This window comes from Phaenicophaeus curvirostris, chromosome 1, assembly GCF_032191515.1.
Source record: "Phaenicophaeus curvirostris isolate KB17595 chromosome 1, BPBGC_Pcur_1.0, whole genome shotgun sequence".
Lineage (NCBI taxonomy): Eukaryota > Metazoa > Chordata > Aves > Cuculiformes > Cuculidae > Phaenicophaeus > Phaenicophaeus curvirostris.
The window spans coordinates 202,470,679-202,614,857 of record NC_091392.1 but is presented as its reverse complement, the minus strand read 5'-3'; the positions used below and the strand labels follow the sequence as shown (position 1 = coordinate 202,614,857).

General features: G+C 44.0%; 2 protein-coding genes across 2 annotated transcripts in view; one reads left to right on the top strand and one right to left on the bottom strand.

Moving 5' to 3' along the window:
* Positions 1 to 300, top strand: part of FDX1 (ferredoxin 1) — a 16,725-nt gene extending 16,425 nt beyond the window's left edge. The window contains exon 4 of the mRNA XM_069883554.1: positions 1 to 300. This exon is cut by the window's left edge and continues 1,153 nt beyond it. The gene's annotated coding sequence lies outside the window, so the exon portion shown is untranslated.
* Positions 301 to 24,000: 23,700 nt separating this feature from the next.
* ARHGAP20 (Rho GTPase activating protein 20) lies at positions 24,001 to 93,531 on the bottom strand. The gene is given in 16 exon segments (XM_069883474.1): positions 24,001 to 25,041; positions 25,043 to 26,049; positions 27,572 to 27,683; positions 28,165 to 28,354; positions 29,271 to 29,380; positions 30,772 to 30,933; positions 33,725 to 33,903; positions 39,654 to 39,836; positions 41,771 to 41,837; positions 47,687 to 47,764; positions 50,879 to 50,963; positions 51,938 to 51,979; positions 53,828 to 53,977; positions 61,941 to 62,111; positions 81,917 to 82,002; positions 93,341 to 93,531. Coding segments are annotated over 16 exon segments (2,811 nt in total). The 5' UTR covers positions 93,440 to 93,531; the 3' UTR covers positions 24,001 to 24,951.
* Between the last annotated feature and the right edge of the window lie 50,648 nt (positions 93,532 to 144,179).

The window sequence follows — 144,179 nt, the reverse complement described above, 5'->3', positions numbered from 1 at the left end:
GATGATGAGGAAGGAGTGTTCAGCTCGATCTTGCTTTAGTCTTTCTGAAGTAGACAAAAATAAAATAACATCTCTAAGACTATTATTCTCTCCAGTTATTGTTGCCTACATACTTAAACGAAGTTGCTGTTATTAATACAACAGTTGTTACTATTACGCTTTTTTATGTTTTGGGCTTATTTTTATGTATATAACCTGTTTCTTTACATTTGAATGATCTAATGCATTCATCAATGCCTTATTTGAATTGATGACAATGACATCTAGCCATTTTTCACTATTATCTTTATGGGAGAGTTACTTCTCCAGTGTCAAACATTTGACTTATTTTGGGCTTCACTAAGGAAAAACCCTCCCTTTTTGTTTGTTCTAGAAAAACTTTCTTTTTGTGTTGAATATAGATCTAGTTCAGATGCCTTGATTTCCTCTCTGAGTAACTATTTCTTTATTTCATGGAGTTCCCTTTGGCGTTTCCACTAGAGCGACGCGTGCTTATTGTGGTCTGCTCAGCTTGTTTAATCATATAAGGGTTTCAAAATACACTTCCCATCTCAGTTAATTCAAAATACGACTTCAGAATTGAGATTTCCTGACTTTTTGAAAGACTGAGCAAGGTCAGGGAGAAGGGTGGAAATAAACTGAAGGTATGTTCTTGAAGTTACTGCTATCTCGCTCTTCGACTCTAACCATAATCTAGAGTTTACCCTCCCACAGGCAAGCCCAAAGGTAAATCAGCTCTCACTTTCTGTTGCTTTTGTCCAGAGTTCATTTATATACAGTAATTATTATTAAATCTTGTGTTATTATTTTTATAAGGGGGATGGCTCTTTCGCTTCCAAGAGAGGGAACTCAGGTCATAACCAGGTGTACTGTGCATTCTTACATAGGAAAGAAATCCAAGGTCTCAGTATGGCTGTGGTGTTTGGGTCTAGATGTTGGTGTTTGTGGGGTTTGGGAATTTCTTGAGTTTTTTTGGTATAGGTTTGTTTTTTTACTTGCACACCAGGCACTTCTTGTGGGAATCCTGAAATGCCTAACACTGTCTTAAATATGAAAGAGCTCTCGTGACAGTTTTATTTCTAAGCCAAGGTTGTTCCGTCGTGCATTTCCTGTGACAGCTTCTCCTTACAAAGACTTTGCCGGTCTTACGGTGTGCCTGTGGAAGGAATTGTTTAGTACAGCAATGCAAAAAAGGACACTTCAAAGTTCAGTTTGACTTCTGGAGGTATCCCATGTTGCATGCCAATGGAAATCTCCGAAGGTGAGGGAATTAATCGTGTAATCCCCAAAACGCACAGCTCAGAGAGCTACTTTTTTCCTAATTGTCCAAATGATTTGCAAATAAATCTTATTTTATACCACTTTCTGACACACCTTGTTTGTATTGTTTTTTCTTCACTTTTTTTCCAAGTCACAGAATGTATTTCTGGGTATAAAATGGAACTTAACAGTTAGTGCTGCACATTCAAGTGTAAGTATGAATTACTGTGCAATGACGCACAATTAAAGCATCAAAAATAGCTAAATATATACTAGTTTATTTCCTTGTCCAAAGAAGGATTACAGGTAACTCATTTTCTGAAGATATTTGCTTTCTCTGTCAAAACATGGAGTCAGGGGGTCTCTTTTTGCCTCTGTCTCCTCAAGAATGAGGAGAAAATCAGTGTTGATTCTGCCAATGCCATACTTGTTAGTGCTATATCTGTTAGCATTCAATGTGCTGGAAGAGGAGGTGCCTTGTGCTCCAACATCACTGTATCTTCTCCATCAGGAGTTTCCCGTCATCCAGAGTGCAGGTTATCACTGGGGAGAGGAAAAAGCACATTCTCCAGGCAGTTTGTTATTTCATGTTCAGCAAAACTTCTGAATCTCACGGTGTTTGTCTGCAGGGCTCCAAAGGATTGAAGGCAAATATGTCCTAGATTAGTTCACATCCTGTTTGGAGGCAAGTTGAAAAGGCCTCGTCCGAAAAAGCTGCACTGGAAGTGGCAGCGCTTCTCCCTGGTCACTGGCCTGGGAATGGAGAACGTTCACTGCAACCTGACTTGTTCTTGCAGAGGACAACGTGGTACACCAAGATAGGGTAGACCAAAAAATTCTTCCCTGGGAGGAAAAAGGAGAAGTAAATCTTGGAGGAGAAGAGATGCTTCAGTCACTGAGTTATTGAAGGAAAAAAATCTTCACTGAAAGGGTCATTAGGCAATGGGACAGTCTGCCCAGGGAGGTGGTTGACTGGCTTTCCCTGGAGGTGGACGAGGTGCTGAGGGGCATGGTTTAGAGATTGGTGGGAATGGTTGGACTCGATGATCCAGTGGGTCTCTTCCAACCTGGTGATTCTGTGATTCTATGAAATAGTAGAAAATGGAAAGAGGCTGCAACCACAGACCTTGGCTTGGCAACCACATTGGCCAGTTCCCTCAGGAATCTGGGATGCATCTCATCAGATCCCATGGACTTACCTATGTTCAGGTTCCTAATCCCATGCAATCACTCTTTGTGCCTAACCCCTTCCATTGCATGTCTTCTTCCCCAAGCAAGCAGTAGGTGCATCTCTGGCATCTCCTAGGGAGGGGAAAGGATTTAAAAAGGTTTGGAATAGACTTATATAGACGTATATCTAGTCTAAGTCTTCCCCTCTCCAATTTAAAGCCATTCCCCCTCCTCCTTGGAAGGTCGCTATAAGGTTTCCCAGGGGTTTGTGCTTCTGCTCCTTCATGTGCGTGGGCATGAGCCGTCAATCACATCACCTAGCGCTCCTCAGTGACGGGATGGGACACTCGTGCTTCTGGTTTCTTCAGCATTGCAGCAGGCAACAAAAGAGCACGTTATACATAAGTGATAATGACATAGGAAACTGGTGCAGAGTAAGTAACCACTTCCAGATATTCCAGAGAAGTCCGTGGGCACCTGTGGCAGCTGTACCCAGGTTGAAGCTACATCAGTGTTGGTTTTCTTCCAACTGGGAGCTGGTTGGCTAAAATCTCTGGGTTTGGAGAAGTCTGTCCCATCTCACTGAAAGAAATGCTGGGCTGTAAATGGCATTTCTCTTTCAGGTTGTGTTTGATCAAAAATGTCTCTCCTTAATCTAGTTCTGGATCAGAAAATATCTCCAGTTGGAGATTCTTACTCCACCCAAGAGCATCTGAGCAGGCTCAGAGGCGGGTTAGTGGCTCATTAAACTCTTCCTTAAGTAACAGCCCTGCTCTGCATAGGTAAGCCAGCTCTAACTTTTGATTGGGGGAATGATTGGAGGCTTTAGTGGGAGTAGTTTGGAAGAAGAAGGGCATTGCCTTCCTAAAAATCTCACTGGAGGGGAGAACTGGAAAGAGAGAGAGCGAGCTGACGCAAGATAACAGCCATGCGGCTGCAGCCTCTTGGATCTGGGAGAGAGGCAACCATATACCACCCAGGGAGCCAGCAATGGGTTTTGGCTGGTGATAAAGGTGGAAGGTCTCATCTCAGAGGAATGTTTAACAACAGAGGAAAATAGCTGTAAAAGAAAACAAATGATGTCAGAGAGACAAGACACATGGTAGCTCAGAACGATGGGGAGGCTCGTTCTGGCTGTGGTTCAGTTCTAGGGGACTGATGACGGTCAGGAAGGAGCACAGGGGGGATGACTGGAGCAGGAGAGTCTCTGCTTTACATTTCAGCACTTTTTTTCCCTTCTAGCCTAATTGAGTTGTTGTTATCCTCACAGCCATTCCATAGTCATCAGATATTAGGAAAAATGTATTCTGTCCTGGCATGGAGAACTAAAAACAATCCGTGTCCCTTGCCTTGAAGTTTCCTGCTCTTCTAGGGCAGTTCTTGAAGGAGAAAAGCAGCACAGGAGCCTCTGAGGCAAAGGTCTTGGGGAGCAGAGCCGCCCCAAAGGGGAATGTTGTCCTGGCAGGGAAGCTCAGGAGACTGGCATCTCCCTCTACTGAGTGATGGATACAGAAAACGTTTTATTTCCAACTCAAACAGCCCATGTTTGAGCATTGAATGCAAGCTTCACATTAAAAATTGCTTTAATTAAAGGTCTCATTGCAGGTCTTTATTCTCTACCACTTTTGCATTTTAGTAAGTATTTATCTCTGGATAAGAAAGCTGGGAAGGATTTTGCTACTGATTTGCCTGTTATAGTACTTATTTTCAGAGGTTAAAATGCCTCAAGGAGGCACAAGACACCAGAGACCTTTACAGGAGCACACCAAATTGAAGGGAGGAAACCAATTACCAGGGAACAGGAGTTAATTCTTAGAATAAAAGTACAGAGCAACCGCAGGATATTTGCTATGGTATTTCGTTGCTTACATAATCAGTTAATCAGTGCTGTCTACTGCCCAGCACTGGGCTGCTCCTGGTTTACTATAAAGCCCTGCCTGCACCATAAATAGTGTATTTAATCCATCTCTGCTTCCTTCCAGCTGAAGAGCCTCTATAATGGCTCTGGATCCCAGGAATTTTGTAACATTAACTTTCCTCTGAGGGTCAAGTGCCAGACATTCTTCCTCTCTGGCAAAATTATTTCCCCAAATCTTTTCGCTAGTGAGTGAAAAATAAGTCCCAGCCCCAAGCCCAAAGTGAGCTTGAGGTGCAGTATAATCAGTGCAAGTATAGAATCCTAGAATCATTAAGGTTGGAAAAGACCTCTAAGATCATCCAGTCCAACCATCCGCTGGAAAGTACAACTATTCCAGCATTTGCTGTATTGTGAGGTGCAGACACAGTCAGCACTTCATGGTTTCTGCAGTGAGATATTATTTACCAGAACAACAGGGCTTTTTTTGCTCCTTCAGATGTGGGGGCGTTCAAAACTACACAGGAAGGTCCTCTTGCTGAAAATGCAAGATCACCTTTAAGCCTGGAAGGAGATCCGTGTTATTTAAGGAGTTCATTCCTGGCGCCAAATTTGGGTGGATGCTCTTGGACAGCAGGTCTGAATCTGTAAACACTTGACCCAAATCCAGTGAGGGAAGAAAAAGAGCCTTTAGATGATCCTTGCCACTTGCTCCCACCTCTCCAAAATAAACAGAGCTTAATGTTTTGGTTTAGTAAAAACAAATTACATTTGATGCAAGTCACAGCACTATTTCAGAAGTGAAAACAGCAGTATTCCTGCCAGACCATGCAGAATATTTAGATATAAAAATAAACCACCTAGCCAGGCCCTGCTGATGCATGCACTGAGCTTCCAACCTTCTGCTCTTCTACTTCCTACGCTCTCCTCGCCGGAGAGGCCCCGATTTATTGACTGTTTCCCTCCTGCTCCATTGCCTGCAGCTTCTCACTCAGATCCCATGGGTTCCACCCTCTCTGTGGGTACATCCAGATTTGGGTTTTTTTCTGCTTAGTTTCTGTGCTGTTTATTGTCAGACAGACATTGGGTATCCTGCAAAAATTGCCTTCTCACCACGTGAGTCTGTATGTGTATTGCATGCAAACCTTGCTTGTTGAAATAATCGTGAAATTCTTCGGCTTTCTCTTACTCTGTAAGATCCTGATGGGGTAAACTGCTGGTAGAAATACAAGCCCTTCCAGGAGCCCAGGGGAAGGTGCAGGAGCAGCTCATTCCTGACATTTAAGTCAGGTTGGATGGGGCTCTGAGCAACTGGTCTGGTTAAAGATGTCCCTGCTCCTGCAGAGAGGGTGGACTAGATCATAGAATCATAGAATCACTAGGTTGGAAAGGACCCTCTGGATCATCGTGTCCAACCATTCCTATCAATCACTAAACCATGTCCCTGAGCACCTCATCCACCTGTCTTTTAAACACCTCAGGGAAGGTGAATCAACCACCTCCCTGGGCAGCCTGTTCCAGTGCCCAATGACCCTTTCCGTGAAAATTTTTTTCCTAATGTCCAGCCTGAACCTCTCCTGGTGGAGCTTGAGGCCATTCCCTCTTGTCCTGTCCCCTGTCACTTGGAAGAAGAGGCCAGCACCCTCCTCTCCACAACCTCCTTTCAGGTAGTTGTAAAGAGCAATGAGGTCTCCCCTCAGCCTCCTCTTCTCCAGGCTAAACAACCCCAGCTCTCCCAGCTGCTCCTCATAGGACTTGTACTTGATCTGTAAAGGTCCCTTCCAACCCAAATCATTCTATCATTCTATTATCTTTGTGTCTCAGTCCTGGCTTGGCCTCTCTTCAGTTCCCAGGAACTGTAGAGGGAACCTGTGGCTTGACTCTGGTGTAGCACTGAGGTGCAGCTCGGTGCACAGGACTGTAGAGGAACAGCTAAAATGCATTTGTGGAGCCCACACGTTCTCAGAGCCACGCAGTGCCAGGAAACCTCACCTTTCTGCATGTGGCTTTCACCAAAGATTCTTCTGCAAAGTGCTGAAGATACATGGCACAGCTCAGCGTATACCAATGGACAATTTAATTAGCGACTAATTAGAAACCTCATGTCTGAACAGCTTCATCTGGCACTGCATCTTTTGTACGCTGCCTCTGCCAGGCACGTTTCTCTCTTCTATTGCTATTAACTTTGATAACCTCCTTTGAATAAAAATTATCATAATTACTTATGAAGAAATGAAGCAGCAAAAATTGTGAGGCTGCTTTCTCTGCTTTCTCCCAGGTAATCCATGGCTCTGATGCCATCTGTGAGGTCAATGTGCTCTTCTTCTAATTTCATAGCCTTGATATTAGTGCTTCGGAAAAAAAAAAACATTGGTGATGTCTTCTCCAGGTTCTGACTGGGAACTTTTTGATTTCCAAACTGAGTTTCAGGCTACAGTATTTTCACGATATCTTGTGGAAAATGCTAAATAAACTACTGAATAAAACAGTTCTTTTTTTTTCTTGAAAACTGTGTGACATATGAATATATTTCTTTTTGTATTGCTTTTCATATAGTGAAACCTCATCTGGAGTACTGTGGCCAGTTCTGGAACCCTCAACATAAGAAGTGTATGGAGCTATTGGAACAGGTCCAGAGGAGGGCTACAAAGATGATCAGAGGGCTGGAGCACCTCCCATGCAAGGACAGGCTGAGAGAGTTGGGGTTTTTCAGCCAGGAGAAGAGAAGGCTCCGAGGAGATCCTAGACTGACCTTCCAGTACCTGAAGGGGCTACAAGAAACTTGGGGAGGGACTGTTCAGAAAGGCTTGTGGTGATAGGATGAGGGGCAATGGGTATAAACTGGACAGGGGAAGATTTAGACTGGACATAAGGAGGAATTTCTTTACCATGAGGCTGGTGAGGCACTGGCACAGGTTGCCCAGGGAAGCTGTGGCTGCCCCATCCCTGGGGGTGTTCAAGGACAGGTTGGATGGGGCCTTGGGCAGCCTGGTCTGGTGGGAGATGTCCGTGCCCATGGCAGGGGGGTTGGAACTGGATGATCTTTGAGGTCCCTTCCAACCCAAACTATTCTATGATTCTATGATCCTATGATTCTACAATTCTACGATCCTATGATTCTACAATTCTACAATAGTAAAAGCTGTTCTTTTAACAGATGTGCAGAAAATAATTTGTTGGTTTGCACATAGAATCATAGAATCATAGAATCACCAGGTTGGAAGAGACCCACCGGATCATCGAGTCCAACCATTCCTATCAAACACTAAACCATGTCCCTTAGCACCTCATCCACCCGTGCCTTAAACACCTCCAGGGAAGGTGACTCAACCACCTCCCTGGGCAGCCTCTGCCAGTGACCAATGACCCTTTCTGTGAAGAATTTTTTCCTAATGTCCAGCCTAAATCTCCCCTGGCTGAGCTTGAGGCCATTCCCTCTTGTCCTGTCCCCTGTCACTTGGGAGAAGAGGCCAGCACCCTCCTCTCCACAACCTCCTTTCAGGTAGCTGTAGAGAGCAATGAGGTCTCCCCTCAGCCTCCCCTTCTCCAGGCTAAACACCCCCAGCTCTCTCAGCCGTTCCTCATAAGGCCTGTTCTCCAGCCCCCTCACCAGCTTTGTTGCTCTTCTCTGGACTCGCTCCAGAGCCTCAACATCCTTCTTGTGGTGAGGGGCCCAGAACTGAACACAGGATTCGAGGAGCGGTCTCACCAGTGCCGAGTGATACCATCCATACATGATACCATCCGCAATGTTTTTCAAATCTGATAATTACTGAAGTTGTCTTTAAGTCTCTCTATAGCACAGACTCTGAAAGGTCTTTTCAAACATTGCATTGTTTCCCAAATTGGCAGAGACAAGGCTATAAACACAGGATATTCAGCTGGAGGGTCACACAGTCACAGAAGAGTTTGGGTTGGAAGGGGCCTTTGGATATTGCAGACTTCAGCCCCCTGTATACTTAATTAGGCAACTGCATAAACTTTGTGTATCTGATAAGTTGATTGCATAAAATTTCTAATATATCCAGTAAGTTTACTGCATAACTTGTCCAAATATTTTAAAGAAATTTACTGTATTGGAGTTTGGTGTGTTTTCACAGACTTCATTGGTTTAATCTGTTAAATGACTCCTGGTACATTGTGAAAGAGTCGTTATTAACTTTTTTTTTTTAATTGAGTATGACACCAGGAACGTTTCTGGCATGTGACATTGTCTCAATTTAATCCAGAAGATCAAAAAATACGCTTTTTTTTCTATTAAAAAAATCAATAAGTAAACAGGTAAACCTAAAAGAAGTAGAGGTGTGGATCCCATGTTCTTGGCCAAAGGTTCATCAGGGCTGGAGAGATGGGGCAGAGTGGTTGTGAGGAGCCCATGGCAGGTGGCCATGAGCCAACCCTTGGCTTGTCTTTAGGGTAACAGATTTACATGCTGGATGATGTCTCCAGTGCCTCTGGGGGCATGAACCACCATGGGGACTTCTTGGAACAGACTTCTTAATAGCATTTGATCATAAAGAGACAGCATGTCAAGAAATCCAAAATTTACCCCTAAAATATTGTAAGTATTCCTTCCATTTTTGGTGACTAAAGGTAATTTAATTTTCACCCAGTTTCCATGAAAGCATTTTGGTCGAGGAAGACCACTACCCATGGCTTTTGGTATTTCTATCATGAGGACACGTTGTAGAGCTGTATCAGCCTGTTTCTTGCTCTGGCAAGATCTACCTCCACTTGGTGTCTGTGGAACAAGAGGTATCTTGCTTCTGGTGATGAGATTTGAATGGGTGGGAGGTGCCTGGAGGGCTAGAGGGGTTGTGGGTAAAAAAGTAGTTCTAAGAAAAGTTATTTCAAGGTACGATCTTTCCCCTAGGTTGCAATAATCCAACATTTGTCAAGATAATACCAGAAGGAGGAGAAAACCCACAATCTTGTGTGGGAAGATGGATCTTTCTGTTTTCCTGTCAGTCTGCATGAAATATGTACATACTCAGATGCTATCATTTGTCTCAGGAAATTAAGGAAATTAGAGTGGGAGGATTAGAGGCATTTATAATCACCTCTGGCCCTGCATCCAAGGAGTTTTTCATCATGGGCAAGGAACTTCTCTGCTGGGCCTCAGAGGGTGGAAACCCCACGGCTGTGGCTGCGTTCCTGCAACAACATCCCTCCAACACCTTCTGTCTGACAAAGTCCATAATGGCAATGCAAGACGAGCGGTGATCTGAGGAGCCTTTATGGCTTAATATTTTCCCTGTAATCTCCGGTGGGACCCTACTTTTTTCTTTATTTTTTTAGGAGGGACATTGACTAAGAGTGATGGTCAGCTTAGGTCCAGCCTAGCACTTCACAAAAGATTTTCCTGCTCTCAGAGGATTTGCTGTATCTGGGAGTGGTTCAGGGTGGGTTTATACCTTATGTTTTCTGGATCTCTATGCTTAAAATATTTACTAGTTCCAGCTTTATCAGGGACTATGCAACCAGGTGCCTTAATACACCTTCTCTGCTTAATCTTCATTGTTCAAATGGAATTTGAAGCTCCACCCAAACTGACTCATAGCCTCTTGTTTTGTACAGTGTGCATTTTCAATTGGTTTGTGTGGTCAATGTATGTGAGCTGCTTTCTTAGGACAGTCCCCTTCACCACAGAGACTCTTGGTTGAGTCACCTTCCCTGGAGGTGTTTAAGGCACGGGTGGACGAGGCGCTGAGGGACATGGTTTAGTGTTTGATAGGAATGGTTGGACTCGATGATCCGGTGGGTCTCTTCTAACCTGGTGATTCTATGTTTCTTTCTGTCCTGGAAAATGATCTTCAGAAGGTGTCACATGAGCGTATAAATACAATAGAAGTGGAAACAGAAATGTGCCATTTATTCGCTGGGACAAACATAAAGAAGCAAGCAGGGAGTAAGCAGGGTAATACAGTGACTGTGTTATTTAAATGTATTTAATGGGTAATGCTAATGAGTGGTGAGGATATTATTGGAAAGCTTTCGTTACAGGGAAAGATAAAAATAGAACTAATAGCCCCTGTAGGCAATTACTCTTGAAATCATGGCTCATTCCCCATCTCAGAAGCTCAGTGGTATAATGGAGCTCTTGCACAGGGCCAGAACAAATGAATACGAGAAAACCTGACCCTTGATCCACACCAGGTTTCTCCCTGAGAAAATCCTACCACCCACCCATAACTTGCTTTTACCTCTACAAGACTGAAAGAAGGTCTCCTCTAGACGTCTTGCGGGGCTCGAAGGGCACCTACGCCCACAGTAGCCACCTCATTAGGTCACCTCTTGGTTAGCCTACAGCAGAGAGAGGCAAAGCCAGGGATTCGTTTAGCTGACTCTCAAGCCAGAAGCCATTGTGGTGTTTCTGGAGGAAAGGGTCTCAGAAATGTAATTAAATTGAATTGATGTGGCTAGTTAAGGGTGTGTTACAGGAGCATTTGATGCTTTCCTCAGAATTAGCTTCTTTTAGAAAGCAAGACTAGGTGGCTGTACCTCCTATCCTGTATGGCACCAGCTCTTCCTTCCCTTCCTTTTCCCTTTCCCTTTCCCTTTCCCTTTCCCTTTCCCTTTCCCTTTCCCTTTCCCTTTCCCTTTCCCTTTCCCTTTCCCTTTCCCTTTCCCTTTCCCTTTCCCTTTCCCTTTCCCTTTCCCTTTCCTCTTTCCCTTTCCCTTTCCTCTTTCCCTTTCCCTTTCCTCTTTCCCCTCCCCTAAACAGCACATAATCCTGTGCGGGGAGCTGTTAACCACAGTTTCCAATAGGAAGGTCTTTCCTGACACCCTTCAACAACATCTAAGCAAAGGAGCTTTGAAATAGAAGAGAAGAATAGCACCTCATCTCAAGAAGGAGTACTTAGAGTCAACGTCCCTATTTCTGTCACATATTAGCATCAGCTCCCCCTCACAGCACAGTGAAATGTTCTTTTTTTGTCATGCCATTCTGGAGTCCAAAGCTGGGCAACAACCTGCTTTAAAGTAAATGAAGCTTCAGAAAAAAACATGGGCTCGATCTAGTTGTGCAGCTCCTTCAGCTGCAAGGCAGCTTTGCCTTGAGCCAGCTCACAATCGGGGCCATGGGTATCGTTCCCAAGGTCCTACAACTCTACAGGACGTGTGGGGTGGCTGGAACAGGTGCCCTCTGCCTCGAGCCTAGCACGATGGCTAAGGTGGCATCTGGTGCTCAGTACACCACTCAGAATCATAGAATCATAGAATCACCACGTTGGAAGAGATCCACCGGATCATCGAGTCCAACCATTCCTATCAAACACTAAACCATGCCCCTCAGCACCTCGTCCACCCGTGCCTTAAACACCTCCAGGGAAGGTGAATCAACCACCTCCCTGGGCAGCCTCTGCCAGTGCCCAATGACCCTTTCTGTGAAGAATTTTTTCCTGATGTCCAGACTAAACCTCCCCTGGTGGAGCTTGAGGCCATTCCTTCTTGTCCTGTCCCCTGTCACTTGGGAGAAGAGGCCAGCACCCTCCTCTCTACAACCTCCTTTCAGGTAGTTGTAGAGAGCAATGAGGTCTCCCCTCAGCCTCCTCTTCTCCAGGCTAAACAACCCCAGCTCTCTCAGCCACTCCTCATAAGGCCTGTTCTCCAGCCCCTTCACCAGCTTTGTTGCTCTTCTCTGGACTCGCTCCAGAGCCTCAACATCCTTCTTGTGGTGAGGGGCTCAGAACTGAACACAGGATTCGAGAAGCAGTACTTGTTCTGGAGCAGGAACCTGCTGGGAGCCCATGAGATTTCAGGAGCAGTGGAGAGGCTTGAAGATCCCCCAGGAGACAACCACAAGTGCAGGATATGGGTGCGCTCAGTGCGAGATGAGCTTTGCTCCGTCCTGAGCTGGGCTGTGCTTACCTCTCCCTCATGGTTAGTGAGAACAACTCTTTCAATAATTATTCCTAAAAGAAGCTGCTGAATGGAGAGCTCTGACCATTGTGTTTTAGAGTGTTGCGAGATCAGCTCGCTTCCTTCTCCTCATCTGAGCTAATTTCTTTGATGCAGACAAATGCTCACTCTTCTCGCCCCGTTAGACGCTGAGGTCACAGACTAATGGTCATTGTAGAAGCAATTCCTCAATGGCCTAATTAAGGAGGGAGAGTTCATTTGACTAGACAGAAATAATTAATCAAGTCTCAGCCACTCTTCTGGTGAAAAGTTCTCTGTATCATCTATGAGGGAAAGATCTATGACTGTTTTGGGAGCAGAGCAACTCTCCTGCTGTGTTTGCACACACGTGGTGGCTGGGAGCCTCTCCTGCTCAAACTTTGCCTAATTCAAACACAGATAGAAATCTTTCCATGAAATGCTTTTTCCTGATGTCAAGCCTGAACCTTCCCTGGTGGAGCTTGAGGCCATTCCCTCTCATCCTGTCCCCTGTCACTTGGGAGAAGAGCCCAGCTCCCTCCTCTCTACAACCTCCTTTCAGGTAGTTATAGAAAGCAATGAGGTCTCCCCTCAGCCTCCTCTTCTCCAGGCTAAACAACCCCAGCTCTCTCAGCCGTTCCTCATAAGGCCTGTTCTCCAGCCCCCTCACCAGCTTTGTTGCTCTTCTCTGGACTCGCTCCAGAGCCTCAACATCCTTCTTGTGGTGAGGGGCCCAGAACTGAACACAGGATTCGAGGAGCAGACTCACCAGTGCCGAATGATGTTCAGTCAAGAGAGGCTGTAGAACACTCAGGAGGACTAGCTGACCATCTTGGACTCAGGACATAGCCAGGCCTTTTTCTCCAACCACAGACTAATGAGATATTTCTTCAATTCAAAATGACACTTTACATCTCCCTGTTCTGCCCTTTGTCAGGGGTGCGTCTCCAGGTTCAGGACGGGCTGGCCAGTGGAGCACTGTGTGATCACTCACAGCTCTGTTCCTTGCTCAGCCAGCCTGCATCCTCCTCCCAACACACTGCTTAGGCTGCAAAGCCTTGAAGATTTCTCAACAAACAGAAAAGTTGAAGGAAATCACCCAGAGTCTAACGGAACATTTAACTCAAGCCAAAATATTTGGCTAAAGGGCATAGTCTAGTATCTGATAGGAATGGTTGAACTCGATGATCTGGTGGGTCTTTTCCAACCTGATGATTCTATGATTCTATGATTTAGCTTCTGACTTTTTTTCTTCAGTTATCTAAGTTCTATCTATGTTTAGTGTTTGATGGGAATGGTTGGACTCAATGATCCGGTGGATCTCTTCCAACCCGGTTATTCTATGATTCTATGATTCTAAAAGTATGTCCTAAACTAAAACAAGTTAAGATGTAGAATTTAATTTTGATTTTTCTTCTAAAATCTCAGATGAAAATACAGGCTTCAATGCATTAAGGGAACGGGGCTTTAGCACTTTTAAAACTGAAATAATTAAGCAGAATTGACATGTATTTATGAAATGTTTCAACTTAGCTTAAACTCTCATCTTCCAATAGAAAAACAATTTGACCAAGAATCTCCACCCAGGATTTTTTTTTTATGATCTACAACATCACCTGCAAAGAGCAGAGCACAACTGCTGAAAACAAGCTCCGTAACACGTGATGCAAGCCTTGAGTCTCCCTTTTTCTTTGCAAAGATCTGCTCTCTAGTCACTATTGCAGCACTAATAATAACTGGCAGTATTGCCAAGAATTTGCAATTTCTGGTTATCATAAAGCTTGGCATTTCAAATGAGAGGCTTCAGAGAACTAATTAGCACACAGGCTGATTAAATGCTAAAAAATGCTCTCCCTGCTTAGGTAGATGGAGCATCCAGGCCATTAACCCATTTCCCAAAGGCAAACGCATCTCTGCCTCCTTAGGCTTTATTTAGAGCAATCTGCATCTTTTAAGCTGTGTGCGCTCAGGGAATGTCAGTTTATACCATCCACCAGGTTTTGCATCAGTACCTGGAGGCCTGGGTGCAACAGACCTGCTCGCGCTCCAGCACCGTGTTGCCTAAAATACCGTGGTGAGCCAAGCTCAGCCTGCAGTCGCTGTGTCTGTGGGGAGAGAGAAAAACCTAGGGAAACTCTAGCAGCTCTGCCTTCACACCCTCCTCTTACTCTTTCTCAGAACATACAGAAATTGCTGTAGCTCTGTGTGGAAGTTAGTTAATGATAGTAAATAATATTCCTTTGTGCTAGGAGTGAATAGCGCCTTTTATTTTGGGGTTTTCAGTGTGCTTAGTGCTCTGTATTTAATTCAGCTCCACGACAAAAGCTGGCTGAATTATTCATTGCAAATAATTGGTCTGAAGAGCCCAGCCTGCCTTCTTTGATGCCCTTTTCCATAGCCAGGAGTGTCTCTGGCTTGTGTTCTTTGCTAATTGTGAGAGCGCACGTGTCAGGGGTGGTGGGAGGAGGGTGGCAGCCTCCAGGTCCGGGTGATAGGATGAGCAAACCTTTGAATGGGAGAGAAAGCAATGAGCAATGCTGAGCGTGTTCCTCACCTGCACACAGATGAATACACACATACTGGTACATGTTCACAGCTTTTCCCACTCACACTGGTGCCACAGATTGCCCAGACTCCAGTTAAGACCAATCACATGTGCTAAGTCTACAAATAAGGGATTCAAACGACAGCCTTTTGGACTGATTTGACATAAGACTCAATGTAACCTACAAAACACATCCGTTTCCTGATATTCAAGCAAATAAAATCCTCTCCCCCTGCTGGACCTGAATAAGAGAAAATTAGGGGGCTCATAAAAATTCTCTTGGGCGCATTAAGGTGAAATGACACCAAATGATCAAATAAAAGTTTTATTTATGGCAGGAATAAACCTGAACTGGGAAAGCATAGTGACAGGTGGGTCGGATTCTGTCAGAGCAGTTGTAAGAAGGGATGAAAAGGGAGAGGAAAAAGAGAAAAAGAGCTATCACCAGCCTTGGATCCTATGATGATGGCTGTGACAATGATGGTGTGGTCATACTTCTTCACGATGTCAGTGGTGAGGCAGTGGCACGATTTGCCCAGGGAAGCTGTGGCTGCCCCATCCCTGGAGGTGTTCCAGGCCAGGTCGGATGGGGCCTTGGGCAGCCTGAGCTAGTGGGAGGTGTCCCTGGAGCTGTTTAAGGCACGGGTGGATGAGGTGCTGAGGGATATGGTTTAGTGTTTGATAGGAATGGTTGGACTCGATGATCCGGTGGGTCTCTTCCAACCTGGTTATTCTGTGATTCTGTGATTCTGTGATTCTGTGATTCTGTGTCCTTCCCCATGGCAGGGAGGTTGGAACAGATTGATCTCTAAGGTCCCTTCCAACCCAAACTATTCTATGATTCTATAAGGAGGGTTCTCAGCTGGCAGCCGTTCATGTTTGACTCCTTGGGGAGGAGCTTTTTATGCCCCTGTGCCTACTCTTCCCCAGTTAATGACATAGGGGAAGGACACACCTCTACATGGGATCGTAGGGGAGATCCACCTCTACACTGGATGTTGCAAATAACATGTACTCAGTCTTGATTTGATACAGGGCTAGGTGAATAAACCATTGATGAACAGGATATCAATTGTTTAGCCTTTCAGCAATTAGTCAGCTTGAGATAAGCACAAAGAAAGGACTAACACTTAAGGGTAAACAGAATACTAATAATTTAGCTGAAGCGATTGAAACTTAAAGAATAGCAGAACAGAAGCTGCTCACACTTAAAGAATACACAGGATGACAGTTGTTTAGCTAAAGCAACATATTTCTATAAACCTTTATGTAGGAAGGGGGTCTGTTGCTAGAAGATTTCTAATAAGTCATCTGGACCTGTGATAAGAGTGGAAACAACACTGAAAAAGATGGCAAGGATCCGGAGAATACGGAAGCAGATTGAAGCTAGAGGAAGTTAAGACAATCGACTCCATCCCTGAGAAGACACTGCACAGGCACAAACAGGAAGAAGACTCTTCTCAAACTCATTATAAGAAGAAGCAGGGAAAGATTATGAATATTCACGGAAAGGTTCATTGGGCACTGGAACAGGCTGCCCAGGGAGGTGGTTGATTCACCTTCCCTGGAGGTGTTAAGGAACGGGTGGACGAGGCACTGAGGGGCATGGTTTAGTGTTTAATAGGAATGGTTGGACTCAATGATATGGTGGGTCTTTTCCAATCTGGTGATTCTATGATTCTATGGTGCTTTTGAACTGCTTTTCTGTTGCAAACAAGCAGCGAAAGGTGTCAGGGGATGCTTCAAGAGCAGGGAAGCAGATCAGTGTTCACTGAGGATATGAATCTATGCTTCAGTTGTCCCCATTCTCTCCTTTTCCTGTCCCTTGGGAGGTATTTCACCGTCCAGCTGGGGACCCAGAGATCCAGAGAAGAGAGGAGGCATCCCCTGCATTTGGGGGCTCAGCAGCTGACTGTACCTCCTCCCCTTCATCGCAATGCACCCCAATGAAACAAACATATTTAAAAATTAACAGATTTCAGGGGCTGATTCTGCATCAGCTGGAGAAGAAAATCAAGTACAAGAGCATCCATCCCTTTATGAGATGGGAGCCTATGCATTCCTAACAGAAAGCTAAGTAAATTCATATGGGGACTGTATTAAGGTTATAAATACCTTGAAGTGATGGGCCTGGATTAATAACCCGTTTTATTATGGTACCTGCTCTCCACCCACATCGTGTGGGTCTCCTGACTGCGAGGCAAGGCTGGGGTTTTGTTTCCACAGACCTGTTCGCAGAGCTGTGGCTTTTATGGCCTTTTTCAAGGTGAGAAAAGTGAAGAATTTACATAGTAAAAATTCTTGGCAAAGCTGGAGCCTCCAGTTTCTGTATAATAAACCAAACACTGTGCTGCTGAACTTACACACCTCAGACAAGTACATTGTAAACACATATTCCAATGCTGAAAAATGCAAAAATCATCAGACTTTGCCAAACATTTTATTTGACAAATTCTTCTCTTATTTATTAATTTTTTTTAAAAAAAAAATCTAGATGGGACATGTAAATACTGAGAGGCCACGCTTTGAATGCTGTGTTCAGATTTGGTCCCCTCAGTAGGAGAAATACATTAGGGTGCTGGACCTTGTGAAAGGTCTGGAGCACAAGTCTTATGAGGAATGGCTGAGGAAACTGGAATGGTTTAGCCTGGACAAGAGGAGGCTGAGGGGAGACCTCACTGCTCTCTACAACTACCTGAAAGGAGGTTGTAGCGAGCAGGACATCAGCCTTTTCTCTCAAGCAACAAGTCATAGGATGAGAGAAAATGGCCTCAAGTTGTGCCAGAGTTGATTTAGGCTGCATAATTAGGAAAAATTTCTTCACCAAAAAGCTTGTCAATCACTGGGACATCCTACCCGGGAAAGTGGTTGAGTCCCTGTCCCTGGAGGTATTTAAGAGATGTGTAGATGTGGTGCTTAGGAACATGGTTTAACGGTGAACTTGTCAGTGCTAGGCGAAGGGTTGGTCCCTCCTAGGACAGCAGGAAACCCTGCCCAGGAGATGGAGGTAGAAGAGGAGGAAGGTGGTGGAAGAGGAGGAGGGAAAGGAAGAGAGCCTTGCTTCCCATGGTCACATCAGAACGACAGCTGTGTCTCAGAGCAATTCTGTAGTAGGTTGACAGAAATAATTTTTGACAAAAGAATCAAGCACAGGGAAATAATTTCTGTATTGAAAACACCTCTCCTGTGTAGAGTCGTTGAATGGCTAAATTCTGAAATATTTAACTTAATGCAACTGTCAGCAGCTACCACAGTACTCGTCCTCAAGGAACTGCTGACATTTACAGAAAAAGCCACTATGAAACCCAGACGAAACAAGGCCTGGAGCAAACCTAGTGTCAAGGAAAAATCATTAGAGTGCATTGTACATATTTATAAAATGAAAGTGATGCCCAAGACCTTTAGGTCCTGTGTGGCAACCACGTCCTGTGATAGATGTTCCACCCCTTTAACCAAAGAGTCTTTCCCTTTGGACACTAGTGGGTCAATTAATTTAGCTTGGTTGTGGCCTCAATACAGAGACACTGGTAACTAATCTTGAGAATAAGTGAAATCATGCAAGCATTCTGCAAAAGAGACCTGGCTTGCTTCCCTCGGTGTTTATGTAGGGCTCTGTTTAGCCCGCAGACATCATGCTCCACCGCCTCTTATGCTTGGCAGGAGCAAAGGACTCTTCCAAGGGGAAGCCGTCTTGTACAAATGCCAGAGATGAGGCTCAAAGTGGCACTTACTTGGCCTCTTCCCACATCAACCCTTGGTGAGGGAAAAGCCCCTGTCATGCCCAGTGCCTTGGATCCTCCTCTAGATGATTCCTTAAAAATGCTGCTAGTGCATAAGGTCATCTTTTGGTGTCACCAAGGCCATCTCCTTATGCATATTCAGGTATTTGGGATTGAGGATGTGGGGAGATGTTGAATACTGAGGGAAAACATGTATCGTAGCCTCTGCTCCCAACATAAAAGGTTATTGCGTTGACCTGAAGATTAGGTGTAAGACTACAGCTTTTGCTGGTTGCTTAGATGTTTTCTACGTTCTTTCAAAAAATCGTCATCGTTGTTCCGAAAGACTTGATTCGGCTGTCTGAGCCAGCTGCCTTTTACTAAGTTTCCCCAGCCATGATGAATAGCAGTGAATTCCTGCGGTACTGCTATCCCTCTTCCAGACGCAGGCTACATGGACACGCAAGCTTGTTCCAGGAGGCTCAGCCAGAGATGTCCTGAGGTCTCTTCCAGCATTAATGACCCCATTCCCCTGTGGAGAAAACTGAGAGGAGACTGACAGGCCCAGCTCACTGAGGTTCTCTTGGACGTGCTGCAGACGCACAGATCAGCGTGCAAGGCGTGTGAAGCAAGGCTGTGTGCCTGGGTCATGACTGTTTCACCATGTGCACATACGTGTGAGTGCACGTGTGGTTCCTGAATGCATGAGCCACCTTCTAGTATCCCCATCTCTGTCACATCTGGTTATGTATAGAAGAATAGAATAGAATAGAATAGAATAGAATAGAATAGAATAGAATAGAATAGAATAGAATAGAATAGAATAGAATAGAATAGAATAGAATAGAATCGTGTCATGTGGTGTGGTATGGTGTGGTGTAGTGCAGTTTGCGTTGGAAGGGACCTTAAAGATCATCCAGTTCCAACCCCCCTGCCATGGGCAGAGACACCTCCCACCAGACCAGGCTGCCCAAGGCCCCATCCAACCTGGCCTTGAACACCTCCAGGGATGGGGCAGCCACAGCTTCCCTGGGCAACCTCTGCCAGTGCCTCACCACCCTCATGGTGAAGGATTTCCTCCTTACGCCTAGCCTAAATCTGCTCCTCTCAAGTTTATATCCATTCCCTCTCATCCTGTCACTACAAGCCTTTGTAAAAAGTCCCTCCCCAGCTTTCTTGTAGCCCCCATCAGGTGCTGGAAGGTCGTTATAAGGTCTCCCTGGAACCTTCTCTTCTCCAGGCTGAAGAAGCCCAACTCTTTCAGCCTGTCCTCATATGGGAGGTGCTCCATTCCTCTGATCATCTTTGTAGCCTCCTCTGGACCCATTCTAGCAGTTCCATCTCCTTCTTATGTGGAGGATTCCAGAATTGGGCACAGTACTCCAGATGAGGTCTCACGAGAGAGGAATAGAAGAATAGTTGTGTTTGGGGGAGAGCATGGGAGGTGGCTGAGGATGTAGCAGCAAGTTAAACAACAGCTCTGTGCTACCAAGTAACTTGGTTAACAAGTTCCCCACCTAATGCAGAGATCACTGCTGTTGTAGTAATCTCAGGGCCATCTGCAGGTCTCACCTTGCTCCTGTTGCAGCTGCACCTTTGCTCATGGGCAGCCCCTTGCCCTGTGCTGGATGCTGTGCAAACACCAGCAACTACCAGCCTGTCCCAGCAAATAAAGACACTTAGAGAAAAGGTCAGTGGTGCGAAACGGGGAATGGAGGAGGCAAATAAATTTGCCAAAAGTCACAGAGCAGATCAGGAGCAGGGCTGGAAATGAGATGGTGACCACCAGGTGCTGGAGCTACCTAAGTCCCCATAACAAGAAAGGAGCTGGACCAGCAGATATTAACAGCAATCTGATGATTTGGAGGCACAGAAAGATGGACCTTTTCAGTTTAAAGGTCATGGTTCAGCCCCAGGACCTATAATCTATTTCGCATGAACTCAGCAAACCAGTTTAAGCAGAAAATCAATGGGACAAGTTTTTCTGCTCCCTGAATAAGGCTATGCTGGAGAGATAAAGCTTGCAGGAATGAAACCAATGGAGAGAATTGGAAAAGCCCATGAAAACCCCAAACCCACCAACTGAAAACCAACAAAACCCTAAAGCCTAAACCATGGCATTTCAGGGACGCAAACCTTTTAACAGAGATAAAAGAAAAGGCAAAACATTTCAATGTAGGTAGAGAACAAATTACTCTACAATTACATTATATTAATCTCTAAAATCACCTGAAATGAATGATGGTTAGTACTTGTGAAACAGAAGCGGGATGCTCATTAGCAAATGAGTTCATGAAACCCTGTGGGAATGAAAGTCCTAGTGAGTGAGGCAATTTGTTAATTTGCTTAATTTTGTGTGCGTGACAGCAGTGAACAAGGAGGCACTGCCGCTGTTTCTTCCCTAAATTAGCAATTTTTCATTATATTATTTTTCTGTGAAGCTTTGCTACTCTGGCGAAGAAAACATTTTGGAAACATCTCACCTACCAGTTGTCCCTGTAACTTGGGTGCCTCTACAAATCAGCCACCCCAGTTGAGAGAGGCACAGACTGGGGAAGATGTGGTGTCCCCTAGTGTCCCAGACCTGAGTGGGTCCTCCCTGGGGACCACAGCGTATGGGGCACCCACCTGAGCCAGGGCAGAAGGAGGGAGAGTTCTCAGCCCTTGGGGCCACCTGTAGCCCAACACCTTCTCACAGACCGTCAGCAGAGGCATCAAAAAGTTACAAAACTCTCTTTTTAATATTTCCTGACCCATCCCAGCTCACAGGGGTGCCCAGGGGACGAGAACAGCAGGGACCCTCAGCACATTAAATATTGGCTTCCCAGCAACAGTGTCCCTCCTGCTGCTGATTACTGTGGTCTTTGGAGTCGCATCTGACATTGAAAAGTTTCAGTATTATTCATTTTGGATCTTCACAGCATTTAATTCCTTTAGTGAGGAATTGCAGACAGTGACCGTCACCATTAACGCTCTTCTGTAATTGTCACAAACGTGTCCCACGCAGCAGCAGGGTGTGTGTCTTGGAAGACAGGAGAGCATTTCCAATTGCACTGGGTTTACATCCAGCTTGTTCACCACAAAGCAGAAAACGCTCTAGCATTATCTACAGCTGAAAAGCAGACACATCATTTGTTTCACATCGAAGCCCTCTTGGATAGACTTTTACTTCAGACTAGCAGAGATAAATGACTTGCTGGAAGATCCTGTTTGTAGGACAGAATATTTATACTGCAGAGACTAGAGATTTTTCTAAAGCTTTATTATTGTTGCATTGAATCAGCATTTGCTACTTGATGTAATCTTGGCAGCACAGCAATATGCTTTTTATTGTTTCAAGAAGAAATGCAGAGTAGCTGTTTTATTTCAAAACAGCATCTTTTTTTTGTTGCTTTAGATGTGCATAGCAGGGCTGTTATAGTATCATAGAATTGCTTGGTTGGAAAAAGACCCTTGAGATCATCGAGTCCAACTGTACCTGTTCACTATTAAGTCGTACCCCTGAGCACTTCATCTACCCATTTTTTCAATACCTCTAGTGATTCTGACTCAACCACCTCCCCGGGCAGCCTCTGCCAGTGCCTGAGAACCCTTTTGGTGAAGAAATTTTTCCTTATGTCCAATCTGAACCTTTCCTGGTGCAAGTTGAGGCCATTTCCTCTCGTCTTTCCACCTGTCAGTTGGGAGAAGAGACCAAACCCCACCTTGCTCCAACCTCCTTTCAGGTAGTTGCAGACAATGATAAGGTCTCCCCTCAGCCTCCTCTTCTCCATGCTAAACAACCCCACTTCCTTCTGCCACCTCTCACAATCCTTGTCCTCCAGCCCTTTCAGCAGCTTCATTCCCCTTCGCTGGACGCGCTCTAACACCTCAATGTCTTTCTTGAAGTGAAGGGCCCAAAATTTAACACAAGATTCAAGGTGGAAGTGACAACAGGTCTCGAAATACATACCAAGAATTTTACCTTTGGAAGGTGACCATCACAGATCATAACTGTGCATATTACCATTTTTATGCAGCTCTGTTTACAGATACAACATCTGCTGGATTAAAGCTCAAAATAATAACTCTCTGATTCTGTATTTTCAAGTAAGGATATTTCTAACTTTGTTAACATACATCCCATGCACTCCAAATCTGCTGAAGAGTATCCACTCTGTCTGACACAGAGCTAAAAACGTTTTATGCTGGTAACTCTTAGAAGTTGCTTAGTGTACCAGACAGTTCTTACATTTTTCAGAAATGCACAGTGTCTTAGGTGCATAAGCACCTTTATGAGAGCACAGTTAAGGAGAATAGGATCTGAAACTCCAGTACTGATATCAATTGCAGCAGGAGGGGCTTCGGAAAATGGGAAACTAAGGAATGAATCAATGCAATTTCCAAAACATTGTACACATGACACGCATCCAGATGCATTTATTTAGCTCTGCTGTTCCCTCTTGCCTTCTCTGTAACCCTACTCACATTGAAGAGTAAATCTTGCTCTCACCCAGTGCCCTGCTCCTCTGCCTTCCTCCCTCCCAAACTAAGTATCTATGTTCTGGTTTAAGCTAAAGCAGTATCAGTTTTCTAACATTTCAGCCAAGTCTCATCTAAGTAATTTCATTTTCTGGAAGTTAACTGCATGTTTGAATATTTCTCTTGAAGTGATAACATAGGGCACTGGTACACAGGAAGGTCAATGTTTAGATCTGTCCCTATGGAAAGGAAGGTCATCTTCAAGTTGGTGGGATGCTGTAAGTGAAAGGAGTGCACATGGGTCACACCTGCAGGGTGGAGAAGACAGGCCAGGTGACCCCAAACTGACCTACAGGGCATTCCATTCCGTATATATCACAGTCTATAAAACTGGGGGTTTGAAAGGGCCAAACCCTCTACTTCGATTGCTTGCACTTAATATGGACTTTGTCTTTTGCCCCCAATCTCAGATTTGTGCATTCCTGAATCCAGTTCCTGAGTCCAGCTCCCACCTGCCATCGAGTCCAGCTTGGGACCTTTCCCCATGTCTGCTCTGCAGCACCAGTGGTGACATAGTAATCAGCAGGATTGATGTAGTATACTTGTATATATTTTCTTATTAATAGTGTTTTCATTATTATTATTATTGTTTCATTAAAACTGTCTTGGCTTTTGTTTCCAGTTTGTATCCCTCTGTCTCTCATTTCCCTTTCCCATTTCCCTCTTGGGGATGGGTGGGAGGTACTGGGACAACAACTGCTCGTGTTTAGCTGCCAATCAGGTCTGGTCCGGGGCTAAATCACGACAATCTATTACCTGAAAAGATCTCTCTGCCTCTCCATATTGTTGACTGCATCTCGTTAGCTGAAAAGACCCTCATCTCTCTAGCTGAAGAGCAAAAGGGTAGGAATTCTTGTTTGAATATTTCTAAAATTCACAAAAGTTAACAGGACGATGACATACAGTATGAACGATGCCACCCAAAGAGGAGGAAAAATGCTGCAGTCCATCCTCATGCAAGATTTGCAGTGGCACCACTGGGACTTTTGCTTCAGCAATAGCTTGGAGAACTCACACCTAAAAAAAAATTTACACAGAATATAAGTTGAATTTATGACATAACAAATAATATTTAATATATAGCATTGAATGCATACACATCAATACCAGTGCTGTAACAACAAAACAGAACTCGTAAAATTAGCAGCAGGTTTTTGCAAGTACAAAAATACACATTTTTTTCAGAACATATATAATAGCAAAATTTATCAGGATATATTATACAAACTCAAAGCATTTAGATAATGCATTACTTTTAATATATTATATGATGTTTTAGATGCTGCATAATAAAATTACATGTGTTCTGCTTGCAATAATACATAATGCCATTTACAGCAACGTTAAGAAACTATTCACAACTTAAACACGAACAGAACAGCCAACAAAGCACAATAAATGAAGCACACAGAGTTGTGAGGTGTTAGTTATAAGCTTCGGCGTTTCTCTTCACAAATTTTTGAGCTTATTCTTTTCTTTCTTTTGCAGTGCGACAGAAAGAACTACACCTATCAAACACACCTTATAAACATACAGAAAACAACACACTTAGTCCTGGGAGTACAATGAAGGGAATACCTATCAGTTTCAGAACAGTAGTATAATACCACAGTTATGGAATCTATATTGACTTTGCACGCTACATCAAAACCACAAAGGACTGGGACTCACATCCGCAAGGCTCAACACATGAGTGGTGAAGTGGAGAGGCCCAGCACGCACCCTGCTGCCCTGGCAGGCTCAGAGAACAGGGTGCTTCTCCTAGTTACCTCCATGGACCTTTCCAGATTTTCAGGAGATTCCTGTTTGCTTGCTTTTTAGCAATTTTTATTATTATCACAATGTTCTTGCAAAGCTTTATGTGAGAATGTTAGTTTCCTAAAAAAAGAAAACCTGTGGATCTGGGGACTGCTCAATTAAATTTGAACAACCTGGATAGTAAACTTAAAATGAACACACATTAACACCAAAGGCATTTTTCTTGATGGTGTTTATTTTAAGTGTTAAGATTCTTCTGCAAGAAAGCTTTGGTCAGTCTCTTCAAACTTTGGATAGCTGTAATGCCCTTCTAGACCTCCTCTTTGATCTTGGATCATGAAGTCTTTCTCTTCCTGTGACTTTCAGAGGTAATGGCTGAATGTCAGGCTTAACCAAATAGCTTTTGACTGTGTCGGTGGGTTTCAGGGGTGCCGGCCTGCTTGTGGGCTCCACCAAGTCCCGCTCAGCCAAAGCATCGGTAGGTTGTGGAGAAGGTGGCACCCTGGTGGGTGTAACCAAACAGTCATCAGCCGCTTCAGCGGCAGTATCTTCGTGTTCCTTTAGTGACTGAAAAGTGCTATCAAAAGGGGAGGAGGTTTCAGTTGGAGTAAACACAGATTGGTCTGAAAACTGAGAGAAAGCACTGTCCAGAGAGCTCATCGATGACATAGATGGAGATGTCCCAGGAGAAGACAGGCTTGAAGAGCTAAATCCTGAGCAAATATTTAATCCCTCTAGCGCCGGAGGGAGGAGGCAATGGGACGAGTCTTTCTTTTCAATGTTTTGTTTTGTGTTGTCACTTTTACCAACATTAATCCCTATAATCAAACTCTGTTTGATAAGCTTTTGCCCCTCCATCTGCAATGACCGAAGCTGACAAAGATAGTCTTCATCTTCATGAGACAGGACAACATCACAGCTGGCTTTGCGTGTTGCCTTCTCATGACCGTTGTCAATGCGGGTGAAGCTGGGGGCAAGGAGGCCAATTGCAGGCTCTGAGGAGCGCCTGTGTCTCCTCAAGGTTTTGAGAGCACCTGAGGTAGCTGCTGAAGAGAAGCCCAGCGCATTGGAGCAGAGAGACGCATTCTCTGAGTTCTCTTGTGATGAAAACTTACGGTGCATGTCAACAGAAATCGTCAACTGTTTCGATTTGGGTTTACTTTGGATTTCATCCACCTCTGTCTGCTCCGAATCGCCATCGCTCAGAGTGAAGACAGACTCCCTGCTTCGGTTATCCTGATCTTGGTTCTTGATCCAGTCGCTGGAAGAAGAGTCAGCTTCATCGTTTGCCTCGTTTTCCAGGCTGTCGTAGGAAGAATCATTCAGATGGAGGGAGGCAGCATCTGCAAGGACAAACCCAGTGTTAACACATCAGTGCCTGAACCACCCTGCTGACAAGTAACTGTATATTTTTTTTGGCAAGTATCCTTTCCTTTCAGGAGCATTAGCCCTTTAAACATTCCTCAAGCATAAATGTTAATAATTTCAGGAAAAAATGCTGTCTAATTGTGAAATGAAAAAACTGAAGTGAATGTGAAGTTGCAGCTCAGTATTCTGATAATTTTTATTATTATTACAATGTTCTTGCAAGGCTTTATGTGAGAATATTACTCAGACAGTTTCCTAAAGAAAAGAAAAACTGTGGGTCTGGGGACTGATCAGTTAAAGGGTTAGGTGGGTTTGGTTTTTGTTTTTTTTTTAGGTGAGGAACTTCAGCAGTAGATAATCCAGCTGTAAAAAACAATTTACACAATACAATATTTTTAAGAGGAACACTATCAAGAAAGTTCTAGTCTCAGTTTAGTCACACCACTTCCACTGAGCGATGTACATCTGCACCCTGTTCCATATATGTGATAATTGGAATTACATTAAATCTCTTTTTCTCTGGGCTACATTAAGCTGACTTATCTCACATTTGCAGCAGACAGAGTTCACATATGGGCAGTCACGATGCCACAGTGCGTGCCTGAAAACTTGTTCAGCTGCCATAACCTATCGTGGATCTGAGCTCTCAGTCTCAGCACATCTCAGTGCAGCAGATCCCACGTGCTCCCAGTCTTGGAGAACAAGAACAAATTTCACTGAATTTCAATAAAATTCACTGGAGGCAGAGCATGAGGAGGTTGGGAGTGCCACATTGAGTCCATTTGGCAGGCCTGAGCAAGTGCCATTACTGCTTTCAGTATAGGCCAGCTGTGGCAGAATTTATTTTATAGAAACACCGCTTTAGAAATTTTTTAAGGAGTGACCCAAAACTCCAGTCAAAATCAACAGTATTATAGGGCTGGAGAGAGAGCGAGCCTCAATGATATACTGGAATGCTCTACCAACTACTTTATAAGACATTTTCAGTCGCCAGTTCCCCAATTTTTCTGTGCTAGGAGCAAAATTGGCAAGGGCCATTGCAACTCTGGTGATCTCTCTCTTTTGATAACAAAGAAAAGATGCTTTCAACCCTAATAAAATGGTGAGACAGCTGTATTATAACCACTGTTGATCAATGACTTCCCCATATCCTGGGAAAGCATAGGCTGGGGCAAAAATTCTAGATTTGAGAGGAAAACTTCTCCAGATTTTTTTACTTCTTTTTCTTTGTTTCCCCTCCTTTTAAACACAGTATTTCAGATGAGATACTATGGGAATTCTTCAGAATAGGAGCAAGTGATTCTTTTCTGTGATATGGCCCAGGTCTGTGATAAGTTGGACAAGTGATTATCACCAATATCTTGGACAAAGGAAAGAGAATAGCAGTATCAGGGAACACAACATGAAGAAGGAATAGCATTCTTCCATGGAATATGCTTGATCTTTTGCCTGGCTAAGATTAGCTGTCTAACAGGATCAAAATATCACCTGTATTACCTGAGCCATTCTCTCTCTTGCATGTCATCAGTATTTCTCCAAAGAGAGAGGTAATTTCATCTCCAAAAATCCTGCAGCAATTCTCAGTGAGGAACTGTACCAGACTAGAAATCTGCAAGAAAGCAATGGGAGAGCAATGTCTTGTCATGATTTCCATTATTCCACTCAGGGCAAGCTCAGCAAACAAATGAGGAACAGATACAAACTGCCCATCCATGATGTGCCTCTCAAGAGCCAGGAACTCCTCTCCCAATCTCCTGGGCCTGAGGAAAACAGTCAGGTCCAGCTAAAATGTCCCAGTGTACATTCCTGTATCTATGTTTTCCATTTCTACTCCATCTTGTTCCAAGGCCACCACACCCATAAATCTTTTTGATGAAAAGCACTTTGCTAATACACTGAGTATTGCTTTATCTCCCTCTCTTTCTTCCAGGCAGATTATGTGAATGGATCGATGAACATTTCTGGAGTCCTGATAAGAGGACAAGTCCTGATCTGAAGAGGTACTGACTGTTTTCACATTTGTAACCAACAGCCTCGTTGAACAGGATGACGACTGGTTTAGTTTTTTACTATACTGCAGTGCCTTTTACCTTTTTTGTAAATTCACTTTCTAGATCAGGACTGGAAGAAGTAGGAGGCCAGAGCAGGCTAGGTGCAATGCAGATAGCCAAATTAAATGCGTTCATCTGGTTCTCTTCGGATCGCATTTCGATACCATGCAGTACTCCAAAGATGTAACGTAACAGAACAACATTGGCTCTGGGGAGTTGCTCTATTAACCTGAAAACACACACAAATGTAATTCATCAAATTATTGACTGGACAAAACCATCTTCCAGAGATACACACACGTCAACATAATGAAAATACACAAACAGAGAAACATAGTCCACCAATTAAACCAAGGAGTGTATCAAGTAAGTGTTCTTGCTCAACTGCTTTCCCTCACTCTGACACATCTTTAAATACTTTCCTGGGAGGACAGAAAACATCCTAACATAATTAAAATTATTCTGTCAAACGAATGAACCCAGTACAATGTGTGACACCTAAGTTGCCTGATAATTCATTATTAAGTTAACAAAACAGTTCAATTGTGTCTCCATGCCATCTAGCTGCTGTGTCTATATATATACACACATATATATATATACATGCCTGAGGTCAGCTAGTGTACAAAGCTCTGTTTCCCATGACATAAACTCTGTCCACTTTTTGGTTTTTATCATCTGCAAGGCTTCCCTTGTCACTACGCTTTGTTATTTCATTCATAATTCCATCTTGGCTTCAAAATGATCACTAAAATTTAAGGTGAATGAGGGGGAAAATATGAGCAATTGATTTCAGCTATCCTTTCACCCAGGACCCCAAAGTTCCCTGTGGATGATTTTGGGTTTGGTGTCACGCAGAAACCCAAGGTTTGGACACATTTATAAATACTATAAATGATTTTTCATGAAAGGATATTTCATTTATTTACTGGCATCCACAAAAGGCAGAAAAGCACGACAAGAGAGAGTTAGGAAACTCTCCCATACAGGCAATCACTTAGATATATATGTAAATTTAAATATAAAGATATTTTCATCATCTATTGCAAAAAATTAATTGCAAATTTTAAGTTGGATGTTTGGGATCCTGCATTCCGGGATATAAAATCACAGAAAAAGAATATAGACAACATAAGTAACTCTACCTTTGGATACTTTTTATCTTCTCTTCATTATTTCCTTGATCCATCACAGAGACCCACTTATCACAGAGCTGGGATGACAAAATGCTGCCTGGAATGTTTCGAAGAAAATCCTTATCAAGAGAAAAGAAGAAGAAAACACTTGAAGAGCTGTTCTGAAGCACAGAAGGGAATAGGAATAAACTATGCAGATACAAGAGGATGTAACAGTGGGACAGCACTGGTTGACAAGAATCTTGTTCCACACAGCAACCAAAACCATTTGAGATAAAGAAGTAATTTGGATTATGCTTAAAGCGAATATTTTTTCTGCCCTGTCCTCATCCTTTCCTGTCAAAATAGAGGTATTTGGATGCTTCATCTGCTATTTATGAACTAAAAAAATCTGCAGTGGGACCGGTTATTTTGACACTGCCTATCTTATCTGCAGTCTCTGTTTCTTCTCCTCAGCTGATAAGCTCCAAAACCACCAGACCATAGGCGCTCCAAAGCATCCCTACTTTCCTTCTCCTAATCAATCCTTTTTGGTAACAGAGGATTTATACAAGCCATGGATAAGTCTCACTATTCCTGTTTCCTAACACCCTAGCCCCTGGCAGGCAAACTTGTAATCTGGGGAGGAGAATCCCAGCTTCACAAACAAGCTAGCATAAGAGAAGCTATGTGCACATAAACAACATATTTTTTCTTAGATATTAACTGCCTACATGCTCTTCACTGTGATAACTACTAAGCAATTATCCCTCAATGAAACTGTTACTATAAGATGAGTATTGCACACCAGCACTTTCCATGGTGCAGCTGCCCTGCCCTAGGTGCATGTCCTAAACCCACCAGTAGGGAAATAATTGTGTTTCACCCATGCAAACTTCTCACATGGTAGCAACAGGAATGGCTTTCTGCAATAAAAATAATCCACTGAAGCATTGCTTACTCGAAAATGCAGATTATGATTTCTTTTAAGCAAAAACTACACATACACTGATGCACTGTATTAAAATGTGAAAAGAAATTTGCTGATCCTCCTTGTAGCTGAAATTTTACTGAAAGCCTGGGATGTTTTCTGCACGAGCAACATAGTTGTTAACATACAAGTCTGCATGGAAAGTTAATCCATGGGAAAATTAATCCAAATATTTTGGGCAACACTATATAATCACAAGGATCTGTAGTGTAAGCTATTACTGATGAGAAAGGAAATAAGTCTGCAAACCTGCCTTCCTGGTGTTTCATTTACTTTAAGCAGAGAAAGAAAGTCTCGGATTGTAACTGAAAAACAGGAAAGCTAGCAGTAAAACATGCTGGCTAGTCTTTGTCCCCACCTTAATCCAGGGGTACCTTGTTTGAAGATACTTGTTACTTTAATGGGACAGCCCACTCATCTTAATTCAGATCACCACCAGATACCTTTCTGGGCCTGTTCTTGTGAAAAAGTCCTACTTGTTTGTGCCTGGGATCCACATTGCTTTCACTCAAAAGCAGGAAAGGAACCTTGTTCACATACCTTAAACAAAGAAGCTGTCACAAATATGGATTCACAGGCTAGGTCCACTTCAGCACCTGAATCAAGCTTCTCCTTGAGTTCTTTGCAGGTTTTTGCACTTCCAGAACGTCTGAAAATACCCTCAGTGGAAGGGCCCTCTTGGTAAAGGAGGGAAAGCATGTCCTAAGGAAAATTAAAAGGCAGAGAGGCTTTCTCAGAAATACATTTCATTGTCTAGTGCCATTAAAATGTAGTTTAAAATGTCACAGGTGAAAACCTCCAAGTCCTGCAAAAGCTCACAAATCAAACCCAAGTCAAGGCTCACCATCCAAGCCATGGTCTGGAGCACTGAGTTTGGAAAGCACTCCATCAGAAATACTGCACTACCACTGCTGAGCACTGTCCTCCTGCATGACGTTTCAAGATCTGCACAAGTTTGGGCTAGGTAATTTAGATGTATAAACACTGTGGTATGGAAAAAGTGAGAGTAGTTTGCCTAATCCGAAGCTCTGCATCTGACAGTGGCTTCAGCTACTTTTCAGGAAGATATGAAACCCTCACTACTCATCAGAGTGTTCAATAATATCATTGACCAGAGATGAAGACTTCTGTCCCATGCCTGATATCTGAGAAAAATGAGTTTTATCTAATCTGGCAAGTGCTTTATTAATATCTATCTGCATTCCTGCAGCAAATCAGAATAAGATTTTTACCCCTTTTGCTTCTTGTGAGTAGTATCACACTCTACAAGCCAGGCTGCTAGCGGGACAACCTCCAAGGAAAGGTGCTCCTGTCTGGGAGCTCATCCAGAGGGGGTCAAAGCTTGACTTCACAACACCTCTGAAATCAATGAGGCTTCAGAGGAGTAAATGGGTAGGCAGCTCACTACATGAGATATTTAAAAGGAAAGGGAAAGCAAGCAGTTTCTTTCCTAGCTTTTAAAAATAGCAGGAGGGCCTGACTACTTCTGCTAAATGAGAGAAGAAAATGAGCAGAAAAGGAAATGCTGAAATTAGAGACCTCTCTTGAGGTAATGCGTACATGACATTTTCCAGCTGCTTAATTCTGTAGTCTCCTGTGGATCATCTTTAAACACGCTGGTCACCTTTCCCCAGGCCTGCTCCAAATGAGATGGAATTTGTCATGTTTGTCTCTTCCGAGAGGCAAACACATGCAGACAATTGCTGGGATTACATGCATGTATATGGTGGTCTGAGGATGAAAAGAGATGGCAAGGAAAGGGACACTGGGGGAGAGTCTGTCATCATTAAACTGTAACATTAGTAACTAAACGGTGAGGTTCGGTGACTTTCCTAATCTGGGCCATAAGAAAGGTCTTTCTGACACACAGCAACACAAATAAGTGTAATGGAAACTATTCTTTTTACTTCTCTTCTTTAACATTTTTTCTCACTCTTGCAAAGTAGAAAGCTAAGCACTCAGGTAAGTGCAGAAACTTTGGAGTAGCACCTTCATGGCAGCAGGACTTGTGTCAGCATTTCCATTTTCTTTGCAGGGATTTAGAGCACTGCTGTCAAAACAGGCTGAGTCCCAAAGCACAGGATCTTAGTGCAAGAACACAGGCTTCAAAAATGTATTTTGAAAAACTGGGAATCCCGTCTTCAAGCAGTAAATCCAGACAAAATTACACAAATGAAGCTAATGGCACTAGACAATTCAGTGTGACAATGGGTAAAAGAGATCCCTTTAGCAGTGAAAGCAAGTTTGTAGCTCTAAAGCAGAGTTATCAAATATGTCTGCAGCATTCATGCCTGATATTTTCCTTTTCTTGTAGGTAAATCCCACATAGTCCCTCGGATGTAGTGTTTCATTCTCCAGAGATGCTGTGTGAAATCAAAAGTAAGATACGTTTTGTGGCTTAAATGCAATGTACAAGACTCAAAGGATAAAGTCTACCAAGCTGTGATTCTGTGCTTGCTAACTTTGATTTTTTTCGGATAAAAATTTACTAATATTTATAGGTTCTTACAGAATCATCTCTGGAGGGCTTATTTAAGGGACACAAATGCACACTTATTTCCCAAATGAAAATGAAAAATCCATAGTATTAGAAGATCTAAAAAGTCCTGGTATGATTTACTACTCAGGCAGTGATAAAGCAGCACATCAAGCTTAGGAGAAAAAGCATCTCTTCCTGCATGCTGTTGTAATCCCACTGATGTCAGGGGTTACAATGGTGTTAGGATTAGGGTCCTGATTCGCTGGGGCTCACTCCCACTCTGTAAACATTTCAGCTGCTGCATCAACAACAGGGCAGTCCTCAGTCCTGCCCCAAAATGACACTTAGCTGCTTTAATTATGCCTAGGACTAGGCTTTAGGACAGCCTCTTTCATATCCCTGGACTGGTTTTCAGATCACTCACAGCACCAGCGCTCCATTGAAACAGGTTGAAAAGAGGCTGAGGTGGTTCTGCAGCCTCCACCTTCCCACCCATTTTTGCAGCGGTGCTATCAGATTAAAAACAAGGACGCAGAGAGCTTGCCTGCTTTGTGATGCCTCTGAGAAAGGCTCTGAAACTGTCTTCTTAAGGGCAGGTAGCATTTGTATCAAGCGTGGGTTAGCTATACAGGGCAGTAGATGTCACATCTGTTGCGCTGGGGATTTTACACAGATGGGAGTGGTTTTAAAAGTATATGTGAATGTGGCATTTATTTACACTGCTTAAGTGAGGATTAGGGGATCGGGCTTGTAGTGCGGTTACACTATAAAGAAGAAACAGCTCACAGCATAAGAATGATCACATACATTTCTCTAGCTGTTTGGCAATAACCAGGCCTGACCACAGCAGGTGTTAAAAACCAAAGTTCTTGCTGAGAACCACGAATGAGGTTTCCTTCTGGTTTTTCTGCTTGGATAACTTCACTATCCCATTTACATAGTATCCCCGTGTTCTCATTCACTACAGAAAGAAATGCCACCAGTGCAAGAGCCAGCCCTGAGCCTAGGACTCACCAAGAGGGGTTTGGGCAGGTTGTCATCTTCACAGATGGCTGTTAGCAAGAGGCCAAAGAGCTTCCCTGGAGCAGCAGATGTTGCGGAGAGGGGTGCATTGTCCAAGTGAGTGCCTGGGCCACGCCAAAAAGCCCAGTTTATGATAGATCTTTTCCTTTTACATGACTTCTGGCTTAAGTCTGGGAAAAGAGAAAGGTGTTTATTAGAAGAAATGCATTTCAATTCTAATTCCAGTATTTGTTTCGCAGTGGTTGCTATGGTTTCAAACGAAAAAATGTCATGAACTCAACCAACTCCTTGGCATCCACCTCAGCCTAATTTACCATGAGCATACCTGGGTTTGTGTGTGTGTGTGTGGAGAATGTGCTGCCTTACCCACTCTTACCTGCTCTTAAGAGGATCACCAGGATCTGAACTGCATTGCTGGACCACAGTGTCAGCAATTACTGCTACATGCAGGACGGTAAACCTCAGCCCACTGACTTCACACAGAGCTGGACAATACTAAATAACTCATTTCCCACCTACAGGTGCAAGACCACAGGCCTTCTTTGGAAAAAAAAAAAAATAAACACCACTGCCCTCACCTTGGCCTGCTGTCCAGAGACATCCTAGTTTCCCTGGCAATGCAGGAGAAGAGCTGTGCCCTGCACAAGTAACACCAAAGAATCAACTAATGGGGTGAGACGTATTCACACCAGGAAAAGCTGCCACTTTTGCTGTCTTTTCCACAAAGCAAGGGTGTCATCAGTGCCCTCGCTCCAAGCATTTGATGACCGTGGCCCAGTAACGGTGCCTGCATTTTAATCAACACCTTCCAGATGGCATTTCATCATGCTGCTAATGTACTGATGGAGTACAAACTTCGTTTGTCTTTATTTATTTTGATGTATTTCATGATATATCTAAAGAGCAACACTAACTGAAGCTCTTATGTGCAGTGCATAGAGAAGGAAATACTGGTATTGGGACAGAAAAAATGTCATGACAGGTTTTTTCGTGTGACCTTTCTCAGCATCAGCCAGTGCAAGTTCTTCTTAACAGCATGGGCTACTGGTTGAGACTGTTGATGACAAAAGTGCTACTCAGAATGCACTTACTTTGACATATTTTTCCTTTTCTAGATGTTTTCAAGCCAGTCAATTTTGATTTAGTAGCTTACCCACTCCGTGCACCTTTCTATTAGTTGGTTAGTCTGGACATTAGGAAAAAATTTTTCACAGAAAGGGTCATTGGACACTGGAACAGGCTGCCCAGGGAGGTGGTTGAGTCACCTTCCCTGGAGGTGTTTAAGGCACGGGTGGACGAGGTGCTATGGGGCATGGTTTAGTGTTTGATAGGAATGGTTGCACTTGATGATCCAGTGGGTCTCTTCCAACCTGGTTATTCTATGATTCTATGATTTTGCTTTCTGCTGTTATGGAGGGCAGAGGGTAGAAGCAAGACTTGCAGTAGGAAGGTTTCTGGTATAATACCATATTTTTCTCTCCTATACTTCACTACACTTGTCCAAATAGTGATTTTCATTATACGTCATTCTATTCTAGATCATGCTCCCTTTGGGAATGGGTGGAAGTCTTTTCATTAGAGGCTTACAGGCTGAGAAGTTACAGTTTAACTCCAAATGTGAATATATGAATGTGAAAGCCTGATGAAAAATTCTTTTAATGAAAAAATAATGAGGATATACATTTTAAGCAGTCCAAAGCTTCATGAAATATAAGCTTGGCAGTGTCTAAGGCTTTACTTGACACATCACGTTTTGGGAGAACATAACTAGCCTATAACTTTCAAAGCAGCAATTTTTCTTTCAGATGAGCTGGATATTAGCATGTGAACATGGTTTGCTTCACTTGGAGTTCTACTCACACAATAGCAAATACATATTGGTGTTTATTTCTGGCAGTCCTGCAGATCTCAGTGGAAGTAAAAATTAAGAAGAGATGCTATTGCGGAAAACAAGGAATAGCAGAAGTGGAAAAGAAGGGTTTTAAAATCAGGAAGTTTTCTTAGTCTCACTGTTTGCTGCACTCTTAAAAGTCACGGCCCAAAACGATGGCGTGAGCAAGGGGTGACTGTCACTAACTGCAGCTCTCTCTTGGAATAGGAAGGAAATCATAACCAGTGCTCCTTAATATACCAAGTACAGCAACAAAATGCCACATCACTTACAAAACTAACACTCACTGAGCATGGGGAAAACTCATTCTTTTCATAATCTCTTTTCTAAGGGTGGTGAGAAGTCTTAAGGTAAAGAGCAGATGAGAACGGGAGGACGTATATTTTCTTTTCTTGAACCTGTACAAAGTTACAACATTAGGAGAAGCCCAGCCTCCTCTCAGCCAAAGCAGATGGCAATTATTGCTCTGCAGAGGTACTTCCATACAAAAACATCAGAGGCTTGCTCTGCTGGTTTATTCTAGACCAGAATCAGAAAAAGAAGCAATACTTCTTAGGTTGCAGATTGTGCTCAGAGCTCATAGCAGCCATCTATTCTGCTCATATTTTACATGCAGGGAATTTCTATTCATAGCTAGTGTCCCAGCTATGTAAGTGGCATTTCCTCTTCTTGCAAAATAATCAGAATCTTCTAAATAAAACCCTAGATCTTAAATAAGAACACAGCATCCTTTCTGATCAGACCTCTAACTGTCAAACACTTTTCAAAGACCTCCTTTCTGTATCGAGACCAACTTGCTGAAATTTTGCTTTATCTTTGAACAGACAATTAAACAATAATTTGGATTACAGACTAGCCACTGATAGCAACCGGATCTTTCAAATTAAACTTTAAGTGAATCAGTATTTACAATACTCTTAGATGTGTGTTCACGAGCATTACATAATGGCTATGTTTAACTGGTAGGTGGCCATTCCCATTATGTGCTGAAAGGCTGCAGGAGAGGCAACAGAAACACTGCAGTTATTCCACGCGGTAAATTCTTCTGTACTTTTTTTAACCATCCTTCCAGGACAGCTGATGCAACTACAGCACCACAGCTGGTGTCCACCCTGCTTATTTGACCTGATAACCAGTCGTCAGTCATGTCTGGCTGTCAACACCTACAACACGGCCTAACCACAGAGCATGTTGGTACAATGGGGCAGCCACCCCTTGCTGGTTCCAGAAGGGACAGTGTGTCCAGCAGAGTGGTGTCAGTGTCATACGGAGCTGGCATGCTGCTGAGCACGTTATAAAATAGAATCATAGTATCATAGAGCAGTTTGGTTGGAAGAAGCCTTAAAGATCATCCAGTTCCAACCCTGCTGCCATGGGCAAGGACACCTCCCACCAGACCAGGCTGCCCAAGGCCCCATCCAACCTGGCCTTGAACACCTCCAGGGATGGGGCAGCCACAGCTTCCCTGGGCAACCTGTGCCAGTGCCTCACCACCCTCATTGTGAAGAATTTCTTCCTAATACCTAATCTAAATCTTCCCCCCTCCAGTTTAAAGCCATTTCCCCTTGTCCTGTCACTACATGGCCTTGTAAAAAGTCCCTCCCCAGCTTTCTTGTAGGCCCCTTCCAGGTACTGGAAGGCCATCATGGCAAAGAGGTAGGACGAGAAAGAGGACGAGGTGGCTGGCTGGCACAGGAGCTCTTTGGCCACACAGATGCTTGATCTTTGCCAGGGTAACACTTGGTTAAAAATATTTGTTTCTGAGCTTGCCAACTGTACATGCCACATCTTCACTAGGGTTACAATGAGATCACTACAAACACCAGCTTAGAGCTTTATTGGAGACACTGCTCAAACTCTGTTTCCAACTTTCTGATTTTATCTTATTTTAAGGGAGAATAAACAGAATTATCTCAGTGTTCAGGTAATTGCTGCCACAATGCAATAAGCCTCTAGAATATCCACCACTTCATGAGAAGCAGGAAAGTCCTCTCGTGTCTCAGCTTGGCACGGCTGTTCATCTCCCCTTTGGGAGGGACGGCTGCGGGGAAGTGGTAGGAGGGAGGAGAGCACAGCATGTGGGGCACTGAAATGTGGGGTTACAAACTCCACTCCCTGCAAATTTGCCCTGTATGTGGTGGTGTGCCTAGTGGTTACCTAAAAACAACACAGATTTTGGCTCACTGATCTGAAGACAAGCCTTGGCTTGCACACAAGTACCCTCTGCCATTTTCCAAAAGTGAAATAGGTGAGGAAGAGACAGGGACAACACAACAAACAGAGCTGTACGCAAGATAACATGGTTTGCAGCCAGACCTACACATCACTTTAAAAGCATTTGTCTGATTAAAGTAGCAAAGGTGAATGGACTAAAAGCCTCTTTCGCCCACTTAGCCCAGTCCCTGTTCATGGCTTGTGGGCTGCCCCAGGCTTTTGCTGGGGCTGAAGCCAACCTCCCCTCCCCTCCTGCACCTCACACAGCACTGCTGACAACACATCTGCATTAGAACTTTACAGGACTGATTTGCATTTCTATTTTCTCTTGCCAGTCAACGTCAGCTGCCAAGTGAGGCCTGTAAACCTAATTACACCCCTTTGCTAGATTGCCTCATTCTTAAAATATGCCATGAAGTAATATATGATACAAATTACTGAGGAAGAGGGGGGATGAAGGAGTGTGGAAAGGAAATTAATTCATATAAAATGCAATCAGTTTCCGGAATAATTTGCAACAGACACTGGTATAGTCTCACTATATTTAATTTCTAAACACGTCACAAATTTATGCTATTCATATATTGTAGGAGAACTTAGCTATTGGGGAGTGCACAGGACAGCAGTGTACTTACATTATTTTTATTTTTATTTTTATTTTTGTTTTTGTTTTTATTAAAATAGTCATTCATGATGAAGTAAGGCAGAGTTTTGACTTGAGCTGAGTATGCCAGTGTGTTAAGCACAATAAAAACACACCATGGAATGCATTCTTGTCCTACGGAGTTTTTAGTCTAATGCATCGATCCTGTAAAGATCTCCTCGTTTGTTGTACTCATGAGCAGACAGCAGTCATTGTGTCATTGACACAATGGGCCCCTCACCACAAGAAGGATGTTGAGGCTCTGGAGCGAGTCCAGAGAAGAGCAACAAAGCTGGTGAGGGGGCTGGAGAACAGGCCTTATGAGGAACGGCTGAGAGAGCTGGGATTGTTTAGCCTGGAGAAGAGGAGGCTGAGGGGAGACCTCATTGCTCTCTACAGCTACCTGAAAGGAGGTTGTGGAGAAGAGGGAGCTGGCCTCTTCTCCCAAGTGACAGGGGACAGGACAGGAGGGAATGGCCTCAAGCTCTGCCAGGGGAGGTTTAGGCTGGACATTAGGAAAAAATTCTTCACAGGAAGGGTCATTGGGCACTGGAACAGGCTGCCCAGGGAGGTGGTTGAGTCACCTTCCCTGGAGGTGTTTAAGGCACGGGTGGGTGAGGTGCTAAGGGGCATGGTTTAGTGTTTGATAGGAATGGTTGGACTCGATGATCCGGTGGGTCTCTTCCAACCTGGTTATTCTACGATTCTATGAGGGTCCCAGTGGGGCAGAGGTGAAGTCCTAAGTACCTTGTTCAGATAAAAGATTCTGCCAAAGGTGTGTGGGAACTCTGTGCTGGAGTCAAGACTCCTAAACTATGAAAACACTCTGCCTTGCTACGGAGCACAGCAAAGGCTGCAGAGAGAAGCTCCGCTAACAGACTAAAAAAATTGCAGGGGGGAGAGACCGTGTCTTTCTTTTGCTGGTTTTAGAACAAACACTTGACAGGCAGCTTGTCAAAATATAACTTCCAAAAATGACACATATACAACAGCACACTCAAACTGGGGAGAGCTACGCTGCAAAACTCCTTGTGCAGCTGTAACGTACATCTGTGTGTTCCTCTTTGCTTCCCATCACCCCCCACCATCCCGGCACGTTTGCTTTCTATAGCAGAGCCAGAGAAGTAGCCGGCTTGTGGGTGAATGAGGCTGGGGCGAGCGGGGTGACGTACCATTCAGCTGCTGGCACATGGCCAGGCGGCTTGGCTTCAGCACAAACTGGCACTGCAGCTCCTGGGGCAGCTGTTCCGTCAAGAAGGACCCCTGAAGCTGCCTGGGGCAGGCACAGTGCTTTGATCCATGGGGCATCGCGTCGCGAATGTGGCTCATTTTAATTCCAAAGGGATATTCGTGTCCTGTTCAAAGAGAAATCACAATAATCTGTGTTGGATCGACTGGAGACTTGCAGAAGTCCATCTGCCTTGGAGGAAAAGCAGATTTTGCATGCTGGCCTGCAGCAATTACTCCCTCAGTAATCTCAGAACTGATGCGTTTCTGTACATTTACACTGGCATAAATCATACAGTGGTAGATATGGAGTTACTGTGCTCAGTGTAGTTAAACAGACATAAAAGTAAAATAAGACCTATTACAGCTGCATCACATAAAAAAAATCAGAAAAAGATGGAAGTGCCTATTTCTGAATGCAGTGTTTATTCCTTCTACTGCTTTACTTGTGATGCAGAAGGTGTAGGTACTGGTTGCTTATATGATTCTGGCAAGGAAGGGAATTTCGGGAACAGTCATCTGTCAAATTTTTGCTGAGCAGGCAAACCCAAAAAATCCAGTGTGAAAGTGATCTTCCGTCCCTTTCCATGGTGTGACAGCCATCCACTGAGTCAAACAAGACACAACTACAGTTCCTGTCTGAGGCTGAAATGGGAAGGAAACATTAATCACAGGGCTAATGCAAATGAGCTGTGCTTGGCATTAACCAGCATCATTGGGGACTACACAGAGGCAATTCACTTCTGGAGGAGCTTTCAAAACTGCCACCAGAGAGCTATTTTTTGGACATTAGACGTCTAAAGACATGGCAGTTGAAATATATCAAATGTTGGTACAGTGTTAAGAGGTTTTAGTTAACTTGCACTTAGACTTGAATGCTGACAGTGGAAGAGATGTTATCTGAGGTCATAGGTACTGTAAAGCTGGAGCACAGTCAATCCCTGTTTCTGATATCTACCTACGATTAAAGCTGGTCTTGTCTGATAAGCCTATGCATAAATATCAAGAACAGTATCAGTTTAATATCAGATTCTTCTTTCTCAAAGATTGTAACCTGAATGTGCAGTGACAGCGAGTCAGTCAATCAGAAAAGTCTTTCCCACTTCTGAATTCTCTGGTTCCATATTAAAAATCAGGCTGTGATTTTATCTGAAGAAGCTACACATAATAGTTGGAAAGACAAAGCCTGGCATGTTTCACAGACAAAAGAGTTTGCACTGTCTATAAGGTGCACAAGTTAGACATTTAATAAATATTAATGTTGTCTGACTCCAGCAAAGCATTTCTAGCTGAAGCTGCTTTATGAAGGAATTTTAAGATTTAGTGGGGTTAGAATTGCAGGAAGAAAAGAGAAAATCCATCCATTTTTCTTGATCTAGTCATCTGTGAACTCATACAGCACAAGTAATGCTGGGCTTCTACAGGAAAAGATTCGTAATGACAAGAATGGATTTGTTCTCAGTAAATCATGGACCAAAATCAAATTACTCCAATCACTTCTGAGCTTTGGGTTGATTCCTGGAGAGGAAATGTTTAAAAAAGCATCTTAGAAAGTGAATAAACAATAATTTGCTCCTAATTAGAGGAGAGCTGTCAGCCAGTAAGAGAACTACAAGATTGCAAAGGACCTCTTGATTCAGCTGACTTGAGTTGTGGAAGAGCAGGACATTTCTCAAAACTCTGCTGAGTTTTGCCGAGGAGGGGAGTAAACAAAGCTATGGAAGAGTAGGAAGAAATATGGTAAAGCTGAGCCAGCTCTGGGAGAGGAGGTCAGTGAGTGGAGAGGCTGACTCTGAAAAAACACTGAGGCTCATGCAATAAAATTGGGGCATAAATAAATAAAGTTTTTCAACCTCTTAGTGATATAAGCAGACAGTTGCCCTTCAAAACAAAGGATCAGCTCCACAAGCAGACAAACTTGGCGTGACAGGGAAGTAAGAGAAAAAATGGGAAAAACAAAGCAAAAGAGGAAGCTGCATTTCAGTCTTCTCTGTATTTCTTGCTTCCTTCAGCACTAAAAACTAAGTGGATGTTGAAAAACAAAACCATGTCAGGAACTTACCAATAAGAGGGTAAGGAGCATCTTCTCTTCCTGAAATCACCCACAGCTTGTAGTCTTTTTCAGAGCCCTTTAAAACCAAAATTAAGAATTAGTTTGCCAGCCATTAAGAACAGGGTTTCATTACGTTTCTCAGAACATAAGGGCAACCTGCACCACACTAGCAGGATGAAAGGAACCACCTTTACTTCTGCAGTGCCCAGATTTGCCACCAGCAAAGTTTCTGAAGTGTGTCAGCGGTGCGCAATGTGATTTGTGTGACCAGGGTCCAGTTCTGAGCAGCGAGAGGGGCTGGAGGCCACTACTTCTGGAAGAAAAGGGGGAGATTTGCCCCAGTTCTTTCACTGCTCCTGCAAGCAAAGAGATGGAGGTCACAGCCTGCCAGGACTCAGGGTTGCTCTGAGGCCAGGCTAACGTGTTACATGCCAGCCCTTTATGTCCTGTGGCTGAGTCAGTCCCATCCTGTGTGCCTCCTCACTCCCAGGAGGCTGGAAATGAGGCAGACCCCATTATGGAAAGAACCTCCAGCTCAGGGTGCTGCTCCTCGCCACCAGTGCCTCTGTGCCCTGCTTCTCCCTGCTGGTGCTGAGCAGCACCCAGCCCTGATGAGAGACGGGTCTGAACCCTCAGAGGGACTATGGATAATCAGCATGAAGCAGAGGCTTGCTTGGCGTGTGTGGTGGACAGCAGGTTGTTTATTTGTGCTAAGGTGACCCTTCAGCTTCATCCTTAGTAACACGGTAGTCGCATCCTCCAGGAGGTGCTCTGGTACAGAGGCATCCCCAGCCTCACTCTTGAGACCCCTCTTCTAACATCTCTCCAGTTCCTTTACGTCCTCTGCAAGCAGGAGGAGCTCATGCTCACCAGCCAACAGCAACCTGTGCCCTGTGCTGGACAGCAGGGCAGAAGCACCTTTGCCTGAGATCTGAGCCCACGCTAATGATGCCAAGGTGAGGACAGCACCCAGGAGCCTTCTGGCACTCAGTGCTGCCCAAAATCTGCTTGTAGGGCTGCTGCTCAGCCCTTTTGTGCAGCTCTTCTGTGTGGAAGGGCTTGGGAGCACTGGATGATGCTTTGAGATTGCTGAGCCCCCTGAAAATTTACAGTGGAGAGGATAAATTTATGACAAAGGAGACCATTTCTAGAGGATTGGAGAATGTGAACATCTTTGGGAAAAGCTGTGTAAAACCACTGATTTGAAAGCAAATTCTAAATGTTGCCTTTAGCATAAACATACAAGTTAATGTTGCAGTTTAATTGAAGAAGGAGAACAGTACATTATTTCAGATGTGATGGTGAGACATTAGAAATAGAAGGAATGACATTTAATATAAAACACTCTGAGGACAAAAGGTAACGGCAAGCGGATAAATACCATCCATGAAAAATCATCTATAATATCTTAAATCCATTTTTCAGCAACACTGCTAAATCAGGATGATTACACACTAGAAGTTTTCTGGCTACAAAAGATGATAAATACCTCATGACATTGTTTGTTTTACTCTAAAATTAAACCCTACCTCATTTTAAACACCTTTACCTTCTATCCTATATTGTCTGGACCTTCACCCAGTGTCCTCAAAGCTCCCGAGACTCTTTCTACTTGCTGCACACACCCAGTGTAATGCTGATACACCCAATAAAGCCTTCGTACTTTGCTCTTGGACTGAAAGAGCTTTCTGGCCCATATTAGCACTGCTGCTAAGCTAGCTAGCAGGGGGCAGAAGGAAAATAAATAGGCTTTGGAGACATCTCTGATGCCTCAGGGCAAGCAGCCAGGAGCAAATAAATACAGCTGAGGAGCACAAGAAAGGGTATTTACTTTTCCTTTTAAATATATATACGGAAGGGTTAGTTGCTGTGAAGGGGAAACAGGGGAAGGGAAAGAGCGAGGAAGCGCCTTTTCAAGAAGCTGACTGCTCATCTCTCAGTCACAAACGTTGTCCTTTATAGGCTTTATGAGGCCATTTGTCAGTATAAATGTGACTGTCCCAGAAAAATCAGCAAGTGTACTCACAGAGCTGGGAAACCCAAGGCCCTTTTTTCTGCCTCACTTGATAATTTGGAACAGATGATCAATGTAATTTTGCACAAACTAGTTGTCATTTTATCAGAGAAACCGCAGAGGGAAAAACCCCAATGTGCTAAACCAGAGTGAACTCAGCCAAAGTAATAGCCCCATTAATCACACAACATGCGAAATGTAGTTTTTATAATTGCTATTGGAAAGTCGTAGAGCTCCTTTCAAGTGGTTCTCTCTGGGAAAAAGCTTTGAGACGGCACAGAAGGAAAAGCTTCCTCGCAGTGAGAACAATCGTGCGAGGGGGGTGGGTGTTGAATTGATACACAAGCTACAGCTTAATTTATTTAGCTTGTTTGATTTTATTGCTAATCTTATGATATGCCTCTAATGAAAAAGGCTTTATGCTACAAAGATGCAGTGAAAAAATGTAGCGTATTACTTGAGCAAACAATTCTGCAAGCAAGATTTTACATCTTTCACATGGCTTTCGTTCTTATTCCACTTGAAATAAAAATGTAAAGAGGAGGAAAGGGTTGACTGTGACACACACAAAAGAATACAAAGCTGAAATCTAACCAGTTCCTCCTACTGCTCATTTCAAACAAAATATTCTCTGCCAATAGGGGCATTTTCCTCTTTTTTCTGTACACAGAATGAGGAAGTATAAATGATACACATAAATAAAATGAGTGAAAACAAAGCACACCATAATGAAGACTCACAGTTATAATACTGCATGGTCTCTTGATATTTGTTGTAGATTGGGGAAGACAATCCGCAATTAAAATCCTAATTTTAACTCATATCATCCTTTTTCCTTGAGGTTCCTCCACGAAATCAAGAGCCATCTTAATCTGATAGACTGCTGGATCCCAAACCCAGGCCAGAGCCCCAGCCTTGGTGTAAATGGGATGTCTGAGACATAACAAGATGAGAAATTGTTGTACCTGGGAAATAGGAAGCCAGCAGAATAGGCCCTTAGATGCATTAAAAGCCCATATAAATTAGGATAATGAATGCTAGAGAAGGCAAATTCTGAGGTTACTCCAGCTCTTGCTGGGGGTCTCCAGAAACTCCCAGGAAGCACAAGAGTGGCATTTTGTTTATATTTGACTATTCACACTCAGGGCTGTGGTACGGAAAGACTCGCCAGATTCTATGCAACAAGATCACCATTTTCATCAAGAGCTGGATTGTATCAGAAACAGCGCGGCCAGCAGGACCAGGGAGGTGATTGTGCCCCTATACTCGGCACTTGTGAGGCTGCATCTCAAATCCTGTGTTCAGTTTTGGGCTCTTCATTACAAGAAAGGCATTGAGGTCCTGGAGCATGTCCAGAGAAGGGCAATGAAGCTGGTGAAGGGTCTGGAAAACAAGTGTTATGAGGAGTGGTTGAGAGAACTAGGGTTGTTTAGCCTGGAGAAAAGGAAGCTGAGACTTTATCACTCTCTACAACTACCTGAAAGGAGGTTGTAGCAAGGTGGGTGCTGGTCCCTTTTCCCAAGTGACAGGCGATAGGATAAGAGGAAATGGCCTCAAGTTGCACCAGGGGAGGTTCAAATTAGACATCAGGAAAAATTTCTTCACTGAAAGGGTTCTCAGGCACTGGCAGAGGCTGCCCAGGGAGGTGGTTGAGTCACCACCCCTGGAGGTATTGAAAAGATGGGTAGATGAGGTGCTTAGGGATGTGATTTAGTTGTGGGCAGGTATGGTTGAACTCGATCTCAAAGATCTTTTGCAACCAAGCAATTCTATGATTCTAAGACATTTTAAAAAATCTTGTTAGCCAAACAGCAGATTGACAGGCCAGGTAAAAAGCTGCCATCTAGGAGCTTCGATGTCCATTGGTGTTGGTTTGACCCATGTTGTGAAACAAGAAGAGGAACAGAATAAGGCAGCCAGAATTGTTGTTCCTGGTACTGATTCATTACTACACCCAAGACACTACCTCGTCTGGTTTAGAGCAAAGGGAGGCAGTTGAGGCAGTACTTGATCTACTAGGAATCGCTGCACCTACTTTCTGTGCTACCTGCATTACTGAAAGCCCTGTAAAAGCCCTTTTATAAAACAGTTTCAGATATTGCTTAAATTGGGTGCATTCAGATTCTGTGCAATCACTGAGTTACATTCATATCACACATAACGCTAAAGGTCCATGGATAATTAGAGTACTTGATTTGGACACTTGGGAGCAGTGCTTGGACTTGTAATCTGGGGACACAGCTGATCACACATGTTTGCACATTCTGAAACCACCTAACAAGCAAGTCAGTAGGTTTGCTGTTACCATTGAAGTATGCTGTATCAAACTCCCATTTCTTGTGTCATAGTCATAGAATGTTTTGGGTTGGAAAGGACCTTTAAAAGTCATCCAGTCCAGTTTGTAAAAAAATGTCTTCCTTATTTGACTCTACCCTCTTTTAGTTTAAAAACATTACCCCTTGTCTTATCACAATAGACCCTACTAAAACATCTGTCTCCATCTTTCCTAGAAGCCCCCTTTATTACTGGAAGGCCACAATAAGGTCACCCCAGAGTCTTTTCTTCTCCAAGCTGAACAACCCCAACTCTCTCAGCCTTTCTTCATAGGAAAGATGTTCCATCCCACTGATTGTGTTTGTGGCCCTCCTCTAGACCCACTCCAACAGGTCTTTCCTATGCTGAGGGCTCCAGAGCTAGACGCAGTACTTCAGGTGAGGTCTCACAAGAGCAGAGTAGAGGGGGAGGATCACCTCCCTTGACCTGCTGGCAATGCTTCCGTTGCTGCAGCCGAGGACACAGTTGGCTTTCTGGGCAATGAGTGCCTATTGCTGACTCATGTCCAGCTTTTCATCCACCTGCACTCCCAAGTCCTTCTCAGCAGGGATGCTCTCAAGTCCTTCATCCCACTGACCCAGGTGCAGGACCTTACACTTGGCCTTGTTGAACCTCATGCTGCTCACATGGAGCCACTTTTCAAGCTTGCCTAAGCCCCTCTGGATGGCACCCTGTCTTTCAGGTGTATCAACCAGACCACTCAGCTTGGTGTTATCTGAAAACTTGCTGAGGGTGCACTCGATGAAGATTTTAAACAGTACTGGTCCCAGTTGGGATCCCTCAGAGACACCATTTGTCATCAGTCTCCATCTGGATGTTGAGCTGTTTACTACTACTCTCTGGATGTGAACATTCAATCAATTCCTGATCCACTGAACAGTCCACCCATCCAATCAACACCTCTCCAATTTAGAGAGAAGGACGTTGCGGAGGACCATGTCAAAGGCTTTACGGAAGTCCAGATAGATCACATCCATTGCTTTCTCTGTGTCCACTGATGTAGTTATATCATCCTAGAAGGCCACTAGATGGTCAGGCAGGACTTGCCCTCGGTGAAACCATGCTGGCAGTCTCGAATCACCTCCCTGTCCTCCATGTGCTTTAGCATAGCTTCTAGGAGGATCTGTTCCATGATCTTCCCAGGCACAGAGGTGAGGCTGACAGGTTGGTAGGTCCCAGGGTCCTCCCTTCCACCCTTTTTAAAAACGAGTGCAATGTTTGCCTTTTTCCAATCACCAGGGATTTCACCTGACTGCTGTGACTTTTCAAATATCATGGAAAGTGGCTTGACAACTACATAAGTGTCAAGAGACCTCCTCTTAGACATCAGCAAAATAGATTTAAAAGCAACTTTACACATGAGAGATCCCTTACAGGGATGAGAGATATATTCAAAACTTCTAGAGGCACTTGATCTCTGGAGGTCTACATATTAACAAGGCACTTTTGCTTTATTTCAACAACAATGAGCTGCTATGATAAAGGTTTTAATTACTGTTTATATCCTAGAACTTGGAAAAAGCGTGAGAGAAGATTCGATTATTAAGAGACTCATTAAAACTGGTGCAAGAACTTACGTTAATTCCCAGCTGCTGCAAGGCCATCAGAATTACATCATTTGCGGTATCAACATTGGTTACACTTAGGGTTTTTGACTGTGAACAGAAAAAAGGAGAAGGGGAAAGCTGCATTAAGAATTTGGACTTGCAAAGCATATCCAAAGTGCAACAGCTCTGCATAATTCACTGTTGGAGAAACTGAGAGGATCGTGTTAAAATTTTACTTGATAAATAAGTTATACTAGGTAGTTGAGATCCAGCTGTCTAAAACCAAGGTTTGATTCCTCTGCTTTGTCACATACTTTCTGTATTTGCTCCCTGCTTCCTCAACAGCTCCATCAGAAGGAAGAGTGCCATGATTACTGGGGACTAGACCTGCACATTAAAAAATGCAAAAAGACACAACCACTAAAATTGCATTTTAGACACTATATAAGGGAAACTTAACGGTTTGATTCATTTAAAAGCATTTGAGTTTCCTTTGAAAAAAATGAAACATTTCAGTGAGTTTTTTCAATGAAATAAGAGGTTCTCCTATCATTTGTTAATAATTTCGGTCCTTTTCTACTGAAGATCTCTCTGCTAAGAAAATACTATATATGGGCTATTCATCTCTATATCTTTTGCCAAATTCTATACAGGTTACTCAAAGCCAAATGTGGCTTAGAAGTAGAAACACTTCCTCTTGTTAATCTTTCATCCAGTTAAAATACTACCTCTCCAGCATCCTCCAGAATCTGTTGATAAGCAGGATGGAAAAGGATGGATTAGCAGAAACACCAGTTTCTAAATACCGATGGCAACCAGCATTGAAGTGCCAAGCTTTGTGTTGGAGGAAGTGTCCTTTTCACAAGGCAGTCTTTCCAGAGTGACATTTCAGCACCAGCTGCCTGGCACTGGTATTACTCCCGTACAGCTGGGCAATGCTCTGTACCTCGGTGACGTGGTTTGTTCTTATGCAAGGCAGCGCATTTCAAATACACCAGGATTAACAACTCCATCTTCAGCCCCGCTAGGATATGGCAGCACCACTGTCACCACCTTGCAGAGGCAAAACGAAGTGTGCAGAGCAGGTCCAAAGTGGTTTTCTCACCACCACACCCACTTCCAAGCCAGATGGGTAGAAACTGGAGAGGGGCAGATTTAGACTAGACATAAGGAAGAATTTCTTCACTTTGAGAGTGGTGAGACACTGGCACAGGTTGCCCAGGAGAGTTGTGGCTGCCCCATCCCTGGAGGTGTTCAGGGCCAGGTTGGACGGGGCCTTGGGCAGCCTGGTCTGGTGGAAGGTGTCCCTGCCCATGACAGGGGGGTTGGAACAGGATGGACTTTAAGGTCCCTTCCAACCCAAACCATTCTATGATTCCATGATTCTATGATTCCATGATTCTATGATTCTATGAAATAGCAGCTCCTACATCAACCGTAGGTTACTAAACTCTATTTAGAAGCGGGCTAGTTTGGCTTCACTAACAAGACTACACAGCTTTTGGACTGCAGCTGGTTCATGGCCACCCTAAAGCCCTGGCAGAAGAAACGCCTGCTCGCTGCAACAAACTGCCCAGGCGTATCCAAAAGCCCAAAGATGTAAATGTTCACTGCCAGTCCCAAGACAGTTTGCTGTACCCTGCTGCCCTGCACAGTATATCAATTTTATACTGGTCACAGGATGTTCAAATGAAACAACTGCCTGACATTTTGCATTTAGAAAAGATCTGAACTGTACAGTAGCATAAGTCCCTGATGGTAACAAGCTGCCATGGCAATCAAAGGAAAGTAGTGAGAATACTGTATATCTTGCTTTTGGACATATCTGAACGCTCATACCATAAATATTTAACATTTGCCTGAAGCAATGACATCTGGCTCTCAGGAGTAGGTCAGGACATTTGCATAAGTTTTGCCCTTGGCTAGAATATAATAAAATGCCTTCTATTTTGTGTTCAGTCTTCCCAGTCCTCCAAAAATGAAATAATTCTTGGGCATCTCCAGGTGCTGTAGTACTGGGACCATAGTGCCATAAAAACAATTTGCATCACAAAGTTTCCATCTGCTCCTCCTCTGTTTTATTACTGATAATAGCTAGACTACAGAGTGTCATTTATAGGACAGTCAGGATCAGAAAAACATGTTTGACACATGATGAAATTACAGCTAAGGAGGAAAGACATTTTAAAAAACCCCAACAAACCCTGGTACCAGAGTGCAACACCTCAGAGTATGTGATTTATAGACATTTACATTTGACCACACCTTTATCCTGCACTCCTGCATCTGAGCTATCATAATTATTGTTTGTTAACATTTGTCTTAGCAATCTGTCATTTCTAACTATTATCTTTTGCCTTAATAAAAACCTAATGAAAAAAAGACAGACTTCTCTGTGTTTATGCCTAGGCAAATATAGAATTCTAAGTGGAGATTCACTGTTGGGCAAAGACCTGCACTGAAGTCTATCTTCTGTGAAAACTTCTTGTGTCCCTGCGAACGCTCTTTAGGTTTCTGCACATGAAATACAGATCTTACAAGCACAGTTAAAAAGCAAAGACAAATTTATAAGAAGCAAAGGAAGAATGTATGGATTATCACTGGATGCTATGGTATCCCTAAGGAATTTGCTACATACAAGAATGTAGTTTAAATTGGTTAAAAATGACTTAGTAAAAAAGGTGCAAATCACCCTATGAATGACCTTTCTTTACCAATTTGCCTTGTGTTTGTAAATTTACCAGCATCAGTTAGTTAATTAGAAACATGCTTAGTGCAATTTCAGTGTGCCCATATACACAGCTTTACTGACTTAGGATCATTATGAAAAATAAAACACATTGCAACTTTGCAGAATTGAATGAAGGCAGCTGTGGGTTTAGATCACTTTTACAGGCAAGAAAGGGTACATTGTGCTGGCATTTCTGAAGATGCTTATGCATAAGTTCCGCTAGAGGTGTTTCTTGGGACTTCACACTGTACGGTCTTTAGTTTGTGTGCCAGAATCAGTATTTTTTACTAAGCATGCTGCCTTTAAAACAGAACTCATGTATTAAACAACAGGAAACAAACATTTCAGGGCTGCATATGCCAAGATTTTAAAAGGGGTCCTTAAAGGATGTTGAAAACCGAAAGAAGCCCCCCAGTATCCAAAGGATTTACAGTGACTAGCACTCATAGGTGATGTGTGTTTAGACCCCCAATTAGTTCAAGAGCACTTACATATGCACAAGTCCCCACATCCTTTGCAATTATCTTCAGAGGTATGCTTTTAGGATAGTCCTTCTCCTTCTCTTCTCTTATTCGACTGACAAAACAAGTACAGAACAAGTAAATTTTTAATACTGTAAACATAAATAGTAAGATGGAAATTTAAATAGCTATCAAGCAGTAACTGGATAAGAAGCATGTTGTTTGCAGAGGTACTGCAGCAGAAAGATCTCTGAGGACAAGAAAGCATCCAGAAGTAACTGGAAGGGATGCTGACTTTGGCCCCTATCTGTTGTATTAAAGTTCATTGCAGAAACTGGAGTTATCAACAGAGAAATTGAATTTAAAAAATCAAGCTAAAACTGCCCATCATTTTGACACCTCAGCCTGCACTACAGGCTCCTACTGGAATCAGCTGCACCTCATCGTACAGATCAGTTCAAAGGACCGAACAGGAGAGTAAATCTGAAATCAACCCCAGCAAGGATGATTTAAACAACCCTGGGAACTCTGAAGATATAGACAGAAACCTCAACGAGCAGAACTAGGTGACCAGAAAACAAACGCTCCACTAGCAGTTCTCTGTCCATACAATGACTGAAATAAGGCAGCTCTACTTAACTGAACCCTCCTACCATACCCTCCAGCTTGGGGTACATTTTGTAAGACCAAAATACAGCCAGCCATGAGCAGCAGATATGTTAGAGCAGAGGTTCCCAAGCTGGGCTTGCTTAGATGCCATCACCATGGAAAGAGCCTCAACCTCAACTACAGCGAGTGACAGAGGCTCCTACAACTATGCAGGGAAGGGACCGTGTGTGACAGGGATCACTACAGTTTTGTACTAAGCCATCTTCAGGCACAGGGAAGCATTTTCCTCCTTGTGTACTGATCACTGCATGAACAGCACATACCATCTTCTTCAGGGAGAAGTCATGAGCTGTTTTTTTTCCTGATTATCAATTTGAAAGAGATTATCTACCATGATGGCATAGGCACCACAGCTTGGGAATCACTGGTCTAGATGATTGAACTCTTTTCAGTGTCTTGAAAGACTGTATAATAAAGTACCTTTGCAGAAAAGACAGCCATGTTTCCCTTTGTTCTGCAGATCTGCAAGGATATAAAAAAACAGGGATAAATAAGCCATCATTTGAATACCAAAATAGCCCTTCTACAAACCACAGTGGAATGGACCGTTTCATGGTTGCAATTTCCATAAATACCTACAAAGACTAAAAGGTTTTTCCAGATTTGAATGAAAAATCTGTTTCTCATTCAAAAAAATCAACTGAAAAGTATGCCGCAGAGATCAAAAGCCCTAGCTACCAGTTTTTACCAGAGAAGTTAAATCTTTACCAGTGAATTCAGTAGAAATGGTTGAGTTCTTAAACTAATGTCCAAATAGAAGAGGAGGTCACTATAAAATAAGAGCTTAATTCAAAAGTTTAAAAGTGTTTCCTCAGGTATACAGACATCTTCCCACATTTAATATTCTCTTCTTTGTTACTTGGTTTATCCCCACATCACAAAGAACACATATGCACAATGAACAAAAGGTCCCATCGTACTTAGTATTGTTTAACTTTGGACATTTTAAGGCTTACCTCATTTATCTTTATCACATTTATACACTTTCAAGGATAGAAAACCATCCAGTTAAATGTAGCTAATAATAGAGTAGTGCCAACCTAATTTTGCTTCAACTTTCTTTATTTAAATCCTGCCCCAGATGAAGTAACTGATATTCCCATTGCTGCTTCTGCAAATCAAGTTCTTCAAATTTTCAGAGCAGGCATTTAGGGAACTACAAACTTATTGAATGATGCTGTGAGGGGAATGCACTTTATAAACATTACAAATGTGATTCTGCTTTGGCTGTTTCAATTTCATTGGATACGCATCTCTGGACTCATGCATGGCATTTGTACCTCCAGACATAAAATAATTTCACTTCTACAAAATCTCTGACTCTGTTTTGATTAAAGCTACTGCATTCCTATCCAACTAATTTCTGATAGTTATAAAGGATCACGTACCATGCCTAGATCAAAGCTCATGTTTATTGGCAAGAGTTCAATCAAAAATAAATAGAAAATTTCAGCTTCGTTTCAGTACTATTAAGTGAAAAAAAAACCCCATGAGCAGCACAACCAGCTCGAGAAAGAGCAGTTTGTGCACAGGATTCTCTTTGGATATGGACAATGTGACGTACAAACTAAGCTGCACGTGTCAGCTTTTGCTCTCTGTTGGTAAAGAGGAAAAAGTATTTTCCAAATCTCAGACAAATCGCTGTGGCTAAGCAGCTGGGATTTCAGGGGGATGGTGCCCTCCCTTAGCGAAAGTGACGACAGAGCCCTCCTGCTGAGACTAAAATTAGCCTAATCACTGAAATTACCTTCACAGCCCTTATGCATCCTACAGACAATGCTGCAAAGATAGACCAAAAACCTTTCTATTAAAATACAGAGGTTCTGCTTTAAGAGGAATTTTGACATTTTCTCTGGCACAATTAAATAAAAAAGAGAAACAGGACAAGGTCAGTATTTCACTGTATGTCTCCAGTATAAGTTATTTTCTTTAAAAGTGTCCTCTGAGATTCTCTCTGATCTTTTCATTAGCTTGCTTGTATACTATTTGTAGTTCGTCTTACTAATTAGCCAAGGTGTTTGTCAAGTTATAAAAAAAAACAAAAAGAATTTCCACTGAGCAACTTTGCAGCGCAGACATTGCTTTGCCAAATCATGTATTTTCTCAAATTTTTAAGTGATAAGTGAGTATTACTGCCACATTTGCAGGGAGACAGAAAATGAGGCATGATGGGTGACCTGGTCACAGCAGTAGAAGGAACCAGTTTAATAATCAGTTAAGATCCTGCTTCGCTGGTGCTGAAATGAACAAGATCTGTCAGCCTAAGAACACGTAAGAAACTCAGAAATTAAACCATATCTCAATTCTTACCTGAAATTTGCCACACAGTTTGTGGTGGGCCAGCCCAAAACAAAGGACCTCTCTGGATCTGTGCTGCCTTCACAGACTTCTTCTGTGCAAAATGCTGTCCACATCTCGCAGAGACGTGCTTGGCACTTTAGTTTGAAATGAGAGTGCGACCTGCTGGCAGAAATTCACAGGTATGTCACAAACATGAAAACAGAGCAAGGCAGGTTAAACAACTCAGTTTCTTCTGCCTTCAGACACCTTGAAGCTTGCATTGGAGCTCATGGAAGAAGTGGTCTGCTTTAGTTAAAGAAAACAGTACTTTATTTGTGTTGCATATAAAAATATAGCAATTTCTCATTTAATTAGATCAACTGATATATGTGGGATAAACAGTTTGCTTGTGGCATCCCTGGACATCACCCTCCTTGGAGGAAAACTGTCCATGTCTAGAGTTCCCTAGCAAATCTCACCAGGAGGCAAAGATTGCCACTTGTGTTAGACTCTCCTTTCAGTGACGTTAATGCCATTGAGGAGTTGACAGTATGGTTGGATTGCTTAGCCCCATGGCCAACAGCTAAGGTGAGTTTAAGTGGTGACAACTAGGTCAGAGCAAGTGATGCGATCCTGAAGAAAGGACAAGCAGAAACCTGCCATTTGTGTTAACTACAGCACAGGTCATATACAGGCTCCACAAACTAGCTGCCTGGTAGCTTTAGTCCCAGATCACTTGCAGAATAAATCAAGATTTTGAGTCTTCTTGGAATATCTACAAGGAAAATATATAATTTCCCCAATTTTTAAAAATTTAGCCCTTCCTGTATTTTATCTGTCTAAACATTAGAGTACAGCAAAGGTAAAATTTACAGAATTTCACAGCTTATTTTCAGCTCTTTTCTCCACTTAATTTTTCAGTGTTGTCTGCTCCCTTTGCAGGATCAGCGGGCACCAGTGCTATGCAAGAAACAAGTCAAATCGCACCAAGCCAGTCCAGCTCTGTAGCAATGCAACAGCCACTTACTTCAAGGCAGGTTTGTGCTAGAGGCTTTGCAGACTGAATTACTGAGCTATGGTTCTCCTGGGCCAGCAAGGAAATGCTGGGTGACAAGTGTCCCCTCCCTTAGAATGTTTTGCCCTTCTAATTCAAGGACTGCAAGCAAGAGCACGTCAGCTCATCACTGTGTTGCAAATGTGGATGGGGATGGTGCCAGGCACCATGGTGATTAGTGCTCTATAAATAAATATGCCAGGTAAGCAGTTTCTTAGCACTCCAATACACATGGAGTCCCTTCTCTGAGACTAGTCTCATTAACAAGGTATTTGACTTAGGACAGACGGAACTAATACAGTCTGAAGCACGAAAGTACTTGAACTTGAAGAGGTCATGGATGAACTTGCAGTACTCTGACTGCTCTGAGGTTTCCAGCTGACACCGTGCAGATGGGTATAGTGGGGCAGATCAACCCTACAACCCAGCAGCACTTACAGGGGTGAGCAGTAAAGGACCATCTGTGCATATTGCACCTGGCAAAAAGGTGCATTTCAATTAGGTGGCCATAAAATACCATCTCAAGTTCATTTCTTTTTTAACTATATCATCATATTTCCTGGTTAGCTGTACATTTCACCTCTCTTCATCATGCTTCGTTACCCCATCAAAGAGAAATTTAAAGCACAGGAGAATATTTCAACATGCTCATCAACAAATCAGTTTGTGATGCAACCAGTAAGATCTGTAAAGAATACAGAAATAACTGTAACTGACTGATCACAGAATGACCTGTTAAAATGCAGGTTTACAAAAAAAAAAAAAAAAAGCTGTGAATTCTAACATAGATGTTTAAAATTGGACGCCTGGTCTGACTCCACCGAATCAATCTGTTGATCCTCCCTTTCTCCTCAATTTCTTTTTCTCATTACTCAGTACAGTGAACTCTTATACGCTGTTGCATTTTTTTAACACTTACAGATCATAAAGCCAGATCCCCGCAGTGCCAGTAGCAGGTGTCGGCAGGGTATTGGCAGAAGCACAAAGACGTTTTCCAATCATGCTTGATGTATATTCTTACCCTGTTTGCCATGCCTACTTACAGCTCTCAGCTATTATCAGTATTCAAGTGGCCTGGTTTCCAAAGGCGCTGAAACTGTAGCCTTCATTAACATCTAAAGAGCCTGAAGTATAATTTTATCTCTATCTGCCACATCCCTTTATGCAATCCATGGGTTCTCAGTGTTCATGAAACGTGGTTCTTGTATTTAAGCGCCAAAGCATTACCTCTAGGAACGAATATATCACCATCGACCAAATGAAGCACCATATCTAAACATGTGAAAAATCAAATGAATATCAATCAAAGACTTTATTCATTTTTTAAGAAGTCAGTCCCCTTGCAAGTGTCACACTGTAAATATCAGACAGATCCAGAGCCCACTGAAATAAACGGAAAAAACATGAACATCAATGGTGTAGGTATTGATGCACTCCAAATTGTGCCACCTCTGCAGAGTAAATTCAGCTCCTTTTGCTTTCTGTAAGAGCAATTGGATACCTTGCAGCCGTTAACAGATGGAAGATTAACTTCTCACTAGATTTGCTAATCTCCTTAATAGGAGTCTCTGACAAAAGCATTAATGGATCTACTGTGAGATTGCTAACGTAATTCCATGTAGGTATTCAACCACTAATTTCTATGTCCGGCCCGCTGTGAAATTAACCTTAAAATTCATCTGCATGTATGCATGTAAGTATTATAAAGAAGACAGAAGAGGCCATTGAGAGGGTAGACTTAGATTAGACATTAGGAAGAAATTTTATACTGTGAGAGTGGTGAGGCATTAGCACAGCGTGCCCAGAGAAGTTGTGGATATCCCATTTCTGAAGCTGTTCAAGACCAAGTTGGATGGGGCGTTGAGCAACCTGATCCACCAGAAGGCATCCTTGCCCACTGCAGGGAAGTTGAAACTGGATGACCATTAAAGTCCCTTCCAACTCAACCCAAACCAAACCAACCCATTCTATGATTCTACCATTCTATCATTCTATGATTCCTCTGTGCCTCCCACACAAAAACTTATGTGAGAAATCTTGATTGTTGAACAGACAGATCCTTGAAATGCTGACTCTGCTAAACTAAAACACACACTCTCTGTAAGAAATCTAATCAAGATAAGAAAACAGTACAACATTTTATACACATTGGTTTAGTGAGAAAAACTCTTTCAATCATTTATGACTTGATCCTCACACGAAGGCAGTAAAGGACATGGCAACAGAGAGAAAATCACAATATGTGAGTGTTATTCTTATCTTTTTGTAATCTGGACTGATGCATGGGGGAGATTAAGAGACTAGAACAACAAAGGTAACCTTGTGATTGGTATCTACTACAGGCCACTTGACCAAGGGGAACCTAAAGATGAATTCTTCTTCCTCCAGCTACAGAACGCTTCATACTCACAAGCTCCCATTCTACTTGTGGACTTCAACCACTCTGACATATGCTGGAAAATTCCTAGAGTGCATTGAAGATAACTTCTTAATCCAGGCAATGGACACCCCTACTTAAGGGAATGCAATACTGGACTTGATGGTCACCAACCCAAGTGAGCTTATCAGTGACATCAAGATCGGAAGCAGCCTGGGCTGCAGCAATCATGCACTGGTGGAGTTTAAGGTCCTGAGGGATATGGAACAGGCGAGGAGTATAGTCAGGACCCTAAATTTTAGGAAAGCAAAATTCCACCTCCTCAAGGAGTTAGTCACTGGACCTTCTGGGAAATAGTCCTCAGGGATGAGGGAGCAAAACAGAGGTGTTAAATATTTAACGATGCTTTCCATAGAGAGCAAGAGCTCCAGATGTAGAAAATCAGGCAGGGAAAGGAGGAAACCAGTGTGGCTGAGTTGAGACCTGCTGGTCAAACTGAAGAGCAAGAGAGAACTGCACAGGCAATGCAAGCAGGGCCAGGGAACCTGAGAGGAGTATAGGGATGCTACCCAGTTGAGTAGGGATGGGGTCAGGAAGACCAAGGGGTAGCTGAAGCTGAAGGGAAGAAAAGAACTACAAGAAGGACTTCTATAGGTATGTCAACCAGAAAAGGAAGGTTAAAGAAAGTGTATCCACCCAATGAACAAGAACTGTGACCTCGTATCAACAGACAAAAAGAAGGCTGAGGTACTCAACAAGTTTTTTGCCTTAATCTTCACTGGCAACTGCTCTCCTCACCTGTTCTGGGTCAATGGATGACAAGATGGGGAGCTGGGGGGTAAAGCCCCACTCACTGTAGGGGAAGATCATGTTTGTGACCACCTGAACATAAATAAGTCTATGGAACCTGATGAGACAGATTCCAGAGTCCTGAAGGAATTGGCTGATGTGGTTGCCAAGCCACTTTCCATGATATTTGAAAAGTCACAGCAGTCAGGTGAAATCCATATGATTGGAAAAAAGCAAACATTGCACTTGTTTTAAAAAGGGTGGAAGGGAGGATCCAGGGAACTACCAACCCGTCAGCCTCACCTCTGTGCCTGGGAAGATCATGTAACAGATCCTCCTAGAAGTTATGCTAAAGCACATGGAGGACAGGGAGGTGATTTGAGACTGCCAGCATGGTTTCACCGAGGGCAAGTCCTGCCTGACCGACCTAGTGGGTTTCTATGATGAGACAACCACATCAGTGGACACAGAGAAAGCAATGGATGTGATCTATCTGGACTTCTATAAAGCCTTTGACACAGTCCTCCTCAACATACTTCTCTCATAATTGGAGAGATATGGATCTGATGAGTGAACTGTTCAGTGGATACGGAATTGGTCGTGTTCAGACAGTAGTGGCAAATAGCTCAATGTCCAGATGGAGATCCATGACAAGTGGTGTCCCTCAGGGGTCCATACTGGGACCAGTGCTGTTTAATATCTTCACCAATTATAGACAGCGAGATCAAGTGCACCCTCAGCAAGTCTGCAGATGACATCAAGCTGAGTAGCGCAGTTGTCACACGAGAAGGACGGAACATCCAGAGAAGCCTGGACAAGTGGGCCTGTGTGAATCTCATGAGGTTCCACAAGTCCAAGTGCAAGGTCCTACATCTGGGTCAGTGCAATCCAGAGTTTCAATACAGACTTGGGGACAATGTGATTGAGAGCTGCCCTGAAGAGAAGGACCTGGGAGTGCGGGCAGATGAAAAGCTGAATATGAGTCAGCAATACGCACCTGCAGCCCAGAAGTCCAACCGTATCCTGAGCTGCATCCAAAGAAGCATAGCCACCAGGACAAGGGAGGTGATTCTCCCTCTCTACTTCTCTCTTGTGAGACTTCACCTGGAGTACTGCGTCCAGCTCTGGAGCTCTCAGCATAGGAAAGACCTGTTGGAGTGGGTCCAGAGGAAGGCTACAAGTATGATCAGAGGGATGAAACATCCCTGAAGGAGGCCTACAAGAAAACTGGGGAGGGACTTTTTACAAGGACAAGTAGTGATAGGATGAGGGGGATGATTTAGATTAGACATTAGGAAGAAATTCTTCATGATGAGGGTGGTGAGGCACTGGCACAGGTTGCCCAGGGAAGCTGTGGCTGCCCCATCCCTGGAAGTATTCAAGGCCAGGTTGGATGGGGCCTTGAGCAGCCTGGTCTGGTGGGAGGTGTCCCTGCCCATGGCAGGCAGGTTGGAACTGGATGATCTTTAAGGTCCCTTGTGACCCAAACTATTCTATGATCTGAAAAGGTAACAGTCTACATTTCAAAAATGATTAGAAAGTAGCAGAAAATGACCTCAGGCACCTTGCCCAAAGTCATACACAGGAGGACTGTGGAGAGGATTTACCTCCCACAAATTTCCAGTTGGGAGCAATGCCAATTCATTGCAGGAGCTCAGTGCCGTGCAGGGGTTGTCTCAGTGAGCACTGAGGACACTAAATACTTGTTGCTCTCTTCAGAAAAAACTTGCACCCCTTTGTTGATCATATAAAGTTCCTTTGTACTGTGACTGGCTACCTGTGCCTGAGCTGACACTGGTACAGGGTTGAGCTGCACTTATGGTAACTTAGGTGTCCATATGCTCCCAGCTGAAAAATTACCTAACACAAAAACACATTACAAATTTCTAGCATCTTCACAAGGAATAATTCTGAAGTCAAATCCTGATGCAACTGTACCATTGACTCCATCCTGGTGACCTTGCCTCTGCATCAGCTATTAAGAAGTCAATAACAATCAACAGTCACGGCGGCACAGCACTACATACACACCACTCAGGTTTTCCCTCTAGGAATATGCAGTGGTATTTTAGTGTGAGATCTTTAAAATTGCTGATTTTTAAGTAGTATTCATTAGTGACAACTCTGATGCTTTAATTGCTGACACAATAGCTGTAGAGAGAACATCCCAAATAGTTCCTTAAAATACATTAATATCACTCAAAACACTATTTTTACCATTTCTAGCAAAGATTTGCCCCTCTCCCTCTTCTTCACATGCAGAAGCACAATTTGTTCTCTTCTACCTTCTTCAAACAATACAGGCTCTTCACTACATTAAATCAAATGCTGTATGAGCTGTTATTGCTCCCTGGGAACCAGATTTTGGAATGGTTACATGAAGCAGTGCCTCCCTGTGCAAATCTTCCCACGGAGACCCAGCCAAACCTGCGGTGATGTGCAGCTCAGGCCTGGGGCTGTAACATTGCTTCTGCTCACCACGCTGCCCGGGGAGGAAGTGATTCATCTCACCTGACTTTGGTCTACCACAGTTTCAGACCTTAAACCCAAGCTAGTAAGACTTTGCCTAGCGAACAACCAATGGACAGAGTTGAAAGACCCCTAGGAGTGTGAATCCCCTCACCCACTGTCAGCACACTTTTAAAGGTCAGGTGAGTTTGCTGCAGGAAGGTGCTGGTGTTCCCTCAAAGAAGCCTAGAAGCCTAGGTAAACAGCAAATATTTAACATATGAAAGCTTAAATTAGATGACACAAAGGTACATAAATACAGTAGCAATGCTATTACTGCTACTGCTGGGAGAATAGCAAAATTTCCCCTAAATATCCTTATGTTCACCACCCACCTGTACTAGAGCATATTTCGGGTAAAATATTCTGTGTTGTCACACTACATCAAGTGAAGGAGCTTATCTGGGGGGGTTACATTTACTGTGTGTGATTCAAATGGACACAGCTTAAGATTTCTACAGAAAACAAAGATTTACTCTGGCTTCTCCCAGCAGGCTTTGAAATGACTGCTTAAGCGAAAAGACACATTGCAAAAGCCCAGGCTTCACATTGAGATTACCCACCCTGTGAAACCACAAACACAGTGCCTAACAGAGAATGAAGCTACATCAGGACTTATTATTATTATTTCCCTATAACCCATAACAACAAGTGAAAGCGCCCTCTAAAATTGCCTTAAACCACAAATGTTGCACAAACCTGGCATGCTAGACACAGCTTGTAAATCTGATTTAATTGTGAATGGTAGAGTGAATAATCAGAGCTCAGTAGCAAGCCTGATTACACATGAACACTATCCAGACTGCTCAGCATCACTTCATTTCTCCATCCCCTTCTCCACACTCCTCCTGGCACAGCACAACCTACAGAGACGGACACTGTGATGCCACCTGCAATCTTTATTTTTATGCAGCTGCTCACCACTGGTGTGTATCACACCAGCTTCCAGTTAAGCACTAAGACTTGTAGTCCCTCTGTGACACAGCCACTGGTGTTCAACATGTCCCATAGGACTGAAGATGACCTGTCTGAAATGCAATAGCCAGCTGAAGGCCATGCAATGGACACAGTCAAGCACTGTTGAGTCTTCTCTATGACAGTCCCCAAAGCAGGGAAGATTATAATGTCGTTCTCTTCAGAAATAACTTGTATCACTTTGCTGATAATATGAAGCAAGCAATATACTCAAGAACATCTAGTACTTCTTTAAAACACTGTGTGCTGGAATTCCTCCATGGCTATGGGGTTCTCAAAGTTGCCTGAAGAGGTCAGGCACCTAACCTCCATTGACCAAATAAAAAGCTCCCTCATTATTTAGGGAAGATTTGCTGCTGGAAAAGCATGGAAAAACATGTTATGATCTGCTGAGAAACGGGGCGGTTCTGTAAGAGCAGTGCGTAAGCTGCCATACTCACTTGGACTTGGCAACAACCAGAAGGTCTGTGAAGAGGAACAGGTGTCGCTCCTGGGTCTGCAGACCCGTCTTCAGCTGCACGTGGCCATCCAGGAGGAATGTTCGGTTGTGGCACATGAAAGACTGCACAAGGGGACAAGCCTCTGGGCTGATGGGGGAGAAGCAGCCTTCCCTGCAAAAGGAAATAAAGAAAATAAAGGGAATAAAGGAAAGCAAATCAGTCAAGTGCCTGTCAGTGAGAACAAGGTAGCAACTTCCTGCACCCACTGCCAAAAGGCAATTTATTTCACCACATTTCAGAGAAAGGTGAGAGGGACAATGAAGTTAACTCAGCAGTTTGGTTCTGACACAAAATCTGTTGGGCACTATCTTTGCTGAGTCTTTTTTAACTCAAGCTTTTAGCAAAAGACAATAATTTAAATATAGCAGTCTTCATTTTGTGTATTTGTATTTTCGTATTTGCATTTCTCTCCCTTTGTATTTCTTAGAGAAAATACTGTACTTCCTACAGGCTCTTAATAAAGAGAAAGGAGAAATACGCACGATGAAGGAATAACTGCACACCCACCTTGATCAGAAAGGGACTCATATTTGGGATTAAAGGCAATTTATAAAAGTCACTCAGAACAAAGGACAAATAAAAGATGCAATTGAATCTTGCTAGAGACAGATCATGTACTATATGCAACATGAGAAGAGGCTGCCCAGCTTCTCTCCCTCCCAGCACACGACCCACAAGCATTGAAGTAAGCTCCTGTTGCAGGGTTTGCTTGTGTGACAGGAGCTCAGCTATGAAGGACTGTGGCTGTGGTGTGTAGGGGCTGCTGGATAATCCCAACCCAGGTGTACAGGGGGCAGATCAGGGCTCCCTCCTGGAAGACACTGATCTTTTCTAAGGAGGTATCGCGTAGGTTGCATTCCAAGGTTACTGATGGTGGAGACATGATTGCCTCATCCCCTCCTGTTCTAACTGTTCTGCATGACAAAAAGTAGTTGAATCGTTATTGAAGCAGAAATGAGAGCTGCTCTAGCACAATGGTCAGGTCACTCAGCAAGACAGAATATTCCTAGTTTCTGAGCCTTGCCCTAACAAATACAGAATCATAGAATCACCACGTTGGAAAAGACCCACCGGATCATTGAGTCCAACCATTCCTATCAATCACTAAACCATGCCCCTCAGCACCTCGAGTAAGTCTACATTTCAAAAATTATACATTTATACAGCATATAAACCATTTATACAAAGCCAAACTGAATGAATCTAAGGGTCTGAGGCAGGAACACTCCTCTAGGGCTCCCTGGAAGCTGGTTGCAGGTCAGCCTCTCCCTTGCAAAGCCAGAGACATGGCTTCAAATTCTCCCAGGCAGGTGAGAGAACTGAACCTGGGTCTCCTACACTCTGGTGTTCCTTAAATAATTTATTTCCGGATTAAAAAACAGGACTCATCAGGATCTTTACTCATGATTTTTAAGTGCAACTTTTCAATTATTTGCTTTCCCTAGAGGTACTTTCAAATGAATCATTTCCCTTTGGTTGAATTAATCAGTTCAATTTTGTTCAAATGAATTTACTTATTTTTTCCTTTTAAAAAAAATAACAATTCAGCTAAAATTTGGCAGGATCTGCTTAGCAAGGAAATGCTAAAATGAGCAGCTTTGCAATCATAGTTTATTTGTGATCCTGCTAGAATGCATTACAAACACCTAATGACCTTTCTGGGAGAAGAAATGGACCTTATACAGTGAAAGTCACAAAACAAATGGGAAAGACATGAAAGAAATCAAGAGTGAGCAGAGAAAACCTTCAAAGAAGGTCATAAACCTTCTTGCACCTCTCTTAGAGCCTGGCTGATTTCCAGCTCGCCTCTCCTTGGTGCCTGTGCTGGATTACTTGGGAAATGATTTAGGAAAGCCTGACAGCTGGGAGAGAAAGGATAAGCTCTGAGATTGGCCTACATTAGCAGGACACACTTTCACTGATCTGTAAGGAGCTGGTGAGGATCTCTACCTGCTGGGGAGAGCCCTGTTTGGCCTTGGTTTCCCCTTTCTGGCTGGGAGCTTGAGTTTTTGAAATTATTTCTCAACTTCATTTGTCTTAGACTGTGTCTTAATCTTGTTGTTCACTACCTACCTCTTCAGGGAAGAAAGAAAGAAAAGGAACGATTTTCAGAATGAATAATGCAAACCTAAAATTATTTGATCGTTCCTAAGCGGAAAGGATGTCCAGTAGTGTGAAGGTTAAAGCAGAGAGGATAGTTTTGGTCCAGTTCAATAGTGTCACAGGCTGTGTAGCCAGCAACAGGAGTCAGGGGAACAGGAAGCATCTCTCCTACTTGGCCACTTTTGTGGGACTGGGAATTCACCAATTCATCGGTTCATTAGTTCTGGATAGCTTACTGGGGTTCAATTTCATAAATGCCCTAGCAGCACTTGGCACAGAGACGTAAGCAGAAATCAGAAATGATGACCAGTCCACTATGCACGGTCATGAGGTGGTAATGAGGCATCCATGGCCTCTACCTCCAAGGTTAAGTCAGGGAAATATTCATTTATACTTGAACCCAGTAACAACCGCAGTTAGAAAAAGCCCTTTCATATTACACTTCTGTAACCAAACCAGCAGAAACATTCATAAAATCATACTGAGGTGCCTGTCTCTATTGACCTTCCAGTAGACTGAGGTTTGTGTGTCTCCATATAGGCAACTCTATCTGATTACTCATGTTTTTACTTTCTCTGTATTCTGATTTGTAAGCCCAGGAACCTCCCAAATTAAACTAAGCAAAATCTGTTGTCACATAGGTAAGCAAATGAAGGTGTATTAGGTTTATTATTTCCAGCAGGGTCAAGAAATTGAACATTGTTTCAGAACAAGCAAATGCAACAACATAAATCAGGTTTTTTTCAAGACATTTGACTTTTGACTCAGTGCCTTTCAAGAATGTCTATAATCTGAACTCTAATAAGTAGCCTCATATACTTTGAAGTTACCTTATGAAAAAAGGTACAAAATATTTTCTTCTGTTGAAACAAAGTGGAAAAAATCAAAGCCATTAATTCAGTCAGAACCTTCTAAAGCCTCAGGACAAAGGAACACGGAGGAAATTCACCATCAGTAACAAAAATGTCTTTTGGAAAGCATGCTTTTGATCCTTTCAATTAATGCTCCATTGTTAGAAGACACGAATAAAACTCAAATTTTGTTACACTGAAGAAAATGCAGATCAGCTACACCCTCAGGCATACAGATTCAAGTAAGAGAGGTATTTTTGGTGTTCAGTTTTTAGTGGCTCATTGATTTTTCTAGCCATTAAAGGGGTCTAATTTTGAAAAAGTGCTAAGCACTCAAATACTGATTCTTTGAAAATTCCTTTTAATAGAATAACACAAAATTCTGTATTTATGTCAATGGGATTTCTGACATCATTTAAAAAGTCAAAGTCAGTAATGTAGGGCCTCTCTATTTTCTCTGTGTTCTCCTAAAAGTCATTCTATGATTAACAAGTGTAGAAATCAGCAGAAAGATAACTAAAATCTTTTCTCCTGCCATTTTCAGAGCCTAGATTTTACACCGATTATTTTTCAAATTAATCAAGCATTTTGTACTTATTTAAAAGACACCATGTGAACTTTTTGATTTTGTAGGTTTAATATATGAAGTTGAAATCTGAAGTAGTCAGTCAAACACTAAAAAACACATAAACACATGCCCATTGCATTCAGTGTGAAAGCAAACACATCAGTGCCCACTTCATCAACCCTGCATTTACCACAAAAGCACAAATAATACTACTTCTTTCCCCTTCCCAGCTTCCTTGGGATTTCCCAGTAAAACTCATACCTGAATGACACAACATCCAAAAAGTTTTTTCTTGGTGTAAGGGAGACTTCAGCTTTATTAGCTATTTGTAGTGAAAGCAATGAAAGAAATTATACTTTCCAAAGGAGAGTTTCATAGAATCATAGAATAGCTTGAGTTGGAAGGGACCCTAAAGATCATCCAATTCCAACCCTCCTGCCATGGGCAGGGACACCTCCCAACAGACCAGGCTGCCCAAGGCCCCATCCAACCTGGCCTTAAACTCCTCCAGGGATGGGGCAGCCACAACTTCCCTGGGAAACCTGTTGCAGTGCTTCACCACTCTCATCGTGAAGAAATTCTTCCTTATATCTAGCCTAAATCTGCCCCTCTCCAGTTCACAGCCATTGCCCCATGTCCTATCACTACAAGCCTTGTTTTGGATACAGGCTAGAGAGCCAACCCTCCTCATGGAGATGACAAACTTATTTTGTGTGTCTCAAAGGCCAGTTTTGGATTGGCTCTAAGGAACCGGCAATTCAACTTTTCAGAAAAATAAAGCAAATTAATTTAAAACGTGTTTCTCTCAGTAAAGCATTTACATCACCATCACTGAGTCACTGCATTGGGCCAGGGCAACCCACTGAGAGAAGCAGGAACTATTCACACCCTTTCAAGGCTATTGAAAACAGCAGCTATCGGCACAGTAAGAAATGTTTACATCCTAGCCCACATTACAGATTTTTGCCAAAATGGATGTATCAGCCAGGGACGACATGATTTGTGGCCAGCAGAGGAACCCACAAAACCAAGACTGACCTAGAAGTCAAGTTCCTTCATTGTCTTAATAGAGCTTACATTGAAAACCAGCTAATGATATTTTCACATTTTTCAGTGCCTCCTACTCAGACCCTTAAGCTCCTGTAAGAAGGAACTTTAATACTAGCTTACTAGATGCTTAGTTCATATTTTTGCAAACCAGGCAAGCCCTGCTAACTGAAGCTTGGAAGCAAAGATGGTTTACTGCTGCAAAACCTTTTACACATATCACCCATATCATGTGGCTAGAGGGTATTTTGTCTTCAAGACAATTAACTTCATAAGGTATTGAGAGCACTTCTTTAACCAATCTAAAGAAAAGATCTCCAGTTTGGTTTGCAGTCCTAGTCTTCCCTGAGATAAGGTGGGGAAAAAACCCAAATCTGTAATACAGCAGTGAGCGCTGATCTGTGTTATAGGACTGTTTATAGTGCATTCGAGTCCAATATTAACATTTCAGGACTTCAACACATACCTAATTTAATCATAAATGATAGTTTGGATGTGACTTGTACTGTATCCTGGCCAACCTGACAATAGCATGATAAGGGATCATCACGTTCTGCACAAGAAAAGAGAAGAGTGAAAAATGAAGTGAAAGAAGAACTCTTCTCGTACACTGAAACCATGTTTGGGACTGAAGTGACGGGGGACAGGACAAGAGGGAATGGCCTCAAGCTCCGCCAGGGGAGATTTAGGCTGGACATAGGAAAAAATTCTTCACAGAAAGGGTCATTGGGCACTGGAACAGGCTGCCCAGGGAGGTGGTTGAGTCACCTTCCCTGGAGGGGTTTAAGACACGGGTGGACGAGGTGCTAAGGGGCATGGTTTAGTGTTTGATAGGAATGGTTGGACTCGATGATCGTGTGGGTCTCTTCCAACCTGGTTATTCTATGATTCTACGATTCTATAACAGAGACGGTCCTGCTTACGTTTCTGATGAATTTAGCCTCTGTCATCCTGCCAGCTCATTAAAGTGCATGGTTTGAAAAGAGCTGCTCAGCCCAGCCTGCCCATCCCTATAAATGTCTGGCATTGCCACACAAAGACCTTCTGGCTTCAGGGCCGAGCACTTGCAGCTCCTCTCACCATGAATGAGGCTCCACACAGATGAGGCTCACCCACACGGAGCAATCTGTAGGCTCAGAGATCTATTTAGACAGGCAGATTATAGAAAGAAAACCCTCTGCCTGTTTAAAGCTTGTAACCACTCACTAGTGTCCCTGCCTTCAAGCCAGGATTGGTGCCTGTGGGGAGTCATCCACACGCTCAGGATCTTTGGTGCTTCTTCCTACTTTTACTCCTCATGATTTGGAATATTTTTTTCACCTAAATTTATGTGGCAATTTATTCTAATAAACAATAATTATACCTGGAGGGTGAAAGGAAGCACAAAATATCAGTTTGAAGAATCAGGAGTGTTTTCCAGGAAGGTGGTAGGTAAGATATGGGCCAACACAAAGTTAGTGTGCTGTTCTAATCTTACACTGACTATTTATAGAAAGGACTTGGATAGACAAGCGTAAAACTTTCTTTATCACATGGGCTGCCAACCCATTTTTGAAAAGCTGTTGTCAGCTTGATCCCTGCTATGCTAAGGGAGCTTCTTTCTGAGGATGCTGGGCATGTTTGCTTGCTGTTATCTATGGTAAATCTTATGCAGTTGAAGCAGCACTTTGTGAAAACAGTGCAGCATTCCAGAAATAGTAAGTCTATTTTCTGCAGCACTCGGTTAAAGCCCCCTAGGCCATCACCACTGTGTACAGTAGCTCTTGTACAATGAAACCAGGGAGATGTGCTCAGTTTTTCAAACAGCATTAGTTAATTTCTAAGTAGTAAAATGTCTGCTTCTACTTAATAAGTGTGCCTTACTGGCTGCAACTTCTTTTTAATGAATAATGTATTTGAACAAATCCAAGGCAGTCATCTCTCACACTGCTGCGTTCTCCTTCATGGACTGTGCTTGTGGATCTCACAGAAAGCCCTCTGCTCACAGCCTGTATCGTAGGGCTAGCCTTACCCTATCCATGCAAGCAGCTGCACCTCAGTCAGCTGCAGCAAACTCTCCAACAAAGATAAAGAGGCGTCTTCCAACAGGGTGACAGAGCCTTTGGATCAAGATGTGCTTCAACCCCTGCTTCCAGCACAGGCAGTGCAAGCACAAGCCTGGACAATGGAATGAAGATGAATACTAACAGAGGCTGGGAGCAAGTCTCACTTAGATAAATAGATAGATTTACATTTCAGGGCAGAAATCAGGTCTAGCTCATACTTAGAAAGTCAGGTACCTCTTCTGTGCTTTTAAAACTCAATCCACACATTTTACTTCAAAATATATTGAGAAAATGTTCCAACTAAACTTATTCCAGGATTCTAAAAGTTGTTTTGTAAGTATCTGAAATAATCTTTGCATGATATCAAAATCTTATTAGAAGTAATAAAAATTATAATGATGTATCAACATGATTTACACTAAATTTTTCAAGAATCTAGGCATGTAACTGTATTATTTTCTGTACTCTTGCAAGGATCAGTAAACAATTGAGAAGTGCAGGAAAATATCACATTGCTGTAGGGTAAAATGCATCATTTAAAAATTATCCTCACACCTTTCCGGACAGAAGCTTGGCAGCTTTACTGAAAACAAGCTACATGTAAGGAATTTCTACATAGCCAAAAGGACAATATTCTCTACAGAGCAAATATGTGCTACACTGTGGTGGTTGAAGACAGGAAACACGCTTGTGGTTTGGTTTACTCCCAAGGTTTTTTGTTTTATTTTAACAAACAGCTGCAAGGTGTTTGAAAATTTAGCACAAGGGCAAAACTCTCTATTGGTTCAAATTAGCACCACAGGTTTCATTCATATTTTGCCTGTTTCCACCTGAAAAGAATTTAGTGCAAGTTATTTAAAACCTATTGAAAAGCTGCTACAGTGTAGGTGTCTTTCAGTCCTGCTAACAGCTCTGCTAGCAATCAAGAAGTCCAAGGGGTTTTGGTCCACGTACCCCTGAGCAGGGATGAGGTTTGGGGGATGACATATTCACACGCAGAAATCAATAAAACCTTTTTTGACCTTTGGAAGAATCAATCTTCTGTCCTCCACTGCAGTTCCCACTCGTTTTTACTGAGTGACATTTTCATTCCACCACCTTGAGTAACTCTGCCATTCCAGTTGCACTAGGAAAATACCATTGCCTACCCAGACAAAGATTTTGTTGTTCACATGAAACAAAAAGTCAGGAAAAAAGTGACTGTGAAGGGGTGGAGAATAAAAAAAGAGAAAACATGAGATGAACAGATAGCAAAGGAAAGGCCAGAATTTAACACCCTTGCACTGCATAGTTATGTGGGTTTTTTGGAGCTTCTTGTGGCCTTCAAGAAGTTTGGAGGTACAGGTCAGCTTTGCACTTCCACCTTGGCTCCTACCCATTCCAGGGAGGTTTACTTCCAAGAGGAATACTACGGGATCTCAATTTCACTCATGTCCCCCTAGGAGGATCCAGTACTATTTTAGTAGCCTGAACGGATAAGGTTTCTGTTCTACCTTAATTTGTTGGGGAAGCAGCAATCACAACTGGGACATATAAAAGCCTTTCTCAACTCTGTTGACTTTGAGTGACCTCATGGATGAAACTAACCTTTCCTTCACAAGAGTGTTTCAAATATCTTATGGCAAACTATATTACAAGAGTCCAGTGCAGGTCATGTAATAGCCAAGAATTCTGGGCTACAAAAATAGGTGCAGATCTCTGCAGAAAAAGCTCATATCAAGCTGAGGTGCACATGAGAAAAGCTGGGTGTGGGTACCTTTTGAAATCTCTTCTGGACCATCACGTGCATCTGTCAGTGAGTGCATGTCTGAGTAACTGCCTACCCCATCATCTGCAGCTACATGTTCCATAGGCTGTAGATGGGCAAGAATAAGGCACTCAGAATCATAGAATCACAGAATCACAGAATCACTAGGTTGGAAAAGACCCACCGGATCATCGAGTCCAACCATTCCTATCAAACACTAAACCATGCCCCTCAGCACCTCATCCACCCATCCCTTAAACACCTCCAGGGAAGGTGACTCAACCACCTCCCTGGGCAGCCTGTTCCAGTGACCAATGACCCTTTCCATGAAGATTTTGTTTCTGATGTCCAGCCTGAACCTCCCCTGGCAGAGCTTGAGGCCATTCCCTCTTGTCCTGTCCCCTGTCACTTGGGAGAAGAGGCCAGCACCCTCCTCTCCACAACCTCCATTCAGGTAGTTGTAGAGAGCAATGAGGTCTCCCTTCAGCCTCCTCTTCTCCAGGTTCCTCAGCCACTCCTCTTATTCTCCAGCCTCCTCACCAGCTTTGTTGCTCTTCTCTGGACTAGCTCCAGAGCCTCAACATCCTTCTTGCAGTGACTCGTGTGACTGCGTCCTTCTAACAGGGGAAATGGCATTTTCATGGTGATTGCCTAGGTTTATTGGCAGTCAGGCACCTCACACTGAGTAATAGCTAGGGGGCTGCTCACGGTCTCTCAGTCTCGTCACTTCACAGAATCACAGAATAACCAGGTTGGAAGAGACCCACCAGATCATCGAGTCCAACCGTTCCTATCAAACACTAAACCATGTCCCTCAGCACCTCGTCCACCCATGCCTTAAACCCCTCCAGGGAAGGTGACTCAACCACCTCCCTGGGCAGCCTGTTCCAGTGCCCAATGACCCTTTCTGTAAAGAATTTTTTCCTAATGTCCAGCCTAAATCTCCCCTGGCGGAGCTTGAGGCCATTCCCTCCTGTCCTGTCCCCTGTCACTTGGGAGAAGAGGCCAGCACCCTCCTCTCTACAACCTCCTTTCAGGTAGTTGTAGAGAGCAATGAGGTCACCCCTCAGCCTCCTCTTCTCCAGCCTAAACAACCCCCTAAACTTAATAGCCTTTAGCCTCTGATTTTCCCATTCTTCAAGAAACAATTCAGCTAGGCTCTCCCACCCTTCAGCCCATGCCACCCGGGGCACAGTCTGCAGTTAGGCCACAACAAGTTTTAAGAAAAAACAAACGCATTCAAAAGAGTGCAAGGCTTCAAATACGTGGCCAGGTAAAGGAAACCTGGAATCCATCAGTTGCTGTTCCCTGATTGCCCTTTTTGAGGAGAAAACTTGCTGATTGTAAACAAAGTAATCACATACAAAGTGACCTATAAATAGCTGCAAGCATTGCCTTTAAAAGATAAGCCCCTTCACCAGCTTTATCCTCCCTCAAGCTGCAGCTCGCACTGAAGCTGCTGCTGCCTGGCCGTGCCTGTGTCCCCACGGCTGTGAGACACCGTGGGGTGAACTCCACAAAGCTCCACTGCAGGTGTGAAGAGAGGACCCGTCCAGCCCTCATAGTAGCTTAAGTTTTTAAGAACCACTTCCCTCTGAGGAATAACCAATACTGATGCCACATGGAAGATGGGATTGTAACTTCACTGCACCCATCCCAGCGGTAACAGGAACAAATCTGGCTTTGGTTTGCCACGAGGGCTTTAAAACATATTTTGATAGTAGTACTACAGCACAGGAATTATCCTATTACAGTGAAGAGATTACTTGATGTTCCTGCTGCTGCCAGCTATTGCAAGAGTAATGACCCAGATTCCTTATGGACAGCCAGCAGACAAACTAGTTGCAACCACATGCACCTGTTTGCTCTCCTATAACTAAATGCCTTCAGATTCAATGAGTTTTCTGCGTAGCTACTCCAGCAGGTTAGTCAGAGGTTTCTATTCTACCAGTGATCTGGACTGGGGAAAAAAAAGCTGTCAGAGTATTCCCCATATCCGTGCACCTATGGTAATTTCTTTATGTAAAGGAGGAGTCAGTGGAGGCCAGTTACCTGCCACGATCAGCAGCCTGGACAAAGGGGAAACACAAGAGCCTTTCATATCATGACTATTTCCCTCATGCTTGTTTAAGCTTTTGATACAGCAGCAGAGCTTCCTCGAGTCTGACTAGTGACCTCTTTGTAGAAGTGCATGTTACACTTGACCCACCACCCCCTGGGAAGTCTGTCCTGTTCTTGAAGAGGAAAAACGAGAACAGCGAGTGTGAAGTCGCTTAGTCAGAGGGGCACTGAATGCGTTTCCAGAGGACCTCTAACAAATGCAAAATATTGAATGGAGTTTTACTAACAGGACAAAACATAGAGCAAGAGAGAGAAAGAAGGTGGATGGAAACACCTCAGTTCTGTTTATCCCTTCAGATGAAAGTCTTTACCACTCTTTTCTGAATTTTCTGAACAATCCTGCCCTGAAGACCTAGGATGCACCTAGACGCACAGAGATACCTGCTGAATGCAGTCTATGTTCAGTGCACAGGCTCCCTAGAAAGCACACGAGGATCCAAACCAGCATACTCATCTCAGTATTTAGAATCACTTCCAGCTAGGGAACAGGACAGGCTGACCATGGATGTGACAGAAAAAAAAAATCCTGAGAACAGATATAGTCCTTTCCCCTCCAAGGTAAATGATTTTACCATTCCTCACTCCACTGAACACAGGGTTTTTGGTCCCAGCAACACTGCATGTCCTTGTGCACAGCAAGCCAGCTTCAACAGCAGGAGGGAGAAGGAAAGTCTCCACTCCAAATACCCTCTGCTTTTAGCAGTTACATCACTCTTCTGGGAAGCAGAACATGAATTGTCTAAGAAGGCAGAGAGCTGAACCTGGGAGCTGAATTAACCAAACCCACACCAACTTCAAGGCCAGCAGTTTCACAGAAAGCAGTGGTGGTCTGCAGGTATCCTCTTAAGGAGCAGGCTAGCAGCACCTGGCTTAATTTTTAATTAATGACTAATCTTGCTAGATGTCACAAACATCGGTTGCAACACAGAACACGGTCTCTCCCTGCCAAAATAACTGATGAACTAGACTCCTTCCTACTTCAACCCTGACATGGCATGTTTGGAAACCACTGCCCTAAACAACTATTAAAAAAAATGTTCCAGAAAAGTGGACTCAGCTAGAGATTTACCAGATCTAACATTTGCTTTTGTAAGGGCCTTGCTCTTTCCTGGTCAGGTTAGGTAGGGTCTGTGGACTACTGGATGGAGCATCTCAGGAGCCTCTCATGAAGCAGTGTTCAGTTCTTCGACACAGACCTGTCCACTGCTGCCATGCCATAATGGGACATGCAAAAGCACAACTCCAGATGTTTGGGGAGCATTTTGGTTAGTAGGAGAGTGCCCAAAGAACAGAGGTACTTGGGAAGTCAGGCAGCCACTGAGACGACATTTTTTAGTCACAAATTTAGATTCAGGTACCTAAGTTATCCCTATGTCTTGCCCTTGAGGTATATTATCCTTTATTTCATCTAGTCCCTGATATTTAAACACTTAAGACATGGGCACAGAAGAAATCAAAAGACTGCCTGTTACTCCTCTGGTGTGATTCAAAACTCCTCCCGGGAAGTTCTGTGCACCATGAGGAAGGAACCTGACCAGCAGAAGTGATGCCCTTACCAGCCAAGTAGGAGAGTTCAATGCATATTTAACGCTGGCCTTTGTCAGAGGTGAGAGCACCAGAGGCTGCACATCAGCTTGCACATCATTAGAGGCTTTCTGCTTGTTTACACAAGATAAACGATTGCAAAGTAGTCTGAGCGAGTCCGTCTGTGATTTCCTCAGGTATGCCACTGCCCAAACTGCTTGGCCAGACTGTCATTTGGCAGGGATCTTGCTGTCTAAATCAGGGATACACAATGGCTGGACAACAGCTGCATTTTGCCAGATCTCAAGGACTAATCCAAAAAGCCTCCAACAAGGGTTGCAGCCAAAAGCACATGTGGACAATGAGACATCTGGACGAGCAGAGCTCTGCGCTCATCCCGATGAGCAGTGCTCCTCATTGTCTTGTCTTAAAACTGTCACAACTCTATCCAAAGGGGAATTGGCTTAGAGTACTAGTGTTAAACTATAAGTAATTTAATGTAAAATTAATCCCTCATTTAAACTCCAATCCCTCCAAGCCCCTACTTGCAAGCCTTCCATCCTTTTACCTCTAGTCCTTTTTATTAAAAGGCAGCATATCTCTGAGAACCGCAGCTCATTTCGATCTCCAGATATACAAACATCACTATAAGCCATTTTGCAAGTCATAAATGAAGAACTGGTGGATTTTATCAAAAACAAACACATGTACACATACACACACATGCTCACGCACTAAACAAAACAGAGAAAACACAGCGGGGGGACAGGAATGCCAATCTCTGAGTTAAAAGGCCATTTGAGGCCTTAGAAAGTTCACTTTGTTCCTTGTTAACAGTTAATAAAATTTTATCCCTAGCTATAACTAGGTAAAAATAACTTTTGCGTTCAATCACATCGTTTAAGGAAACAATACTCCAGTGTCATAATTAGCTTAAATCAAGCATGAATGAGAAATACAATAAAAATAACAACTTGTACAATATCATCACGTTATTATAATCATGTGCAATTCCATTAAAAAAGGCAGAGCAATTTGATAGAAAATTTTGTCTACAAATTCATGCATCTTTACCTTATGTAGGGAAATATACTGAAGGGAGAAATCCGGGGAAATTCTCGCACAGTGATTTCTGCCCATTCATTTCAAGCATAAAATGTTAAAACATCAGAATTTTCATTAAATAGAAAATCTCAGAAAAAATCCCAATCAGAACTTTCAAGGCTGAATTAAATCTAAAAATTACACCCAGAAGCAAAGAACTTTTCATTTGCTTTGTTGACTGAGTCTTTAGGAACAGGATTTTCCCTCCATCTTGATGACTAGAAATGTGATTTTTAATGAAACTGTGGTTTTCACGACCATATGATTCCTGGAACTGCAGCTTTACGGAAAAGGTATTAAGTATCACAAGTCCAGATAAAATGAGTGTTGCTTGTACTTAATCCCTCATATTGGGAAATCCTAGTTTGTGGGATTTTGCCTTTTTTCTTCCTTTCTTTCATAAAACGACACTTCTGTATTTTTGAGTCTATCGGAATCCCTCAGGCAAGGGACAGTAAGATGGCAAGCAGAGGACACAGGGCTGTCCCCAGGGTGCAGCCACTTTGATTTTCACCTGGAGGAACCACTCTGACAATTGTAACTTTCCAAAAAAATCCAAGAGCCCTGTAGCTTCAGAAAGACTCCCTTCCACGGCACACCTCTTCCTAAGGGTGAATGAAGGTGTTCAAGAGCCCTCATCTCTTGTGACCCCACCAACTGGGTGGCCAAGGGCACAAGAGGGGGAGGCTTTAAATTTTGGTGCGGTTGTGCATGTGCCTGCCCAGCGTTAGCTACCTGGTCCTTTTCCACCTGAGTCAGCCCTTCACAAGCCACGGGGCAGTGGGTGAGAGCCGCAGTGGGCGCAACACCCAAGCAGCGCTTTGTCTGACAGCCACTTCTGCCTCCGTAAATTGTCCCCTACTGTCCACAGCGCCACCCGCTTCCAAGTGACTCGTTACTCCGTTGTCCTCCCCCTTCACCTCCGTTTTGCAGCCTTCAAGGGAACCCCCTCCCACCCAAACTGTGACATTTGCATTTGAAATGGAAGGATGCTGGGGCAGCATCTGGATATGCTACCTCCCAACCTGGTTTTGAGCCACTGCTGGTGACATGTAACTGCTCTGCAGGCAAAACCTCACGTGGCTGACGCATGTAAGGCACACAGAGAAATGGGCACATACACCATGTGGCAGCCTTTGTCTCTCAAAGCCCCCTGGCACCACCTCTCGCACACCATCCTAGGGCTGTGCACTGCAGCAAGGTGGCCCTAGTCCATGCCCCACATGCCACCAGCAACAGCAGCAAAGATCAGGCAGGTGGCAACCCTGGCTAAGGGTCCCACTCCTCTGCCTGACACATTTTTCTGTGTTGACCGTCTGGCACAGGCGCCCTGGCAGCAGGAGGTTGTAGCAGGGTGGGCATTGGTCTCTTCTCCAAAGTGATAGGTGATAGGAGAAGAGCGAACAGCCTCAAGTTGCACCAGGAGAGGTTCAAACTGGACATTAGGAGATATTTCTTCACCAAAAGGGTTCTCGGGCACTGGCAGAGGCTGCCCAGGGAGGTCATAGAATCATCCTGTCTGGATGCATTTAAAAGACGGGGAGACGAAGTGCTTAGGGATATGATTTAGTATTGGACAGGTATGGTTGGACTCGATGATCTCAAAGGTCTTTTCCATCCAAGTGATTCTATGGTTCTATGAGAGCAGCTGCTGAGGGCATAGTTGCCTGTAATGGTCTTGTCCTCTGAGAGACAGTAAATAAAATAGCTGCAGGCCACAATGGGGTGGCACATGCTCCTTCTCAGTGCTCCCGTACCACACAGAGGTGCTGAGCCTCACCAATCAAACACGACTCACGGAGATTATTTTGCTGAGTGAAATTATTCGCTACCATGGAAACGAGTGAAAATGAGTAAATTATTCCACTGAAATACCTATTTAACAAGTTAGTTACTTGCAATGAACTTCTTATTCTCTTCCTCCCCGCAGTCAGATTTCCTGAAACGCCAAATACTCATCTTCCCTTTGAAAAAGAGACAGTGGAGGCCTTCTGGCAATTTACATTTATTAAAAATCTCTATCTTTGTCTTCATCTAGTAACATAGCTTGGATCACCCAGGTATCTTCTGACTAAACCCCTGAAAACACAGTGTCCAAGACTTTGGGAACACTCTGTATTTGACTAGCGCCAAGTGGAATGTATTACTAGATTACACATATGATCTTTGTTATCTGGGATGTTTAGCATTTGGCACAGGACCGCTGCAAGATAACATGCCAGAATCACTTACTGTGTGTTGGAAGAAGGAAGAGCAGCCTCTCCATGAATGGCACAACACTGCTTCCATGTACAGAACAGGAAAAAACAACATGGGAACTGTGAAATCCTCAGTTTTCACACGTAATTTCTTCAACCATAAAAGCCACATCATAAAATTAGGGAGGGGGAACTTTCTAGACACTTCCTTTTCAGGTTCTTTAAAGATTTTTTTCATAAAACCTTTTTAAAATTATGCTGGGTCTTTTTTCAAAACAGCCTCTGCTTCTAGCTTGCACCAAAATAATATCATAAGCACGCTTCACACTGTAATAAAGAGTAGTTTCATTACTGATATTTAACACCTTTAGTGTGTCGAGACACATATCTATAAATGGTCACACAGACTCAGAAACAGTAAAATTGTATTATTAAGTTTAAGCATGTAAAAATATCACTTCCAAAGATCTGGTGAGGAATGCATTAGGGAAGGGGAAGCTGCCAGTGACTGCAGCACAGAATTTGGCTGTGCCTGTGAAATATCCAAGATGCGAGCAGAAGTCTGCCAACATACAGCAGAAACCATTGGTAGCTTGAGCTTTGTCACATGTGAATATTGTTCTGAGGACCAGCAAAACAAAGGCTGAAAATTTGGCTTGAAACAAGTCTTTATTAGTCTATATCAATTATTTTGAGTTGACAAGACCTGATGCTTAAATCCAGACATCAGATATTTCTGTTTCAAGCCCACAATTTGCATTGCATGAAGTATGTAATTAAGTTGTGTTATGCAGTTTTCATTAAAGGACACCAAGAAAAATTAAGAGGAAAACTACATTGCAGAACAGGCCCTGGGCCAAATATAATTAATCTGAATCCTTTGCTGATTTCATACACGTTAATGGAGTTAACAATAAAACTTATTTTTCCTGCATCTGAGTACCAGCCAAGAAAAATATCAAAAGCTTAGTTTTCCAGTGTATTTCTAGGATAACTCTGCTCAGAGTGCTTCCAAAGAGGACATCTGATGATATGAAACAGTCCTTTCATGCCTATTCATCACTATTTTGTCAGGAAAGAGAAACTGTACTGACAGGTGGATGAGAACATGAGGTAACAAATAGGCTGCACATTTTTATCTCTTGGAAGTAAGGGCTCAAATTCCACTATACTATCTTCACTATTTACTATGTTCCTCTGCTGCCTGCAATTACAGTGGAGTGAGGCAGGGATTACAGCGTGGTTGCACATCTGTGCACCACTGTGCCATACAGCCACCCTGTAATTCTTCTGAAGGCTAAATATCTTGTAACTACTGTTATATGACTGACAGAGCAAGGCAAGATTTGTAAGGAAGGCTTAACTTTCATTAAACCAAATGATATAGCTGGAGAAAAAGTAGTCAAGCTTTTAAGCACAACAAAACTTTCAGATTTGCTTCTCTTTCAGGGCTGAAGAAGAGGACGATGACACAAACAAGCATCTGATTTTTTCAGCTACATCATCTCGCTTCACTTACATCCTCGTGCTCTCTCAGCTACAACACTACAATTAAAAAAACCTTAATCCTCTGAATGCTAAACTCAGCCAACTCCAGATGTCACAATGGTTTCTTTGAATAAATGCCATCAATAAACTCTAAAAATTCCCAGTCAATCTGTTCAAAGTGAGTGCCACTACATTTTATGAAAGTGCCCTGTATATAAACCAAGGACACCTGACATACTAAGTGGTATAAAAAGTACAAACTGGTTTGTGCTTCTAAGTATTTCCTGCCCTTTTAAACTTTGCACTTGTTCATTAATTTCAACAAATACTGACGTGAGCCAGCTGCTGAGGTGAGAGGATTCATATAAATCCCTCACAGATGTTTGCTAACTTCAGATAGGAGCTTTATTATCTACAAGTCATTAATCAACCATTAACAAGCAAGTGTTATGGAGTCCTAGTATAAAATTAAGGTTCACTGCCAGAGTAGAAAAATGGATTTTGCAGGCTGGCTGTGTCCACAAGAAGGAGAACTAATTGCTGAGACAGGTCTGAGATTAAACATTTGGTGGAGATTTGAAAACATGAGAAGTCATTTTGTTGCTCATCAGCTCGCCTTGAGAGAAAGCACTTCGCAAGAGTTAAGCATTTACACAGCAAAGCAAGTGGAAAGTTCAAACTCATCCATCAGTTTGGTGATGAAGAGGAACGTGTTTCACACAGTCAAACAAGGAAGTCAGGCACACGTGAGAATTAACTGCTCCAGTGGATAATAGCAAACTCCATCCAAAGTGCTACCTCCAACTGACAAACTTTGAAGCTACAAAATCACATGGTCTGGCTCCGGGGCCCTCAAGACTTCACCTGATACCTCTCACTACAGCCAAGATTTAAGTTCTAAACAACAGGAGCAGCTAAACTGTTGCATGCCACAGGCAGAGGACAGACATGAACAAGGCAGCATCCATCAGCTGTGAAATTGGCAGTGTCTACCAGGCAGGCACAGCACTGTCCATACTGCACAGCAAGGCAACATCGTCCCCTCTTCAGTCTTCCCCACCACAAAGTTTCTGCCAACTGGCCTTAAGAAAAAAAACCTTCCATGCACCAGATAAAGAAGTAATTCTGATGTGGGCTACACAAGCAAGACATATTCACACTTAAGAAAGCATAATACTCTTAGGTAAAAATACTCATGCTTAATATTATCTCACTCAGTGCCTCTCCATCTATGTGCAATTTCTGATACTTAAGGAGCAGGCAATAAAAGAAACAAACAAAAAAAAATGTGGAATTGAAGAAACACATTCACGTCTGAACCTCAGCAGCCAAATGACACCATCACAGAATCAAAGAATTGTCTGGGTTGGAAAAGACCATTAAGGTCATTGAGTCCAACCATAAACCTAACACTGTCAAGTCCAACAGTAAACCATGCCACAAAGAAGACTGAAATATAAGCATTGAACATAGATTGTTCCTTTAATATTGAGAATCAAGTCTTAAGACAGCTTGAAAGGAAGACATTATGGAGATTAAGTGCATAAACTGCAGGAAACCCTGAAGCCCAATGGCTGAGAGATCCCATCTCATGTCTCCTGTATTCTCCAGTTGTTGCTACTCCCCATAGAACAGTCTGTCTCCAATACTACAGCCTCATTTATGAACGTCGCACTGATGCCCAAAAGGTGGTATCACAGTTATGAACACAGCTACAAACACAACGAAGAAATAGTAGCAAATGAAGAATAAATATGGAGCACAGACAACCTAAACAAATTCGCTGTTCTCATGAAGAGGTTACAAAATACCCATTCATCTTATTTTAAAGACCTGGAAATGAAGTCAAAGAGAGGCCACAGAAGAAATTTTACAGACAGAACCAGAACACGTTGCTGGCTCTCAGTCCCAGGCTCAGGCCACTAGACTACACAAAAAGGTGCAAACGCCTTTAGGAATTCATTTCTAAGTTTCCTCTTTTATGTTATAGCCAGCAAAAAGACCTGCAAGTAGTTTCAACTCATTTTCCTTTCCTATTTTGCAACTCTGATGTTTTCATAGAATACTTTCATAGGTTTCTGAAATACTGTGGAATTCACCGTAATGACAAATACGAAACCAAGTATTAGTTAGATCAAACACAAAAAAACTTTCCAAAGCTCACATACTGATGACTTAACACACCGCAGAGTAGGCAAAAATATTCCTTACAAAGCCATACTTTAATTTCCCTCAGTAATGTTTCTTCATAAAAAGCTCTACACAGCTGGAAGCATTAACAGTCTACCAGATGGTTCCCTTCTCGATAAACACTTAGGTTTTGTAAGTTTAAAGTCTAATGAACTGTAGTGCAGGAAGATGAAAGTTACGTATGCAGAGTGGTTCAAACGGCAGGTCAGGGCTCGGGCTGGACAGTGGACCAGCTCCACAAAAACTCCTGTTTCTATGGTAGCTTTATGTTGGGGAATAGAGGGGAGAGTAATGGCTGATCCTGGCAGAAGATGAAAACAAAAAATGCTGAATGCTTCTCTTCCCCACACACATAACCCTGCAAGCTGCTAATGCTGCACAGGAGAAGGCTGTGACCACCAGATCTTGGCCCGCAGCATTGTCCTAAACCAGCAGGTGCTTCCAGAGCCCAGAGAGCCTGTACCAAGCAGCAGCCCATAACAGAAATTTAGCTCAAATTAAATTGTACAATCCCCCGATAACCACTACTCAGTTATGCCCGGCACTGCATATGCATACAAGGCAAAAAGTGGGAAACACTCATCATCATCTCTGCATGCCATCTCCCCAGCAGGTCAACATAGCCAGCCACAAATTAATTAGAACTGAGAAGCTCAGATGTTGCATGCCTGGTTGCAAACTGGGGAGCAGCTCTGCTTTCCCAGTTGGGTATAAGCAGCTCAGTGTGGCAGCACTGGTGAAACATCCTCTAGGAGATCAGCTGGCGTTTGGGCAGGTGTATCACATCTTTCAGCAGACTTTGTAGTTGTGCAGCTACTGAGCAGCCTGGGCTGTGATTGACAACCTGGTGTGGACTACAGCTCAAAAACATTTCAAGTTTTGGTCCGAGGAACTATAAAACAGTACAGCCAGCAAAACTCACTGACTCACCTTGAGACCGATCGAGATCTGTTAAGTGCTTTGACAAAGATCAAAGATGGTGCAGACTGGCGTCTTTGGGCCAAACTCTTCATTTTCTGATCGGGAAGACAAACAAAATAAAATCATAGGTGAGATTCAGAACAATAATTGCATGCATAAAGACTCCAGTTTCAGACTATAGGAAAAAAGGCTGAGTTATGGCCATCAGGAACCCTGGGAGGTGGGAGGGACAAAAAAAGGAGTACAACCAGAAAGGCAGTGATAAAGAAAAGCTGATAATTAGTGTCTATACACAGATACCTGTCTATACACAGATACTGCAAATATTAAGTAAACACCCAGAGCTTGTCCCCAACCACTGTTTTTTTTCCAGATCTTTTGAGATGAGGGCATTTTCCTTCCCTACTCATCTAGCTGGAACATTACGTCCTGTCTCTCAGTAGGCAATAATGACATTTTTTTCATTCCTGATTATGTATGGGGCAAAACAAGAAACTGACAGGCAAGGCAATTCTTAGCACAGAAGTAAGAAGGGAACGGGCAAACATTGAGACATTCAGAGACAAAGTATGAAGCAGGGGAAAAAAAAGACAAATCACAGGGAAGAGATGAAAATGCCACTATCTGTCAGGGTCATGGATACCCATTGAGTGAAGTTGGATTCGACAAGAAGACTACTTAGCATATAAAAAACACTGCTTTCCCCAGAGGTAGAAATTTTCAAAAGCACCCACAGGAGACAAAAACATACATTTCTATGAACACAAATGTATTCACCACTGTATCCTCTCCCTTCTTCAGCCAGAAACAGGACTAAAGAGTCCTGGCCCCAACTTTGGAGCTGCTCTCTAGAACCGGTTGTGCAGGCTTCTGCCAAGGTGCATGACCTCCCCTCTCACTGACCCTCACCAGAAGGGTGGTTGTTACATTATTTAGCTCAAATATTTTTCAGAATAAACTGGTGAACAAAAGGACCAGTGATGAACTCCTCCTGAGACCCTGACAGGACAGTATCCGATGCTGGAGCGGTCCCATACACCAGTCTGGTAACTGCTGAAAGCCCACAAACAGGTGAACCTGTGACAGTCACGAAGTCTCTGTTCTCAGCTAATCCCCAAACAAGCCTTTCTTCCCTTACACTAAAAATAACCACTGACTACCAGGAATAGATATGCTAGGGAACAACTGATTCTTCTGCCAATGTATGTGCTGGATGTGGCGCACGTTTTGTTTGGGCAGGTGCACAGTGTGCTCTCCTTGGAGAAATGAAACTCTACAGTACTTTGTGCTTTATTTGCTCTTGACAAGTGTATTTCTTCTACTCATTGCAGTGCATTTGTTACTGTGTCATTTTTTGGTTCCCCCTTTATTTATGAAGTTGTCAGATACTCAGTTACAGCTATTGTGCAGCAATTGTTGTAAATTCAACTGTGTCATTTCAATTAATCTTGAAAAACTATCCCTTCCTCCCTCTTTTTTTCATCAAAAAAATAACCTTCTCAAGACTGATAAGTTAAGCTTGGGAACATTTAGATGTCTTCTATCCTATCAGAAAATAACTGGATAATAACTTAGTAGAATATTAACAACATAAATACCCATTTTTGATAGTTTTGAGCAAAAAAAGAAAGAAAACACTTGGCTAAATTTTTTCCAGTGAATGAAATCAGTTTGTCTTACTGCTAGAAAATCTGAGAAGCTGTTAGCATTTTTTAAAGTAGCGTATCTACAAATATGAAGGGAAAAAGAGACATACATGACAATGCAGTCTAACATCCTGCAGAAGATAAGCCACAGACTTCCCCCTGGAGTTAATATAAAGCACCAATTCCCAAACTGAAATTTACTGAAAGTTTGATTACTGGGCAGGGTGTGGTTAAAACTAGAGCATCTCAGCTCCAGGAAATGCAGTTGAGGGTTACTTATCTTAAATCCTTTGGTTTCTCAGGTGTGAAAAGGAAGCCACTGAAAAAAAAATGGAGCATTTTAAAACATCTCTCAGTTATGGCAATTTTTTCATGGTTGGGTTAGCAGCACTGAACAGTGCCTATGGTAGCTGAGATTCCAGTCTTGACTTAAATATGTGAGAACCAATGTAAAGATTAGGACTACAGCAAGTTTAATATGAGCTCAAATGACTGGCAAAGAGTCACAGAATAATTCAGGTTAGAGTGGATTCCAAGGGACCTCTGGTCCAGCCTCTCTGGACCTGCTGAAAGCAAAGCCCGTTCGAGCAGGCTGCTCCAGTCCATCTCCAGTCCAGGTCTGTGTTATCTCCAAGGAGGAGATTCCACAGCCTCTCCAGGCAACATTTTAATACAGCTATTAAGCAAAGCTTAACAAAAAAAAGAAGAGTCTTAAAACATAAAAAGACCACTGATGAGATTTGGAAAAGGAAAATTCTCACAGCAAAAGCAAAGTGAGCCAGGTCAGCTGTATGCAAATGAAAACATTACACAGAGACATTGATTACAGACAGAAGAGGGGGGTGTTTTTATGTCGCAGCATACAAAGTCTGAAAAAAATAAAATAAGTGACCATCATGATCACTTGAATTGATTTACTCTGAGAAGGAAGAGGACAAATTCGTTTTTGGCTAAGCTGGACCCAGATGCCTGTTCTCCTCAGTTTCACTGCATTTACATGTGCGAAGATGTCACCCTGGCAATGCGGAGGAGAGGAGATACATCCTGGACAGCTGTGGTGAGAGCAGATGTTTCGGAGCAAAAGAAGATGCAGTGACCAATTATCGAAGCGTGGGACAGAGAAGCATTTCTCAACATGTGTCCCACATCACAGCCTCCCATTTTTATCACGTAAATATTAGAAAGGGCAACACAGAGAGAAATCCTCATACTTGCTGGCTGAGTCACACCCATGTGAACTCTATCGTAAAATCAGTATCCGTAATGAATGCACTGTGTGCCAGATGCAAAGATGATAATCTTGTATCAGTCAGGACAAACTAGAGTTATTTTTTGCCTTCTTCACGTTCAAAAGCTTGAGCTCCTGCCCGCCTCCAACTCCGATTTAGCTTCATACTTTCTGCATTTCTGGTGGTGGTTGTCTTGACTGTTTTTTTAACAAAAATAAAAAAGTTTTGCTTTTTCAGTTGTTGGACTGGTGGTACACATTAGTATTTGGCTAATTTCTCTTTTGTTATAAACAGATATAAGGCTACAGATTTCAAAAGACTGAATTTCCACCAGATAACAATCAGACCTACACTCGGGAACACTGTTTTGTAAACTGTGATGGTAGGTGGTTTACGAGCAGATCAGCCCACCATGCTGAGGACAGTAACCTTGCAAATCATCACTGAAAATATGCTGTCTCCCCTCAGGAATCAGAACCCCTACGGATTACAGGATTACAGTAAAACTTTCACAAGAATCTCACAAGTCCTCAGCTGGAGGAAAAATCTATTTTTGACTGCATTCAACTAATTTTGCCTTGCAGTTGAAGTGGATAATGGTATTATATGGAATTCATGTAAAATTGCAGAGTTATGATATTAATTCCCATTCTGTGAAAAAGGTAACATACAGCAGCATCTGCATGAAGTCTTCAAAAACACTGGAACTGAAGATCAAGCACTCTCCTGTACTTTGTGTTCATCACTTACTACCTCAAGCATAGAAAGAGAATAGCAGAGCCTGAATAAATAAAGAATGCATGAAAAAAATGATGGCATTTCCGATCTATTTTGTGATGACAAATAACCTAAGTAATAGATACAGAGTGTTTATAATATTTTACAAGCATCTAGAGATGTGAAATTCTGTGCAATACGTGGATAGCCTGCTGCAGCTATTGCAAAGGTGTAGGAAGTCAGAGCGGGTAGGATAACATGGGGTGTGTGCTGTGATTCTCTGGGAGTACAGAGCCCACGCTGCCACCTTTTAGTGCCTGATTGATCCGATAGTCAGACACATGCAAGAGGATTCCTCTCACCCAGCCTCAGACTTCCACACGTGAGCTCTTTGCACTCTGATATAAAAATAGACAACAGAGAGAAAAGGACACATTTACCGCATGGTTCATCTTGTCCTAGAAGCGCTGATTTCTTTCACTAACTGTAAAAGAGAACTGAGATGACCAAGAAAATTGAGTTATTCAGCTCTGTCCCCCGCTTGCTATCTGAGCAAAGGGCAGGGAACAGACTGTGAGCTCAGTAACACAGGGAACAATTGACTTCTCAGAGAGTGTCTTGAGATTGGGATGGGAAAATGACATTACCTGATGTCTGTTTAAGAGATTGATATACAAAATAGTTGAAAAATGTATTCAGCTCCTGATTGACAGGTGAATGCAGGAGAAATGCCTCCTCAGCAATGTGCAGACACCCTTGCAAAAGCCTCCCCAGAGATGAAAGGATTTCAGGCCCCTGATTTACAGGCTGGCTCCAGAAGTGGGTCAAGGCTAGGACATCTGCCTGGGTCATTTAACTGGGTGACAGGGACAACACTCAAATATACCAATACCTTGAGCTGAGGATTGCACTCAAGTGGCTAAACCCTCCCTCTCACGACTTCATTTTTATAATAAAAGGAAGTCTGATTTTAATGAAGTCTACTCTTTAGAAGCGTCTAAGTTAGTAACTGTGAGGGACTTCACCCATGCAAACTCTGTTCTTGTTGTCTAAGCAACAAAACCTAACTGTGGCACACATTTCTGGTTTAACTAGACATTTTTGGTTTTGCCAAAGTTCAACTATCTGCCTGCTAATCAAAAAATCAAAACAGTTCTCAGCACCTGGCAGTTAACTTTCCACGACAACTCTTTCCACTGGGCTACTTACAAAAGGCGATAAATAATTTTTTCCTACCTGCCATAATCCAGTATTTGTTAGACTTACAGCATACGTTTGTCTAAAAATACCAAAAATAACAAGAATCTTGTATACGTTTGTAAAACAAGAAATGGCCCTATACTGACCTATAACATTCCTGAGTCCTTATAAACAGGATGAGAAGATGACTGATTTCAAACTGCTGGCTTGGGCAGCAGAGATGTCTAGGTCCTGCAGAAAGCCCCTTTACTATAAAGGTAGAGCAGAATGACAAAACTATGTGCTTTGGTATATGCTGGCAGAATATTGGTACTCACAAGGACTTCCCTGAAAAGGAAGACAGTTTTGGATGGATAACCAAGGAGAAAACAATTTCAGGGGCACACGAGGAAAGAGCTCTCAGCACAGTGGAAGCAAAACCACATCATCATGGAAAGCAAAGCCAGAGAGAGACTAAAGGCCATCTCAGAGTAGAGAGAAAAATGGATGAAAGAAACTAAGAGCAAATTATGTTCTACCAACTACCTCCCACAGGATACAAATCTTTGAAAGCACTGATATGGATGTCCTCCAAAGATCTCACTCATCTATATCAAAAGATGGAGATCACAGAATGGTTTTAATTGGAAGGGACTTTAAAGATCATCTAATTCCAACCCCACTGCCATGGGCAGGGACACCTCGTTGCAGTGCCTCACCACCCTCACTGTGAAGAATTTCTTCCTAATGTCTAATCTAAATCTTCCCCCTTCCGATTTATAGCCCTTCCCCCTCACCCTATCATTACACACCATTGTAAATGTGGAACACTACTAAAAATGTTGAGGAGGGGAGCCTGTGGGTCCTACTGTCAGCTGCACTGCACCCACAGGGCTCAGACCAGCAGCTCTGGTTGTGGTGCTCTTGCTGAAGCCCAGTGTTTCCTTCCAAGGAAACAATTCTGCCCCAGTTTCTGTACAGCAAGGCTTCCCGAGGAGCAGTTTATAGATGATAGAGAGGAGATTCCTCCCACTCCACATGTATACTTCAAGCAGCATTAAGTGAACAGGTAGTAATTTGATATATGTAGTTTTTGAGTATCATAGAATCATAGAATCATGGAATAACCAGGTTGGAAGAGACCCACCGGATCATCGAGTCCAACCATTCCTATCAAACACTAAACCATGCCCCTCAGCACCTCGTCCACCCGTGCCTTAAACACCTCCAGGGAAGGTGACTCAACCACCTCCCTGGGCAGCCTGTTCCAGTGCCCAATGACCCTTTCTGTGGAGAATTTTTTCCTAATGTCCAGCCTAAATCTCCCCTGGTGGAGCTTGAGGCCATTCCCTCTTGTCCTGTCCCCTGTCACTTGGGAGAAGAGGCCAGCACCCTCCTCTCTACAACCTCTTTCAGGTAGTTGTAGAGAGCAATGAGGTCTCCCCTCAGCCTCCTCTTCAGATCCCAAATAACCTGCCAAGTCCCTCTCTTTCCTACTGCTACCACGAGGGACAAAAAAACCCCCAAAACTAAACAAAACAAGGAAACTCAAGAATTAGAACACATTGTTTTATGCATCATTTTCAGGTTTTCTCACAGACAGAGGAAGGATTGCTAATGTTGACTTTTAATTAAAGCAGCTTCAGGAGGTGCATCATAACAGTAAGTTATCGTAAGCCAGCACAGCCTGGCAAGGTGGTTCCAACTTGAAGACCAACTATGCAGATGACTTCATTAAAACAGGGGCTTTTCCAGCCCTCATCAGAGATAAAATGGCTACAGGTTATCTCTGAAGGATGATGGGGATTGTCCATCACTTTGCTGAACAGTGCCAGAAATGTGCCTGGACAGAGAAGATTCCCAGAACTACCAGGTGTGATTTCAGAAGAAGCCTGCCAGACCCTGAGCCAGGATTGTAGTAAACAGGACAGAGACTTGCAGAAGGAAAAAATCTCTGCATAAGGAGCTTAAATTAAAAAACATATCTATAAGCACGTGAGATCAGAGTATAACCAAATATAATGACAAATACATAATTCATCTTTGCTTATAAGTAATTATAAGTAAAGGGATAAAGACTATGTATGGCTTCCTTTATGCTTCTGATGTCATTAATTTGCTTAATTTTAACCACTTAGTACATTGCTGGGGAACACTATGACTCTCCTTCCCCTGCCAGTAAACTGTTGGTATATTTGTGATCAGAATCACAAAGAAACACATTTTCATAGTGTCTCAAACTGCAAGTCTCAAACCGCAAATACTATTTTGCTTAGTGTGCAAAATGGTTAAGTTTTTGAACGCATTGTTTGAGTAAATATTAAAAATTGCTGAGCTTCCAAAACATTCTAAGTAGTTACTTGAAAACTTCAAGGAGGCAGCAAAAAATCCTAAGTGACTCCTTGTGTTACTAAATATTGTCTTGTATCAAATATTCAGGATCGGTTGGAATCTAGCCCTTCTAACAAGAGAGAAGTGAAATACTTATAAATATGGTTAAATGACCGCAGCTGCTACTGCTGACACAGTTACACTGGCAAAAAAAATGTCTCTGCTGCATAGTTTGTTTTGATAAATTTATAGAAATAAGCTCTATCAGTATAATCACTCTTACTGATGTTACTTCAGTCCACTTCAGAGTTGCATCAATTTACTGGTATTCGTTATTAAACTAAGCAGTCAGTACAAAACTTCCCTGTAGGTCAGTCACACATAGTCCAGTCACTCCAGTAAGTCCAGTAAGGCGGCAATCTGGCCCAGAATTTTCACAAAGCATTAACTAAAACACTGCACTTCCATGTCACCTTTTAGTAGGGTATCTTGAATGCCTTTAAGCACTTAACAGAGGGAACCTCCCAGTGTCTGTGAGGTAGGTTAGCAGTTCAAACTACTTTGCACATCAAGAAAAGGAAAGGAAAGGAAATGTTTCTAGGAAAATAGCTTAAACAGTCATACAAAATACATGAAAAAACGTCCTGGACAATTTGCGTCTCTTGTCCTACGATGTGATCATGCACGCGATCCTTCAGCCAAGCGGAAGGTGAAGTAGGAGTTCAGATAACCACAGAACAGTGTAGCAAATCTCAGATAAATAAATTAAATTTGAGAAAGGTAGAGGGACAAAGGTTCAGTGGTCAGTTAGCATCCCATATTTGGGGTATTTCATAGAATCATAGAATAACCAGCTTGGAAGAGACCCACATGATCATCGAGTCCAACCATTCCTATCAAACACTAAACCATATCCCTCAGCACCTCGTCCACCCGTGCCTTAAACACCTCCAGGGAAGTGAATCAACCACCTCCCTGGGCAGCCTCTTCCAGTGCCCAATGACCCTTTCTGTGAAGAATTTTTTCCTAATGTCCAGCCTAAACCTCCCCTGGTGGAGCTTGAGGCCATTCCCTCTTGTCCTGTCCCCTGTCACTTGGGAGGCAGTAAACTTGTGCCAGGCAGTAAAAAAGTTGATGTTAAATATGTATTTGCAACAGAATCATTCAGCTTGACAAGCTGTGTCGCCAGTATCAAACCTAATTTCTTGCCAACACATTCTTCATTTAAATGTATGTAACCAATACAAGCAGTACAACCTCCCTGGTAGTGAGAAAGGTTTTCTGTATTGTAAAAAAAATATTATGTTTCTAGCACTATGTGGAAAACAAAGCAGAAGTATACATAAAGTCCACAGGACCCAAGTACTGAAAAAAAAATAGTCAAACTGCCACTGAGATCCAGCTTCAGGCAAAATTAGTACTAGCCCACTGCTGCACAAGCATAAAGGTAGGAATCTTCTTCCCCAGACAGAGACAAAGAGATGGCGTGCCAGTAGTCTCAAGGGAGCTCCGCGACCGTGGACGAGCAGCTGAGCGGTTGGCTGGATGTTGGTGGCTGCCTGCGTTGGCTGTGCATGGTATGCAAAGCTGCCATATGCTGCATCGCCCAGCCAGGGTCTCAAGCTGCTTCTCCACAGGAGCATTTCCATCTGTACCCTCGTCGTATCTGCCTCCACGCTGAGGAATTCCAAAAGGGCTGCCAAGATCCGTAAAGAGTAGTATCCCCACTCCTTTGTCAGTGTTGGCAAAAACAAGGTCTGCGTTCCTTCGACTGTGGGCTCCTTGGAGCAGGAATAGGAAACACACGTGCTACTATTAACATTTGTCCTCAGAATGCTGAATCATGAAGTAGAACTTGATAGGGAAAAATGTTCACCCTCACAGTACCTCAGCATCCCTCCTCATTTCAGGTGTGTGCTTGGCATCAGGGCTGTGCCAGGCTGGAAGATACACGATACTCTATCTTCAGAAAAAATGAAAAAAAAAAGAAAAATGAAAAGAAAAAACAAGGCTTCACATCTCAAATTAGATCGCAGTACTTGGAGAGGTTGTATATCTACTCCATCACTTTTTCAAGGCAGGCAGTAGAAGGTACTCCATCACTTTGTGTAGATGTATCACGCTCCCTTTTCGCAAACAAATCAGGTACTAACCGCAGAAAAATGTAGTAGAAATCTTGTCCAAACATTCTCCAGGCAACCATTTCACCCTTGGCAGCAGCTGCCATGAGAAGAGGTCCCCCAGGCTGGAGTTTTGTGTGCCTTGGTGGGACACAGCACACCTGGACACATTCCATGGAACTGAAAAGCATCGTTCCCTAGGCTGAAGAGATGCTTCGGCAGGAGGAGAGGGACCAGGTCCCCTCTTTGCACCACTGTGCCATGGCCAACAAAGCCCCAGCCACCGCTAGCAGCAGGACTGGACACAAGCTCAGCCTCTGCTACCACCCATCCTAAATTCATGTCATCAGCTGGACAGATTTAGTAAAGGACACTGTAACCTGGCTGGCGCTTCTAATCCTACCAGCCTGTGTGGCAATCAGTAGTATCGTGCACCTCTAAAGGCAGTGCAGGGATTTAAACGTCATTGCAAGGCAAAATTCGTAAGGTAGGAAGGCAAGAGGACTGCTTTGGGTAGAAAAATACTACGGCACTTGCTAAACCAAACAAAAAAAAAAAGAGTTCCTGTTCCACAAAGCGGGAAGAATGTGGTTTTTACAGCACACTCGTTACAGCTAAGTATAAGGCAGAAACAAATACTTGGCTGTAAGCAGAAGTGAGCATTTTCCACTCGATTGTGTCAGATGCTGAAAAGCAATTTGGGGCATCAAACATTTTACAACCGGTTTGGAAGAGGTGGTGATGCTCTTCTGCTATCAGCTGTGATACACTCGGAGAGCGCCAGGCGCTTCTTTGGGAAGATGCTTAGATTTCTCTTGTACAAAGCACGTGCGGGAGCAGTCAGCAAACTCCTCATCTCTAGCAAACCCCTCATCTCCAGCAAACCCCTCATCTCCAGCAAACCCCTCACCTCTAGCAAACCCCTCATCTCTAGCAAACCCCTCACCTCTAGCAAACCCCTCAACTCTAGAAAATCCCTCATCTCTAGCAAACCCCTCACCTCTAGCAAACCCCTCATCTCTAGCAAACCCCTCACCTCTAGCAAACCCCTCATCTCTAGCAAACCCCTCACCTCTAGCAAACCCCTCAACTCTAGAAAATCCCTCATCTCTAGCAAACCCCTCACCTCTAGCAAACCCCTCATCTCTAGCAAACCCCTCACCTCTAGCAAACCCCTCATCTCTAGCAAACCCCTCACCTCTAGCAAACCCCTCAACTCTAGAAAATCCCTCATCTCTAGCAAACCCCTCACCTCTAGCAAACCCCCCACCTCTAGCAAACCCCTCATCTCCAGCAAACCCCTCACCTCTAGCAAACCCCTCATCTCCAGCAAACCCCTCATCTCCAGCAAACCCCCCACCTCTAGCAAACCCCTCATCTCCAGCAAACCCCTCACCTCTAGCAAACCCCTCATCTCCAGCAAACCCCTCATCTCCAGCAAACCCCTCACCTCTAGCAAACCCCTCAACTCTAGAAAATCCCTCATCTCTAGCAAACCCCTCACCTCTAGCAAACCCCCCACCTCTAGCAAACCCCTCATCTCCAGCAAACCCCTCACCTCTAGCAAACCCCTCACCTCTAGCAAACCCCTCACCTCTAGCAAACCCCTCATCTCCAGCAAACCCCTCATCTCCAGCAAACCCCTCACCTCTAGCAAACCCCTCATCTCCAGCAAACCCCTCACCTCTAGCAAACCCCTCATCTCCAGCAAACCCCTCACCTCTAGCACACCCCTCACCTCTAGCACACCCCTCCCTCCCTCCCCGCAGACACACACGGGTGGAAAGAACTCTCTTAGATCCCTCGGATAATCATTCCGCAAACCTCCCGTCGGCGCCCTCTGATACCCCCCCAGCAAAACCTCCACCCACCCACCCAGCAAAGCCCCTTTTCAGCTCTCTCCAGCACATCCCTGCAGCTCACCGGGGGAGCCACGCAGCAAAGCCTTCAGCCGACCCTCCCCCGTCTGCGGGGGACACCTCTCCCCCGGGACCCTCAGCCACCCCCCCTGGCTCCCGGGACATCCTTGCGGCAGCGCCCCGGGCTCGTCCACGCCACCGAGCCTCCCGCTCCCCGGGGCAGCGATGCCCTTCCCGCGGACACCCCCTGCCCCAGCACCCCCGGCAGCTCCCGCCGGTCCCGCAGCCGCAGGACCCGGGGTTTTGTGGCTTGAGAAGGGGGTTCCCCGCGGGGGCGGGGGGCAGCCCTCACCTTCTTGCTGTCGGCGGCGGCGAAGCCCCTGCTCTCGCCGCTCACCGAGGACGAGCGGCTCGGGCCGAGGTGCTCCTGTTGCGGGGACATCACGTCCATGCGGCCCCGCGCCGCCGCCGCCGCCGCCCTCCCGCCGCGGGGACCCGCGCGCCCGCCGCCGCCCGCACCATGGACAGGGCGCGCCGCGCCACGCCCCCCCCGCGGCCACGCCCCCTACTCAGGCCACGCCCACCCCCTCAGGCCACGCCCACAAGGCCGCGCCCCGTACACACACCGCATCCCTGACCACGCCCCCTTGACCACGCCCCCGACCCGACCCCAACGGCCGCGCTGCGGTTCGCTGGAGGGGCGAGCAATGCGCATGCGCACACGCCGGTCCGGGGGAGGGGAGGGGGGCGCGCGCCTTCGCCTGCGCGCGCTCAGTCATGGAGTCACGTGGTTGGGAAAGAGGTTTGAGGGCATCGAGCCCAACCGTACCAGTCCAGTACAAACCCGTATCCCTAAGCACCTCATCCACCCGTCTTTTAAACACTTCCAGGGATGGTGACTCAGACACCTCCCTGGGCAGCCTTTGCCAGTGCCCGAGAACCCTTTTGTTGAAGGAATTTTCCCTATGGAATCATAGAATCACCAGGTTGGAAAAGACCCACAGGATCATCGAGTCCAACCGTTCCTGTCAAACACTAAAACGTGTCCCTCAGCACCTCATCCACCAGTCCCTTAAACACCTTGGGAAGGTGCCAGTGTGTTAAGCACGATAAAAACCCTCTATGGGATGCGTTCATGCCCTACTGAGTTTTTAGTCTAATGCACTGCTAAGATCTCCTTGTTTTACTCATGAGCAGAGAGCAGTCGTTGCGTCATTGACAGCAGAGTACAAGACAAAAGGGCAGGTGCACACATTTTTATAGCATCAAGGCCAAAGGCAGAAGAAAATAATACCGTCTTCATTTAATTCAAGGCAAACTGAAATAAAGAAGTTGTATTTGCTCACTTCAACTAGGTACTCACACATAGAATCATAGAATCATCAGGTTGGAAAACACCCACCGGATCATCGAGTCCAACCATTCCTATCAAACACTAAACCATGCCCCTCAGCACCTTGTCCATCCGTCCCTTAAACACCTCCAGGGAGGGGGACTCAACCACCTCCCTGAGCAGCCTCTTCCAGTGCCCAATGACTCATTCTGTGAAAAAGGTTTTGCTAATGTCCAGCCTAAATCTCCCCTGGCGGAGCTTGAGGCCATTCCCTCTTGTCCTGTCCCCTGTCACTTGGGAGAAGAGGCCAGCACCCTCCTCTCTACAACCTCCTTTCAGGTAGTTGTAGAGAGCAATGAGGTCACTCCTCAGCCTCCTCTTCTCCAGGCTAAACAACCCCAGCAGCTCTCTCAGCCGCTCCTCATAAGGCCTGTTCTCCAGCCCCCTCACCAGCTTTGTTGCTCTTCTCTGGACTCGCTGCAGAGCCTCAACATCCTTCTTGTGGTGAGGGGCCCAGAACTGAACACATCTGAACCTATGCTGATGCAGCTTGAGGCCATTCCCTCTCACCCTATCGCTTGTTTCTTGGTGAAGACACCAGCACCCACCTGGCTGCAATCTCCTTTCAGGGAGTTGTAGACAGCAATAAGGTTTCCCCTCAGCCTTCTCTTCTCACAGCTAAACAACCCCAGTTCCCTCCACCACCTCTCACAGCACTTGTTCTCCAATCCCTTCACCAGCTTCATTCTCCTGTTCTGGGCTTGCTTCAACACCTCACTGTCTTTCTTGTATTGAGAGGCCCAAAACTAAACACAGGATTTGACATGCAAAAACAAGGGTATAATCACTTATCTGGTCCTGCTGGCCACACTATTTCTCATACAAGCTAGGATGCTGCTGGCCTTCTTGGCCACCTGGGCACACTGCTGGCTCACGTTTAGTCAGCTGTCAACCAACACCCGCAGGTCCTTCTCTGCCAGGCAGCTTTCCAGCCACTCTTCCCCAAGCCTGTAACGCTGTATAGGGTTGTTCTGTCCCAGCTGCAGGACTCTGCATTTGGCCTTGTTGAACCTCGTCCCATTGGTCTCAGCCCATCGATCCAGCCTGTTCAGATCCCTCTGTAGAGCTTCCCTACCCTCAAGAAGAGGGATAGGGATATGCCAGGTTAGGAAAGGAAAGGGAAAGCAAGGGATAGGAGGAGAGGAAATCACAGAACCACAGGATGCCCTTGAGTTGGAAGAGACCCACAAGAATCATCAAGTCCAAAGGCCTCAAGTTGCACCAGGGGAGGTTTAGACGGCATTAAGAAACATTCCTCATGGAAAGGGCTGACAAGCACTGAAGGAAGCTTCCCAGAGAAGTGATGGAGTCACCATCCCCAGAGCAATTTAAAAGCCTTTTGGATGTGGCGCTTAGGTATATGGTTTAGTAGTGGACTTGGCATTGTTAGGTTTATTGTTGGACTTGATGAACTTAAAGGTCTTGTCTAACCTCAGTGGTTCTGATCAGAGGGTTGGAGCACATCTGCTATGAGAACAGGCTGAGAGAGTTGAAGTTGTTCAGCCTGGAGAAGAGAAGGCTCCACGGACACCTTATAATGGCCTTCCAGCACCTGAAGGGGGCCTCCAAGAAAGCTGGGGAGGGATTTTTTTTACAAGGGCATGTAGTGATAGGATGAGGGGGAATGGCTTTAAGTTGGAGCAGAGAAGATTTAGATTAGACATGAGGACGAAATTCTTCACGCTGAGGGCGGTGAGGCACTGGCATAGGTTGCCCAGGGAAGCTGTGGCTGCCCCATCCCTGGAGGTGTTCAAGGACAGGTTGGATGGGGACTTGAGCAGCCTGATCTGATGGAAGGTGTCTCTGCCTATTGCAGGGGGGTTGGAACTGGATGACCTTTAAGGTCCCTTCCAACCCAAACCGTTTTATGATTCTGGGATTCTGGATTCTGGGTGTTTCACTGCCCCAGAATGATCCTCCCCAGCCGCCTCCTTGCAGAAGGCAATTCAACACTAGACCCTCTCCAGAACACTTCCGAGGGATGGTCTCCATTTGAGGAGCAAGCAGCAGATGGGGTGCAGGGGTGTGGATGGCTGCAGCTGAAGGTACAGGTATAGAGAGAGGCAGCCACGGGACTGGGGCAGCCCAGGGGAAGCTGAGCAGATGCCACTGTGCTCTAGAAATCCATGAACATTAAGGAGGAGGAACCACAAGTTAAGCTAATGGATGCCTTTGGCTTGAGAACACATGGGTGTAAATAGGGTATGAATAAATCTTGTCTGGAGAAAGGAAGAAAGCATGCTTATCATAAGAAGAGGAGGTTGTGGAGGACCCCTGCCATCCAGGAGTGAAAGGCGTACCTCTGTGACCATGGTTTGATGTGGCTATTGTGTTTGTATGTTATTGTATACCCTCATTAAATACAGTGTCTTTAACAGCAAGGGGCTACTCCTGATCGCCCAGGAGGTGCTTTCCAATCCTGTCTTTCTATACTTCACGAGGGATATTTTTAGCTCCAGCCTTTCCATCTGTTACAGGCTCTAAATGCATTTTTTTCTGTGTTGTTCACAAAAAAAAAATAAAACCAGAAGAGAGATCCTTCCATCTCATGTGCAGCTTTTCATACCTACCACTTTTCTCCTGCCAAAAGAATAGTTTCTACATCCCTGTGATGAACAACATTAGGAACTGACCCAGCTTCTATAAGGTTGCTTTTCATCTGGAGAATCCAGGCTGATTCTTCTCCTGGATGCAGAGATGTATGGTGCTGCTTCTATAACTTGGTGGCAGTTTCTCTTGCCTGAAATGACAGTAAATGATGAATTTGATTCCATGCTATGCGACCACCTGGATAGGTAATTTAGGCTCGTGTGATAGTGCTTCAGTGAGTTCTTTGTTGAGATTGATGTGGGCACCTGCCTTCTCCTTGAACCCTCATTTCTGCAAGTCAGTGGAATCAGGTAAGTGTAAGTAAAGGAAAGATGAAATATTAAAGCCTAGAATGCATTACAAGTACTTCTGCCTTCTCATGCAGAAGCACTGCTTTTTTTCTAGATCTGACTGTGAACTTTTCCTCTTTTCCTGTTAACTTCTCAGCTATGACAATTAGGCCACCAGGACATGGCTCTTGAATAACACCATGCCTCTATTTCTGACTTCAGAAAGCCTACCAGGTTGCACCCAATATCCTCTGGAATGAGAAATGGATGGTTAAGACAGAGGTTTTATGCATTATGTATGTTAACATGTCACGAGTTGCACCATTTCCTCTTCATTGAATTTGCACGGTCTTTCAGCTGAAGCATGAAAACCCTGAAATGATGCATTCTTGGTGTCCAGACTAATTTACAGGCAGATGGGCATATATATACGAAGGCAAACCAGCATACAAAAAAAAAACCCTACTGAATATTTAAAGCATGAGTCTCTGAAAACCATTATGTCAGCTAATTTTTGCACTTCTGGCATTGGTGTAAACTCCACGTCAAGCTGGGTGGCAAGCAGCCACCCTGTGTGCCATGCAAACCTTGTCCCAGTGCTTTCACATGTTCTTCCGTCTCTCTGCTCCCACCCCCTTGGTCAGTCATGTCCCTGTTTCCCCTTGTTCCTCCACAGTGACAGTCCTGTGGAGGGTTAGTGGCTAGCAGAGCAAAACCAGAAGTCATAGGCTTGTCCTAGCATGGCACCCATGTCTATGAAATAAGGAGGCAAGTCTCTGATTCCTACTGCACAGCACTCAACCCAGTGGGATGCCATCCCCAGGCAAGTCTCCGAGCTTTTGTGAGAAGGCTAAGAAAAGATTTATCAGCATAGGGGAGATGCTCCCCGCCAGGGGAGATTTAGGCTGGACATTAGGAAAAGGTTTTTCACAGAAAGGGTCATTGGGCACTGGAACAGGCTGCCCAGGGAGGTGGTTGATTCACCTTCCCTGGAGGTGTTTAAGGCACGGGTGGGTGAGGTGCTAAGGGACATGATTTAGTGTTTGATAGGAATGGTTGGACTCGATGATCCGGTGGGTCTCTTCCAACCTGGTTATTCTATGATTCTATGATAGAAAGGAAACGTTACAAAATGTTTATTCAAGCCCAGAGTATCTTTAGGAATTTGCTAACCTCCTCCCCAGAAACACTTGCAAGTGATGATATTCTTGGTGACATTTTGGAAATGGGGCTGTAAGTATGTTTATTTTGCAAAGGAAATTTTATATAAGCTTTCCAAAATGCTCGCACATGCTTAGAGGTGTTCGTTTATCTGCTATCATGAGCACATTTCCTACACTCTTCATTGAATACTGACTCTTTCACTTACCAAGATAAATAGATGGAAATCTTGCCATTTGGTGAGCATGACTGGAGAAGCTTTCTTTATGCAGCACAAATATATTGGCAGATGCAAACATAGAGCCATCAAGCTTTTGTTAGCTGCAATACTTCCCTGGTGCTGGCTTTCCCATACCTTTCCTTGACATGCTCTGCCAGAAACATGGACGGGAAGTTTAGTGACAGAGACCTGAGCTGGCAGGAGTGACTTAGAGAGAACAGGGCTTTACAACCCTCATTTGCCCTCCCCCTGGCACAAACAATGGAGGCACAGCGAGAGCACACAGGATACAACAGGGATGTACAAGCAGCTTGGAGCACCCTGCCTGTAAAAAGACTTCTGGGGTGGAGATGGTAGCAAGCAGGTCCAGCGCCTCTTACTGATTAATCTCAGAGGGTAAAAATAAATAAACAAACCTGCTAAGAACTGCCAAAACTGAGAAACAGGAAAAATAGGTTTTCCTGAGGGAGTGTCCAGAGCTTAACTGATAATTTCTTTCTGGCAGATCAGGACTTTGTTTATTGATTTTAGTTTGGATTTTGAGAGACCTTTGAAAATTGGTGCCGTGGTGGAGGCTGGGGCCAGGATACAATCGCAGCTTGTGCAGCATCCTCAGTGTTGCCCCTTACCTGCCTCTGTGCGGAGATTCCCAACAGGAAAATCACTTACTCTCCCATGCTGCTTGTCCAGGATGCAGATGGGCACAGCCACTGTGGGGATGCAGAAAATCCCTCCTGTGGGGGCTGATGTGGAGCCAGACATATAGATGGGGCTGCTACTGCCCAAGCCTCCCTGGTCCCTGCCACCCTGTAGCACAGAGTAGGCACATTCTGATGTCATGGGGTGCCTGCCAAGGGTCTCCTTGCTTCCTCTCACAGCACCAACACTATCTAGGTTTTGACACAGCCTGGGAACTTCAGATCTATCTTGGTGTGAACAGTGAAAATTTGAGGTACATATTGACACCAAACCATCCTTAAACTGCACCATCTATCATCACCGCCAGCTAAAATCCTGCTTGATCTCTGCCCTGAAAAAGAGGTACAAGGTTCAGAAAATAACATGTGTGTTCTTGGGAAGATTTTCTTTCTGTTGCCTTAGCCACAGTGTTGTGTGAAGAAAAATACTGGGAAGACAGAGGTGGAATTGGGATAGAGAAATATATGGGTGTTGTAAGAAAATCACATTTGTGCACAAGACACAGGAGAATTATTCACGGGCAAACCCATCCAGATGGAAATATGACCCCTGTAAATCTGCCACATTAGGGAAACCCACAGTGAACTGTTAGCAAATGCTAGATACACAGGCTGTAGCTACCTCCAGTTTTTATGAGCTTTCCAGAAACATTAGCACTAGCAGACATTCCCTTCCAAGAAAATCATGATATCCGAAGAACTATGTGAGGCTAGAAATGAGTGAGCTGTACTTAACTTGCACTGGATAAATGCGATTCTACCAAACCTCCCCCAAAAGGATATATTTGCCTGAACGCTGATTTTATGAAACTCGCAAATGCCTTGTGCAATTAAAACCATGCAGTAGATTCAAATTGGAAACTCCAGAGGCAGTTGTATTTCAATGAAATCTGATGCAATGACTTTCTGTTTTAATATCCCAATACCTAGAATCTTATGCTGCTCATGCATTGTAAGCAGCTGAAAACGGGACTGTGTCCTAGGCAGACTGGAGCTACTCATAAGGAGAAAAACTGAATTGAAAGGAAAGGCTGGAGAAGGAGAATGGAATGGATGGAATGAATGATGGAAATGAAGTATTTACCCTACAATGTGTTTCCAGTAGCAGGGATAAGCGTGCACGTTGAATGGGGACCCCAGTTGACAAGGCTGCTGTAGAAATGGGGGCAGTGCAAGTGCCTGAGTGTTGGGTACCCTGCATAATGTTACTCCTATGTGTGTTTCCATCCCTGCAATGCTCCGTGGGGAGCCCTTTGCACTGTGCTATGTTAAGAGCCAACCCCCCTTGGCTACACTGCTGCCCAGATATGAGGAAAGACTGTCATGACCCAGCCTTACAGAGGAACCTACCAGCAAACCTACCAATTCTTAATATCCATTTCAGCCTTATTACATATGCAGTGTGAAATTCAGTCCAGCGCATCAAAGAAAAGTTTGCCTTTGAAGGGCTGCATGCTTCCTGCATGCAAATATTGCTCTGATTTAATTAAGCTTGATTTTATAATCAGTGTGGTTAAACCAGTACGATTCTTGTGAGGAAATACAGCTGCTGTAAGCACCTCAACATGCATATCACCTGATATCAACACTGCCCATAAGTGGGTGTCACTTGGAGTTTCCTACCTTTCACATTTTCCCTGTCTTTCCTATATCTTATTTCAAAATTATATGCATTATTTCCTTTGCTTACATCAATACGCTCATAAGGTTGTTTATTTTTGGTTTCTCCACACTGAAGATTTTCTTACAGTCATAGTCCAGAGTTCAACCTTTCAACTGCAAATTGCGAGGCAAAGTTAAAACTCGGTAACTGGATATTCATCCATAAGAGATCTCACATGGGAGCTAAGTATTAGACATGAAAGGATAGCATTTCATTAAAGATAAGGCCTAATCTCTTCCCTTTGTGAGCAACATTTCTGAACTAAATCTGAGGACTTGCACCTGGAGCTGTTTAACTTTGCTCTCAGCAAGGTGGATAGTGTTGGAAATACAAAGAATTGAATCTGCAACATAATCCTGAGTACAGAATGCAGGTGCCACTAAGAGAAGGGAGGTTTACAAACCACCTTGTAAGTGTTCAGATATGTGAAGGACACATATCTTTATAGTACAAGCTTGAACTTTCTTGGATCTTGCTGTACTCATTACAGTACTTCACTCCTGGAAAACCCAGAGTCCACAGTACTGACAGTGTGGCTCAGCACCATGGTTGGTTTCTACTCATCAGGATATTCTTGAGAAAAGACATCCTATCACCTAAATTTTGATGAGGGAGTGTTTTCAGATGCTTGTCCCAAAATTACTGTTGAGAAGCATGCTTATCAGCATACAGATCATAAATAACCTGTACTATTTTTTGTGTTATAGCCAGGTGTTGCTGAGGGACTCCCTGGAGCTCCACAAAGCATTGACCACGTAGACAGCTGAATTCCCATTTCACTGGGTTGAGGCAGAGTGATAAATGAGGTAACATGAGTCAGGTTGGCATATATATGCCTAGTGAGAATTACATATTCATAACGGGAACATTTATAGTACCTAGAATGGGAAGTTATTGGGGTTGCATGAAGGATAGAGCATCTTTGTTTTATGGCTGATGGGACTTGAATTTATTGCAAGCAGAAAGTGGACTGTTGACATTGGCCCTTTAGGAAACATGAAGGAAGCTCCCATGAACAGGAGACCTTTTTGAGTGTAACCTGCACTCATCCATAAAAGTTATCACATTATCATCCTCGCTCTGGATACATTTCAGGCATCATTTTCTCTCTCTCTAATTCACAACCTATATGTTTTTTACTGCAAGTGTGTTTAAGAACCCAGAGGGCCATATTTTTTGTCAGTTTGTGTTTTTAGCACACTGATGGATTGTATTGCATTTCTGATCCCTCCCTGGATTTATTATTTTCCTTTCACTATACAGAAGTCCCCTTTCCTAACAGCTTGTGGGACTATTAAGCTGTGGATGACAGACATTAAAAAAATGATGGGCAAGGTTTTTAGTTGTCCTTTCATAAAATTTTTCACTGCAAGAGTGGGATGGTTTCAAAGCTGACTCAGATGAATAAAAAATTAGCTAGACCTCCTCCTGTTGACTGGGACTCCAAGAGGAAATGGCTCTATTTTTCTTGTACACGGTGTTGAATTACTCAGTATAACCTGATGTACGTATCTTCAGCTTCTGTAAGCCAGAGTGGGAGCTCAAACTTCATTGCGCTCCATCGAACAAGAACTTGGCTCTCTTGTCTGTCTCAGCCTTTAATCATGTGGCTAGAAGTTTACAGATTAAATAGGCTGTTATATGAGAGCTCAAATTCCTGGATCTTCTGGCTGCTGTGGACAGTAAGGACTGTCAACCTCCAAATGGACTTTGGCTTTTTGCTAGAGGGTTTAATTGCTGGAAAGGAGCAGCTGGTGAGAGCCGAGCAGAGGAGTGCCTGTGGTCCCTGCCAGGCTCCCGCCTCTACCCCTTCTGCTGCTCAAGTGCTTCTTCCAGCATCCCAACATTTAAGAGAAAAAACAATGGTTTTGCAGTCTATCCGAGCTGTTCCTGACTTACAGGGTATTTGTAAGAAGCAGATCTAGAAATGACCTCAGAACATCACCTAACCTTGTAATCAAGCAGCATAACATGTCTTTCCTAAAGGCCTCCTGGTCAATTTGTTCCTAGAAACAAGCAGCCTCCCTTGGGAGCCTGTCTCTGCATTGTCCCCACAATTGGGAACTATTTTCCCTGATACCTGACTGAAACAGCCTCCTACTCAGTTAAGCCTATGACAACTTGTCCTAAGCTCAGGGGATATGAAAAGAGTTTATTCTTTCCTTCTTAGAGCTACCTTCTACATATTTGGACACTGTGTCCCCACAGTCCTCTTTTCTAGACTAAACAATACCAAATCCTTCAGCTTTTCCTTGCAGTTGATGATTCCTGATCCTCCGATCAGTCTTGTTCTCTGAATTCTTTCCATTTGTTAAATATCTTTCGAAGTCATTTCCAAAACAGGATCCATTTTGTTTGTTAGGACATGCACGTTTTTCTTCCTTTCATAACCCACCTCCAAATCAAATGTTTCTCTGCTTATTTATTAACTGAAGAAAGGTATAGCCATGGGGAGGAGTACGGGGAGGTTGGCAGTCCACCCGTAATCTTTTACAAAAGCATTTGTTATTCCCCATTATTCAGAAGGCCATTTAGCAAGAAAAAAATATATTAGTTTCACATTTTCTAAGTGTCATTATAACTGCTGAAGCCAGAAAATACACATAAAAATATTAAAATATTTGGATAGTGCATGTTTAGATAAGATTCCAGTAGATATTCTTATCACACTTATTTCTCAATATGAATGCTGTGACCTAGCATTTCTCCTGAATCAGCAGGATATAGATCCTAGTTATCAAGTAAAGCTAAGCGGTTATTGCTTTAAAATTAACAGAAAGGTGATCGCTACAGAAGAGCATTCTTTTGGATAGAAAGCTAAGCCATAGTATAATTGTGAGCTTGAACTATTTTAGGATTCAAGCTTTAGAAAAAAATGGTTTGTTAACTGTAATAACTCCCAGACCCTTCAAAACAAAAGCTGCTTTGAAATTTTGTTAGAACTTAAACTTTTTTTAGATCACTAAGTGGGGGGAAAATAATTTGAAAAAAATGGTTAACCTGCTTTGGGAAAAAAAAAAACCATCCTTCAGGATGCTGGAAGAGTCAAAAAGTTCATTGCCATGAATGCTCAATATTTTGGACAGAGGAGCAGCAGAAGAGGTCCTGAAGCAAGGTGGAAACAGATGTGGGGGCAGAGGAGGCACGGAGCTGGCAGCTGTGATGCTGCAAAGGCAGGAAATCCACGAGTGGACAAGGAGGTCATAGGGGTATTGTGGGCACAGACGTGGATGTCCTCAGCAGCAGCAGCAGCTTTTGCTGTCACAGAGACTGTTGTGGGCACAAAGCAGGTCAGAGATGTGGACGGGGAGGCCAGGACACTGCTGTGCCATTTTGCCCGGCCCCTCTAGCAAGCAGGGAGCAGTGTCAGCTTGGCAAAGGAACAACTGAATCTTCCCTCAACCTAAAAATAGCAACATAAATATTGTGTATGCATTAATTATAACTGTTACAAGGGCAGAGTGCAGAGAAAAAACTGATTAATGTGAGGCACGTTCAAATGACTTCACTCCAAGCCATGTTTTTTTCTTAAAGGAACGTGACTTTATTCCCCTAGATGCTTCTAAATATTGCATTAGACAGCCTAGTTCTCAGGGGAGTTTTGTCTCGAGAGGAATCTCAGGCACGGGGTTGGATAGCCGATCACCATAAAATATAGCATCAGCAATATAACATTACCACACATTGTAGTACTTTGCACACAACTTGAATACAAGAACACCTTACGCTTATTTTTAATGTTGTTGGGATGTAAGCTAATGGCAGGTCTGAGGAGAAATAAAATGTGTAGCAAAGATAACCACTACTACATGCCCCACTACCATCTTCTTGGGACAACAGGCAAGCCTACAGCTTCACATATTCTGGATTTGCAGTTGTCAGAACATAGTTGGCTGTGGAGATGTGTAGTTGGCCACTAAAATTAAAAAAAAAACCTAAACAGCCTAAATTTAGTGTCATGAAGTGCACTGTGCATTTATTATAAAGAAACCTGAAATAGTCATCACAGGACTATCACACTGATTCTGGTGCCATTCAAGGTTCAGAGCTTGATTCTGCACTAAAGAGGTTGCTGTTGGCTCAAAGGCTTACAGGTCAGTGGAAACTGTTGGTCCTGAGAGGCCTGTCAAGAAAAAATGAGTGAGTTATGGGTTTTGGCCAAGTCATGTGCTTACCAGGCCAATTTCAGTAACCAAGGCAGCAAAAAATCCATTTAAATGAACTGAAATTAAAATGCGTATGAATGTGCAGTGCAGGTTTTGCAGGATTTTTAATGTTTTGCAGTATGACATAATGGCACATATTTTTATGTCCTTAGAACATTTCTGCTGTTTTAAAAAGGTTGAGCTGACACTGATGTCACATTATCCACTTATTCTTCAGTACATTCTGGCCTGGTGGTTTATTTGATGCTTTGCAACGTTGTTTGGATACCATAATTTTACAGTTACGTCACTGGATTGATGAGGAAAGGTAAAAAAATGCCAGACGAAGATTATTTCACACACAAAATCATCAGCAGCCCAGGCCATTCTTGGCTTACTTTTCCTCTGCTCCACCTGAATGCAAACCGATTAAAAGCGGTCCAGGAAACCTCCACCTCTGCATTCACGTGCAAGATGCTCATAAATCGTATTTCTTTAACAAGGGTTTATAATCTGATGTTAATGAAGACTCTAGGGTAACACTGTGTTTGAGAAGGAACCAGTGCCAGAAAGGATATTGATGTATGGTTGCATACCTCCATTGTTATCAGTGGAAACCCTCTGAATTACATCAGTGCAAGAGCTTTCCCATTCTCTTTAGTTCAAAAGTTTCTATTGGCAGGATAATAAAAATCCCCCATCGCATCTTGTGAATAGTTTACACCGCAAATTCCAGAGCCCTGGCTGCTCCTCCGTATGGGTCCCAAAACACAGCAGCCGTGCTGCTTCCCATCTGCTGCCAGGCCCTTTACACCGCTCCGGCAGGGTGAAAGTCTCCTTTCCTCACATGAAAGATTCCTTTCATTTAAGATCCTTTTCCAGTGCTGGGTGAGTGGGAGCATAGCGTGCAGATGCAAAGCTGTGCTGTACCCTTGCAGGATTTTGAAGGGAAATTTGGTGGGTGCTTTGCTGTGTGATGTGGTGGTTTGTAGGGCACAGGAGCTTCTTGGGTTGGATCAGAAACAGCGTGACCAGCAGGTCCAGGGAGGTTATTCTCCCTCTGTACTCGGCACTGGTGAGACTGCTCCTCGAATACTGTGTTCAGTTCTGGGCCCCTCACCACAAGAAGGATGTTGAGGCTCTGCAGCGAGTCCAGAGAAGAGCAACGAAGCTGGTGAAGGGGCTGGAAAGCAGGTCTTATGAGGAACGGCTGAGAGAGCTGGGGTTGTTTAGCCTGGAGAAGAGGAGGCTGAGGGGAGACCTCATTGCTCTCTACAACTACCTGAAGGGAGGTTGTGGAGAGGAGGGTGCTGGCCTCTTCTCCCAAGTGACAGGGGACAGGACGAGAGGGAATGGCCTCAAGCTCCGCCAGGGGAGATTTAGGCTGGACATTAGGAAAAAGTTCTTCACGGCAAGGGTCATTGGGCACTGGAACAGGCTGCCCAGGGAGGTGGTTGAGTCACCTTCCCTGGAGGTGTTTAAGGCACGGGTGGACGAGGTGCTAAGGGGCATGGTTTAGTGTTTGATAGGAATGGTTGGACTTGATGATCGTGTGGGTCTCTTCCAACCTGGTTATTCTATGATTCTATGATTCTATAAGTCTTGGCCTTAAGGATCAGTGTCAGTTCTTTAAGTTCTAGCATAAAAGCCCACCTCTTTAAGTCCAGCTCCTCACACCATCCAGCTAATCAAGGTCCCTTGCAGACTGCTGTATAACCAAGATGTGCCAGAATGTTGCAGCCGCAGCCTGTCTTTCCTCCCTTTCAAACAGTGGGGAGAAAAAAAAAAAAAAGAGCTGCTGGTGGTGTCTCAGCCACCCCGTGCCAGCCCACAATACTGGTGTGTCTCATCCCCATCTCCCCTTGCATCCATCACCTCTGGTTTGGGGTGGCCACTCTGGGTTTCAGAGCAGTCCCTGCTCACTATAAAACCAAACCGCACTCAGAGAGGGAGACAAGTATCTTCAGCTACATCTTTGCTGCCTAACCAAACCCAAAAAGGTATTTGTTCAACCTCTGTGTCTTAGAAATGGTGGGAACGAAGATGAGCTTGACTTGCCAGTCTTTGGCTTTGATTGTTTTATTGCTTAATTAGCATATATGGGTTGATGTGTAGTTGGCATATGAGCATTAGCGAATGAATTATGTACATAGCAATAGGGATAACAAAGGTTTACTCCTCCAGAGTGTTGCATCGAGGCTAGCAATCAGAGCAGGCTGATTACTGAAAGCTACTTCTTTTACTCAGGGCTTTGAATACAATGAAGTGTGGCAGTAAAATAAATGCCATGTTAGGGAATAAAAGTATCATGCTGTTAGATTAACATCTAAATGACATTGTTGAAGGATTTCCATCATAAAACTGATTTTCTTTCTGGACTATGTATTGATCTATATGGAGTGGGTATCATTTGTTGTTGCTGTGGTCAAGTAAGAATAATCTCAACCAGGAGCTTTCTTGGCTTAAAAACCACTCAGCTCCCTTCATAAAGCATTATAAATTTTCAGATCCTAGGCCGTAGGATTATATCAGCTGTGGTACACATTTTCTTAATGACTAGTAAAGTAGCAACATTCATTTCTGGGTGGTGTAAAAGTGTTGTTGGAGTAAAAGCATACATTCTCACAATACTCTGGAAATTTCGCAGGATGATGATAAATATAAAATGAAAACGAAGTACGGCTCAGTAGAATAGTGGTGGCAGCTATAAAGTCATTGATGTCTTAGCTGCCCTGCATGAAGAATGACAGGGATAGTGATATCCAAAATCTCTGAAAACTTTGCTTTTGCTTGATTTCACACTTAAAGTTTTCTTTCTGCATGCTCACTTCCACCTCTGCTTTCTACAGTTACCTGCAGCAAGGGATATTTTTCTAGGCATTAAAAAATGCATTCTCCCTTGTTCCATCCCAGTTTATTTTTTGTTCATCTTTCTGAGTGGCTGCTAGCATTAGTCATTTGTTCTCAGTGATGCTCACATCCTGCTTGTGCCTGGGGAACTTTGAGGACATCTGGCAGCAAAAAGGAGGCTGTAGGCCAGATACTTGGTTCTGGGCAGAATATTGCCCCAATCTGCAGGTTGGCTACACCCCGATCTTGGCTGTTAGACCCAGTTTTTCAGTAAGAATGAATCAAACACTGGTTGCTATGGTCCCTCATGAGGCTTCTCAACTAGATGTTTTGTTATCCTTCATAGCACTGTGTTTGTAGCTCTCCAGCCAGTTTTCAATCCATGGGACAATGTTCATTTCCAGGCCAGTTTTGATTATTATTCTTTGATGTGAGATACCCTATCATTTGCTTTACTAAAATCCCAGAATATTTCCTTTACATCATTGCCTTCATCCAGTAATCATAAAAATCCATCATAAAATGTAATCAAGACTGTCTGGAAAGATCTTTTCTTTAGAAACACATGTGGCTTTTTGTACATAATTCCACTGCCCACTTGATGTTTCATGATTATATTTTCAATCTTAATGTTACATTAATATGGAGGGAAGGGGTGCACACATGCACTTGTTTCATACCTGACCAATCATTCTTTATACATTTACACATCCTATAATGCAGAGCACATATGCAAGAGAGCTATGTTATTTTTCCATGTGATTTAGGCTGTTTATTTTATCATTAATTCTCAGTGAGAATGTCATCCTTTCCCCCAGATGTTTATTACTTTCACAAACCTAAAAAATATTTCTCTCATCACTTGTATTACAGATCTAATACTTGTAAAATGCTTGAGCGCTGCCAACACAGTAATGTTTTCAAGAGCTTTCTATACACAGAGCTGTGGTTTACCACCACCCCATGCCTTACCACAATTTAACAGGGAACCATAGCTTTTAATAAGTAAACCAAGTCTTGGCTAACTTGAAAACGCAGTGCTGGGGGTAGGAGACAAGATTTGGGATACATTTGCTGCACTGGTTTCTTTTGGCTTTTTTATTTACTTTCATTTTTTAAATTGTTATCACAGATTCCTGGTAAGGAGAAAAAGGATGACGATCAGGAAACATTTGGATGTTGACAAATTGGAAAAGACTAGTCCAAATTTGCCAATTATATTTTTCCACCTTAACATCTACATTCCTCTAATCCTTTTTCTGGGTATATATACATGTCTGTAAATGCGAAATCATAGAATCATAGAATAACCAGGTTGGAAGAGACCCACCGGATCATTGAGTCCAACCATTCCTATCAAACACTAAACCATGCCCCTCAGCACCTCATCCACCCGTGCCTTAAGCACCTCCAGGGAAGGTGAATCAACCACCTCCCTGGGCAGCCTGTTCCAGTACTCAATGATCCTTTCTGTGAAAAATTTTTTCCTAATGTCCAGCCTAAATCTCCCCTGGCGGAGCTTGAGGCCATTCCCTCTCGTCCTGTCCCCTGTCACTTGGGAGAAGAGGCCAGCACCCTCCTCTCTACAACCTCCTTTCAGGTAGTTGTAGAGAGCAATGAGGTCTCCCCTCAGCCTCCTCTTCTCCAGGCTAAACAACCCACAGCTCTCTCAGCCGTTCCTCATAAGGCCTGTTCTCCAGCCCCTTCACCAGCTTCGTTGCTCTTCTCTGGACTCGCTGCAGAGCCTCAATATCCTTCTTGTGGTGAGGGGCCCAGAACTGAACACAGTATTCGAGGAGCAGTCTCACCAGTGCCGAGTACAGAGGGAGAATAACCTCCCTGGACCTGCTGGTCACACCGTTTCTGATCCAAGCCAAGATGCCATTGGCCTTCTTGGCCACCTGGGCCACTGCTGGCTCATGTTCAGTCGCTGTCAACCAACACCCCCAGGTCCCTCTCCTCCAGGCAGCTTTCTAGACAGACTTCTCCTAGTCTGTAGCACTGCATAGGGTTGTTGTGCCCCAAGTGCAGGACCCGGCATTTGGCCTTGTTAAACCTCATGCCATTGGACTCAGCCCAGCGGTCCAGCCTGTTCAGATCCCTTTGCAGAGCCTCCCGACCCTCCAGCAGATCGACACTTCCACCCAGCTTAGTGTCATCCCCAAACTTGCTAAGGGTGCACTCGATGCCTTCATCCAGGTCATTGATGAAGACATTGAACAGGGCTGGACCCAGCACTGAGCCCTGGGGAACCCCACTTGTCACTGGCCTCCAGCTGGATTTCACACCATTTCCCAGCACTCTCTGGGCCCGGCCATCCAACCAGTTTTCCACCCAGGAGAGTGTGCGCCTGTCCAGGCCAGAGGCTGACAGTTTCTGAAGGAGAATGCTGTGAGAAATGTGTAAGCATGGAGGTTTCTGAGGTTTAAATATATTATGTCAGTACACAATGGGGGATGACATGATTGAGAGCTGCTCTGCAGAGAAGGACTTGGGGGTGCTGGTCAATGAGAAGTTCGACATGACCCGGCAATGTGCTCTTGCAGCCCAGAAGACCAACCGTATCCTGGGTTGCATAAAAAGAAGTGTGGTCAGCAGGTCGAGGGAGGTGATTCTGCCCCTCTATTCCTCTCTTGGGAGACCTTATCTGGAGTTTTGTGTCCAGTTGTGGAATCCTCAGCATAAGAAGGATTTGGAGCTGTTGGAACGGATCCAGAGGAGGGCTACAAAGGTGATGAGAGGGCTGGAGCATCTTCCAGATAAGGACAGGCTGAGAGCTCGTGTAGTTTAGCCTGGAGAAGAGAAGGCTCGGAGGAGACCTTATAGTGACCTTCCAGTACCTGAAAGGGGCCTATAAGAAAGTTGGAGAGGCTCGTGGTGATAGGACAAGGGGGAACGGGTATAAAGTGGAGAGGGGCAGATTTAGGCTTGATATAAGGAAGAATTTCTTCACTCTGAGGGTGGTGAGGCACTGCCACAGGCTGCCCAGGGAAGCTGTGGCTGCCCCATCCCTGGAAGGGTTCAAGGCCAGGTTGGATGGGGCCTTGGGCGGCAGCCTGGTCTGGTGGGAGGTGTCCCTGCCCATGGCAGAGGTATTGGAACTAGATGATCTTTAAGGTCCTTTCCAACCCAAACTATTCTATGATTCTATGATTCTATGATTCCATATCCACTCCAGGATATTCCCTCTGCAGAGTTTTTGACCACTTCAAGTATACTCACCTTCTCCAGCATAGTTTACTATTGACTGCAAGGAGAGCAGGCTTGGAAATGAACTATTATATACATAAGAGAGAGCTGACAGGGACAAGTAAAGATATCATAGTTCCATAGATCTAAGAACTAGGGGGGATGTGTATATGTATACACGTTTCATTCTTGGAAATATTACAATAATGTTTGATTGAGGAAACATAAAAATGTACTGGTTTGTTGGAAGGGGGTGGCTTGTATTTCTGATATATCTGAAGTAGAAGTTCTTCAAATAGAGTCTCTATTTTTGCCTTGATAACATGAAAACACTGGTGAGACTTGCTGGAGAGATTTATTTTGCTAGCTAAAAGCTGAGTAGGCATCTCTGAGCAGCTGATTGTAAGGACAAGAGACAGGTTGAATTAAATCACCATAATGAACAGAGTTTGATTTAAGGAGAAATAAATTTTTTAAATGACATAAAATTCCACTTGTGACTTTTTCCTCAGCAGAGACAAACTGTAACTACCTTACATTGAGCAAGGTATAAATCTTTTGGTCTGGTACTATAATAGACAGGACGTCAGAGATAGAGTTACTCGATTTAGAGTTTGTAGGATCCACTTGACAGGGAGAGGTGAAAACTGTGCTGTAGAACACCACAGGAAAAATCACACCAAACATTTGGACAGAAACAGTTCATTTATTTTCCTTCCTCATTGTGGGATTTCTACAAGAAACAAGTCTATGCTAAACCAGTATTTTACATCATTTGTCCTGTGGGGAAGGACAGCAGCTGTGGGTAATTCAGCGTTTTTTTGTACGTTTGGCCCAGAAATATTTGTAACTGAGTGTGCTATACTTGCAGAGAGGCTGAATGTCACACTGATCACCATTCCATGCATCTCGACGAGCAGACTTCGGGCCTAACTGGGACATTCAGTGAGTCACCTGAAAGAGAGTTGCTACTATTCAGTATGTCAAGGATGTGGAATTCGGATCATGTGTCTAAATGAAGTTATCCTTTGGAAAACTGTTGAGTCAGCCACTAAATTATCTCAGAACTGTTTTCTGTTCTGCAATCATAACACTCAGATAAAAAAAACACAAAACCAAGAGAAAACAGCACAAGCACATCAAGGCTTAACCTGCTTTGGCTTCTGAAGACTTTCCTGTGTGCATTTCTGGCTCTGTCAGCTTCCTTAGCACCTTGTTTGTACACACATTCATGTGCACAGACACCTACCTAGACTGTTTCATTACTTTTCTGCCCACTGCCTGCTCCAGTTTCGTCCCACAGTTTTCAGCCAAGGGGTAGGGCTGCCTGCAAGGGCAGCACGACCTCAGTGTGCAAGTTCCTGTCCTGCTTTCCCACCAAGACCTCGCATGTTCCTTCTACTTGACAGCACCGTGGGCAGCTGCAACAGGAGCCAAACAGGTGGTCTCCACTTCCAGCCAAGAAGGGAGCATGCATCCTGCCCTCCTGCAGCTGGCAGAGATGGGAGATGTCTGCAGCCATAAAATCCAACTGGTGTGATCTTAATAAACCCACACAACTTTCTTCCTGCTGGTTTGAGATGAGTCTAGCCCATGAGTCAGCACAAACAGGACAGCAACACGAGGAAATGGATTCTAGAGTCCTTGGGTAAGGGTGAACATCTTAAAAATCAAACCTTGGAAGCTGTGCTTTGCAAGCTGAACTCACAGGCTGGATTGATGTTATTATTTACTGTATCATTCATGGCCAGAGAGGATCTCTGGCAGTACTGACAGTGAACTTTGCTTTGAAACCAGCTAAGTGCTGTTTGCTCACAGCATACATGGTGTGCTGCAGTCAGAGCAACTCCGGCAAATCAGCAAGTCTGCCTCACTTTCCAAGAAATCGGTCTTGCTGCACAGAGTTCGACTTTGCATAGCCCATCCAGGCAACCAGTTTGCATGAAAACCCCGCAGCTGGGGGTGCATTGAAAACCCTCAAATGCCTGTGCCTGAGCGCAGAGGAGATCTGGGAGGAGATCTCCACCTCTCACTGCACCTTTGCTGACAATGGCAGAAGCAGAGGGCTGGTCACCGGTTCCCATCTCTCATGTGCCAAGTCACAGCTGGCACATGATTTTGTGAACTCTGAATTCAGGGTTTATCTGGAGGTGTTTCTGAATTATGCAGAGAAGATGGAAGCTATAAACTATTTAAAGTGAAGATGTTTGCAGAAGGAGGCCAGATGAGGCAAACTGGTTCTTTTTCTTGTCTTCACTGACATCCATTCCCATGTTGGTGTATTGAGCAGAGATGAACATTTCCTCTCTAAGTAAGAAATCATATGTTGACCTGGCTAACAAAGTGTCAGAGTCATTCCATAAAGTGCCTCAGACTCTAAATCTGATTTCAGTTCCCTTTTCTTGTTATAAATCCTGTTTTCTTGACAACCACAGCTAATTATTCCTACCTTTCACACTGTGTGCCATGACATGAGCAGCACCTTGGGAGAATAATGAGGTTGCTCCTCACCACTTCCATTCCGTTAGGGCTCTCTTAATAACTACCTCTCATAAGAGGTTAACCAAGTACTCTCACTTTTATGTCCCTGCAAAAGGACCCCGTGTTTCTTGAGAGAGCCATCTTGCTAATTCAAAAGGCCATCACTTACTGTGCACAGCTACTTCTCCATGCAAAGGAGAAGTTCCTCTGTTGTGAAATCTGTCCATCTGATCTTCTAAAGAAGAGGCAAAAAAGAGACGTGCTATTTCCTCGGCATGCAGAAGGCAGTCAGATTTTTTATGGGGTAATGACTTTACAGCAACAAGGTACAGTCCTTTCCTATTCTTAGAATGAAACAGCAGTCTGGAATTGCACTGCTGGACATCATTTAATGATAAGGATTCAGAGCAGCTACCTGCATGCCAAATTGTAAATGAGTGTGTAAAGTTAGGCACCTGGTTTGAAACTGTTCATCCCAGTTACTTACAGCTAGTTATTTACTCTGCTATTTCCTTGCAGCTCAAGTTAATGATACTTAGCCTCTAAAGTGTTTTCCAGTGCTACTGTTCCAGTTTGTCCTGCCAGGCTGTGCTGATTTCTGCAATCCTGGCACTTTGGTCCCCAGGGTGGAGGGCCACTGGCACAGCATCATCAAAGATCACAAGCTCCATCCCATGGGGTTCAGGTCCATGGCCAGATCCAGCAGCATGGGGCATGAGTTTTGGTGAACATGCTCTGCGGTCCAGACGGCAGAAAGGCTTCACATGCTTTCTTTTCAGTACTTTTCCATGTGCTTGCTGATGTATCTAACCTTATTTTTGACGTCTGCTAAGTATATAGCCAGTCATGGGCTTCAGCAAGCAAACCGCAGAACCCAAACAAAAGAAAACTCATTCCTCATTTCCCTGACCAGACCCAAACAACACTTACAACAGTTCCCGAATTTAAACACGTGAGATTTTCCTGCCAGCCGTTGCAAAAAAACACTAAATCATCCTCTCTGGCATATGCTAGTCAAGCTGCAATGCACACTTCACATGTCTCTGTACCACATGCTCCTGCTACCCCCTTGGGTACCCAGACCTTGGAGACCAGCCCTGTTCTCCTTTGCTTAACCAAGGAGTTGCTACTAAAATCTTTTTTAACTGCTGAGTGTGGTTTCTAGCACTGTGCTGGATTCTCTGCTGATGTGAAGGCAGAGCTATTTCTGGTTAGGTCCTGCAGCACTGTGGCAGCTTTTTTGATGCTCTCAACACAATTTGCACCCACTGCCCAGGGCACTGTCTGCTGGAGAGCTGTTGTCATTTGAGTGCAAAAGATTAAACCCACTGTATCCTTTGATTACCTTGGAAGAGTAAATTTCCTTCCTTTTAGGTAGCATATTTTAAAAAAAATGTGATATTCTGCAAAGAGATTTGCTGGACTCAAAATGGAAAGCCTTGGAATAGCAACCCAGCCAACAACTTATGAAAGTGAAGTGGCTTTCTCTGCTCAAGTTCACTTTTAAAAACTGCTCTTAGATGTCTGTGGAAATCCATTCATTTTACGCAACTTCCTTTCTTCTGCAGCTCTCAGAATAAGATGGAGCAGCAAACCATAGACTGTTTCTATTCCAGTGTAGCCTGTAAAAAAGTAACTGTGAAGTCCAGCAAAACAACAGCAGCCTTTGGCAACAGAAAGCAGACATGTTCCCCATTGGCAGCGCTGTTCTCCTGTTCCCTTTGCATTTTCTGTAGACGTTCAGCCCCTCAAAAGCTGCTGGCTTCTATCCTCCTTCATGCCTCTATCCTCCTCTTTCCTCTCTCTTTCTTCACCCTCATATATTTACATTCCCCCACCCTGTTTCCTTTCTTCCTGCAGTGTTTTCACTGGGGGACCTGACTAGCCTGTCCTGTTGTATTCTCCCACCTCCTCATCTTTGGCTGTCCCTTATCTCTCCACCAAATCACCTGAGTGGGTGTTGCATTCAGCCACTTGCCTTGGAGAGTGCTCGCATCCTGCTCAGCTGCCAGAGAGTCCCTCAGCTGTATTCCACCATATGGCACCATGTCCCTCCACTTTATTGCGTGGAAAATATCAAGATAATCAGACCTGCCTTGGTGTGATTCATGTAACCATCTGGCTGGGCTTCCCACTATCAAGTGCTGTAATACCAGCCTGCTATCCAGAATATAAACAGGCTTTTACTGTCCAAATTTCTTACTCTAAACAAACACGAAAGGCCAAATTCTGCTCTGGATTCCATTTGCACAAATCCCATTTGTAACATTAAATGGAGCTGTTTGAATCAGTCTGAGCACAGAGTTTTGCCCAGGGTTTTACAACTGCTGTGTAGTGTCCATCTGGCTGCTCTTAATCAAGGGCAGCCTGGCCTGAGCGCAGTTTTTAAACAATGCCAGTATATGCAAAACTCAATTATGACCATGGCCATGTTCGGTACCAGGGCTGATAATGCAGCTCTGTCCCTTTTATGTCACTTTTACACACCTCTCAAGCTTTCAGACACTGCCTGTCTGGTCAAGTGGGATCCTACCTTACTTAAGTAAACCCTTTGAAACGGGGATGATAAACTTTTAAAGAAAGCTTGGATATGGAAATTTTAACTGGCGTTGCTTCTGTACACCACTCTTCACCATGGGCTAACACATGTGTCTTCAGCTCCAGGGATAAAAATTGGGAGGTAACATGGTCGACTCCCAGTTCTGCTTGATATCTGAGATACCAGTTGCGGTTAGCAGGACGCTGGGCAGACCTGGTCTCCAGAAATGCACACTGCGCCACCAGTGCTCCTGAAATCCCTTTCCCTGAAGGCAATACTTTTACTCGGCACTGGTGAGACCGCTCCTCGAATCCTGTGTTCAGTTCTGGGCCCCTCACCACAAGAAGGATGTTGAGGCTCTGGAGCGAGTCCAGAGAAGAGCAACAAAGCTGGTGAGGGGGCTGGAGAACAGGCCTGATGAGGAACGGCTGAGAGAGCTGGGGTTGTTTAGCCTGGAGAAGAGGAGGCTGAGGGGAGACCTCATTGCTCTCTACAACTACCTGAAAGGAGGTTGTAGAGAGGAGGGTGCTGGCCTCTTCTCCCAAGTGACAGGGGACAGGACAAGAGGGAATGGCCTCAAGCTCCGCCAGGGGAAATTTAGGCTGGACATTAGCAAAACCTTTTTCACAGAATGAGTCATTGGGCACTGGAAGAGGCTGCTCAGGGAGGTGGTTGAGTCCCCCTCCCTGGAGGTGTTTAAGGCACGGGTGGACGAGGTGCTGAGGGGCATGGTTTAGTGTTTGATAGGAACGGTTGGACTCGATGATCGTGTGGGTCTCTTCCAACCTGGTTATTCTATGATTCTATGATTCAATAGCCATGCAGAGCTTTAGTCCTCTGCTCCAGGAACCAGCACATCTCTGTCAGGGAAGGCTGTGATGGTGTCCAGCTCCCACACTGCAGCTTTGCTAGCACTGTTCATCTTGGGTTATCCTCCCTTGGGAGTCCAGCTCTCTCTGGAGTCCATCTCCTGGCCCCATCTGGCTGGCAGCCTAGACAGTCCAGCCCAGGCTTGCAGGAAATGCTCACGGGAGTTATGGACAGGGATGGAGGTGACAATGCCCTTCAAGTACTTAAAAGTCTTGTAAAGAAATGAGGCATCTTCCAGGTGTGTATGACAAGCAGTGGCAGGTGTACTTGAATCAGGGAAGGGCAATGAGATCCTTTCCAGTCATTTCAGGAGACTGTGAAATCAAGATTTTAGATCCTCCAGGATGCAGCCGTTGAAAAATCATTTTGTGTGACCTGTTCTTCCTACCAGGCTCTGTCCACTTCACACCACTGGCCAAGTGAGAGCCCAAGAGCAGCCAGCCAGTCCAATTCCTCATAGAAATGTGTTATTACTGAAAAAAAAGGGAGCTTTTGAAACTGAAATCTGCATATTTTCTTTATTTTGAAAACCAATTACTCCTACAGTTCCTTATAGCCTTTGTGGCATACCCAACACTTGCAACTTAAGGTCACAGTTCTTGAAACCCAGTAACATGAGTGAATCCCAGCTTGCTTCTGAGAATTAAAAGAAGCTTCTTTTCCTCAGCTTTTCAGAAAAAGAAATCTTTACATTGGAACAATGGAACCTGCAGGTCCCCAAATCAGCCAAAAGGCGAATAAAAGTGATGTAAACCTGTTAATTTCAAAATCTCAAAATTTCTGAATGTCAGGAATTGGTGACACAAAATTTGCATACAGACAATTAAATGAGCCTTCTAATCAGTCACCATGAAAGAGGCTTTTGGATGCTACCCACAGGATTTGTTATTTTTATAACTCTTGGCTGGTTTAAGTTATTTCTTGAATTATTCTCTCTCATTACAGTTTGATGTTTCTTAGCGTATGGCTGAAAAAAGAAAATGTGTTAAATCAGAAAGCCAGGAAGAAGCAGAAAAAAAATATAAAGCCTTAACCTTCCAAAAGCAATGCTGTCTAAGGCACATTAGGCCTCCTAAGTATTTCATGCAGAAGTTGGCCTGAAAGTAGTATCAGGAGAAGTAATAACAAGGCAAGATGGCACTTACAGGCAACCTACATTTTCACTTTTTTTGTCTGTATTTTTTCTCGAGCCAAGAAGGTCTCATAACTGCTCGAAGAAGACTACAGCCTGAGTATGTTCAGAGTGATAACCAATTTCTCAAAGGTTCTTGCAAAGCAGAAGAGGTGGAGCTTTGTAAGGCCAGTCTGTAGGGTATTCGGCACTCCAGCACTGCCCAGCCTGGCCTCACAGGTGGCAAAGACAAGCCTTAGGGCATTGCTGGGAGGAAGAACTATTTACTGGGTGAATTGAAACCAAGGGCTTAAGATTCTCTTTCAAACAGCGAGGAAGTGCAGGGAGAAGATGTAAGAGTGAAGGAAAACCTCAGTCCTTTTGTAGTTCCCTGTGCGTGAGCAGAATCTCAGGATCCCACAGCAGCAGACTGACTTCTCTGCTCATCAACTACTTCTGCTTTCTGGGTCAAATCAGCCTCTAATGTGAACTAGTGCCCAGTTCCCTAGGACGGAGAAGAGCGTGCTGGAAGACACCTCAGCTCTGCATTTGCATCCTTTGCATGCTCCTAGGCTAGCACTTGCTCCCTCTTCATAATGTTCCCAGTACCTTCCTCAAGGGGCCTGGCAGCAGAAAAAAGGGATCCAATAATAAGGATAACTTCCTTAAAATTTTCCCCATTAATGACATTGCCTTTTCTCTGCCCCTAAGCCATTATTTAATCTCTTTCAGCATTTTTCTGCCTATTCTATGCCGCACTCTCTGACCTTGCAAATCAATCTATCGTATAATGTGGTATTAAATACAACCCTGACAGCTGGATGAACCATGCCTACTGTTTTCCTCTCATCCACTAATCCAGTAAGCAAATCTATCAGGTATGACCTACATCGCTCATTAGAGAGCTATGGCAATTCAAAGAAGAGCTTCTCATGGGGCTGGAAGACACAAGCGTGCAGCCCAAAGGCTTTAGTAAAGGCAGCCAAATTCTGCTGTTATCATCCGTGACCCAGTCCCGCTCTCCAGCATGAAGCGAGAGTAAAATTAAAGTCAATGTGGTGCCGCACAAGTGATTCTGGCAGAGACGGGGCTCTGTCATTTATGATGCGAGATTATATTTGCCTTTAGTGGTCCCACACCTGGGGGGTCTCCTGTCTTCATCGTCACAAAAAGCTTCACACAGCACGGCTGGTGGGCCGAGGCACTGCATCCAGAGCTGAGCTGGCTGCAGCTACCTGGCCAAACCAGAAGGCACAAAAGCAGGCTGCAAGACATCCAGACTGTCCCTGATGAATGTTTCTCTGACCTTGTCTTAAAAGATATTTAATTATCCTTGTAATTGGAAAGTTTTAAAATTAAACGTGTCTGGCCACAAATTTAGCTGATTGTCTTGTGTGCCAGATTGGTCCTCAGGGAAGTAATGTAACGATGGATAAGAGGAGCTCTGAGTGCTCATTGGTAATTTATAGAGGTTCAGGGTCAAAATCCAGGCCAAAGTAAGGATTTCATTACTGCCTTACTAGTGAAACTGTTATTCACACAGTCACATTTTTTGGAGGATAAGAACAAGCGGGAAAACAAATCAACATCTCAAGACATTTAGGTGAACACTGCTGCTCCATTCATCTCACTCCTGGAGGCTCAGGAGAGGAGTGTGCTTCTCTAACCTTCCCTAGGTGTGTATTCTGTGCTCATCACTATTCAAACATAGTGTCACTGTTGAAAAGAAAAACCTGCATTTCATGCAGCAAAAGTCAATGTTTTATCCTTTTCTCTTCCAAAATGCATGATGAGCAAAGATTCACAAAAGATTTTGATTTTGACAGACACAAATTCTTGGAAAAAAAATTTGTTGATCTTTCTGACCGTCTCTGCTCTTATTCCTGCTCCTTGCAAACCAGGGAGTAGTCTCACAATTCTCACTGCAAGTTGCCTTTCTAACCTGAAAGCATTTTGAAGCTCTCTTCTGCAATTTCTCCCAGGTTTTTTGACCTCCATTAATATGTAAACACCAAAACTCCCATCAGTGTGGAGGGGTAGTTATTGGTCTCTGGCTTGAGAGAAGTTTGACTAGAAATCAGTGGTTTCACAAAGCTCTATTAATGGAAACATTAAATAACTTGTCAGATGGAGCAGGTTTCAAACTCCTACTCCATCACTAACATGATGCAATATCTCCTTGGAAACACTGCAGCGTGGGGTTTGGCAATATATGTCAGTGATACTACAGATTGTATAGTGTGGGATTACTATAGCTGCTGTCCACTGCAACTGTGCATCCAATCTTTCACAGATTTCTATACCCTGCCTGCTAAAGATACCTACACAGCAACCAGTTTTCTAAAAATAAAAGCTCTGATCTATGTTTCCTTTATTTCAGACTGAAGTAGCAAGGGCACAAAAGCCACTTACCCCTAGATTTTGGATGTTTTCAATAGGATTTCAGCTCATCCTGATGTATTTTACTCGATGTCTATAGGAACAGCTCTGTACCAAAAGTTGACAATGTCTTCTGATGAATTGTAACCTACTTTTAATATTTAACTTGAATAAACTGGCTTTCTAATGCCAAAGGTACCTATGGGGAAATTTGTGTTTACACACTAAAGACAAACTTCAGTTTCTGGTTGCTCTGGCTTTAATAACCCATTTTAATGATATTTCCTTTGTCACCTTGGGTAGAACCACAGATGCTCTTGTACAAGGTGAAATGAGATAATCAAAGAGGAATTTTTCACTGGAACAGGCTGCCCAGGGAGGTGGTTGAGTCACCTTCCCTGGAGGTGTTTAAGGGATGGGTGGACGAGGTGCTGAGGGCCATGGTTTAGTGTTTGATAGGAATGGTTGGACTCGATGATCCGATGGGTCTTTTCCAACCTGTTGATTCTATGAGTCTATGAATATGTCAAGCCAAACTGCAGAAAGAGATGATATTTAGAGTGGATGAAGCAACACATAACAAGACATGCTGGTAACTTGAAGCATTATGTACCAGATTACATTTCAGGCAAACCTCAGGAATTAACATCTGATCTGACTTTCCCCCTTCACACCCTCTCCCCTCTGCAGTGAGCAATGGTTTCTCAGCAACCTTCCCCACTCCAGGCTGCTACTCTGTGCAGCTCCAGCACAGAAATTCATGAAGCAGGTGTAGATCCATACAGATATTAAAGCTGTAGCAAACTGTGCACCCAAGACAGGGGTTTTTGGAAGCAGCAGAAAGCTCTCCTTTGGCCTTGGCTGTGAGGGAGCTGCATTCCCTGGGATGCAGCTCTTTCCAGTGGGAGATCCCTCAGGCTGGGCTGTCACTCATGCAATGCTGGGTATGAAACCCACAAGGCTCTTGGTGCAGGTTGTTCTCTGTGGAGGAAAACCCCATCAGAGGAACTCTGGCAAGGTCTGAAGAGGGACAGAACACACTGGTTCGGAAACACCACACACTCTGCAGTCTGCCAGCCAAGGTCTTACTTCTGCACAGATATGTGTATGTGTTTAACCCTATGCACAATGAGTAATTCCCTTGGCTTTGCATGCATGGGACAAATTTGGATGTGATCCTTTGTAGGAATAAATCTTATGTGTCATTATGATTAATGTAAACATATGCTCAGCATCAAGACAAAGCTGTTCCAGCCACAATCACTGTAACACAGCCACTCTGCCCTGACTTTTTGCTAGTGTATTTCAGTGCAGATTTAAAAGGAAGAGAAATCACTCTCCACGGAAACATCTAAAATCAGAAAGCATGTGAAAGATCTCCATATAACCCATTTTCCTGCTTATTGGCCCTGAGGATGCGTGAGTGCATGTGGTACTCGGTAGCACAGGTGACAGCAAGGATGTAATAATCTGTGTGGCAGAATCTCTTTGTCCTATACAACACAGAGAGGTTATTTGGTTTTGTGCATCATTATTGTAAATTTTTTTCTTCAAGTACCAGAATGATGGCACTGAAGACTAATAGCTTCTGTCCTGGAAGGGCTGGAACACAGCTCAGTAAAAAGGGAAAATATGAGACCTTGGTGGTTGTCATATCCTACCTAAATCCTGTATTTAGAGGTGAATTTCATCCACCCAGCTGAGCAGTGCAAACTTTCCCAACCATAGCATCCTCAAGAGCTGCTCAACCCTAACCTGAAGAATACTGCTTTTGGGGCTGAGAAACTGGATGGTATTCTGGTTTTCAACCCTCTTTTACTGTCATGAAATATTTCCAATAAAAATAGGAGCTGTTCAATGTATGGCTCCAGCTTTTGCTAAATGACAGCAGCCCTGGGACTTTGCAGTTTAGAAAATCCCGTGTTCACCCTTATGTGATGTGTGAGATCATGGAAAGACAGAGCAATTTGCCTTCTGCCTGCCAAACACCCCATCACCATTTAAAAAGTTTACAGCATCCCTTGGTGTATATATATTAGCACCATTTAACTACTTGCAGATATTTTTCTGAAAAAGAAAATTTGAAGTATAAAAAAAAACAAGAGATAAAGAGGGCAGTGCTCATAGCAGGAGGAAGCCACAAGAGGAGAGGAAATCTTGGGAACCTATTCTCTATCTCAAATGGGCATAGAAATGGCCTTTTAGGTAAACACATGCTCATTTATTGTCTACTGCTACCACTGCTTACAGTAACGTTAATGTGTTTAGGGGCAGTAACAGGAGAGAGCATTTCCCTGGCTTGTCTGCACACTGTTAGGTTAAGTTAAGTTCTTAAGTTGTTTTGTTGTTGGTAACTGGCTCAAACAAGTGCAGCAGGGACCATCCCCATGGCTGCTTTCCTCTCCAGTCCCAGGAGAACTTCTTTGATGGACATCACAGCAAAAGTCAGGGATGGTGAGGGTGTGTGTGGCTTCTTTGCGGGTCCCTACACAGCAAGTGATGCTGGGATGATGGTGAAGCTGTGAACACAGCTCTGGAGGTTGTCAGCTTGGGGCCAGCATGGCTAGTGGTTGTGATAAGAAAGCAGAGCAGAGAAGTAAAGTGATGGTTAGCTGGATAAGCCGCCCAGACATATATACAGACCTGCTCCATGGACTAGGAAAAGTGCCCGGACACTAATGAGTCCAGAGACATGGCAATTAGCTTGGATTAGGACCATCTGCACCATGCTTATACAATACCTGATGCACCGAGCCCTCAGCCTCCCTTGCTGAAGTGCTCCTGCAGGACAAAAACCCAGAGCAAGGAGCTCACATTTTTCCCATTATTACCGCACGTCTTTTTGGAAGAAGGAGGGGAAATGACTATTTTTCAAAAGAACATTTTGCTATAACAACTCTGAGAATTTATGCTCAGAGCAGCTCAGTCCTGAACTCAGTAACACTATCAAGCCATGGAGCACAGCAGAGACATAGGTAGTTTTTTCAGCAGAAAAGGAGAAGATGGAATGGAGACAATTCTCCAGAAGAGTCAAGTACATTTCCAGGAAACAAGTGATTCATGACACTTCTAATAGCGGTTATAGGCAGAACTGCGAGAGCTGCAGCACAGCACAAGCAGTCAGATTAATTAAGAGGGACCACAATGACATTAATTCTGAAAATCAGAAAGAAGAAAATTTTTGGTGCAGTATCTTCAGGGCACAGGAAAAAACTTTCCAGCATACAATTACCAAATCAGAATTTACTGCTTGAAACACACGTGAAAGAACCAGAAAGGGTTTCCTGAAAACCACCAGGGTCTAGTCTAGCACCGGGGTATCAGCTCATGCCCTCCACTCCCAAAATTAAACTTACTGTTCACTATACCTTATAGTTAAGCAGTTCCTGGTAGGAAAGATTACAGATATATATGTGTGTGTATGTATATATATATATAAGAGGAAGAATTTCTTCATTATGAGGGCAGTGATACACTGGCACAGGTTGCCCAGGGAAGCTGTGGCTGCCCCATCCCTGGAGGTGTTCAAGGCCAGGTTGGATGGAGCCTTGGGCAGCCTGATCTAGTGGGATGTCCCTGCCCATGGCAGAGGGGTTGGAACTAGAAGTTCTATAAAGTCCCTTCCAACCCAAACTACTCTATGATTCTATGATCTATATGTATAAATACATTTCTGGGATACAATTCTTCCACTTGCTTTTGTACTTGTATTTTGTCTTTGGCTACTTACCATCTGACAAATTTATTTGAGCATTCAACCCATTGGTAATGGGAGGGCAATGGTTTTGAGGCAGAACAAAAGACAGGGGTCTCACATGGTGTGTGGTGTGTTTGCGCACATACACTGTAAGGTTAACCAGGTTACACGGATGTGCTGCAGGGTTAGCAGTGCCACCTGGCATTCTACCATACTGCGTAGGGATTTTCTTTTCACAAACCCAGATGTGCTTTAGAAATCCAATATAAATTAAGAAAATTATTCAATGACTGATGGTGATGCCTCTAACAATGCTTCAGGATCCATTATATGCAGAAGTACTCGTTATTACTGGTCTCACTGGATAAGTCTATGGTTCCAACGGAATCTTAAATAAAGCTCCTAGAGACTTCAGTGAAGCCAAAAGTTAATGCCATTTCCTACTGAGTTAGCAGGTCCCATTTCTGAGCACTGACTAGAAGCTGAGAGGAGAAGGAGGGTCCAATAATTCAGTTCATACTTGAGGATTTCTCTACACTGAGTTCCTTACCCCATTTGCACAGTGTCTTGTGCAAATGATACAGGGTCTGTGTTCCCATCTCTCAAAAGAGGCTGCTACTTCCTCAACAAAATAGGAAAGCATGTGGAGGACAGCATGGAGTTTAAGACCCACAATGGAAGCAGGACAAAGAACTGGAGGTCCAGTCTGAGTCAAAAAGGAGAAGCAAACATGCCAAGCAGAGGGTCCAGACAGCAGCGCAGTAAAGGTCTGTTCCTGCAGGTTTTTCTGAGCTGTAATATCACTTCCAGAGGGAGGGTGCAGTGACCTCCTGGGAGGACTTATGTTAGGTTGTCTCCTGTCCACTTCCACAGTATGATTACTTATATGGTACACAGCTTATTAGTGGACCTGGTTTAGCCTTCAGTATCTCCATGGACACATCTTCTAATACTTGTAGCAGACATTTATGTAATTTTAAACAGTAAAATGATACCAAATATTGTCAAGAGTATTAGTCCCTCCAGCTGATGGGTGCTGCAATAGTTCACCCTTGAACAGATGTCTGTAGCACAGCATCCACAGTCCAGACTGAAAATCACATTCATGGGTCTAAAAATTTGAATGGATTCAAACACATCTGTAAAAAGAAACTTGTGACCAAAGCCAACACTCTGCAGAAATTACAGTAGAAATTACAGATTGAGTTGATGGGATGCACATAGCAGCAGCTCCCCAGGAGGCTTTTCAGAAAGCTAGGTAGGTCCTGCTTATTCTTCTCTGTAGGGGAGATGCTTCTCAGCTATCAGCCTAAACAAAAGACAAGGTGACACTGCTACCCAGGAGAGCAAGGCCTTCAGGCTGTGGGCTCATGACTGTCTGGGAACAGCCAGCATTCATTTTTGTGGTGTGCAGGGGAGGTTTGTGGTGTTCAAGGACAGGCTGGATGGGGCTTTGAGCAACCTGATCTAGTGGAAGGTGTCCCTGTCCATGGAAGAGGGCTTGGAACTAGATAGTCTTTCAGGTCCCTTCAAACCCAAACCATTCTATGGTTCTATATCCTATAGACTTACCCTGGCCAGAAACCACAATGTGAATCTCCTGATCATGTAGCAGCACAAGCAGTTCATGTGTATGGCTCTCAGCAAACTGTGAGCACCTTGCCAGAGCCAGCAAAGCCATGCCACATCTGGCCAGGTTTTCTATCCAGAACTGATCCCCATCCTGGAACACAGAGTCTCCTTGGCAGCCAGATATAGGGGGTTGTGTAGATTTTGTTACTGAAGCAACTCGCCTGTTATGGTTCCTAAACAACTTAGATGGGGACGCTTGAGGGAAATGGTTATGGAGAGTAAAAATAGTCTTCCAGCCATGCAGAAACCCAGTGTGGTAAGATCTGCTTATTGACCTGCTTTCAACTCTTTATCATTTTCTGGATGGTCAATGGATTACCAACTGATGGACCAGATATACTATTCTCTCGCTTTCCTCTATTAAAGCTGCCTGGAGGAGAGAGACCTGGGGGTGTTGGTTGACAGCCAACTGAACACGAGCCAGCAGTGGCCCAGGTGGCCAAGAAGGCCAATGGCATCTTGGCTTGGATCAGAAACGGCATGGCCAGCAGGTCCAGGGAGGTTATTCTCCCTCTGTACTCGGCACTGGTGAGACCGCTCCTCGAATCCTGTGTTCAGTTCTGGGCCCCTCACCACAAGAAGGATGTTGAGGCTCTGGAGCGAGTCCAGAGAAGAGCAACAAAGCTGCTGAGGGGGCTGGAGAACAGGCCTTATGAGGGGCGGCTGAGAGAGCTGGGGTTGTTTAGCCTGGAGAAGAGGAGGCTGAGGGGAGACCTCATTGCTCTCTACAACTACCTGAAAGGAGGTTGTAGAGAGGAGGGTGCTAGCCTCTTTTCCCAAGTGACCAGTGAGAGGACAAGAAGGAATGGCCTCAAGCTCCGCCAGGGGAGGTTTAGGCTGAACATCAGGAAAAAATTTTTCATGGAAAGGGTCATTGGGCACTGGAACAGGCTGCCCAGGGAGGTGGTTGAGTCACCTTCCCTGGAGGTGTTTAAGGGACGGATGGACAAGGTGCTAAGGGGCATGGTTTAGTGGTTGACAGGAATGGTTGGACTCAATGATCCGATGGGTCTTTTCCAACCTGGTGATTCTATGATTCTATGATTAAATTCAGACACTTGTAAAAGAAGTACCTGCCTAGACAGAGCATAGGTGAATGGCCAGTGACCATGTCCTGCACCGTGCTGTGCAGTGAGCGGCACAGTGCCCCTCAGGTGCAATCAGCCATTCACCGTTTACAATGGTTTCATTAGGTTGAAGAAGCTGCAAAATGCCAACTGAGATTGTAAAATAGGATGATGAAGATTACTGAAGTTCAGGGCACTACATCTTGGTGCAACAGCAATCAGTATTGCTCCAGGGATGTCAGTTCAGCAACACAGTTCACTGGACATGGGTAATAACCACTTACAGATCACCTTCATTATCACATTTTGAAATCTCAGTTATGTTTGCCTGGAAACAGTTTCGATTTGTGAATGTCTATGTTCAGATCTCACACATCAAGCTGGTTTTCAGCCTCTTGTGCTGAACCATTTCCACTGTAGATCATCGCCTATAACCCTGATAACCTTCATTTATCTTCATAGCTTCTGACCTAAATCAATTACCCAGTCATTTAATTTGAGGCTTATAATTAAGCATGTAGTAGCTCATGTTAATCAACCATTTGTTAATTGCCAAAATGCCCACCTTGTGAAAGACACTGTTCCTATAGCACCAGGTGTCCTCACAAGGAGAAGCACAACATGGAGCTGGTCTGGCAGAGGTTTGAGTCAGTTGGCATCATATATTTCAGCTCTGGCAAAATTAATCATAATTTTCTTTTACTCTGTGCTTACTCTGAACTGTATTTGCAAAGGTCAGCTGGCACTCGCAGGATGCAGCATTAACAGAAATCTGCCAATTACTTGAGATGCCCTGGCAAAATCTTTTAAAGGCAGGTTATTTGCAAGTACAGGTACAACATGAGTCACATCTAAAGTAAAACCCAAAGTAGGGGTCACTGCGGTAAGCGAATCAAATCAGTTTGGTCTGACTCATATCTCCTATTCATTAACTTTGCTGTGATCTGTCTTTTCTGACAGTAAGTCTACTTGGATGTACTCTGTTAATTCCGAAAGAAATGCTGACCAAGAGAGCAAAGCTGCCTTGTGCAGAGGCAAAAGGATTACAAGTCACAGGGCATAGGAAAATGTAAAAAATACAATTGGATGTAAGAAAAATGATCCCACCTAATTGCCCTTTGTCTGTGGGTGGGTGAAGCAACCATTGGTCTGAGCACAGACCACTCAGCTCTTAATAGTCAACTGATTTGCACTGTGCCAGACAATGAGATAAGCAAAAAGATCGCAAGCCACTTTGGTAAAAAGGGAACATCATGCTTAATTTCCACAGCAGTCCCAAACCTTCAACAGCCAAAACCAGTGCAATAAGAACAAAATAATGCAACTACATCGACATTGGTATGACTGTAGCTGTGCAGCCCTAAGCAGCCCCTGAAGTGCTCTACTGGCCCAAGGCAAAGGCAGCCTCTGGACACCTACTTTGAAGAGACTAAATTAGTGAAGAAAGAGATACTGGTCAGTCTTCTAATGGCCCTATCCTGGCCTCATGGACTTCCCCTTGTTCCCATGCAAGCCAGCCTGCTGGGCAGTTGGGCATGGAAGGCTGCCACTTACCCAAAAGCAGTCACCAAATACAATCAGCAGGGAAAGAGCTGTGACCTTTCTACTCCATCATGGCACTGTCCATTGACCAAGTACGCCAGTCTCCCTCAAAATATTTTAGGTCCAAAGTCTGTTTGAGAGGTTCATGTCCATTGAGGGCTTTGGGAGTGGTCTGATTCACTAAGGAAATGATGGCTTTGCATATCAGCAAATGTGTAAACACATACTTTGACATTCTTATAGTCCTAATTTAAAGATTGTGGACTGATTTTTTCAAATAAACCAACAGTCTCCTTTGTCACCATAGGATCTCAGGCCCAAGCCATCTCTTTCACAGGTAATTAGAGATATTCTAGCACTCACGGGGCATGTTTGGAGCAACCTTGAAGAGTTACATCATGAACCTTAATATGGGCATTGAGAAGCTGTTGAAGAAAACAGAAGCCACAGAAGCTGAGACACCCTCTGATAGGTCAGGATGAGGCATTGGATGAATGGAAATATGAGGGGATGCGATTTGCAGAAACAACTATTAGATACACGTTCAGAAGCTGCAAGGAGGGAAACCCCTGTGTCGCAAACTGCCACTAATTCAGCCACCATTAGTCTCTGGATGATTGGGCTGACAAGGTACACTGTTCCACTACGAAATTTTGAATTGTTTTTATCAAAACAGGGCTAAATAATGATGCTTTGAACTTATTTCTGGAGCTGAGAATTGTGAATGAATAAAAGGTATGCTTATTTATAAGGCTTTCTGACAAAAAAATTATTTGGGAAAATCAGTATGTTATAGCTAGGATGCTTGTTGTGCTTTCAGATTCAGACAAATGATTGCAATCTGATGTATGACTGCTTCTTGGCTACTAAAATTACAGAGAATTGAATATGAAAGTTTTAAAACACTCAAAGCAGCCAGCTCCAAAAAGCTCATGCCATTTCCCAAGTGTCTTCATCCAGCTTTGGAGATAAGCAACACACTCATTTTAGAACAACACAATCCATTTGGGGCTTGAAAATTAGCGTAAAAGTTTAAATACCTTTTGATTAGTTTTTCTTGGTGATGAATTGGTTTTAACAGAGGATATTAGGTCATAATTTACTTTACCATTAACCAAACAACAGGATTTCAATATCAGGGCTATTCCCTGAGTAGTCCATTCTGAAATAAAATGTTCACCCCTTAATACATCTGGTCCCCTATTCTCAAGTGAAGGTCAATGTTGACGTTAAATTAAGAGAAGAAGCAAGGACTATCATATCTGTAATTATTTTAGCATCTCTAAGGAACATCAGCAGACTGGGGTTTTTGAAGTCCACAACTGTTTTGAAAATTATGCTCTTTCTAGGCAACATGCCATCTCAAGACAGCTTTCTCGTACCAGAAGTTCCTCATCATTCATTTCACTGATGAGATGTTTCAGGATGAATCATATGTTGCTGGAGTTCATTTTGAGAGCTGTCTTGTACCCATCTCTACCTCCAATTCTGTCATGAAATATGTGACAGTGTCTGGTGCACAAAGACCTGGAGATGACAAGCAGCCACATCACTCAATGAAGAGTAAAAACTCCGTAAGTCAAGTAGTTGGCATCAGCACTTCTGATAAGACATTACACCCAGAAAAACCTCCTGTTGAAGCTGCCAGACCCCAGGTATTCCATTTTCTCCATGGAGTCAGCAGCAACATACCACTAGACCAATATCTTCTACTTTTAAAACTCTCTTTTTGAAAAGAAACAGGCAAAACCAGCTAACATTCTGTAATTTAAAGAATTGTGCCTGTTAGTATATTCATCTCCAGGAGCAGGAGAGGCAAGTATCTGAATCTGGCAACCCATCCCTAAGATCAAGATCTAATTAGAATCCCGTACCTTGAACTAACATGCATTTGAATTGTTCCAGCTGATCGCAGAAATACAAGTCCCTCACCACAAGAAGGATGTTGAGGCTCTGGAGCGAGTCCAGAGAAGAGCAACGAAGATGGTGAGGGCGCTGGAGAACAAGTCTTACGAGGAGCCGCCGTTGAGAGAGCTGGGGTTGTTTAGGCTGGAGAAGAGGAGACTGAGGAGAGACCTCATTGCTCTCTATAACTACCTGAAAGGAGGTTGTAGAGAGAAGGGTGCTGGCCTCTTCTCCCAAGTGACAGGGGACAGGACGAGAGGGAATGGCCTCAAGCTCCGCCAGGGGAGATTTAGGCTGGACATTAGGAAAAAATTTTTCACAGAAAGGATCATTGAGTACTGGAACAGGCTGCCCAGGGAGGTGTTTAAGGGACGGGTGGACGAGGTGCTAAGGGGCATGGTTTAGTGTTTGATAGGAATGATTGGACTTGATGATCCGGTGGGTCTTTTCCAACCTGGTGATTCTATGATTCTATGATTCTGTGTTTCTGTGATTCTATGATTCCACTTCAGACAGGGGTGTCCAGAGAAGGGCTCACCCTATGCTTGTGTCGTCATCTGCAAGAAAACCTTGTGTGACAAACAGACCAGTGAGGTGGTAGATGCCTGATGCTTGGAAACATTCAAGGTCAGGTTGAATAGGGGTCAGAGTAACCTGATCTAGCTGAAGATGTCCCTAGACATCTTACATTGCAGGGGGGCTGGGCTACATGCCTTAAAGGGTCCCTTCTAAGCCAAACCATTCTATTATTCTATGGTTAAAAAAAAATACCTAAGGAGATATGAACAATTTAAGCCTTCAATAAAGGTAGGTGGATCCTTTGGAGCAGTGACAATTCAACATCAAATGTGCTTCTAGAAATTTGTGTCATTTCTTAATTAAGAAACTAGTAGCAACTTAAAAAATAAGGAGATTCTAAGAGAAACTTGGAGTGTTTTCCTACTAGTATTAATTGGTCAGGCAGTCCATGGACCAATGTGCAGTGGTATAACTTGGGAAAAAAAAAGCACATTTTCCATACGAGGTATGTGTGATGTCACCACTGCCAAATGGAAATATTACAAGTATTGCAGTAAATTTTGCCACAGACAGAGGTGGACTTTATTTCTACTAGCACCCACTATGCCACGTTACCAAGCTGTGAATATGCTTAAATAGAAAACTTGGCAGCTGTTAATTGCCCAACAGTCCTTCCTCCTCCACTCCTCCTTGTTCCCCTGCCCCCTCATCAACGAACAAGCTGTGATAGGGACAAGGGACCAGGCTGTCCTTCTCACCGTCAGGTTGCACTGGCTCAGCCATAGCATGAAGCCACAGCCTCACCCTGCACCCAGATCTTCAAAGACACACTGGAAACAATCAACCTCACTGAACAAAGACTGTGTGCACGGCAGGGCAGACTGATGCTGTCTCTTTGCATCATTATGGTGTTTATACTCAGGATAACAATTTGCCAGCTTCCCTGGTCATGGTGCCCAGGCACCAGCCTTCAGTTTTGTGCTCACTTAGCACCATCAGTAATGCAGAAATGTTTCCAAGTGCCATGCAAGATGTGCTGCCCTGGTTGCAATTTTTTTTCCTAATTTCCAGCCTAAACCTACCCTGGCGGAGCTTGAGGCCATTCCCTCTCATCCTGTCCCCTGTCACTTGGGAGAAGAGGCCAGCACCCTCCTCTCCACAACGTCCTTTCAGGTAGTTATAGAGAGCAATGAGGTCTCCCCTCAGCCTCCTCTTCTCCAGGCTAAACACCCCCAGCTCTCTCAGCCGTTCCTCAGCCCCCTCAGCCTGATCTCCAGCCCCCTCACCAGCTTTGTTGCTCTTCTCTGGACTCGTTCCAGAGCCTCAACATCCTTCTTGTGGTGAGGGGCCCAGAACTGAACACAGGATTCGAGGAGCGGTCTCACCAGTGCCGAGTACAGAGGGAGAATAACCTCCCTGGACCTGCTGGTCACGCCGTTTCTGATCCAAGCCAAGATGCCATTGGCCTTCTTGGCCACCTGGGCCACTGCTGGCTCACGTTCAGTCACTGTCAACTAACACCCCCCAGGTCCCTCTCCTCCAGGCAGCTTTCTAGCCAGACTTCTCCTAGTCTGTAGCACTGCATAGGGTTGTTGTGCCCCAAGTGCAGGACCCGGCATTTGGCCTTGTTAACCCTCATGCCATTGGACTCTGCCCAGCGGTCCAGCCTGTTCAGATCCCTTTGCAGAGCCTCCCTACCCTCCAGTAGATCCACGCGTCCACCCAGCTTAGTGTCATCCACAAACTTGCTAAGGGTGCACTCGATGCCTTCATCCAGGTCATTGATAAAGACATTGAACACGGCTGGACCCTCACGCCATGTAGACAGTGTGTTTCCAATGACTTAGACACTGGACTGCAAGCAGAGCCAGGTAAAAGTGTGGTTCAGGCTAAAATTTCATGTAAACTAAAAAGTGTGATTTCAACTTGAATGACCTTGCTGGGCTTTTGCAGATGTTTCTGCTGTCTCTGTGTGGCTAGAGGACAAGGAGTGGTGGAACCTGCTTCTGTAGAGGTGGGCAAGAGACCTCTGTATGAAGCCAGGTTCTGCTTGGATAGGACCTTCATGTGAGTTTGTTGCTTATCTGCGGAGTGAAATAAATAGCGTATGCAGCTGTATTGTGGGGCTGTGGGGGAAGCCAAGGTGGAGACAATCCTCCTGGCAAAGCCCACAAACAAGGCAGCGTATCACCAGAAAGGGGTGTAGCTGCAGCTGAAGGTGCCTTGTCCAGAAATGCTGGAAGCACCAGGGGTGGATGTGGTGGCCCAGAGGGGGCCGCTGCTGGCCCTGAGCCGGGATGTGCCACGCGTTTGCCTTTTCTGAACAGCCACAGCCAGGAGGAGGGCGGATTTAATTTCACTTCTTATAAATAGTAAATTTCCAACTATAACAATTATTTGGAAAACATGACCCGCAAAGGGTCAAACACCAGAAGGCAGGGAACAAGAACCCATTATTCATAACTTTTATGATATTTAGAGCCAGCCCGTGGCTGGGCAGCAGTGTTTGGACAGCTGGGGCTGGGAGCGGGGCGTGGGGCAGCTCGCACCCCCGGGGCGCCCAGCCACTCCTGGCCCCTAGAGAATTCTGCAATCGCCACCTCTGCCTCTCCCTTTCTAAAAGTTCACACTCATTCATAATTAATAAAAATAAGATGATTAGGGTGCAAAGCAACAAAAGACAGAAAAGCAAACATGAACGCATTACTAGAAATCATAGCAGAGCCAAAAAAATAAAGCTCCTTTAATTTACATTTTGACTTTCAGTTTACATTTAGTCCTCTTAAAAGTGCAGGAAGGGTCTCTGTCTTCTTCCCGCATCCTGACATGATTTTTATTAAAGAAAATGTTTTTCCCTCTACTGCAACTGTACAACAAACCTCTGGAGAGGGAGAGCGATGGTAAATACAAAGAGGCAATAGATGACTGCCAAGAGATAGAGGGCTGTGTGAATGCACAAACCGGGGTGGGGGGGGAAGCAAAGAATAACAGGGACTTTTACTTCTGCCTTGTTTTCATTTGTACTGAGCGGCAGTTTTATTTGTAGCAAGAGATGGTAAATAATTTCCAAATGGAGACACATTAATTTTTAAATTGTTAGTGCCCTTGCGAGTACTCAATTATATTTCTAATAAATACATCTAGTACAAAACAAGATAACAGAGGGGAATCTCTTCTAAATATGAGGGGGTTTTGTTGTTTTGGGGTTTTTTTGCTGTTCCCACAGATCTCTGGCTTTCAATGTTTTCCCTAAAGAGTGAAGGACAGAGAGGTAGTGTCATAGTTTCCCCCTCTCTGCTGGTAGAACAGACAGAAACTGAAGAGGAAATTTTATTTAAAAAAATACCACATGGAATGGAATAATATATAGTAAATTGCCACCACCTTTAACAAGTACAGGGAGAATTGAAGAAGGTTAATAAGGACATATTTTAGAGTGCCTGCTTATCCTGAGCCCTCCTTGCACTCATTTAGCCAGTGCAAATGTTGATGAATACAGGTGGGAAGAGTGCAGCTTATTGTGATTACAGATGATTAGAAGAAGCAATAGGAGAAATACAAGAAATAACTAGATATATGCTGTGGCACAATGGTTTTGTTTACCTTACTGTTTCATTGCTCTCTCTTGCTGGCACTTCATAGAATCATAGAATAACCAGGTTGGAAGAGACCCACATGATCATCGAGTCCAACCATTCCTATCAAACACTAAACCATGTCCCTCAGCACCTCGTCCATCCGTCCCTTAAACACCTCCAGGGAAGGTGACTCAACCACCTCCCTGGGCAGCCTGTTCCAGTGCCCAATGACCCTTTCTGTGAAGAGTTTTTTTTTAATGTCCAGCCTAAATCTCCCCTGGCGGAGCTTGAGGCCATTCCCTCTTGTCCTGTCCCCTGTCACTTGGGAGAAGAGGCCAGCACCCTCCTCTCCACAACCTCCTTTCAGGTAGTTATAGAGAGCAATGAGGTCTCCCCTCAGCCTCCTCTTCTCCAGGCTAAACAACCCCAGCTCTCTCAGCCGTTCCTCATAAGGCCTGTTCTCCAGCCCCTTCACCAGCTTTGTTGCTCTTCTCTGGACTCGTTCCAGAGCCTCAACATCCTTCTTGTGGTGAGGGGCCCAGAACTGAACACAGGATTCGAGGAGCGGTCTCACCAGTGCCGAGTACAGAGGGAGAATAACTTCCCTGGACCTGCTGGTCACGCCGTTTCTGATCCAAGCCAAGATGCCATTGGCCTTCTTGGCCACCTGGGCCACTGCTGGCTCATGTTCAGTCGCTGTCAACCAACACCCCCAGGTCCCTCTCCCCCAGGCAGCTTTCTAGACAGACTTCTCCTAGTCTGTAGCACTGCACAGGGTTGTTGTGCCCCAAGTGCAGGACCCGGCATTTGGCCTTGTTAAACCTCATGCCATTGGACTCTGCCCAGCGGTCCAGCCTGTTCAGATCCCTTTGCACTTTTATTACTTAGGCCACGTCTTTAAACTTACTCCACCACAGTTTAGACCAAGGTTTTCTCCTTTTCTGCACCTGTGGGCCCAGAGAGGCTCTTCAGTTAAGGTAGGCTGTGAGCGTATGATCTAAGGGGGCTTCCCAAGTTATCATCGAATTGCTTGAGTACCAAAGCTGAGATGACACAGGTAGCCAGCCCTGGCTGCGTTAAATTGCGGTAACCAAACATTGGGCACAACTCAGCCCATCTCTGCCTAGGGAGAACAGGGACATCTCGTGAGAGGAGCTGTGCCCCGGGAATGTCAGTCCTGTAGGGGTAGTTTTGGGTGAAGCCGTTTGCAATCTCCATACCACAGCACGTTGTTGTGGAAAGGAAACACCCTCGTGAGAGTGGGTGATCCCCACCAGCACCACAGTACTGACAAGGCTAGTGGCAGCTCAAGACAGGATCTGCCTAACCCTACCCTCATCCAGCCCAAGGACGGGGTGAAGGATAGAGACAATGGCCTGGAAACGTTGAGCAATGAAGCTGGTGAGGGGGCTGGAGAACAAGCCTTATGAGGCTGAAAAAGCTGGGGTTGTTTAGCCTGGAGAAGAGGAGGCTGAGGGGAGACCTCATTGCTCTCTACAGCTACCTAAAAGGATGTTGTAGAGAGGAGGGTGCTGGCCTCTTCTCCCAAGTGACAGGGGACAGGACAAGAGGAAAAAATTTTTCACAGAAAGGGTCATTGGGCACTGGAACAGGCTGCCCAGGGAGGTGGTTGAGTCACCTTCCCTGGAGGTGTTTAAGGGATGGGTGGACGAGGTGCTGAGGGGCATGGTTTAGTGTTCGATAGGAATGGTTGGACTCGATGACCCGGTGGGTATTTTCCAACCTGGTGTTTCTATGATTCTATGTTGAGCTGCAGCGGCTACGCAGCCCTGTTCTTCAGAATGCTCCCTCAAAGCTTTCACCTCTCCCTCTTTGAAACCAAAACTGGCACGGGAGCGCCACGCCTGTGACAGCTCTGCTAGGTCTCTGTAGTGAGGTTCCCCGGCTGCAGCACCCTGCCCCTCTCATCCTCCTCCCATGGGTGAACACGCATTGTCTGTACGTCTCTTTGGTGACTAGGAGCACCAGAGAGGAGTGGTTCCCTTCCATGGCTTGTGGCAGTGGATCAGGAGCGATCTTGCAGGAGTAAAGAAACCCTAATCCATCCACTGTCTCCTGAACACTCTGCAATTTCTATTTGTCTTTTCTGAATCCGAGGAACGGTTCTTCACAAGTAAAGCATAAAAATCAGGGAACAATTATTACTAGAGCATATTGCTTCCAGCACCCTACACGACCCTTAGGAGTGGTTTTTAAGTGCCTTATAGTAAGTACGCTTTCCAAATCTTCCATAAGCTTTGCATCAAGTTATGCTTATGAATTTCATACCCTTTTTACTTTCAGAAAGAAACGGCAAATATTTGGCGAACCCATAATAAATTAAGGATACTAAGAGCAGAATAATCTCGAATAATCTATTCTTATAATTATGTAAATGTGATTTAAATAGAATTTCTTATGGAGGTTGTGCAGAGAGATAATGGGAGAATCACATTTCTAATGCACAAAGTTCTTTTGGAGTCTGAGTGAGTTCTTTCTCTGAAAATTAAAATTTTTCCAATCCTCCCTCCCCAAAAAAAAAGAAAAATTGGTGAACTTTATTTTATTGAAATGCTAAGTTTATTCAGGTTACTTTTCAAATGTCTAGAAGTTCCTTTGGAGAGGGTGTTGCTCTGGGAGTTGACTCCAGGAAACCAAACCACAACTTCCAACTTGTGCATGAGTTTCCTGGGCTTCTGGCAAGGCAATTGCCAAGATTTCTTGGCAATCTCCTCTGGGATTTCAAGCCAAATGACTTTGTTCTTTATATCGTTTCTGTTCCTGTCACTGGCCTTGTGGCCCTTGGTCCCTTCTGTGGCCTTTCTGATGGACATGCACTGCTGTCCCAGTTTTCTGTGTAAAAAAGCCCCCTCTTACAGCCTCCCAAGCAAACCTGCAAGCACTGTAGAGTCAGCACCTCATGGGTTATTCAAAGTGGACTGTATGCACACTCCTTATATTGCTTAAAAGCCTTTTACGAAGCAGCAGACCTCGGGGAACATTGCTGGCCAGCAATTCACCTCTCATTTCTTTTGCCCCACCAGCCTGAATATTTATGAGGTGGCATGTGATTTGATGGTATCTGGTTCCACATGTAATCCTGATGTCATGTGTTTTAGATTTAAAATGCCAGTTTCATTTTGTAGTGTATAATAAGTTGTTTCTTTGGCAGTCCATAAAGAATTGCACTGAATCTGGGCATGTTTTGCTGCAACAATGAGGAAGGGGAAGCAGGAAGGCTTAGTGTACATGAGGGGCTGTACCAAGAGTGGTGCAGTTTACGTTCTCTGGAAGATCAGCCAACATCAAAATCCGTGGGGAAAGACCTAGGGGTACTGGTCAACAGCCAACTGAACATGAGCCAGCAGCGTGCCCAGGTGGCCACATTTTCTTGTCTCAGAAATGGTGTGGCCTGTGGGAGTAAGGAAGTGATCCTTACCTGGACTTGGTGCTGGTGAGGCTGCACCTCAAATCCTGTGTTCAGTTTTGGGCCCCTCACTACAAGAAAGACATTGAGGTGCTGGAGCTCATCCAGAGAAAGGCAATGAAGCTGGTGAAGGGTCTGGAGCACAAGTATTATGAGGAGTGGCTGAGGGAACTGGGATTGTTTAATCTGGAGAAGAGGAGGCTGAGGGGAAACCTTATCACCCTCTACAACTCCCCTAAAGGAGGTTGTAGTGAGGTGGTGGTTGGTCTCTTCTCCCAAGTGACAGGTAATTGGATGAGAAGGAATGGTCTCAAGTCATGCCAGGGGAGGTTTAGCTTGGATATTAGGAAATACTACTTCACTGAAAGGGTTGTCAAGAATTGGCACAGGCTGCCCAGGGAACTGGTTGAGTCACCATCCCTGGAAGTATTTAAAAGACAGGTAGATGCAGCATTCAGGGTTTAGGACTTGGCGGTGTTGGTTTTATGGTTACATTTGATGATCATAAAGGTCTTCTCCAACATAAACAACATTATGACTCTGCACATGCCGGACCTGCAGCAGGTGGATGTATACCCTGTTGTGTCTTTGCTACCTGTTCTGCCCAGATAAAAAAATCCATTCTTGTGCCAACACCACCCTGCTTGCTCAGGCTGTGTGTGAATTGTCATTACTATCTCAGCTCCATCAGTCTGGGGTAAGACTTTCTTACATGGTAGTGCTGGCAGAGACTATCAGTGGCTGTAGGCTGTTATGTTTACATGAATACAGCTGCCAGCTCCTGCTGGTCCCCTAATAGCTCATCTTAGCATCTGTGTCTGAATCAGTATGAAAAACTGTGCAGATAAATTCTAAGGAACAGGAGAGAGGGGAAACAGTACACACTCTGAAAACTGGCAAGATGGAAAGAAGATGAATTCTTACAGGAATTGCTTGCACAACCTGGTTACTGAAATAAACCCATATGCTGCTCCCAGTGAGAGCTCCCATGGGTCTGGGTGCTTGGTGGGATGACTCATGGAGATACTCAGATGCCACTGCTGCCTGCTGCCAGCTCCTTCAGAGACTTATGGGATGGGACATCTGTGCCCTTCCCGTCCCTCCAGGATGCATGTCGGTGCATGGCAGGGTTTGCCCTAGACTCATGCACACTCTGGAGCCACCTCTGCAGTGGGCTGATGATCCCAACAGGACCTTGCTTGGGCTGCACTGAGTGCTCCAGTAAACCCTGAATTTACCCACCAGTGGGGTTAGCCTCTATCACTTTGTAAAGAGCTGCCTGCTGCCATCTGCAAGGTCAACAGCTCTGCAGGTTGAGGCAGGGGACAAAATCAGAGTGTACCAGGTTAAGCCACTGAATAGAATATTACTACATATTATAACCTTAATTTCCTACTCATCTCTGTGCCCTGGTTTGCTCTCTGGCACTTGCTCGCTTCTCCCACTGAGACAAATGATGGGAGAACTAATACCATCTTTAGATGGGTGGCCACGGTTGTAGAAAACACGCCTCAAGGGAGCCAGAGCCTACCTTGGGACTGGCACAGCAAAAGGAGCTGATGCAGGTCCAGAATGAATGTTTTGTGCTTAGTCTGACAATCTTAATCTGCCAGACAGTCAGCGAAAAGTACTCAGGAGAGAAGGAAAGGGAAGAACTCAGCCCCCTTTCAGATCTGAGGGAGGAGTGGGCTGTGCACATTTTGTCAGCTCTGTCTGTTGGTCTAATAAAAGATATTATCTCTTCCCATATATCCTGCCCTGGACTCTGAGGCTCTCCTGGTGACACCACCACAATTATGTTTCTGAGCTGAAGCACTCTGATACCAGGGTGATAAGCACAGCATGCATGCCATGGCAGACTGACTAGATAAGGTTATATGCAGTATGACAAAGTTTTTATATTGTTACTGACCTGGCCAGAAGCTCAGTAAGAACTGAACAGCTTGTTCTCATGACCTGTCTAACCTCTTTTCCAGACCAAACACATTTCAGCAGGCAGCAATCACTTAGATGCACTCTGGACTCCCCACTTTGCCACTGTGTTCCAGAAAAGACCCAGGGGACGCTTTTCTGACACATAAACATCAGATTTTCCTGTGTCATAAAGCATTTAGCAAAATGGAGAAGGGAAAGATCTCCAGCACCCAGTGGTGGAGATGTCAGGTCCACTACAGGGTGATCAGGATATGTGATTAATTCACAACAAACACCCCCTTTGTTTCTGTTAATAAACTGAAAGCAAAAGATATTTTGCAAATACGATTGCTGTTCAAAAAGCATTTAAAAATGGGCACAGAAATTTCAACATACATCTGCCACTGATGGGAGGAATCACCCTGCAGCAGTACTATGCATTAGTCTTTCTTGAGCTCTTAATATGTTTTGCAGAATTTCAGCCTTCTATTACTTTAAAATAAATGTCTCCAGCAATTATTCCTCAGGAATCAAGCCTCAGGTCATTGAAATGCCTGTGACCTGTGTGTAGACATCTGTGAAAAGCCTGGGCAGTCTGGAAAAATAGCTGCAATCAGTAGAATTTCAGAACTAAAAGCGAAGAGGGTATCATTCAAAAAAGACGAAGGAGGAAGAAGGAGGGCGAAGTGGCCTTATGTCTCCTGATGTCTTTCCAATTCTGCAATTCATAGTAAAATCAAACATACTCATTTACTTAGGTAGATATGCTTATTACCCACAGCTGCGATGGACTCAGTAGAGAAGAAAGATGTATAATAGACCCTAAAAACGTTGTTTTTCTGGACCATGCAATGTATTTTATAGGGATACAGTTTCTGGATGTCTGTGGTCTCTGTTCCCTGCTGTTCTGTCCTACAGCCTTAGGAGAGCAACCTCTGCTCTCAGTATATAATCCTCTGCCCTGTTTAATCAAAAATTTCCAGAAGTGGACAAGCCAGTGCCTCTCCAGGCATCCTTTCCAATTCTCACTGTCTGTCCATTTGTGAATGAATGAATTAGATCCTGTGAATCTAGCCCAAACAGCCCCCGATGCCTTTCAAGGCATCAGGACTTCTTGCCCTGTCCCTTGTAGACATGGATGCCCTTTCAGCCTGACAAGCTTCTTCCATGCAAGTTATTTGAGGTGTTTCTTGGCATTGTCCTGTCTGAGAGCAGACAGCAGTGCAGGTTTTGGTAGGGTGTCAGCAATATGCTGTTTCTCTCCATGCCAGACCCTGGAAAACAGGCCAGCCAGCACTGCCCATTGTCCCCAGTCATGTTACTGCTCTGTCTCACCCATTACAGCTCCTTCACCAAGCCCCTGAAAGAGAGGGGTGTGATGAAAAAGGTCATCTCACTCTGCCTTCTCCATCAGTTGCATCAAAGAAGGTGAGACCCAACCCATCTCCTGTGTGACCCCAGGAAACAGCAGCCACCTGGGGCTAGAGGTGCAGAGTGCAACTTCAGTTGCAGTCACACAACTTAAAAGAAAAATGTGAAGGAAGAATGATCATAGAATGATAGAATCATAGAAAGATTTGCGTCAGAACAGACCTTAGAGATCACCTAGTTCCAACCCCTCTGCCATGGGCAGGGACATCTTCTGCTAGATAAGGTAGCTCAAATTCTCATCCAACCTGGTCTTGAACACCCTGAGGAATGGGGCATCCACAAATTCTCTGGGCAATCTGTGAAGTTGTATGTGAAATACGTGGAGAAGTATGTGAACTCTTAACTGTGAACTATTACGACTTGAAAATTAGGTGAACCCCAACTCAGCTTCAGAAAACTGATAGATTAGGTTAAATTTGGTTAGTTCTCCATGTGCCCCAGCAAAGCTCATCCGTAAAACAGGCCTCCCGAGTTGGACAAAGCAGCAGCTCCTTAGCTCTAAATCTGTCTGCAGAGTCTGTGTACAGCATTTGGCCAAGCCAAACCGCTGGTGATCACAGTTTTATCAACAGCTGGGAATAGTTTGTACGCAGGAGATTCATCACTCCTTTTCCATGACAGCATATCATAAAATTTGAAGTTAAAAGGAATGTAATCTCACATCTCATCAAAGAGACAAAATTTGTTGTGTGTTGGTCTTTCCTCTTTTTTTTAAGACAAAAAGAAAGATTATCCTCAACCACAAATGGGAAAGTCTGGTGCTCTGTTTATGGCTCAGTTCCTTTGTATGGCTGTGCTTGTAAGTTTTGCAGTGATTGTTGTCTTGGAATCACAGATTCTCAGCTTACTGTAAACTTTAATTTTTTAGGGTTTGCAGTATCCTTACCGGAGCTAAACAAAGCAAGGGAGAGATTTGTCTCATCTAGCATGAACTCCCAAGTAGTTAGCTGCCCCTTTAGTGAAGGTAACAGTAATTAGTTAGTTAATGTTAAGGTAATTAATCTAAAGATAAATTTCCAAGCTAAACATTTTGTGCCAGAGGGAGAGCAACTCTTCCCTGCCTCAGGCAGGTGGGTTACGTGGGAACCTGCAGCACCACACCAACCACAACAGACTAGGAGGCTTGAGATGTGCGTTTTGGATGCCTAACATTAGGTGAGATCAGAAAATGAGCATCTGGAGGAGCCCCTGTTTCTTAGTCCCTTTTTACATCGCTGTTTTCTTCAAAGCTGCTTGAATACACCGCAGCCTCCCTACCTCCCGCCTCCCTCCATCACTGTCAGAGCTGAGCATCTTTCAGGTGAAATTAAACATGAAAGGTGGACAGACCTCATGGAGTTCTTGGCTTATCTTCAGGATATGCTCTTTACCTGGGATCTCTCTTTTGGCCACAGTAATTTGCTTTGTCGTTATTTTAGATGGCAATTGCACTGACAGAGCACTGGAAGAACTGGGCCTGGGAGAGGATGAGTGGTGTTTGTGTGGTAAGGAAGGTGTTGCAGCTTTTCCTAAAAGCAGAACAGTTTTTAATTCAGTTAATCTCCTTCTACAACTTGTACCACAAACAGATCCCTTGGAATAAAATTGCTGTCTCCAGCTCCATAAGGAGCAGCTGCGGGGCCATGATCAGGACATCGCTCCCACCCGAGGACCTTCGGTTCTCATGCTAAGTGAGAACAGTATTGTAATTAAGCCATTTCTGCATGAAATTATAGCTCAGTTGTGAGTGCAGTGGTGTCCTCCCTGCTCCAGCAGGCTGAGGTTTCTCCCCAGGACCCTTGCTTTTGCGTAGGAGCAAGGGTGGGGAGGGCAGCCAGGGCTGGAGACGCAGGCGTGCGGAGGGACTTCACCCGCCCTGCTGGGGAGGGTGTGCAGACAGCGCTGAAAAAGCATCATCACTTGTAACTGAATTACCAGCACAGGATTTATGACTTGACTGAATTGAGTGCTACCCATATTACTGAAATAAAGTCCATGAAAAAGAGTTGTCTTGACTCAATGGCCATAAATCAACCGATCCCCAAATCTCCGGGATGTCTGGGGGTGAGAAACGCATGTACTTGTATATATAGACTCACACAGTGGGCTCCTCGAAAAGCTAGTCTACGTTTCATTTGATCTGTCCAATTAATAATAATAATAATAATAATAATAATAATAATAATATAGTACAAACTATATATACTCCATTGCTTCCATTTTCACTTTATTAAAGATGCCATGTCTGTACTCTCTCCCCCACTCCCTGTTTTCTCTTTTCCCACTCAGAATATTTGTTAGAAAAATGCTCCTAGCATTTCAGTTCTATATTAATAGCAAGTGACTTTAGCCTCCTGCCCCAAAGTGCCTCACAAATCAAAATGAAATATATGACATTGCTCAGATGTAGCCACACTGGGAAAGAAAGCTGGCAAGGGCTGAAAAGGAGAATTTGTGACAATGGATTAGATCAGAAAACTTAAATTTTCATAACTTCAGTGCCAAAAATGAGACTTTTAAATTCACACTAATTTCATAATTCATACTGATAGCACTTAGATCTGTTTTTCTGCGATGCTGAGTAACAGGCAGCTCCAAAGAAGCTTTTTCTGGTTCATATATTCAGCTGTTTAAATATGAAATTGAAAGTTTGTATTTATGTCCCTCTTTTTTTGCCGTGTCAGGGTGGGGGCACTGTTAGCTGCCAGCTGCACGGGTGGTTATTTCTCAACCAGTGATGGAACCAGAATTCCACACCACCACCTCCACCAGGGGAAGCATGTACATCACCTCCCCAGAGCCCTCTGACTTTGACCTTGCACCAACCTCCCATCTAAAAATTAACATCCCCTTCCTACTGGGGAGTGGGCTGGGGGGGTTCCTGCAAAGCCAAGTCACTGCCCCCCGCCCCACAGGCTCAAG